General features: G+C 38.8%; 1 protein-coding gene and 1 pseudogene across 2 annotated transcripts; both read right to left on the reverse strand.

Moving 5' to 3' along the window:
- Nucleotides 1-15,389: 15,389 nt before the first annotated feature.
- Fcho2 (FCH and mu domain containing endocytic adaptor 2) lies at nt 15,390-108,740 on the reverse strand. Of its 2 annotated transcripts, XM_060385616.1 has the most exons (27): nt 108,589-108,732; nt 99,479-99,570; nt 93,504-93,578; nt 89,534-89,675; nt 89,296-89,448; nt 81,305-81,409; nt 74,851-74,949; nt 73,641-73,737; nt 61,432-61,476; nt 60,620-60,692; nt 59,991-60,015; nt 55,677-55,737; nt 55,067-55,239; nt 51,047-51,058; nt 50,638-50,662; nt 48,644-48,686; nt 47,022-47,113; nt 44,655-44,758; nt 36,495-36,624; nt 33,864-33,923; nt 28,447-28,558; nt 25,815-25,970; nt 25,379-25,511; nt 22,617-22,816; nt 21,864-21,928; nt 18,043-18,207; nt 15,390-17,743 (listed from the first exon to the last, which is right to left on the reverse strand). In XM_060385616.1, exons 1-27 carry the CDS (start codon nt 108,619-108,621, stop codon nt 17,721-17,723), a joined length of 2,493 nt encoding a protein of 830 aa, XP_060241599.1. In that variant the 5' UTR covers nt 108,622-108,732; the 3' UTR covers nt 15,390-17,720. The 2 variants fall into 2 exon arrangements, with proteins under 2 accessions (XP_060241599.1, XP_060241598.1); XM_060385615.1 differs by lacking the exon at nt 33,864-33,923 and having other exon boundaries at nt 108,589-108,740.
- A 7,102-nt stretch (nt 108,741-115,842) lies between these two features.
- Nucleotides 115,843-116,567, reverse strand: LOC110558297 (geminin-like; annotated as a pseudogene).
- Nucleotides 116,568-132,719: the final 16,152 nt, after the last annotated feature.

A 132,719-nucleotide genomic window follows, 5' to 3' on the forward strand; every position in this document is an offset into this window, starting at 1 on the left:
AGATCGGTGTGCCGCTGACGGTGGCATCGCAGACCAGGACATCCGATGGCTCTCGGTGGGTAACAAGCGCCACAGACCTCATCCCAGTCCCCGCCGGGTGTCGCCGGCCTGGCTGGCTTGCAGGTGCCGGGCTTGGCTGCTCCGCAAGCCCCCTCGTGGTGGCTCCATTTCCTTATCCACGCGTGCAGATTCATCTTACTGCGCATGTTTATGGGCCACCCGCAATTGCCCTCCGTTTTATTTTTTGAGATAGTGTCTCTCCCCGCCCCCAAAACTATACGGTACTGATTTTACAAGATTGATGGCCAACAAACCCCAAGGACCCGCCACTTCTTCCCGGCGAGGGCTGGGGTTACGGACACGCACCACCTACCCTCTTCTGTGGGCCGCAGGGACCTGAATCCAGATCCCTATGCTACAAGTGCCCTACCCACTGGGCCATCTTCCCAGCCCCCTGCTCTTTATGCCGCGCATCGCTCTACACTGAGCTTTGTAACACCTTAACCCTCTCGCTCGGTTCTGCTTTTATGGGAGACCCAGAACATTTTGTACATTTATAGGGGAAAAGAATATAAAAATAAATTGACGTGTAGATTTTTCTTTTTCGGGAAATAAAGCGGCACGTAAATTTTGGTTTGTTTGTTTGTTTGTTTGTCTGTTGGAGACCAGGTCTTACTATGTAGCCCCAGCTGGCCTAGAACACATGATGTAGACAAGGCTATCCTCCAGCTCACAGAGCTCTGTCTGCCCCTGCCTCTGCCTCCTGAGTGTTGGGATTAAGGAAGTGCGCCACACCTTTAATTACTCAGCTTTCAATGTTATTTTAAGCAAAACAAAACAAACAAACAAAAAAAAACCCACTAAGGGACAGCAGAGATGGCTCAGCGGCATCTGTAACTCCAGTTCCAGGGACTCTGCTGCCCTCTCTGGCCTTCAACGGTATGAGACACACATAGGGTACACAGACATACAAGCAGGCAAAACACCCATACACATAGAAAAGAACTGATGTCCAACTGATGAATGGATAATGAAAATGTGGTACATTTACACAATGAAATATTATTGAAATATTGCTAAAAATCATGCAGGCAAAACACCCATACACATAGATGAATGGATAATGAAAATGTGGCACATTTACACAATGAAATATTATTGAAATATTGCTAAAAATTAAATGATGAAATCTGCAAGTAAATGGACGGAGCTAGTAAATTTAAAAAAAAAATCGTCCTGAGTGAAGAAGGATTTTTAACCCAGAAAGAAAAAGACAGATGTTGTATTTTAGCTTTTAAGTCTTCAATACGCCTGCTACAAATCTACTAACCATAGTGGTTAGACACCAAGCTGGAGGGGGGGGAGGACCTCCTAAGGAAGGGAAAACTGAATATACAGTTATGAATAGACGGTGGGAGGGACTGGAGCGGGAGCATTGAACAGGGAGGTGAAGAAGGGACCATAGAGGGGGCAATTAACTAACAGCCATTGGAGGAGCCGTGTGGAAACCTCCTACCGCAGAAGCATATACATATACGTATCTACATAAAAGAATTCTAAACAGCGCCACTTAATGGGAGCGGAAAAAAACACGACTAGACAGCTTACAGCACTGCTTAGTTCCATGGCCAAATAGCAAGTTGGGGAGGAAAGCATTTACTTGGTTTACACTTCCACTGTTCATCATCAAAGCAGGTCAGGACAGGAGCTCAATCAGGGCAGGAATTAACGCAGAGGCTACGGAGGGGTGCTGCTTACTGGCTTGCTCCTCATGCTTGTTCAGCCTGCTTTCTTATGGAACCCAGGACCACAGGCATGACTCCACCCACAGTGAGATGCGCCCTCCCCCATCAATCACTAATTAAGTAAATGCCTCACAGATGGATCTTACGGAGGCATTTTTCTCAGTTGTGGTTTCCTCCTTTCAGATAACTAGTTGTGTGTCAGGCTGAACAAGACTAGCCAGCACAACCACCAAGTGAAACCTCCAGTGCCGGGACCCGTTACATCTAGTCGTGTCGTTGGCCACAGGTGCCTGGTTGGAACCCCCAAACAGTGCAGGCTATTGCCAAGGCTGCTGATGGCTCTCCACACACTGATGGTAATGCTCCATTGCTGAAGACAACACTCCCGTATCTCACCGAACGTGGAAAAGTGGGCCTGGTGCTGTGGTAGCTATTCTTGGCTATCACCTTGACTTTATCTCAAATTACCCAAAAACCAAGAATGGAAGGGCACACTTGTGACTTACATTTGCTTAATTAAAAAAAAAAAAACAAACAAAAAAAACAAAAAAAACTTTTCATTAGTTTTTTGTGAATTTCACATCATGTACCCCAATCCCACTCATCTTCCCCTCATACCCACTTTCCACTCCTGCAACCTCCTCCCCAAAAGAGAAAGAAAAATTCTCATTGTGGAAGCTGTAGTGTGTCACAGTGTGTCCCACAGTGTATCATTCTGCCCACACTTCTTTGCTTGCAAATGTTCATTGCAGTGAGGTTTTGGTTTGGCTTTGAGGCCTCTGTCTTCTGCTGCACCATCAACACTGTAACCTCACTGGACGCCTCTCAGATACCCTGTTGTTGCCCTGTGTCGTGGAGATCCTGCAGCTTTGAATCTGCAGGAGCAGCTCTTTCACCCACTCCAGTTTGCTGATGGAGTAGGTGTTGGGGTGGTAGGTGGGTCAACCCACCAGCTCTTCTATACCACTGGGGCAAGCTCTCCTGCCCGGCTGGCTCATCCAGTGCCAGAGAGAGCAAGGGGCAGAGCCAGCACTCCCACTCTTATGTACTTGGAGCTGGCTCATCCACCCATGACATCAAGGCCAGCTCTACTGTGCTGCCCAAGCAAGGTGCACTGCCCACCTATAGGCTTAGACTTTCTCCTATTACTTTGTTTGGGTATTTTTTGTTTGGTCTTATTGGTCTTTTGTTTGTATATTATGCTTTTTGATTGTGTGTTTCTTTGGGGGTTTTGTTTTTGTTTTGTGTTTTTGTTTATCTGTTCTCTAAAAAGAGAGGGAGAGAGATGGGTTGACAGGTGGAATTGGGTGAGTGGGGAGGCAGGAAGAATGTGGGAGGGGCTGGGGAAGAGGAAAATGTAATCTGAACATATCATATGAAAAAAATTTTAAATCTAAAACTGTCCAAATACCTAAGTCAGCACTATAATCTGTGCATTCTATTTTTTAAATAAAAACTTAATTTATTTTAATAATGAAAATTAGAAATAAAGTAATGATACTTGTTTGATGAAATTTTTCATGTTTTGTTTTTGGAGAGTTTTATGTATGTATACGGTGAATTTTGATCAGTCTCTTCTTTGAGTCTGTTTTACGTGCATGTGTGCACATGTGTGCATGTGTGTGTCAGATGTGTACAGGTTTCTGAGGGGCCAGAAGACACTGGATCCCCTGTAGCTGGAGTTACAGGTGATTCAGTGCTGCTGACTCCTTTTGAGAGTATAATTTAATTGCACTATTTCTCCCTTCCCTCTCCTCTCTCCAAACCCTCCCATATAATCCTACCTACTCCTTCAAATTCATGACCTCTTTCTTTCCATAGCTGTTACTGAATGCATATACCATTACTTTCTTTTGAAGACAGGATCTCAGTATGAATCCGTGGCTGGCCAGGAATTCACAGATACACCTGTCTTCACCTGCTGGTCGACATTTGGCTTTGAGTCTTTGTCTAGCATCCATTCATTTTGCTTGCCAGATTCTACTGGGCATTTTGCAAAGCAAGTCAAACCCAATTTGGGTTCTCTTCAAGAGCCATGTGCACTCTTTAACCAGTGAGCTATCTCTCTAGCTCCTTGACCATATTCTTAACAAACAGTTCTATATAAACAAAATTAAGTTGGTTTCAGAACCAAGTCTGAGAACCAACATATTTTCTCCAAATAACTAAACGCATTCCTGGAATCATGACTTTTTTTTTGATGCTTCTATTTTATTGCACCTTGTAGCTTCAGTGTTAGCCCCATGCTCCCTCCCTGAACGCTGTTCAAGCCACAGCTGACTTCACCTCTGAACTGCTTTCATTCATTCTTGGGTTCAAGCAAGATCAAATCTGCCTTGTTTACCGTCAGAACTTGGAACCTGCTAGGGTTTGGAGTAGGCTTGGGCTAACGGTCTGGCCACAGTCTGCTGTTGGTGGCCTCACGTTTATATTTACAGTTCTGTATTCAGGAGGGGAATCTTGTCTGCATAGCGAGCTATATCATCCAGATGGTTCTGGAACTTGAACTCGTTGAACCTAGTGGGTTTGAGGACTATGCCTGCAAAGCAAATCCCAACACCTCCTCCCTCAGCAGTATCCCTCAGGATATAATGTTCTGCATCCCTTCTCTGATGATTGGCTGTCTATCTCCAGAAACTGGGTGGGCTGAGGTAATGCAGTTCCCCCAGTGCAGGACTCTGCGATGTGCAATTTTCTTCTATTTGGATTTTCAGAGATTTTGTTCTTCCCTTCAGAGGGATAGATAAACTTAGGACTGAAGAAGGCACTTTCCTCTCTGGGAGGTCAGTGCTTACCCACTACAGCCAGGTTTGGAGGTGACTGGCACTCCCCAGGCTTGGAAAGCCTAATGTTCTGCTGCCAGCTGGGACCAGTCAGGCAACAGAGACCAGTGCAGGCTGGGAGCAACAATCCTGTAGCTCAAAAGCTCAGGGTCAGGCAACTGAGGCCATCAATCACCTGTAAGGAAGGCCCACAACCAAACTTTAAAAAGACAGAGAACATCTTGAAGACAGCAAGAGATAAGTAAGGTAGCCACTGGCAGATTTCTCATTAAAAATTGGAGACCAGAAGGCCCACAGTGAATTTTTTTTAAAAAAACTGATTAAGAATCCTACATCCAACCATCATGGTGGCACATATCTGTAATCCCAACACTCGGGAAGCAGAGGCAGGAGGAGCTCTGTGAGTCTGAGTCCAGCCTGATCTACAAAGTGAGTCCCCAGCTAGCCCAGGCTACACAGTAAGACCCCGTCTAACAACACTGGAAAGATTCCCACATCTGGCAAAACTGTCATTTATTGTTGGGACAGATGGAGATACCCTCAGATGAGCAAAAGCTGAAGCTCCTTGCTTGGCTTGCTCTGCAAGACATGCTCAATGGGACCTGGCAGGTTAACCAAAAGGATGCTGGCAGAGACAAGTGTACCTCTGAGTTCTAGGCCAGCCAGGGCTTTGTAATGAGGTCTCACCTTAAAGAGGGTCATAGGGAAAAAAGAGATCTCTGGGCTGGGGAGATGGCTCGTGAGTAACTCACTTGCTGTGTGAGAATAAAGACCAGAGTTTAAATCACCAGGACCTGGGTAAGAAGCCAGGCATGTGGTGGTCACACACACACACACACCTATCCAGAATATTTTAGTTTTGGTTTGCTTTGTTTGAAAGGTGTCTGGTTCAGCAGCCTAGCCACAAAGTCTTAGGCCCTCTGCCTCATATTCAAAGGAGCTCAGTCTACAGTAGCATGCTGTCACACACACCAGCTCCCTGTTTTCAGTCAGAAATGAAGCCCATACCTTCATCCAGGGTAGGGGATATTTCAAAAGCCAATGCACATGTCTTGATACCTGATTCCCCCGGGGTAACCCACTGTTGGCATTGATCATGATACTTAATAGCAACAAGCCAGTTTTCACCACTAAAGATGCCATTTGGCAGTCTCTGATGTTCTCTCAATCATCTGGTTGGAGCACCTGTAGATCAGCCTCTGGGCTGTGTTAGCTGACTTCCCCACTGATGTCCCATGTCACCTGGGTGACAGTTTAGCTTAAGTGACACATACATAAAATCACCGACCACAGAAGTTTTAGGTAAATTATGAGCATTTTTAACATCACTAAAGAATGCTTATCCTGCCAGGCATCTTTAAAAGCAGGAACATTGGATAAAAAAATTCTTAAAACAAGCCTACCACAGTGGCCCACACCTGTAATCCCAGCACTCTGGGAGGCAGAGGCAGGCGGAGCTCTGTGAGTTTAAGGCCAGCCTGGTCAATAAAGTGAGTCCAGGACAGCCAAGGCTACACAGAGAAACCCTGTCTCAGAAAATTACATAGATAGATAGATAGATAGATAGATAGATAGATAGATAGATAGATAGATAGATAGACAGACAGACAGACAGACAGACAGACAGACAGAATACTTAAAACACCATGGCACATTACATACGCAGCATGCCATAGTGTAAATGCCTTCGTTTAAACTTATGACAAAAATCTGTCAACTTAGACATGAGCAAAGAGATATATACTTTTTAAAAATTGCTTTAGGGGTCACCTCAGAAGCTGGATACCTGTTTAGCAGGCCTGTCTTGGGGTCGGGACGGGGAGTGCCTCTCCTTGGAGCATGAAGGCTCTGTATTCCAGAATGTCCAGAGCAGCTGCCCTTCCAAGCAGCCAAGCTCCCATGATGAGTCGTGCAACTTCTCTGGCTGAGAAGAGACTCTTCCAGAACACAAACCTGCTCCTTTGTGACCTGGTGTTTTTCCATGACTAAAGTGGATTCTTTTTAAATACACTTTTTTTCTTAATTTTAACAGCCTCGCAGCCTCATCATCCCAATACAATTCTTTTAGTTTGAAAGTCAGTGTGCTCCATGAGGCAGAGACTTGTCTGATTTGCTAATCACAATGTCCCCTTGCACATAACAAAGTACCTGGCTGGTCATCCAGGTGCTCAGAGAATATTTTCTGGATAGAAGATAACTGAAACTCTATTAATGAAATGAAAAAGGAAAACCAAGTGAAACCAGGACATGCCCTGATTCAAGGCAGAAGTCAAGGAGAGTTCATCCTCTCAGGCCAACCAACCAGACCTATTGGTCCTGATAACTGCTGAGGAGAAAGGCCAGGTATGCCAGGATCCAAATAGGGCACAGGTCCTGGAAGTGCCAAAGTCTAAGTGTGGAAATGTATTTACACAATTGGCTCTTGCCATGAAGATTGTTTTGGTGGAGCTGCTCATTCAAGGCTTCCACTCTCCCAGCAAAGCAGCCCTTCCCCTCTTCTCTGCATCATGCTCTCCCGGATCATGACTTATGTCCTGCCCTTTTGTCCTTCCTGTATGAGGTGCATCATGTCTTGCTCACCTCTATGCTAATTGGGTTCCTTTTTACTGTTGTTTAGTTTGGCTCCTCAGAATGGCTTTGTTTCTAACATACATGTACAATCCAAAGGCATCCTTCCTGTTTGGCCCTGCTGCTGTTAGGCAAATGGTCCTGCATAGCTGCCTCCAGGTGGTTCACCTGAATGATGCCCTATTCTGCTGGACTCTTACTGCCCTGACACTCCTTCACTGTACTTGGGTGTTTTGAATTACAAATGTCCCCCAACCATGTGAAGGCAAAGAGTTTGCATTTGTGTCTCATTATTGTCACTGTTATAGTTTGCTTGCTGTTGCTGTGATAAATGCCAGGACCAAAAACAATTTGGGAAGAAAAGTTACATTCCATCATGGAGAAAGGCCAAGGCAGGAACCCAAGGCAGAACTTGAAGAAGAAACCACAGAGAATTGCTGCTTACTGCTTGCTCTCTGCCAAATTTCTCATACAGCCCAGAACCTCGGGATGTGCTTCCCGAGGGGGGCTGGCCCTTGCACATCAACTAGCAGTCAAGAATAATGCTCCAAAACACAGGGCAACCTGACTCAGTTGTGCCAAATTGACAACAACAACTAACCAGTGGAGTCACTGTTTGCAAGAATTCTGAAGATGACAGGATTCTTTTTTAATTTTTTTAAATTTATTTTCATTTTATGTACATTGGAATTTTAAATGCATGTATGTCTGTGAGTGTGTTGGATCTCCTGGAATAGGAGTTATAGACAGTTGTGAGTTGCCATCTGGGTGCTGGGAACTGTACTCTGGTCCTCTGGAAGAGCTGTCAGTGCTCTTAACCACTGAGCCATCTCTCCAGCCCTGACAAGATTCTTTTTATTCCATTAAAAAAAAATCTTCTGAAAGATCAAAATGGCCGTTGATAAAGTGCCTGCCGTCTATCTAGACCATTTGGTAAGCCTCAGGTTCAGTGAACGACCCTGTTTCAAATATAAGGTTAAGAGCGACTGGGGAAGACACCAAATATGACTTCTAGCTTCCGCATATGGGCGTATGGGTTTGCAGGCTTGAATACACACAGAGCCTTTTTCAGTACGATTTTGAAAGCCAGTGATGAAGGAAAAGAGGTGAACACTCTAGGTGGAGCAGGAAATCATGATGGGCAGAACCCAGGGCTTTTAAAGGGGCAGTGGAATTAGTGAGGAGTCTGTAGTCTGTTCGGCTAAAGTATTGGAGATCAGCCAGGCAGTGGTGGGCACACCTTGAATCCCAGCACTCAGGAGGGGGGGGCAGGCAGATCTCCTGAGTTCTGAGTTCAAGGCTAGACTGGTCTACAGAGAGAGTTCCAGGCCAGCCAGGACTACACAGAGAAACTCTTTTTCAAAAAACAAAACAAAACAAAACAAACAAAAAAGAGAAGAAAAAGTATTGGAGAGCAAAGGGTGCAGAAGAACGGTACTTGGAAGTCAAAGAGGATACTCTGGACGTCGTACTATTCCAGCTTGTGGGGATTTCTCAACCTTGCAAGGCAAGAGAGCCTTGACAAGTGCTCATGGAGGAAATCACACTGATAGTTTCTGAGGCAGACTGAAACCAGAAGGGGTGCCTGCCCACAAAGAGGAGGCCAGGAGGATGCTGCTACTATTGTGAATCAGCAGTGAGGGAGCAAGATCTCCAACCCTGACACATGCTTGTTCCACTCAGAGCCCACCTGATTCAGCCGCACATGTAGCTGCTCCTGCAGACGATGAAGTGCAGTTCTCTGGGTGTGCCCACAAGCCCATCGGTGTCTCTGGCATATCTAGTACCCCTGACTGGCTTCCCCTGGTTTAACTAGACCACTTGACCAGATAGAAAACAAATGGCTTCAACTAGCACATGCTCTGCTGACAGGCTGGGTATGTGTTTATCAGATACTGCTAGATCACTAGTGTGGAGACAGAAAATAACCAGTGTATGCTTCTGATATTTCTGCCTGGCTAATAGTGCAGTTTATGAAGCCAACTAGGAGGACTAAAGGCTTCCTGGAAATAATTGTACAACTTCACAGATCATTAACAAATTTTACTTTCCACCACAAACCAGAGAGTAGTGATATGAGGCGGGTTTTTGTGGGTTGTTTGTTTGTTTTGTTTTTTGAGAGCTCTGGCTGTCCTGGGACTCACTTTATAGACAGGCTGGCTTGGAACTCACTGAAATCTGCCTCTTAAGGGCTGAAATCAAAGGCATGCACCACACCTGACTGTGCTGAGTTTTATTTTATCACTCTTTTACCATCTAAAAATATATTCTGAGTTCCTATAGATTTCATTATCAGATTCAGTTCTCTTTCAACAGTCAAAAACTGATACCAGAGAAAAGTACCCATTTAAAACACAAGTCCAAAATTATTAAATATATACTTTAAGAGAAAGTGTGTGTTCATGAGATGGATTCCCTCACCAGAGATTCAATAGTTGAACTTTAGGCCATCCCCAGGCAACATGCTTCTGCTTAGCTGCAATGCTCTTTCCTGGTATTATCTTTAGAATTACTTCCCTCAAGTGTATCTATACAGTCTGGCACTTTAGAACTAAGTTTGCATGTAGCAGTGGACGTAGAATGCAATCTAGAGTGTTCCTAATCAAACAGAACAGAACAAGCAGGCTGCCATTAGAAGTGACCATTTTCTTAATCTTACCACCTATCACAGAGGTAGGGGCTGCCATGATCCACCAAATGGCCACTACCAGGAAGTTATCTCACATTTAAAAGATGCCCTTCACCAGACCCAGTAACAACATGATTCAGAGAGCTGTGCTTCAGTGGATCAACAAGGTTACATTTCTAGAACTTCAAAGGACAGAGCCCAACTTTGGAGACTTCGAGACACCTTGGCTGTAGGACAAAAAAAAGTGGCACTATTTTTTTCAAACAAGAGGAATGAATGGTGGGGTTTGAAACCATTGTGAAAGCAGAGCACACCTTCACCAAGTGTTTCCAGTTTAAAATCTCCAGAGAGTCGGAGGTCGATGTTGGTGGCCATGTCCAGATCCCGAAGCCTAAGTACAATCCTCAGCATCACACACCCCAAAATAAAACCTTCGGTGGGCACCAACTGGGGCTTACACAGCAGCAGCTCATGTGCAGAACCAGCCCCCTCCCCATTTCTTCTGGGAAACTGGCTTCAGAGTCATTGATGATATCTAGGTATTTTTCCTTGACTGCTCTAAGAAATTCCAGGTGATATGGTTTGCAGTTATTCACATGAAAAGCCAAACAAGAGATTGTTGTTTCTAGGACTTTTATGGCAAAGTAGATAATATCTGGAAAATTTATTGAAGCCATATAAAATCTGCATACCTTGGAATGTTTGACAGACTACATTACTTCTGGTTAATTACTGAACTTGAAAATATTTGTATTTTTAAAATTACTGTATCTCTTACCCAAAAACTTCAGGAAACACATAGGGTTGTCTTTTTCTCTTCCTCATTGTTTGCCTGCCAATAAAACACCTGCTTTCAGAGGTTATCTGCAATAGTCTGTTTTAGATATTTCATACAATGCCCTTTCCTTCAGGACAAAGAAACATTTGTTCATGCATTTGAATTAATAGAAATACCCTCTTGCAGAATTTGGGTTTCCAGTACATAACTTCCAGCTTCTGATTTAAAAACTTGTGTAGTGGCATGTTTGTAAACTTAGCACTCAGGACATTAAGGCAGCTGAATCCTGAGTTCAATGCCAGCTTGGACTACAAAGAGTTTGAGGTCAGGCTAGACTACATAGTAAGGTTAGGGCCAATCTGGACTACACAGAAAATAAAAATCGCCATCCACAAGCTGTAATAGCTTGGTGAGGGTTCCATGAAGTTACCTGTGCTCATATGTACACACTTACAAAAATGAAAAAAGGTTAAGTGTGGTGGTGGATACTCCTAATCCTAACACTTGGGAGGCTGAGGGAGAAGGATTACAGGTCCAAGGGCAGCCTGGGAACTTAATAGTTCCAGGCCAGCTGTCTCAAAAAAGAAAATATGAAAGGGCACTTTCTCACTAACCACTTGATAATATTGTGTCAGTGTTTCAGTACCAGTAACTGTACTGTTTTAAATAAGAATGGCCCCCACAGGCTCCTGTATTTGAATGCTTAGTCATCAAGGAGTAGCACTACTACAGAAGGATCAGGAGGTGTGGTCTTGTTGGAGGACATGTTTTACTAGGGGGTAGTCTTTGAGGTTTCTGTGTTGCTATGGTCAAAGTCAAAATCTGGCATTAATGGGAAGCCCTGAGCTTTGTGCAAATTGTCAGACTCCCTTTGTCAGTGGGGACCCTCTTCTCTACCTGATCTGGCAGTCCAAATCCCCACACCCTCTACCTGAGGAACCTCCCCTAGTCCTTTGGGAAATTACAGGTTCAACTCCCTTTCTGGTACAACTGTTTAGTAAGCACCTGAGATTCCTGGAATGCTACCGTATGCTAAAGAGGTGTCTTGGGACAATAGCCCTCCAGCAAAAGACACTGGCCCACCCTGAAGTTACCACCCACTTCCCAAAGTCCTGTTTAACCCTCCTTCCTCCAGAACGAAATCCAGCTGCCTCCCGGAAGCTGATCCTGGAGGTCATTCTGTCATACTAATGGCCATGTGAGTCCCCGTCCAGTCTGTGTACTCTGTGTCATTTTATGTTGGATGTGATCTGCTTTATGATAGAGATTGTGGTTTGTCTTGAGTCTCAGAAAAGACTTTGAACTTTTAAAATGTTGAGACTGTTATAGACTAGGAGGACTTCTCAAGTTGAACTGAACGCTTTTTGCACTGTGATATGGGTACAAACCTGTTGAGGTAAGGGAACGGAATGTGGTGGTCTGAATAAGAATGGCCAGCACAGACTCACATATTTGACAGCAGGGAGTGGCCCTACTGGAGAAGGTTTAGGGGTGGTCTTGTTGGGGGAAGCACATCACTAGGGGTGGGCTTTATGGTTTTAAAAGCCCAAACCAGGTTCTGCGGCTCTTTTCTTTCTGCTACCTTTGGATTTCGGTGTAGAACTCTCAGCTCCTTCTCTAGCACCATGGCTGCCAGTGTGGCACCAAGGTCCCAGCCATGATGGTAACACACTAAATTTCTGGAACTGTAAGCCTGCTCAATTAAATGCTTTCTTTTAGAAGAGTTGCCATGATCATGCTGTCTCTTCACACCAACAGAATAGTGATGAAGACAATAACTATTTTCAGTTTTTTTGTTTTTGTTCTTTTAAATGTGTCAGTGTCACTCTGCAGCCTTGGCTGGCCTACAGTTTGCTATATAGACAAAGCTAACTCACAAAGATCTACCTGCCTTTGGCTCCTAAGTCAGTATTTTTAGTAGCTACATAGCATTTCATCACATGAGAATTATCAACTCTTTTGGCCATCCTCCCAATTTTGTCATAGTAGAAACAATATTACAATAAAAATCTTTTTGATATATCTATTTGTTCATCATATTTTCCTAGGGAAAAATCCCCAGTGATTACTAAATGACACAGATATTGAAGAGGAAAAAAACTACTGGGTTTAAATTACTATGTTGAATGGTGATGGGAATTTACTATTCTAAAGATAAAATACTAGATATTTACTTTCAGGTTGATCTTGCTCATTTGTTATTTTACATTGCTAAAAACTGATTAAAATGCTGACTAAGGCTAGGTGTGGTGGCTCACAGGCTTAATTTCAGAATTCAGCAAGTGTAAGCAGGCAGACCTCTGTGTTTGAAGCCATCTTGGTCAGCGTATCAAGTTCCAGACCAGCCAGAGCTACATAGTGAGATTCTGTTTCAGAAGAAAAAAACAGTTGACTGGAATGGGAGCAAAGATTTAACTGGTTAGGATGAGGGTTAGTCAGGATTAGGACTATTACCTATATAATATATTCTGTGGCTGTCAATGAGTTCCTTTTCAATGGCTACCCATTCTCTCTCATTCGCCTTATATGAAGGTTTCTTGCCATCTCTGATTCATATATAATCTGGCCAACTGGACATAAGCGAAGAGGTGCCAGGAGCTTCTAGAAAAGCTTTTACCCTCCTGGCCAAAAAGACACACATAATACAACGGCCCCTTGTCTACCTATGATGGAACCATGCTCTGCCTAGAGCTGTGGTCCCCACTGCAGCCAGGAGGAAAAAGCCAAAAGGTTTCCACTGACCAATACCAATACCAGATATCTTGCAGATCCTTTGATGTGAGTAAAATATTTGCCTAGTTTCAACTTTTCTCAGATTTCTTTAAAACATTTGATTTTTCCTTTTATTATAAAAGACAGTAGGCAAAACTTGTGGGAGTTGGTTCTCTCCGCCACTGCGGGACCTGGGGATTGAACTGTGATCACCAGGCTTTTAGCTCCTGAGCCATCTTACCAGCCCTTAATTTTGACAGATAAAACTGACTACTAAAGATAAACAACTGTTTCTGAGTTATCACAAATGATCATTCAGGAACATTAGGCAGATGAATGGAAGACCTGGTGAGAAGGCTAGGCCAGGAAAAGTACTTTGCTGTCAAGCTTGTCAACCCAAGTTTAATCACCCACATGGAGGCATAAAGAGAAATGACTCTAAGTGTTTCAGCTCTGAAGTGAAAGGTAGCCTGGCCATGGGAGCCAAGGAATACCACAAACTCACACTGTACCACCAGCCTAACAAGAGATTTATTGGAAGGGAAAAACCCAGGAGGGTGGTTGCCTCTGCTCAGGTGAGAAGCAGCAGCAAACTGAGCAGCAGGCAGGATGTACGCTGGATTTCTTAGGCGTCAGAGTTTCCAGGATCCAGGATTGCTCCTGAGCTTGAGGGAGTTCAGGGATTGGTGGGCTTTCCCGTTGAGGGATTGGTAAGTTTCTGCGGCACTTTCAGAGATTGGTGGAAAAAAATTTTTTTTTCTTGTAGGGTGGGTATGAGCTGTTACAGCCATTAGAAAACAACAGTTGGGGCCCTTAGAGATGTCTGGGGTGCCTGGCCACTTTCCTGCCTTGAGAGTTCACAAAATATACAAAGTTTACAGAGGGAGTCCATGGCAAGGAAGGCCATTTAAATTGGTTTGAATAGCCAAAAGACTCCCAGTCTTCTGGCCTCTACACATACAGGATAGCACATACACAAATAATAAATGTAATTTAGAAAAAAGTGTAAGAATCAGATATTAAAAATAAGGATAAAATATCAATATATAGAATTTATGGAAAGCTACATACTATATCAAATGCATGTTTAAAGAAGAGTCAGAAAAATTAACAAAACAGAGAAGAAACATAGTTGGTAGCACAGGACTTGGCTGTTTGAATCTAGGTTGGGGTTTCTTCTTCTTGTCACATCCTGGGGTACATCATTTCTCATCTTTCCTGCAGTCAACTAAGGCTATATGATCAAAGCCTAGTTCATAGAACATAGGCAGAACAAATGATTCCTTATCTGGGCCTGACCCATTAAAAACAAAACAAAACAAACAAACAAACAAAAAAAAACTAACAAAGTCTTTGCTTTTTTTCCATCTGACGGCCAAATGAGGGTTTTTTGCAGAATAATGAAATGGAAGGGGGCCTGAGTTTCTCAATTATTGTATGAGCAAAGATACTCCCTTTGCTTAGGACTAAGGGGCGAGCTAGTCTGGTCTGGGCTCCACCTCAGACTGTGAATGTCACAGCAACGCTCACTTTGTCTAGTAGAGGAGAGAGAATGATCCATGAGATATGTGGTGTGACTAAACCTAAATAATTATACTGTTTGTTTTATGACAAAATGTCACTATTTAAAATAATTTTTTTTTCTTTTCTTATTTATCCTTTTGTTCCTTCCTAAATCCACTGGTTTGGGTTTTTGGTTTTGTTTTCCAGACTTGATGTTCCTAACCTCTGACATGATTTTTTTAATTTTAAAATTACATTTATTTACTTGCTATCTTACTGTGTGTGTATGTAGGTCATAGGGTGGCTTGAGGGAGTCAGTTCCCTCCTTCCACTGCATGGGTCTGGGGAACTGAACTCAGGCTTGGTGACAAGCACCTTTCCCAGCTGAGCCACCTCTCTTGCCTCATCATGATTTCACCATCAATTTCAGAACATTTATAAATGTTAAAAACTTCAGCTATTCAATCTGTATGCTAGCACACATGGCGCCCTACAGTGCAAAATCTGCTCAGTGTTAGGAGTAGTTGCCTAGCAGCCACCATACCCTAGGTTCAACCCCCATTACCACAAAAGGAAAAACAGTTCTGGAAAAGTTCCTTCCTCAGCTTGACTGTCCTTACATCTATAACACATCTGTGAATAGGGATACAAAGGCACATAAAATCAACTGCTAAATTATATATTACACGTTTATTAGGGATACAACTTTTATGTAAAATTTACATTTTATGAAAAAAAATCAAAAATATTTACAAAATTTTGGAAGATAGATGTGCTCTAATTACAACCCAAAGTAGTAAATAATGATCCTTAAAAGCTCACACTTGTTAAAGAGTTCTGTGTTTACAAATTCTTGGTTAAAGAAGCAGCTACAAAGTTATCACTGTACACAAGCAAGAACCAGCTTGCTAGATAAAATAGTCCCCCACTGAATCTACTGGGCCTTTTTTTTAATATTTTAAACAACATTAGTGAATTTTTACATGGAAAACAATCACTATAAACGCATATGGCTTTAAAACTGTAACCTGTCCCCAGTATAATCTTGCATGGCAACACTCGGCATGAAGGCTGTAGGGATTAAGAAAGTGCACGAGGTTAACCACTTCACGCATTTAAACATTTTAAGGTAATACTTGATTAAGGACAGACATTGTAGCAGTGTCAGGAATTCAATAGCATTAGCTGCCCAATAAAAGCAGATTGAGTCAAGAGTTTAGTAAGGGTAATTGTAACTGGCATTTTAAAGAACTTAAGAGTTAGAAGTTCTAATTTTGCTAGTAAGGACTAAACTGTCTTATGTTTACTTAAACCAAACCTAAACTTAGAACTGGAATGACACTGAATATATAAAAATGCTCATTTTGTATTACATACATGAAGAGTAGATTTTCTGCTATGTTTAGTATAGCAAGATTTTTATATTAGTGTCTAGTAACGAGTTTTATGTTCTATAAAGCTTAACAAAATAATTAGTGGTTTTATATAAATTATCAGATATAACACAAACTATGACTTCTATGAAAAATAAAGGACATTGGTATTTATCATAAATTCCCATTTGTAAATTATAAAACTTTGTCTAAAGGATATTTCTTTTATTCTGTTAATAAGAATTTGCTATGAAGTTACTACTCAGCATGAGCAGTTCACTTAGCCCAATCCTTCACTTCAAATACCTTACCTATCCTCACCACATGGGAATCTGACCAATTTTCTAACTGTTAAAATCAAAACAAGTGACAATACTTCTCACTGACAAAAATGCATCTTTTAAAAAATTATTCATAAAATGCTAGAAAACATGTTTACAATAGTAACTTAGTGTATAAATTTTCCTTGATAAATAGGTCAAAGGAAATGCTAAATTAGAGTTAAAATACCAGTTACCAATTTATCATCATAGTTTCAGAGCTTGTCCACTTCACATACTTGTAATGAGGTTAATGTTGAATATCTGAAAGTAATTTTATTCCCAGTAAACATACTCCATTAGGCTGATTTGTTTTTTAGTGGCTACAGTGCATCACTGAAAAAATACGCCAGGATTTTAAAATATAAATTACCTTTTAGTTACTTTGAATTTTCTTCTCAATTACAGGCCAAAGGTATTTTAAAAACTGTAAGTATCTTTTAAATATGCTTGACCACTGTATGATTCTGAATATAAGATCCAGAGAGAGAAAAAAGTGAGGCACATTAATTAACACAAACTAGAGAGGCACATTTCTGGTTTTTGTTACTGTTTTAAAAGGCACACATTATGTAATCCATATAAAAATAAATTAAATCTACAGCATTAATTCATCAAAACAATCACAATTCTATAGTAAATTAACTGCAGAAGTAGGTTTTTCTGCTGTCCTTTGCAAGCTTATTTTAAAACACATTGCACTTGAGAATTTTAAAAAATCATATAAAACACCATTTATACTTTTTATTAATATGCTTATGAGAATCAGATTATAGGGTTGCTTTTTTTTGTTTTGTTTTTTGTTTGCATACAACTTGGACTCTGGTCTGATTACCTTATGGCACATAACTCAATTAAATTGAGTTCTGAGTTAACATTCAAAACTTAAAATTCATGTTCTGTTTATATTCATTCAATATCAAACTTATAGAACTTCAAAGCTATCTCTGAGTCTAAATACTTATGGAAAGCTAAATAGTTTTGTGCTTGCTTTCCTGAAATTTTAGGCTTGTTACTACATTCTAACCTTTATAAGAACATAGACACGGAAGGTAATAAACGTCATTTCAGTGACAATTTCAATACATGTGCTTCCTGAATATTGCATTTGATCATTTACTGTGTACAAGGTCATTTCAGTGCTCTTCCTTTCAATGACTCACTTTGAAAGTGCAATTTAATGTTTATAGTCAGCCTTCAAGGACGAAGTTTGAAGGACATCATACAAGTAAAAATAGTGTTTGGAAAGAGCAGGCGATACAGAGTGGCATGTCCGAATTACCCCTTGAGAAGCCGCATTCTGGGTCCGTCAGCAATCCGCCAGGTACCGCCCTGAAAAACAGCAAGCAGACCCTGCAGCTAGTTTCCAACATGCTCAACGACCACAATCTCTCTGTGTTGCAGGCACAGCTCTGGGTGGGCTCCACGGTTCACAGTGCTTTAGAACAGCATCTATGCCCATCACGGGAGCTCTCTGCAAAGACTGTCTCTACCTGGCAGCTTGTAGCAAGGCCAAAAATAAATAAACAGATAGATAGACAGACAGATAGATATTCCATGCTTTTAAATTATAAACTACTAGAGTCCAAGTGCTTCCCATAAAGTAAAGCATTCAAAACAGCCCAACTTACCAGTGGCAAAACGCTTCTTTACTAAGGACAGTCTATAGCCAGCGCCTACAAGCTCAATATCTACTCCTGAGAGGGTATTTCCCTCGCTAAGGAATTGCACTGCAAGTGTTGTGGGTTTACTGGGTCCTTCTGAAAGATCAAATTTTGCTCTGAGGGATCCAGAACCTGAAAAAAAAAAAAAAAAAAAAGGAAGACCATATAAAGAGTATTATATATTACACACCAAATAAAACTAAACAGGCATCTAAACTAATGGTTCTCAACCTTCCTAATGCTGCAACCCTTTAATACAGTTTCTCATGTTGTGGTGACCCCAACCATAAATTATTTTTGTTGCTGCTTCATAACTATAATTTCACCACTGTTATGAATCATAATGTAAATATCTGATATGCAAGATATATATTCAACCCTCAGAGGGATTGCCACCCACAGGTTGAAAACCGCTGCTCAAAGCTCAACCACCTCAACCAGTGGTGGATTAATGAGACGTACATAGTAAACAAACCACTGTCCTGTTTCCAAATCAAATCTTACTCAGTGAGCCTGAATTTCTACTAAGTAATCTTAATCTTTTTACTTAACAGTAATGTTCAGAGATGTATACTAGACATATGCCTGGGATACATGTGTGTTAAAGAGAGTCAACAAAGATAAAGGAAGGACTGGAGGGCAGCACACAGGGAACGGGAGGTGGGTGCTTATATGGGGAGGACTGGAGGGAGGGGGACATGGACAAACACACAACAAGACAAAGCAGAAGTGTGTGCTGAGCAGCAAATCATGTAGCTCAAAGGGGTAAGAAAAGGAGGCAGCTGGGAGGAGGGCATCCACGTCACTTTTCTACTCATCTTTACTTATCAGCCCCATGGTCTAACCAGCTGAGCTAACTGGCTAGCTGCATCACCCTTATTAAAATTTTGGTCATACAACATTATCTGTTAGGGATTTGTAAGTCTTTTCTTTCAGCTATAGTAATTTTTTCTGTGTATCTAAGTCTGACTGCAGCACTAGAAGGGCATCAGTGACACTAATGAATCTGATAAATGCTGTCTGAAAACATACATTTTTGTTGAAACTTATAAACCTGCTGAACACGACGGTGTGCACTTTAGGCAGAAGTAGGTACTGGGATGGAAACAGGAGACCTGTAGGAACAGGCTTAAGTGAACCACATCGATACCACAATGTCTGGAGAGCAGGATGCAAGTGGAGGACAGCACCATGAGACTAGGATAGTTAACAAGAACGAGGCTACAATCAAAAGTTTATGACGTAACTACAAGGAAACACCCAAGATAAGAAAGGCAAAAAGATCTCATATTAGTGTCCTAGAAGAGAGGGGAGAGTCTAGGTGCGAAGTAAAGAGACCAACTACAGGACAGTAAAACAGTTTATCAGGGTTCTAGGTGACAGGAAAGGAGGAGCTGCAGTAGGGCCAAGGCAGAAGCAAAAAATACACATTTAAAAAGAAAAAGACAAAGAGAAGAGTAAGTCTAGAAGGATTCTAACCTGATTTAACCTTAGTTTCTGATTAGGGAAGGGTTTCTCAACCTGAGTGTTCTGACCCATTTGGGGGTCAAATGACCCCTTCACAGGGGTCAGATATGATGCCTATCAGATATTCATGATTCATAACAACAGGAAAATTACAGCCATGAAGTAGCAATGAAAATAATTTTGTGATTGGAGGTCACCAAACATGAGGAACTGTATTAAAGGGAACTCTGCATTAAGAAGGTTGAGAAGCACTGTGTTGGGGAAAGTAGACAGACTTACTCTGTAGCAGAAAGAAGACACTTTAATCCCTCTGCACATAGGTTTACCATTACAGAGAATTATGGAGCAAGATGTTGTCACCAGTCTGTCCTACACTCTCATGCTTAGTGATGCACACCATAGTGGAGAACTGTTGCCTAACTCTCAACTATTGTCCACACAGTTCTGAAAGTTGTACACCCTCGTCTGACAACTCAGCTCTGTGAGCGCTTCACTGCTAATACCAGTGAGGAGCAGTCACCCAGCAACCTTTAAGCTTTATACAACCGTTTCCTGCTCCTTTTCTGGGTACTGAGCTAGGAAACAGATTTCTATTTTACAATGTTCGAATCTGGGTATATCTTTGTAAAGGTCTGACTGACCACAACAAAACCATTCATAGAACTCTCCCACTTCCTCACAATAGGACACTTTCAGAGCTGAATAATAGAAGGAAAGTACTAAGAATGAGGATAAAAAAATGTGAAATCTTATTTTTGAGAGAACAAATTCCTTTTCTGGTATACTGACAATTATTATATGTTTTATGAAATAGGGGAACAAGATATTCTCTCTTCCTTGCTAGCTGGCTGTAAACCTAATACACAGGATTTCTAATTTACTTCCAGTTAAAGTTAGAAATTTCAGTGTGGTTCACCAAAAGCTCAATGGCTAGAAGAAAAGTCAGTATAACTACTGACTAAAAATGCAAAGTGTAAGTACTACACACACGCACACACACACACACACCCCAAACAAACAAAAACCCCCATAGGCCAGCCTGGTTATCTTAGGTTAAGTGTGACTGCCTAGGACAAATCTGATACTGCACAGCAGATATAAATGAACACACAATCTAAATACAGAAATACTAGAAAAAAAAAACATTGGTATGTTCAAAATGTTCAAAAAAGAAAAAGTTGAACAAAACTGGAAGAGCTAAGGCATTCATTAAGAAAAATTAGTGGAGGCTAATTATAAAGACGAGTTCTCTATTAACTAAGAGGGACAATGAGAATCTCATCTCAGGGATTTGACTGTCATGGGAATTGTATGCTAGTTTTAAAGACACAATCTGAATCAAAGACAATATTGGAATGCTAACTAGCCATATGGTGAACACAGACAGATGCAGTCCATAGGAGAAACTTAACTTGTTTTTCCTTAAAACTGCCACACAGAACTGAAGACCACTGTTTAACTCCAGCAGGAATGAACAGAAAAGTTTCTCTCAGCAACAAAGACGAAGAATCTTGTCAAAGCCACTGTATGTATTTTCAAAGCTATTTCTTATGTAACTGGAGAGAGGAAAGCGGGGCACCCCATGAACAGAATAAGCTCAATCACTTGTAATTATTTGAGTTATCTACCTGGGCATAGTTCTATTTAAAAAAATTTTTTTTCATTACTAGGCATTTCTCTTATGTAAACACAAGAAGCATTTATCTTGCAGTTATAAAATTATGATAGTTATTTTTCTTAAAGAGAAAGCATATTCAAGACAAGAATAAAAACTGTTCTGAATCTCAGCTTCTACATTTTTACATAGTGTATTAACTTCCACCTAGTGGTCAGTTCTAGAATTGAAGATGCAAAATTCCAGGAGGAAAGTTCAACAAATATGCCTTTAAAAAATTAACCAAAGGCAAGATGGTCCAGCATGTAAAGGCTTTTGCCACCAAGCCTCAAAATGTGAATTCCATCCTCAGGACCCACAGGATGGAAGAGAACTGATTGCTCAAGCTGTCCTGTGACAACACCTGCATGCACTCACACACAGAATAAATAAAGGTACTAACAGCAATAGAAAATAACTCAGGCAGCTGGGGAAGGTGGTGCACGCCTGTAATCCCAACACGCAGCAAGGCAGAGGCAGGCAGATGTCTGTGAGTTCGAGATCAGCCTGGTCTACGAAGTGAGTCCAGGACAGCCACGGCTGCACAGAGAAACCCTGTCTTAAAAATCAAAACAAAAGCAAAAAGGGACAGTACTTGCCTATCATGCACCCACTAAGGCCTGAACTAGATGCCCAGCACAGAGAATGAGAAGGAGCCCAGCCTTACCTCCACTGTCTGACTTCTCTGAAATCCCAGATAATTTCCAAAAGGCTTTCATTTGTTCTGCGTTCCTACAATAAGAACAAGTATCTTCAAATTCAGTCTCTTACAGTATCTAATTCATGAATGGACACTCAATAAATGTACCTCAAGTATTTTTATTATAAAAACTATAGTGTGAGCTACAGCATTACCTAGTGAAAATGGGTTGAATATTATATACATAAATATAATGCTGTAGCTTTCTTAAGTAATGAAAATTTATCAAATTACAGAATTTCATTCATTTCCAGTGGTCAGATGATACAAACCTGTGTATTCAGTATCTTAGTCAAGGGAAACAGTATTCCTAATAACTTTAAAGACCTGTCAGAATCTGTGTTAGTACTAACAGAGGGCAGGAATGGGATAAGAAGTGCTTAAGCAATGGCATTACTTAGTACTACTACTATTATCTATACTAGTACTATTAAACACTAAGCAGATATTCCAGTCGACAGGCTAAGTGCTGCATTTAATCCTGTAATTACTGTCCTTTCAATTCTATGCATGTATAGGAATGTGCTTGCTCCTGGTACTTTAGGAGTCAGAGATCTCCTTGACATGGGTTCTCAGATTTACTAAGGTCGTTAAGTTTGCATGGCAAGCACTTAACCCACTATGCCATTTCAGTATCCCAATTATTGTTAGTTTTAAGAAGTTAGAACTGTGGCAGTTGGAGACAAATAAAAATGCAACTGGAATGCAAGAATAGCTTACCATATTGCAGGGGGAAGGGACTGCATATTTGTGACTCCTCCATCCACTGGTACCACAACCTGTATGTTGGAAAGCACACTAGGTGCGACCATAGCTTCTGGATTGTACTTATAATCCACTCTCAGATCTGTGGTGCTGGCACTACATTTCCAGTACGTGGCAAGATTCAGAGGAGTGGACTGAATGCCATTTGATGATACCTTTAAGAGAATCAAACAAATAACTGTCTTTGCCTGAACAGTAAAACAAGCAATTCATGACATAAACATGAAGCTTATGAATCTGCAGAGTCACAGCTAAGCAGAAGGTGAATGGCTATTACTAGGTAAAGCACTCGGCTCCCAGGGTCACTCTTGGCATATGAACTTGGGACAGCCTGCTCACCGCCATGCAGTTCCCCTGAACCCAACTGCAGAAAATCTGACTTTACAGATTAGGGACAGAGTCCAGAAATCAGCATTCTATTAGGTAATTTTTATTATTATTATTTATTTGTATAAAGTACAAAATCTTTCAAAGAAAGATTATAAAATTCATTAATTATATATGAAATTATGAAGAATTCAGACATACACTATGAGGAAAAAAAAGTTTCAACATGTAGTTCCAAAGCCTAAAGTTACACTTCTAACTTCAGATCTACATAATTTACTACAACTTCTCTTAACTTGTATTCATAGGAATAAATGGCCAAATCCCTTTTAATATTGGATGGAGCAATCTTGAGGTGCTTACTGCCTTAACCACTGTTCTGAATACCACTCAAGTAGAGCATGCTTCCAAGATTTACCCACGTGCACTAATTTTTAAAGGTTCTTGGAATGGTCCCTTTACTCTAGCCTATGTATTGCAACACTTTATATACACACTCACTTGTTTGACATACCTTCTGAGTTTTACACCACTTATGTGTGCAAGTGCATACACATGCATTTATATGAAGGTAGAGGTCACGCTATGGCATCAGTTCTACCATTTCACATTTATATGAGTTCTAGGAACTGAATTGAGTCATAGGTTCAAATTCAGGTTGTGAGGATTGTACAACAAGCACTTTTAACCACAAAGCCATTTCTCCAGCCCTTCTTCTGGGTTTTAAATTGTATTTGGAAATGGCTTTCATAGTTCAATATTAAAATTGTATACTAAGCACATGCTATGTAGACATCCATAAATATATCTGCTCATAATTTATCTTAGCCCCTTTATGGTTTCATTTATTAAGTATTTGATACATGTGGGCTTCAGATTAATTTTTTTAAAGATTTAATATTTTTTGTGTATGCCTGTATATATTTATGTACACCATGTACAAAGAGCCTGCAGAGGCCATAAAAGGGTACTGGATCTCCTGAAACTGCAGTTAGTTGTAAGCTGCCATGTCAATGCTGGAAACTTGTGCTGGTTACTTTTCTGTCAAGCTGACACAAGCTAGGGTCAGCGTGGGAAAAGAAAACTTTTACTGAGAAAATGCCTCCATCAAGAGTGCCTGTAGGCCTGTCTGTAGGGCGTTTTCTGGTGTATAGTGATTGATGTGCCACCCCCAGAGGTATGTGGCCCTGGGCTGTAGAGGAAAGCAAGTTGAGCAAGCCACGGAAGCAAACCAGTAAGCAGTGCTCCTCAATGCAGGCCTCAGCTCCTGCCCTGACCTTCCTCAGGGATGAAGTGTGATGTGAAGTGTAAGCCAAGGAAACTCTTTCCTCTGTAATTTGCTGTTGGTTGTGGTGTATGTAACAGCATGAAAGCAAATTAAGATAAGACTGGAACCTGGGTCCTGAGGAAGAGCAGCAAGTACTCTCAGCTGATGAGCCATCTCTCTACCAATGTCTGCAGATTAATTTCCCCCCCCAGTGTCTTACTGTCCCCATACCATTTATTGACAAATATCACTTTGAAATGCTACTTCACCACATAAACCACTCTGTATTCATCTTTAACTGTAAATAATCTGTTCTACTCATTTGGCCTCAGTTGCCTTACCACTTCTGAACTATTAAATACTGTATCACGTAAGTCTTCCCATTAAATCTCTACTACTGCTCCAAATACATTGGAAACATTTTTTTTTTTTTTAATTCTAAGGTTGTTTTTCTAGAGAATACAAAAGTGATTACCAAATCTCCAACAAAGATAAGATACAGCTCTGTGGTATTTCTAATTAGGATGCAATGACTTTACAGTCAATTTAGAAATTTTATCTTTTATAACACAACTCTTCCTTTAAATAATAAAATATACTTTTAATGGACTCATTTTAAAATTGATCACTTCAATTCCCCTATATCAAAATAGTTTTTCAACTGATTCTTTTAAATTTTCCAGAAATATTATCACCTGAGTAATAACTTTGATTCACCTTTTCCAATACTATTACTTCTTATTTTATTCTCTTATCTAACAGTTCTAACAAATTCAGGGAAGCACTTACATTCTGTAGTATTAATCTAAACAGCGTCTGCCATGTCAAACCTTAACTGACTGCTTTGACATTTCTTCATGAAGAATGACGACACTGGAGTTTTCAGGTTAAACATAAACCCATGTATTAATATTTACTCAGTAGTTTAGTCACAAACACGGTAAACACTTTATCATTTTGGCTGAAACAGTCATTAACTTACTAATACATTTTCAGTTTTTGAAACAATTTTGCACTCTTGGAATGGACCTCATTTGCTATGACACTTAATTCCTTTAGCATTCTGCCAGATTCTATTTGTTTATATGTAAATTTAAAGTTGTCACAGTGACAGAACACTCACCTGATACTTTAGCGCATCTACATTATAATAAGAAGCAGCTGGATTTTGCTCTGATAGCTTCTTGAGGTAGACAGTAACAGCTTGCATATTCATCCAAAAATCTTTTGTGTTGGAATCACATTGTGATGGATCACTGCATGTATAAGAAACATTTTTGTTATTTAATTTGACTTATCTTTTTCCTTCTTATACTTAGTCAGGTAGTGGCCTGGGAAAGATTATCAGAAATAAACCAAAACGTGTTCAGGAAAACAGCAAAAGTTTTCCTGAAAAACAGCTAGCACTAACACCAAAACAAAATAAAAGGATGGCACAAAGTTGCTTCATTGTAATAAATAATTTTGGCATTGCCTTCAAATTCAACATTGATCACAAAAAGAAAACATTTCTTAAAGTGAAACTGCAAACCTTAATCTTAGGAGCAAAACACACAAACCTGAACACAAGCTGTGAATTTGGGAGAATTTGCTCGAGTCTGCTGATATTTTTCACCCTAAAGCACAGCACAGCTGGAGAGGGGTTGCTTGTGAAGACTTTAATAATCCCACTTGGAAATGATATTGTCACGTCTCCAGTGATCTTCACGATGCACCTGACATGGGAGGACAGCAACAAGTACTTACATAACATGTTGTAATCTCTTCTCAAACAGTATGTTTGGCTTTAAAAAGTGTATGTAAGCATATGTGTAAGCATCTGCATACATACATATATCCTTTATCACCCTCAGATAAATTAATCATGGAAAACTACAATGGCATACCGCTATTTTTAAACATTCCTGGAAGACCCGTGCGGGAGGACTTCCCTGGGAACAGCATCACTAGCCAGCTGCTGCTACTTTGTCCTCTTAAGCCATCTCAGCCCTGGGCTTGGTGATGGCTGCTCTTGTTCCCGGTCCTCCTCCGAAAGCCATGACCTACATTGTATTGCTCAGTGTGAAACCTATCCCCTCAGATCATCTTCAGCAGTCCCTGAAATTTCCTGAAATCCTGAGTTCCTGGCTCACTACTAATCTACCTCTGCACCACCATTTCCATCATAATTTCTTGTAAAGTTCAATCTCCATCCAGATAGCCCTTTCGATATCCTTAGTCACCTAGTTCTTCAATCTTTGTTGCAGTGGCTCTCTCTGTTAGCTTACCTCAGCCATGCCAGTTCCCCATAATGTTTCACAACCCTTACTCATCTATTCATACTCCTGTTTTTCTAAGTCATTCCATCTAGTAGCACAACTTAATTCCTCACCATCCTACCCCATTTTTCACTAATCTTTCAAAATTCAAATCCTTATACCAGCCCTCTTTGATTTTCCAGGTTCATTATTAGATACTTTCCTTTGCTTAACACCTCCTTACCCTTTTACTAACTGCTTCGCTTAACAGTCTTGGCTAATCTAGCTTCCTCCTCACACATGCACAGCTGAATGTGACTAGAGAAAAAAACCACATGCCCAAAACTCCCACCTGCGCCCTTAGTGTGACCTGGTAATCCTGTCTTGTCTAGTCAATCATTCTGCCACTGCATGGCTTCTGTTTCTCAAGTCTATACTTACTCAGTAAGCTCCAGAATCATGCATTCAGCTACCAGTCTGTCTATATTAATACACTTAACAAGTACTTCAAACTTGGCATTCTAGTCTCGACAAATCTCGATAACTGTTTTCAAATGATATTCAGAATATCATCAGTGCCTATCACCTTTCCTGCTTATATTCAAGTCACCACTGTCTGGGTTTCAGCAACCAATCTTCTTAACTCTCTTGAATTTATTCTCCGAAGAATAGGCAGAATGCTATAAAATCATACATAACTTCATCACCTCTCAACTCAGAAGTGTCCACAGGCTCCCTGCCTTATTAAAATAAATTCCTAACTCCTTATCATGGCCTACAACACCCAACCTGGTCTGAGGCCTCTCTGGATGCAGTCTCAACTGCGCTCCTACTTTTTCCTATTCACCCCACCGCTTCCCAAACACACCAAGTAGGTGTTTACCCTATATCCTCCCATGGTGCCCTTGTCCTCGACTGTTATTCTCTCAGATTTGTGGGTGGTTTGCTCCATCACATTTTCCAAATATCTGCTTAAAACCTCCAAAAAGTTTTTTTCCTACGCTAATTCCCCACCCTCTCACCCACCCCCTTCCTTTTAGTAACATATCTCAATACACAATCCATCTGCTTCTCTGATGTCTTCCTTACTATAATGCAAGCTCAGGAGATCTCTGCTTTCTGAAATAGCCTTAGTACTATCAAGAGTCTTACTAGGTATGATGGTGCAAACCTCTAAATCACAGCACTCAAGAAGTAGAGCAGGTGGATCTCTGAGTTCCAAGCCAAAGACAGCGATCTGCAGAGAGACCCTGTCTCACATACAACCAACAAGAGTCTTACACAATACTGAGTGCTCAAGTACTTTGTGAATAAATGTGTGTTGAATAATATTTAAGACAATGGGAATGGGGTTGGAAATAGCCTGGCAGTAAGACTACTTGTTGCTCTCTAGAGTGGCCCCAAGTTCGGCTACTAGCACCACATCAGGCATCTCACTGTAGTCCCAGGGGTTCTAACGCCCTCTCTAGCCTTGTGGTTAAAGGGCATGCACATGGCATGCATACAGCCATTCAGAAAACAAACATAAAAAAAACAAAACCTTAAAATACATGTAGCTTTTCTCAAAAGCAAGATGCTAAACCAAATCTGTAAGAATCCAAACACCTAGTCTAATGTCTCTTTAGGTCCTAAAGTTTAAGAAATGGCACACTATAAAAGATATACCATCAGATATGCCATATTGTTCAAAAAGCTTGACCAAAAGTATAAACAAACTGGAGAAAAGCTACCACTCATTGCTTATTCTAGTATTTGTGTGTGTGTGTGTGTGTGTGTGTGTGTGTGTATACACGTAGGAACCCCTGAAGGATTACCTAATATAAAGCCAACAAATATTTAAAAAAAGAAATCCTTAATCTCCAAAGAACCAAAGTGTAACTTAATATTTATCACTAAGCCCTAATTCCAGAACCCCACCCCCTAACACAAGTGCTTATGTATATTGAAAACTAACTTGGTAGGATCTGCTCCTTTAAAGTAAGCATTGACAGATTCTGTAAGGGCGATTGCCACAGGTAAGGTGTCCTGGTTTCCAAGGCTGACTGGGCTGGGACCTCGTGATACACCTAGAACAGATATAATTCATTAGTTAAATCATTCTAGAAGACATATGCCAAATACTAAGATTCATACCATAAATACCAAGACAGATTCATGTTAGGTTGTCACAAAAGAACCTATTACTGGTTTCAATGATTCTGCAAGTATAAACCTAGAGGTTAAGAAAGACATAAAACAAATTAGAACACAATGTGAATCACACACATACACACGCAAGTCTGGAAGGCTATCAAACGAACTTCTAAATGGAAAGATACAGGATGGTTAAGAAATGTCAAAATGTAAAGGCCACTGATTTGAAGAGCTAAAATAACTACTGTGGCCTCCAAAAACCTTCAAACATCAAATTTTATCAGGCTTATCAATCACAAGACTTCAGGGCATTATACTGGATTTTTGTCTGTTATGTTTTAATAATAGCTCAAACACAACTTATTATTATTACAATTATCTTTAAATTCTTCTTTGATGCCTATATAGCCTGGGTATATATTATTTAAAATGCTTGGAGTCAAACACCTTTCAGATTTTAGAGTGTTTCATATTTCAGAGTATTTGCATGATCTTCACCCATCCCCACCATCCCTAACCTAAAAGGTCCAAATCTAAAATATTTTAAAATCAAAACTTTTTTGAGAACTATCATCATATAAAATTTTGGGGTTTAGATTTTTTAATTTCTAGATTGCAGGTGCTCATCTTGTTCTATGTTACTTTGCCTGAATAAATGTTTGACATATAACTTTTTTTTACATTTAACATTTTAAAAGCCAATTTCATTTTCATACAGACAAAACACCTTTGAACCGTATCATATAAAAATTTTAAATCATACTGTGATTTAAAAAGCGTAATAAAATACTGAACAAATCTGTGAACTAATTTAAATGTTAAGCTAGTTTTACAGTCACTGTGGCCAAACACCTGACCTAACTCAAAAAGAACATTTATTTATACTGGCTCATGGTGTCACAGGGCTTAGTCCATAGTCAGTTGACTTTCCATGCTTCAGTAGAATATCATGTTGAACAAAAGAATATAGTGGGGGATGACAGGAGGCAAGGAGAGAGCAAGGGGCAAGACCAGGTATAACCTTCAGAGGCTAAGACTTTCCTTGGTCTTTATGGGTCCTGGGTACTTTCTAGTTTAAATTAACTACCTCTGAGACAGCACACTGCCTTTGCCTTTCTGTACAGATGCTTCCTCCAACACACACTTTACTATTACTGCAATGACTTCCCAATCTTGAACAAGCATTTAACCAAATGATTTTACAGTGACAACAGATATTTAATAAGTTTAAGAGGCCAGGAAGATCACTAGTGTTCTAAACTTTGAAGGAATTTTTATTTTGAATGTTCTTTATTAATATTAAAATAGCTTTAGTGATGAAAACTACATGGAGCCCAAAACTGGTGCTTCTGGACACTGGGAATGTTCTCCAAATGAACAATATGTTCTCCAAATGAACAACAATATGTTCTCCAAACAGTATGTTCTCCAAAATGAACAATAATTCCATGTGAAAATAAGAATTCAATAAAATCAAAATTCATTCACAAAGTAACATCAATCACTACAGGTTAAGTAAACTATATCTGAAATGCCAAAGACCAGAAAAGTCATTCATTTTAGAAACTGGAAAAAATAATCTGAGAATATTTACATAAACTCTGCCTATTGAGCATCCTTAATCTCAAAATCTTTGCTATCTAAAAGATTCTGGAATCTGAAACTTTGTCAAAAATCTTCAGATTTCACAGTGTCAAGCACTTTGCTAAGGTGGCATAGAAAAATAAAAGAGATGGCTTTTGAATGACAAGTCACAGTTTTGCACAACAGAGACACATGGGTGGATTAGAGATAGATGGACAGCTATGAAGATAAGGACACAGAAGCTTCTATAATCCTGAGCAGAGCACCTAAACCCTTACACATTCACTCTATTATAGCTAGAAAATGGGAACAGCCTGAATATCCATCAAGAGAAGAATGGATAAAGAAAATGTAGTAATATACAGTGGAATTTTATTCAGCCATAAAGAAAAATAATGACATTTGAAGAAAAATGGATTGAAAGGGAACTCATGAGAAAAAAAAAAAAAAGCAAGACTAAAAGACAAATACAATATGTTCTCTTTTATATGATACCTATATTTAACTTCGTTTGTATGGGCTGTATGTGTGCCTGAACGTGTGCATGTTTGTTTGTTAGCCATGAAACTAGAAAGAGGAAAGTAAAAGGAATGAAGAGACCTTATGGGATATTAGGGGGAAACAGGAATAACAGAAAGGGGGCTGTCAGAGAAGAGACAAAGGGATATGTAAGAGAGAGGTGTTACAAACAGCAGGAAAGGGGGACAAAAAATACTGAAAAATGGCACAAGAAAATTTGCATGTAAACTTAAAAATTAATAAAAATACTACACTGTCAAAAAATTTCAAAAGAAAGAATATTATGATCACTCTGAATACCAAATGATCCTGAACTGAAAGGATTTAAATCTGTATTTAAAAATGATTAGGCAAGAGAGAAGGAATTAATCAAGAGGCATGAATTTGAACATGCAAGTGAGAAAAATATTTTTAAAAAGCCAACTAGGTATGAATTTATTGATTTCAACTATAAATACATGTTTATAGATGGGAAAATATCTCTATAGAACCTAAGTTTGAATCCATCAATCTTTTTCCTAATATTCTAAAATAGAAGGGCATCAGAATTTAATGAGAGCCCATTTTTAGGGAAAGATGAAGAATCTTTTCTCCTTAACTTTTTTTTTAACTATGGTAAAACATGTAGCAAAATTTGTGGTCTTACCGTCTAACTCCATCTTTTTATCTTTTATTTTTTGAGGCAGGGTCTCATTTGTCTTACCAATTTTTAGGAGCATAGTTATAGTACAAAGAAATAAAAATAATACTGTCCAACCATCATGCCACTTATTTCCATAACTATTTCAATCACATAAAACCCGAACTCTACACCCACTAAACATTACCTTCCACACCTAGGCCCCACTTCACCTCGCATCTCGCAACCACCACTGTACTTTCTGTCTCTACAAGCCTGACTCTGAGACCTCACAGAGACTGGGTCAAATAACACTTGATAGCACAATGTAATGAATGCTTATTCATATTGAAGTCTGTCAGAATTCTTTTTTTCTCTCTAAGGCTGAATAATATTTTACGGCGCTCTTATTACACTTTTCTATGTCTCAAGTTTCTTGCTACTGCAAATGCTATGGTAAATGGTACTGCTACAAATGGGTGTAAAACCCTCTGAGATCCTGTTTTTCATTCTTTTGGATGTATACCTAGAAGTCAAGTTGCTAGATCATACAATTAATTTTATTTGTTAATTTTCTAATGAATTGCCATACTGTTCTCCAGTGGCTATAAAATTTCAATCTTAAGACAGTGTACAGAGGTTCTCAATTTTCATCAAATCCTTACTAACACATACTTTTTTGTGATTTGTTTTGTTTGGCAGTCCTGAGGATCAAACTCAAGGACTCATGCGTAAAAATCAAGGTTTCTTCCTGTGATTTATATCCCAATCCAGCGCTTTTCTTATTAAGGAGAATTACACAGCTGGTCCTCTGAACCTGAAGGTTCTGTATTTGCAGTTTTACACAGGCTCTGCGAAAAAACACTTTTCTTCTTGTCTTCATTCCCTAAACAGCACAGCAGAACAACTGTCTACATAGCATTCATTTGGTACTATACATTCTAAGTAATCTGAAGATGATTTAGAGGTGACAGGAGGATATGGACAAGCTACATAATATGAAATTCAAATTTTCCTTTGAAAAGCCCACAAGTAAATATAAAAATACAGCCAGAGATAAAATTAGCACCTGCTACTCCTCTGACTAAAAATCAAAAGAAACAAGGCTAGGAAGGTAGCTCAGTTGAAAAGTCCTTACAACAAAAGCATGAGGACCTGAACTTGGACAGCCAGCACCCACACAAAGAAGCTGGGCATGAGACTGCATGTTCTATAATCCTGGTTATAAAGTACGAGGAGTAGACAGGTAGATACTTGAAATTTGCTGGCCAGCCAATCTAGCAAAATTAGTGAAGAGAGCCTCTCTCAAAAAATTAAGGTGAACCACAATCAAGGAACACACCAGCTACTGACCGCTGGCCTCCATGTACACACGTGTACACACACACACACACACAGGACTGCTCAATGAGAGCCATGGCAAGCATTTACAAAGCCCCAATTTTGATACACAGTACTATAGTAATATATATATATATTCTATATATATAACCAAGTCAGTTATTCATCTACATTTTCCAATTTGGTCAGGATGATAATTCTTAAGCCAATTCCCCTATAAACTGTCATGTTTCTTATACAGGCAAGAAAAGAGTTAGAAAGTGGTGGGGGGAGTTTAAAACCACCTTACCATTTGGTGTATTCACATTTGTGATTTCTGATTTTGTTTCAAAACCATACTGCACTTATAGACCTCAAAATAATGAACTTACAAAGGAAATATTTACCTGTCTAAAATAATACGCTTATTCTATATTTTTTATTTATATTTTATTTTTATTGGAAGTGAAAACAATCTGTACTCTTAACAAGAATACTTTCATTTTCATTTTGGTTTAACTGCTACATATTTAGATAGCTCTAAGTTCCTAAAACACAGAGTATGTGAGCATCTAGGATAAGCAGGATGCAGAGGACCTTCCTTTAACAATGGGTATTTATATGTGTGTGTGTGTGTGTGTGTGTGTGTGGTTTCAGCATACTACTCATGTGGCCCTTGTTCTCATAGTGTAAGTATTATTGACTTTTATTTTATGAATACGCACTGTGTTTTGCCTTCATGTACACTTGTGTCCTGAGAGCACACAATACCTGGACCTCGAGTTACAGACAGCTGTTAATTACCACGTGGGTTCCAGGAATTGAAACCTGGTGCTTTTGACTGCTAAGCCAAGTCTCCAGCCCTTTTTATAACATTCTTAAAGCTGACAAATTGTTTCTTTTCTAATCACTCTATTTTGATAGCCTGAGAGTTCCAATCTACTGATTTTTAATGCTTAAGCATGATGGAAGAAAATGAAAAAAAAAAAAAAAAACAGTATGCATTTTTATAACTAGAGATCTGGTCTTGTAGAGTGACTGGACATAATTAGCACAAAATTGAGATAGTTAATCTTAGGGTTATTCTTGACTGCAGACATACCATACATTGCTGGAAAAGGAGAAAAAAATAAGTGAAATATTTTAGACAGCCTTAGGAACATTAGTCACACATATATTTGCTTCTGATACAATACCTGGTGATGTCTCCCAGTGCTTTTCAATTTCACAGAGTGTCCCAATCAAATTATCATCTTCTATCACATTTAAATAAGATAAAATATCGCAGGAAAAGAAAACATTTTCAAGAAACAAAAAAGTCAACAACAAATCTACACAAAACTGAGTAATCACAACAAGGAGAGAACTTCTCAGGCAGACTGAAGACCCTCTGCTGCAAAAATCTGGTATCCATCTGCCTTGCCTGCCTCATCTCTGTCATATGCTACTGGATCTCCTGCTGTCAACATTAGGGACTGAAACAATAAACAAATTCATAGTAGCTCAATCAAAATCAGCCTAGCATTTCCATCTCAAAAAAAAAAAACCCTTCTGAAACAGGCCTATCTAATGGACTGTATGTATTCCAGGATGGATGTGAATGTAGCCCAACATGTTTATAAGTCATGGTAGCACGCAGACGTCAAAAAGCTGGACATCCCCATATGCAATGAAAAAGCTAGAGCTTATTCTGCTTATTCAAGCTACCTGCTGAATTTCTAGTAGAGCCAATCAATCTATTGTTATGACTAAAGCATAAATTTTGTGAAAATATAATTAAGAAAACCACATGCACAAACAAAAATAAGGCTGTTCATTACAATACTTATTAGTTATACTCTCTATCAATTTAAAATGAGAAAATACCATGGAAAAGAAGATGGTAGTATCTGGTTTGAACATTTAGAACTCAAACCACTCACATTTCCTTCTAGCCTATACTAGTCATGCTGTTTTTACAATCATCATACCAACCAGATGCATTCCTTACAAGTCAGCTTTGACAAATTAAACTGGATTTAAGTAAAATAGCTTAACTATAGGTCATTCACAAACAGCACGTATCACAATCACCTGGAAAGCATGTAAAACCCTGGGCCCCCAGTCCTGAGTATCTGACTTTAAATGCCTACATTTCTATTAAGGCCCAGGTGACACAGATGCTTGTAGGACCAAGACTAGCAGCAGCAAGAAGAGCAGCTAAAACTGGGATAGAAACAGTTGTACCTGAAACACAGCTGTTGTGCTTCAGCAGTTTTGTGTTTGTTTTCACAGTGACAATGAGTTAGAAAACTAATGAGAACTTTTAAGAAGCCTGAGTAAAGGAGACAATGCCAAAAAAAAAAAAAAAAAATCCTTGAGCAAAATCTAGATGCAGTAAAAAAATTGACTTTGTTTGTTAAGGTTTAGATTACATAAATATATTTCAAACCTAATAACTATTTTTAATATTTGTGGTTAAATTTCCACAAAATAAACAATTCACCACAAGCATACACCATTCTTTTGTTGAATAAAATGTTTCAATAAAACTATTTATTTATTTATTCATTTTATATCCCAATCATAGGCCCCTTTTTCAACTCCTCCCAGTCCCAACCCTGCCTCCCTCTTCCCCCTTTCCACTTCTCCTAGTCCACTGAAAGGGGAGTTCTCCTCCCCTGCCTTCTGTTCCTAGCTTATCAAGTCTTATCTGGACTGCCTGGATCCTCTTCCTCTGTAGCCTGGCAAAAAGAGCAGGCAACCAAGTTCATGACAGAGGCAGCCCCTGCTCCCCTTACTCAGAACCCCACATGAAGACTAAGCTGCCTACTGGCTACATGTGAGCAAGGGGTCAATAAAATTATTTTCAAATACAACCTTTGTTTTCCTTTTTTTATGTCTAGTATACGTATGTGCATTAACATTGGTACATTAACCTGTCATGATTCTCCAGAAATGGAGCTTGCAGGCAGTTGCGAGCGGCCACACTTACACTGGGAATCAAGCCTGAGTCCTCTACAATAGTAGTAGGCATGCTTAACCACTGAACTATCTCTTCTGCCCCAAACAAACTTTAAGAATGCAACTGTCAATTCACAGTAGAATTGACTGCATTATACATTATTTTCTTAACAATTTATACTAACCAGCAGTTCATAAGCTGACTTAATAATTTTCAACAACATTTAATTACTCCTAGTCTAGAAAATAAAATGCGGTCAGTTTCACAAGTGTCAAGTAGATGTCCAGAAAAACAAAATTTCTGATGTTAAATTCTTCACTTCACACTGCAGGAAAAGAGAGAAAGGGTGTGTGTGTGTGTGTGTGTGTGTGTGTGTGTGTCCGTGTCCTTTTTCCTTACCAAATGTCTTAAAGTAAGATGGTTCACCACCAGCTGTACTGGAGTGACACACATCAGAGTGAGCTCTGATACATCTGTTCAAACTACTAGAGTGGGATTCATAAATAGACTACTCATGTGCTGTCAGGGTTTCTATCAGTGTGCAAAGGACATAGGCTTCCTTAGGTTGGACTAAGCAATTTTTCTTAAATGGATTATTCAAGACCATCTACTCAGTGGAAGAGCTGACATTAGTCTTCATGAACAAAACTTAAGGAAAAAAAAAAGGCCCTGAAGACACTTTATGTGGGACCAGGTGTGGTGGCACATGCCTTTAATGCCGGCAGGGGCAAGCAGAGCTCTGAGTTCCAGGCCATCCAGGGCTATGTAGAAAGACCTGCTTCAATAAAATGAAAATATGTGTGTATATATATTTTATACGAGTATGAGTGTAACCCCAACTGTACTTTGCATGGTAACTTTCATAATCAAAATAACCACTTACCTACTGTTGGAGTATTGGCAGCACTCAATGAAGCAGAGGAAGAGATAGAAGAACTACTCTCTGCCCGGGCCAAAGGAGCAGCAGGCGGTGGGCTGGTGTTAGAAGTTACAGGTGGACTGAATGGCCTGGGCTTAAAAACAAAAAGCTATTTATCAAAATGCTAAAGCAAGTCTTTCCTTGTCAGAGAAAAAAATTTTAAGTCGTAACAAACCAAACAACTTTACCATAAGTTTCTTTTAATTAAGTATTAGATGTTATGTCAAATCACTTCCAAGAATACAATAAAACCTGAAGACTATATTAAAACAATGCTATCAAAAAGGTTTTATGATAAAATATTCTCTGTATTTTAAAGAGTATACTTACTATGGTACTCAGAAGTGAAACACAAGTTTTTTATATACTTCCTAGAAAGGTATGTTTACTATATACATGCGATCGGTTCTCTTTATCCTGTCTATCGGGATAATTTCCTCCAAACAGTGTGAAGAAATGTCTCTGTATTTTCAACTGTTAATTCCGCAGTAGCGGAGTGCTACACGCTGGCAGAATTTTGGTATTGTCATTTCTACAGCCTATCACCAGCCTCCTATTTGTAACAGCCCTCAATGCCTTACACAACTAGATGTATCAAGTATTGCCTTGATGCTGATTGGTTATAATAAAGAGCTGATGGTCAATAACTGAAACAGGAAAAGGAGGGTGGACCTTCCGGGAGAGAGAGGGACTCTGGGAGAAGAAAGCGTAAGTGGGAGTTTTGGAGGCGGACATGAGAAGGAACAGAGCCTGCATGAACAAAAGAGCTAGCCACATGACGGGTAGCAGGTAGAACAGTCGGGTCAAGTCTAGATGACAGCCACGTGCCCAGCTAATGCCCAGGCTTTAACTGTGTACAAGTCTCCCTGTCTTATTTACACTGCTGGCAGGTCTGCAAAAGCCCCAACCCCGACACCTGTCAGCAGTAACAGAGGAGTCACAGAATGAGGAGTAACAATTTTTAAATGTTCTAGTTAATATAATTTTTAAAAGGTATACTTTTATGTTTTTTTAAGCTTTATTGTATAGAGGGCATTGAATCCCCTGGGCTAAAGTTACAGGTGGTTTTAAGTTGCCCAAAGTAGGTGCTAAGAGCCCAATTTTTGGGCCTCTGCAAATGCAGCAAGTGTTTTAAACCACTGAGCCAAGTCTCCAGAGCCCCTGTATTTTCATTTTTTGAATAGCTTTGAAAAGTCTTATGACTACTTGAACTTTTATTAACCCTTAATATTATGTGTTGCAAATATTTTCCTCCTTAAATGTTATTTTTGCCCTTTGTGTTTACAAATCTGTTCACATTTTCCTTTGCAATTCTTGCAATGCTTCCTTATTAGAACACTTACACCAAACAAAAGTTTGAGAAAACTCTTAATTCTGTTTTTTGTTGTTTTGTTTTTTGTTTGTTTGTTTTGGGTTTTTTTTGCATTTAGGAAAAGGTAACTAGAAAGTAATATATAAAACAAACAGGAAAAAAATACCTCCAACTCTTTTTATCTATTTATATTGGTAAGTGGCCCTTTTCTTTCCAAATCAATTGTTCCAATAAGATACTAGCAATACTTCCTAAAGGCATAGTTAGCTTAATCAAAAATAGCCTTTTCCTGCTTATAGAAGTGACAACAAAATACTGTTCTCACCTACAAGACATTTAAAAAAAAACATTTTGTTGATACTTAAATCTTTGTTATGGTAGCAAAAACTTATAGGCATAAAAATAAGACATCACCATTTACAATTTGGAACCCTCCCTTACTCATAATTATTTTTAAACATATTTTTCCTTGAATATAGCTTTCTAATAACTCAACAACCACTATGATTAATAGGTTGAAAAAACATAGCAAAAGACAAAACACATGGCTGTGTATTTATGCACAGAAATGCAGATACTGTCTGACACTTACAAGCTTGGAAAGGTCTTCAGTTCAACTACTTTGGGGAAATTTCTCCAACAGCAAGATGACCTCATGAGTACTATGATGTGGTTGCATTTTTACAGTGCATTTTACAACACTTAATGGAAGGGGGAGAATGTCTCTTTTTTGAGTGATCTCTCTCTTGCGTTTAGAATACAACTATCCAGTATAGTCACCAACAGAACTTACTATATATACATAGCTAGTGCAAACTGAGATGTGTTATAAGTAAAAAAGTGAACTTTGAAAACAATGTATGTTTGAAAGAGTGCAAAACTCTCAAAAACTTTTGTAAATATACATTAAAACGTTTTTGATATGCTAAGTATAATATAATGAGATAGATTGCAGTGTTTTTACTACCAGAAAATTTAAAAGTTTGTATGTTGTTGTACATACCTGTACTGCGTAGACTGCTTTAACACAGTGACTGTCAAGTATTAGTGCATGTTAATGGAGGACTTGCTAATACTCAAACTGCCTGACCTCTCCCCTGTCTGGGTATAGCTAGAGACTATTTCCACTGAGTTCCCAGGTCATACTAATGCTCCTCATCTGAGACTCCATTTGAGGCTACTGTAAGGCAATGAGGGTTTCCTTGGGACAGACAGGGAAGCTGCCAATCTTTAGTGATTAATAAAGCAATAATCCTCAAAAGTCTAAATGATGGTTCTCAACCTGTGGGTTGCAACCCCACTGAAATACCCTTTTCACTAATGTCACACATCAGATATCCTGCATACCAATATTTATATTATGATTTATATTATGATTTATAACAGTAGCAAAATTCCAGCTATGAAGTAGCAATGAAATGTTATGATTGGGAGTCACTGTATTAAAAGGTTGCAGTATTAGGAAGACTGAAAACCACTGGTCTAAATAAACGTGCATATCACTTAGTCCATGAATTTCATTTTAAAATCACTTAATAAGAGTATACTGAATGTCTACAAAGCATAGCTACACTGTCTAAGTTACTATACTAATGAGAACTTAGAAACTATCAAATTTCTAACATCTTATACAATGACACACTCTGTAGCCACTTGAAATGCTGCTTCCTGGTGCCCCTGAAGTAGTTTCTAGAAGGACCTCAAGGACGAAGAAGGGGAAGGTTGATGGAAGTATTCAACTATGAATTCCACTTTTAACGAGTTTAATTACTTGGCAAAATATTCTACTACTTCTAAAGAAACTTGAAAACTATAAAATAAGAATTCACAAAACAGTTCCAAAACACTGCCAAGTTTAAAAAAAAAATAGAAACATGTAAAAGAGGAATTAAAATATATGCTTCATAACGAATTCAATAATACAATAACTTGTATTCAACAATGTCCTTACAGTTTACACACATTAAGTTATTTAAATATCATTTCCATCTTCCCTGGAACTCTTAATAAAACCTGTCCAACACTGAACAGCTAAATATCTGTCCTTATAGTAACTATTAATTTACTGTCTTTGGTCAAATATTTATGCAATAGGAAAACAATGAAAGAATATATATTAAAATGTTAACAAAGTTATCTTTGGTAATATGAAGAAAAGATTCTATTTGTTTGAGTGTATGTTTTCTGTATTTTCCAACATGATCTAGGGAAAAAAAAACAAGTTTTATAATCAGAAAAAAAAAAAGACATATTACGACTTAGTGATTTGGACTGGAAAGATGGTTCAGTGGTTAAGAACACAGGCTGCTCTTCCAGAGGTCCTGAGTTCAATTTCCAGCAACCACATAGTGGTTCACAACCATCTGTAATGGGGTCTGATGCCTTCTTCTAGCTTGTAGGTATACATGCTGACAGAGCATTCATACATAAGATACATATGTAAAATTTTAAAACTTAGTGATTTTTATATTACTTAAATAAACCATCTCCTTGACAGCTTGCTCCTAGGGTTTTATCTCACTTCCAGTAAGTCAGTTCACTGAGATAAGACATTAAAGAAGCTGCCATTTCCATATACAACCCTCCATCCAAAGTATAATTCCTATCTATGTACCATGTCACAGGCTTTATACAAACTACTGTGGACAGGAAATTGGTACCATATAATGCAGTAAAGATACCAAGATACCAAGATACTAAGGCTACAGAAATTAAGGGTACACAATGTGACATTCATGCTAATAGGAATATAAGCCAAATATATGGGAATAAACAAAAAATGATACAATCTGCTGGAAGAGTGACCAAATGCAGCAGATGAATAGCCGAGTCTTTAAAAAACAAAACAAAAAAAAAAACTAAACAAACAAACAAAAGAAAACAAAAAAGACGCCTTTTTGCCTCAGAGAAAACTGTCACTTCAAACAGAGTACAATAAAAAATTCCACCAGGAAGACATCACAGTCCTGAACATCTATGCCCCAAATACAAGGGCACCCACATTTGTGAAAGAAACATTGATAAAATTTAAAGCACATATAGATCCCCACACATTAATAGTGGGAGACTTCAACACCCCACTCTCAACAAAGGACAGGTCAACAAAACAGAAATTAAACAAAGAAACAATGTCTCTGACAGAGGTCATGAATCAAATGGACCTAACAGACATTTACAGAACTTTACACCCAAACACAAAAGAATTTACCTTCTTCTCAGCACCTCATGGAACCTTCTCCAAAATAGACCACATAGTGGGTCACAAAGCGAGCCTCAACAGATACAAGAAGATTGAAATAATCCCTTGTATCTTGTCTGATCACCATGGAATAAAGCTGGACCTCAACAATAACAGAAATAGCAAAAAGCCTACACACACATGGAAACTGAACAACTTGTTACTAAATGACAGCTGGGTCAGGGAAGAAATAAAGAAAGAAATTAAAGTCTTTCTAGAAATCAATGAAAATGAAGACACAACATACCCAAACTTGTGGGACACAATGAAAGCAGTGCTAAGAGGAAAGTTCATAGCACTAAGTGCCTTCAAGAAGAAATTCGAGACAGCTCATTCAAGCACCTTAATGGCTCGCTTAAAAACCCTAGAAAAACAAGCAGACACACCAAGAAGGAGTAGACGGCTGGAAATAATCAAACTCAGGGCTGAAATCAATCAATTGGAAACAAAAAAACAATTCAAAGAATCAATGAAACCAAGAGCTGGTTCTTTGAGAAAATCAACAAGATCGACAAACCCTTAGCCAAGCTAACTAAAAGGCAGAGAGACACCACCCAAATCAACAAAATCAGAAATGAAAAGGGGGATATAACTACAGACACTGAGGAAATCCAAACAATCATTAGGACTTACTTCAAAAGTCTATATGCCACAAAATTTGAAAATCTAAATGAAATGGACAATTTTCTTGATCGATTTGACTTACCAAAGCTGAATCAGGACCACGTAAATCAACTAAATAGACCTATATCCCCCACAGAAATAGAAGCGGTCATCAAAAGTCTCCCATCCAAAAAAAGCCCAGGACCAGATGCCTTCAGCGCAGAATTCTACCAGACCTTCAAAGAAGAGCTAACACCAATTCTCTTCAAACTATTCCACAAAATAGAAACAGAAGGAACATTACCAAACTCATTCTATGAAGCCACAGTCACCTTGGTACCTAAACCTCACAAAGACTCAACAAAGAAAGAGAATTTCAGGCCAATCTCCCTTATGAACATTGGTGCAAAAATACTTAATAAAATACTTGCAAACCGAATCCAAGAACACATCAAAGATATTATCCACTATGACCAAGTAGGCTTCATCCCAGGTATGCAGGGGTGGTTCAATATACGGAAATCCATCAATGTGATCCACCATATTAACAAACTGAAAGAAAAAAACCACATGATAATCTCCCTAGATGCTGAAAAAGCATTTGACAAAATCCAACATCCATTCATGTTTAAAGTATTGGAGAGATCAGGGATACAAGGCACATATCTAAACATAGTAAAGGCAATATACAGGAAGCCTATAGCCAACATCAAACTGAACGGAGAGAAACTTAAAGCAATCCCACTAAAATCAGGGACAAGACAAGGCTGCCCACTCTCTCCATATCTCTTCAACATAGTGCTGGAAGTCCTTGCTAGAGCAATAAGACAGTTGAAGGAGATCAAGGGGATACAAATTGGAAAGGAAGAAGTCAAATTATCACTATTTGCAGATGATATGCTAGTATACGTGAGTGACCCCAAAAACTCTACCAGGGAACTCCTACAGCTGATAAACACCTTCAGCAAAGTGGCCGGATACAAAATTAACTCAAAAAAATCAGTAGCCCTCCTGTATACAAAAGACAAAGGGGCTGAGAAAGAAATTAGGGAAACAACACCCTTCACAATAGCCACAAATGACATAAGGTACCTCGGAGTAACCCTAACCAAGGAAGTCAAAGACTTGTATGAAAAAAAAATCAAATCTCTGAAGAAAGAATTAGAAGAAGATATGAGAAGATGGAAAGATCTCCCATGCTCATGGCTTGGCAAGATTAACATAGTAAAAATGGCCATCTTACCAAAAGCAATCTACAGATTCAATGCAATGCCCATCAAATTACCAACACAATTCTTTACAGACCTGGAAAGAAAAATTCTCAACTTCATATGGAATAACAAGAAACCCAGAATTGCTAAAACAATCCTCTTAAAAGAAGGTCTAATGTGGCCCTGAATGAGTTCATACTCATGATGTAGCCAAGCATGATCTTGAGCTCTAGTACTCCTGCCTCCATTGCCCAAACCCTGAGATTACAAGTGCATTCCACCTCATCCAGTTTATGTAGCACTGTGTGTGAAACCCATGGCTTCCTTCATGGGCAACAAGCACTCTACCAAATTAGCTACATCACCAGCTCACTGGCTTCCATTTTAAACAGTCTTCTTAATTCAGAAGTCAAGGCATTAGTCAATTGTTATAAATCCATTAGTAAGTAGTGCATGGATATATGACAATTGGCAGTTGGTTAGGTATTTCCATAGGTAAAAGCACTTGCCACCCAGCCAGATGAATGCAATTCTGTTCCTGAAATTTATGTGGTGGAAGGAAAGAATGGACACCTACAATCTGTCCTCTGTCCTCCACATACATTCTGCAGCATGCACAGAAGTGCATACACAGACATACACATGAAAACACACACAGAGACATGAATATGCACTAAATAAATGTGATAGAAAAAAACATAAAAAAAAAAAACAGAAACATGGATGTATAAAATAGCATGAACTAGTTCAATGGTAGTGTGTGTGCTTACCGTGCACAATACAGCTCATGTTCAAAGTTCAATCCTATCTCCTTACAACCCCTCCCATAAAAAGAAAACAAACAAACAAAAAGAATAAAGAGCATATTGTGTTTGAAGAACACCACAAAGTTTTTTGAAGAACACCACGAAGTTTTGAGTGGCTGGAAAGACAGGAAAGGGGAGGCTGGTACAGTGATGAGACTACATTATACATTCATCTAAAATACTCAACCACAATGATTAATTACACTGCTAGAGATAAGAAGGAAAACAATAAGGTTGGCTTTCAGAAACACAACTGTGGTAATTAAACAGCAAATTAGCATGAAAAGATAAAACAGGAAGCAAAAAGGCTGGCTTGGGAACCACTGAATAGAGACCACACATGTTTTTGCCATTATTAATAACTTTTGAAAACCAGTGCTTCTAATTCTTTTGTGCTTTTATATCAGCTAACTGCTGTGGACTCCAGTCTATATATAAAATAAAGCTAGACAGGTGCCCCTTAGGAATCCAAAAGTAAGGCCTAAAACATATCATACTTTCTTCCTTAAATACTAAGCTTAAGGCAGAATTACATGAACTTGCTTATTTTGAGTCAATGGACACTGACTTGTGTAATACACCAATTTTTTAAGAGGAAATCTCTGTCCTCTTAAGCAGTTTGTTTCTTTGCTAGTATGATTTTGAGATTATATGTGAGAGAGAATTATGACTGGAAAACTTCCTATTTTTAAGGACTTTAGAAGAAAGCATTTAACCATGCAGGAACATATAGAAAAATAACTGTATTTTAAATCACAGGAACCAGTGTGGTGACACATACCTTTAATCTCAACACTTGGGAGGCACAGGCAGGTAAATCTTTGGGAGTTTGAGGCCAGCCTAGTCTACATGGTGAGTTCCAGAGCACCCAGGGCAACACCATGAGACCCTGTCTCAAAAACAAGTAAAAAAACAAAAATAGTTACATAATTAAAAAAAATCTTGAGTACATACTATTTCATTAATCCCGCTCAGTTTGCCTGAAGTAAGCTTTGGTCTGGAAGCAGGCCTTGGAGGTGGAACAATGGTGCCTATAGAAAGGGGAGTTGTGGGTCTGGCTGATGGGAGACAAAAGAGAATTTGAAGAAAATCATTACTATGTAGGAATCCTTAGATAAAGACAAAAAAGCTCAAAGATCATTTTCCAATAATGTTAATATAATTAAGGGTATTTGGTAAAATACTGAAAAATCTATCCATCAAATCTTTTTATCAAAGCTACTACTAATATTCACAATAGTCCTCAAAACAATCATTAAACCTTCTAACAAAACTGATACACAGGAATTCAATTATATAGGCATACAGAAAAATCCGGTAGGTCAATTGAAAAAAATGAACTAATTCAAATTCAAAGGTTGTTGGTTTACTATCAACACATCTAATTCACAGAGATTAATGTGAGATCAAGGTTTTGCAGCTGAGCCTTAAGAATTATATGACAAATAGCATACTGAACCTTATTACATTGTAATCTGACTTAAGAACCACACTGTAATAATTAAAAGCATTAGACTTCATTAATTTGCTAAAAATATTACCCCAATTCATTTTTAAATGTTCATAATACCTTAATTCTTCTTAAATCCTGTATTTAGTACTGTCTGTCAATGCCATTTGCAACATATAATAATTTTAAAAATCAGTACCAAGTACTTAAATACCTTTATCATGATATTCAAAAGTCAAATATATCTATTAATATAACTGAAGCAGGAATGAATTACAGAGGTAAATATTTAAATTATCTTTATAAAACTATTACTTTAGTTTTGAGTTTGTGAGTGTGGAATACCACCCCCCCATAGACTCATGTGTTTTAATGCTTGGCCCATAGGGAGAAGCACTTGTTGGAGGAAGTGTGTCACTGTAGGGTGGGCTTTGAGTTCTCCCATGCTCAAGCTAGGTCCAGTGTGGCACACAGTCTCCTTCTGCTGCCTGTGGATCAAGATGTAGGACTCTTGGCTCCAGCAATCATGTCTGCCTGCACACTGTCATGCTTTTTACCATGACGATAATGGACTAAACCTCTGAAACTGTACGTCAGCCTAAATTAAGCGTTTTTTTCCTTTGTAAGGGTTGTCGTGGTTATGGTGTCTATTCACAGCAATAGAACACTGATTAAAGCAGTGAGTATGTGCAGGGAGGTCAGAAGACAACTTGTGGGAATCAGCTCTTTTCTACCATGTGTGCTCCAAGGATGGAACTCAGGGCATTAGGCTTAGTTAGCCACGGTACCACCTGCTGAGTCATCTCAATGTCCCTTAAACTATTGCCAAATAGAAGGATTTTCAAAACCTTTGGTCCACTTGAAAGTATGTGCTAGAATTCAAACATTGAAAAATATAGTGGGTAGGAAAAAATATATTTGGCAATTTCACCATTTATAAATGTGCAAAATTACAAACACATTAAGTGCCAGCCTAAGGAAATACATGAGAAGTAAAATACAAAGCTAAAGGTCCTTTGGTCATCAATAAAGGAGTGGAGCAGCATGAAGCAGTAGGAAGTGAAGCAGTAGGAAGAAACCAAAAACAGGCAGTTACAGGATGAAAATAAACTCACAGAAAGGAATTATCATTAGAAAGCACATCACATGAAAGTATGTGTTCATGCATAAGGAAGGCAGCCAAAAGCTGCTAAGATAACAAGTTTAGTTCAGAAGCTAACGCCTTTTTTCAAATGATAGCAGTCTTTCCATGCTGCCCTTGTCTATGCACTTGAAAGTGTATTCCGAAGAAATGTGTACCAACCTAAATGATTACAACACTTGCCTGTGGTAATAAGTAGCTATTTTACAGATATGGTCATATCAGTGAAGCTAGCACAGAACTAGATTCAGCATTTCAAGCCTGTGAATGAGCTGACCACAGCAGAAGCATTTATACATGAATTATCAGGAGGCCTGTCCAAATGGCATTTCACACAGACTTAAACCAAGCCTCATAAAAGTGTGAAATCAATTCCTTCCACTACTTGGAATTTACTTTATAAGGAAAACTAGTAACAATACTTATTAACACTAGTGTTTATAAATGAATATTGTATCTACATGTATATCCCTCAGACAGTGCTTTCAGAAGCCACTGGAAGAGATGATTAAAATTATTTCCATTCTTAAATGCTCTAGAGTGTGTTGTTATTTTACTGGTGATAGTAGTGAACTCACTATTAGTGGATGACAAACTTAAAAGCTTTAGGTGATTTAACAAAATACACAAATGGAATCAATTAGAAAAAAGTACACTTGCTACTTCCCAAAAATAAGACAGCTCTCTCATATACATATATTTTTATTGAGTGTTTGTTGTTATTTTTTACCTGATGATGACGAATTAAGTGAAGCTGAAGAAGATGAATCAAGAGATGATCCAAACAAGGGGTCCCAAGCAAGTAAATCATTGGTCCCTTTCCTAGCATACCATTTGAAGAATAAGGATTAGCAGGATTATTATTAGTATAAAAACCATTTATTTTTGTTCCACAGAATTCTAGCAGTTCAATAAATGTGACTAAGCAGCTGGACACGCTGAGAAATCAAGTCAATAGACTCAGCAAACAGCATTAAGCAGCATTTACAATATAACATCTTCTTGGCTGGGAAAGTGGTAAGGATGAATCTCCTTGGACCATACCTTGCTAAACTCCACTAGAGAGTGAAGAACAATAATCTCAGATTTACAAATGAAGAAAAGCAGCAGTCCTGGAGAGCTGCTCAATGGACACAGCTAATGGAGTCTAAACAGTCTGAGGACAGCCTACAGTCTAGTGTAGTACAGAATATAAAATTCAAATGAAGTCAAATCTGTAAGGAAGTTTGAATAGAATATGTGCTTACTCTGCCAAAATTATTACAATGACCCAAAATTATATGTCTAATAGTTCAACATGCACAAATGTGAACATGTCCTACCTTGTACAATAAAGTCTCCTATTGCAGCTATCTAAGTGGCATCCACAGATTATGCTGTAAATGGTAAACATGCAGAACCTCACAGGTACCAAATAATCTTAAACTATTCACTTCATTAAGCTTAACGTTCACTCATGTAAAACATTAACTTAGAGAAAGTGCTCTTGCTGGCAGGGAAGTGAGAAGGGACTCATGGACTGGTTTGACACTTTTTTCTCTTCTCCTGTTTAAAGATCTAGCAAGATGGGTAGCTGGCTTCTTGCCTTTCCATCTGGAGATAACGTCATCTTGAAGCTCATGACATATGGCCCTGTTTTATAAAGTCACAATCAAAAGTGAGGGGAAAAATGAAAATAGAAATGACAAAATTCCCATAAAAACTGAAATGTATGAACCTAAGATAATCAGCATGTGTTAAGAAGCTGTAAAGCTACCAAGGCCAACTGCAGCTGTCTGTGTTTTTTTAAGAAAACCATCAAAACAAGAAGTTTCATGTGAAAAAAACCTTAAAATATCTAAAAGCTCCAAAAAATTTTTTACAGTTCAGAAAACAACATGACTAAGACTTAAGTGCAAAATTCTAGGGAAAAAAAGGAGAAAAACTTAAAACTTAAAAGTAGCTTTAAAATAGGACTAAATAAACAGATCATGATATTGCCATACAGTAAAAACACTGGTTATGATGCTACAATGCCAGTCTTTTAAGAGTTGATCAAAAAGGAATGGAGTGGGGTGGGGGAGGGGGGAAAGAAAGTTGCTCAAACCCACAGAATGTACAAAATATAAGTGACCCCTCTGATCTATATATTTTGAATGATCTGTGTCAAGATGCAAGTTCACTGACTATAACAAGCGTATTAATTTGGTGAGAGATTTTTGAAAAAAAAAAAAAAAAGCTTGGCATATGTATGGGAAGAAAATATGCAGAAGGGCCATCTCTGTATCTTTCACCCAGTTTTGATCTTGACCTAAAATTTCTCAAAATAATAAAATCTGTAATAAAGTCTATTAAAAAAAACAGCAAACTTACTCATTGGGTACAGAAGACAGCTTTGATTTTGTTAACTCTTCACCTAATTAAAAAAAATTAAAATGTGAAAAATTAATAATCTGAGAAGAAAAATATTTTAATTAAAAGATCCTCATATACTTACATATTCTAATGCTAGCAACAACTTACAAATTTTGAAATGGAAAAAATAAGTATCAACAATTGTAGAAAAAGTAAACAAGCTGAATTTCTGATTCTTAATTTCTTTCATTAACTTTATAAAACAAAGCACAGACTGTGACTTTAAAATTATAAGAGGGTGGTGGTGGTGGCACATGCCTTTGCTTCCATCACTCAGGAGACAAAGACAGGTGAATTTCTATGATTTCAAAGTCAGCCTGGTCTACAGAGCAAGTTCTGGGACTACAAAGACATTTTATCTCAAAAATAATTAAGCAGGCCAGACATGGTGGCGCATACCTGTAATTCCAGCACTCGGGAAGGCAGAGAGAGGCAGGTGGATCTCTGAGGCCAGCTTGGTCTACAAAGTGAGTTCAGGACAGCCAAGACTAAACAAAGAAACCCTGTCTCGAAAAACAACACCCCCCAAAAAAAATGTAGTAAGAAAAATTAGAAGAAATGTTTCAGTACTTGTGTACATTCTACTTAAGAATTTTAATTGATGAGTCCTACCATTGGTTTTCAAGTTCTCAGGATAATACCAGTGACTACTACACAATCTTTAGTAATGATGCCCTACTGAAGGAGGTCCTGATCTTTTCTGCTACCTTCTGTGTTTGTGATGTCTTCTTTTGTAAGTGACTGGCAAGGAAGAGAGCACTGGAATAAAAGGTCATGTCAGTGAGTATGAACTTCCTCCACACCTCAAATGTTCTATATCCCAAAGCTACAGCTGATGACTGCAGGATGCAAACGGGCGCTGAGCGCTTCTGAGCAGCACCACACTGTTTGCCAGACCTGTTTGCCCTGGGTTTGCCCTGGCTTGTTCTGGAAGCTTGCTTTGCTTTGTTTCCGAGTGTTTGCTGCATGTCTTCCATCTTGTAGCACTTAGCCTCACTCTCTCTACAACCTCTTATCATCAGACATTTCTTTTTAATGGTAAAATCCTTATTTTCATTTGGGTATTTGTTATTAATAGTTGTTTTCAGTTGGCTGTCTGGACTCGCTTTGTAGACCAGAATGGCCTCAAACTCACAGAGATCTACCTGCCTCTGCCTCCCTGAGCGTTGGAATTACAGGCGTGCGCCATAGCGCCCAGCTAAGACTGATTCTTCTTATTATGCATTCTATTTACAAAATTATAAAAAAAAGTTCACATTAAGTCTGATTTTTCAGTTCATAATTCTGTAAAAGATGTTATCATCCTAACAATTTTAGTATTTATAGTTACTATTTTAAAATTATAAAATAAACTACAATTATAATATGACTTTTTAAAAAGTAAAGCTAAACATTACTAGTTTATAAAACATTTTCATATCCCCTCTTATAAACTGCTGGGGTTTCAATCCAAGGGGTGTGGATATGCTGGGGTCATGTTAACAATTGAGCTTCCCCAGTCCATTTTAATATTCTTTTTTCCCCCCTTTCATTCTTTTTGTTATTGTTGTTGTTTTTGAGACAGAATTTTTCTATGTAAGAAAGCCCTGGCTATCAGAAGCCGATTTGTAGACCAGGCTGGCCTCAAACTCACAAAGCTCTGCCTGCCTCTCCTCCTTGAGTGTGGGGATTACAGGTGTGCTCACCACCATCCAGCTCATTTTACTCTTCTTAATCAGAAGTTATTCTCTGGCCTTCTTTATTTCTGAAAAATTTGCTAAGCTTTATGAAAGATTAAGGATGTTTCTTAGTACTATTCTACAGCAGTTTGTTTTCTGCATAAAGTATCTTTCTAATCTACCAGGGAAACTGTGATATGAAAAGAGCATTAATTCCTTAGCTACACAAGGCTGAGACTAACTGCTTGATACTTCCACAGACCATAAAGTAACCAATTCCTAAATCAAACTTACTAGATGAATTCCGATTCATCTGCACCTACAACAGAAATGCAAAATGAGTATTATTAAACATGTAATTTACCTTGGAAACAAAATATTTGGCAAAATGTTACTAATAAGAACCTAGTTTATATGGTTTTTACTATTATCTACTTAATTGTAAATTGTATTTATAAAAAATATATTAAAAATTTAGTCATAAGTGCACCTCTAAATATAAGCATCGTAATTACTATAGTGTAGTAATTGAATTTAGAAAGCAAAGTACATGTACCTAAAATATTAAGACAGTATTCAAAGGAAAATGCTACAAAACTTATTAATAATCTAAATTTAACAGAATTCTGAAAATCAAGTGTTCCTGATTTTTAAAATTTGATTTTTAAAGGTCAACAGGCAAAATATAAAATCTGACACTTACTGGACTGTGTCTCTGGCAGTGCATGGAAAGAAAAAGACAAAATTTTGTTCAGTACAAAATTCAATTCTCTTTTCACACAATAATCTGTCACTTCCCTTCTAAATCCTACTTAAAACATATGGTTGGGGGAATTTACACAAGTGAACCAAATGGGCAACAAAACATATATAAAGATATCATCTTTTCAAATCAAATATTCACTATTAAAATTTTTCTTTGGCTTTCTGGGTATAAAGTTAATATATACTCATTTTTAAAAAACACAGAAACAACAGATGAGACACAAAAGCTTTTAAAAACACCTATGACCTCAACTGTTCATAATGAGGTTCCTAACATTTTAATACATATCTATTCCTCTAAGCTTTTGCTTATGTGTATTTTATTCAGTTATGCCATTACACAATAAAAAGTCTCAATGGTTCACAATTCTCTATTTCACATATACAAGTCTCTCTATAACAACACACTTGTCAATGTTAAAATAGTAATAGTACAATAAAACCTCACTTCGTAACCTCTGAGGCATACCCTTGAGAATTTAATTATAGAACCTTTTTCTCCCATCAAAAATCATTTTCTCCTTCTTTCCCCTCCCTGTATTAGTGGGCATCAAAACTAGGGCATTGTGCTTGTTTGACACATGTTCTACCCATGGTTTAAAACCCAAGAACACAAGTGCACATCTAAGAGAAAAACTCCAAAACAAATGTATTTACAGTCTACTTAGAATGTATAATTAGGGCCAGGTATGGTAGCACACTTTTAATCCTAGTAGTCGGAAGGTAGAGACAGGCAGACCTCTGTGAGTTCAAGGCCATCCTGATCTACCTAGCATAAACTAGATCCGCCTATCTAAAAAATAATATTTAAAATTAAAACACACATACAAATTAGGTAACATAAACTGGTGAGAACCTAATTACTAAGAAAAACTTCTTTCAGTTTTTTGGGTTTGTTGTTGTTGTTCTTGATTTTGGGAGACAAGGTTTCTCTGTGTAGCCCTGGCTGTCTTGGACTCGCTTTGTAGACCAGGCTAGCCCTGAACTTACAGAGATCCGCCTGCCTCTGCCTCCCTGAGTGCTGGGATTACAGGAGTGAAAAACAGCTTTTAAATAATAATATGCATATATATGCTTCTTATCCTAAGGCATGCCTTTCTCCAGTGGATTTATTACTGTAGTATTTGTAATTTTATTATTGTATGCATGGTATTTATGTGTATGAATGCAAGCACACATGTGGGTGGAAACCAGAAGATAACTTTAGAAGGTCAGTTTACTCCTCTACAGTGGTATCTGAGAATAGAACTTGGCTCACATAGCAAGTGCTTTAACAGCTTGTTGTAACCAGCTTAAACTCTATAGCCCCTACATTGAGACCTACTTTAATTCTTAGCGTAACTATGGCTCCTCTGTTAATACCTACTCAGCCTTTAGCATATCAGAAGCATTCTGCCTCCAAGTCTCTATTTTGATCATAAAATGGAATTAATTTAAAGTCCTCAGTCCTATGTAGATGAAACGAGGAAACAATTCAATAGTTCAATACGTGCTGCTTAGAATAAAACGAGAAAAAAAGAGAAAAGAATAAAACGAGATGATAAATGCATGTTCTGCTTAAGTTAAGATTGCAACATTCTGCTATGTTTCTTACTCCCTGAAAGCCCAAACTCCCAAGACCGCCCCTACCCTAAATCCCAGCTAATCAGCTTAAAGTGCTTTGTCTAGCTACCTAGATACAACACAATACACTTGGAACAAAATAGACTAAGTTTAGCTGGTCAAAATGATGTAGTGCTGCCCCCCCTTCCAACTCCCCACTTCCTATACCTAGTTGTGACCTGGTTATGATTTTTTGTATACAAAACCTGCCTTAGAAACAGACCACTGTCATAGTCTGGCTCTTGAATACAGATTATGGCCCTGACGGTCAGTCTTAAGTTTAGTGTTCAGTAAATTTCCATCAATCTAATTCGGAGTGGTCAGTGTGCAGCTATTCCTGAACCCATAGTATTCTGAGATATCTCACTGGCTATGTTAGTATTTTATTTCTTCCTCAAATGCAAATGTTACAGTGAAAGGCAAAAATATAAAAAATGTAAAACAGCTAGGAATGTCACTCAGTGGCAGGGTACACAGCATAAGCAAAAGCCTAGGTTCATTTTCCAGCAAGGGGAAAAAGAAACAAAGATTAAATTTAATCTCTAAGTGATTTTCATGATATATTTTTACATTAGACTTGAAAACAAAGAAAACCCTTTAAAATTAGATGAAATATTAACTCTGACAGTTCGTAATCCTTTGTCAGACAGACAGCACTGTTTACAGAATACAACAAATAACAAACAAATGTTCTACATTTCACTTTCTTAAAAATATTTTTGCTGAGTGGTGGTGGTGTACGCCTTTAATCCCAGCACTAGGGAGGCAGAGGCAGGTGGATCTCTTGAGTTCAAGGCCAGGCAGGTCTAACCAAGCAAGTTCAAAGACAGCCAAGACTACACAGAAAAACTCTACCTCAAAAAACCTTATTAGTCTATATAAAATTATAAACTGAGCTGGAGAGATGGTTCAACAGTTGCGAGTACTGGGTGTTCTTCTAAAGGAGCCAGATTCAGTTCTCAGTACCCATATGGCTACCTGTAACCTCTCTAAAACTCCAGTTCCAGAATGTCTTGACTCCCTTCTGCGTTCGTTGGACACTTCATACACATGGCCTACAGACATATTAAAAGCAAATATTCACACACCTATCAGTTCTGGTGGGAAAAAGGACAAAAGAAAAAAAGAAAAGAAAAAGGCACTGGGGATTTAGCACATGCCTAGCAAGCACAAAGGCCTGGGTTCAGTGCTCAGCTTGCATGGAAGTGGGGATGAGATATAAGAGAGAAAGACACACAGGAGGGGGGATGGCCGAGGACAGTACATACACAAAATAACATTCACACAAACAAATCTTTTATAAGAATCACAAAATAACATTGTTCACTTAGCTGTTTCCTCAAGTATGATTTTCATATTGGAATAATTATTCAGAACCAGCCTAAAATCAGACCATAAGTAATAGTTCCCACATAGAAACAGGCCTCTGTGAAAAGCCTGCCCTACAGCTCTTGCTTAGATGTGAAGGCACATCCTTACTGTAATGTCTCTGAGATTTTTATTTTCTCCATCATAAAAATCTGGCTTAGCTACTTTTCCAGAGGGAATGCAATGAGCCCAAACCAATTATTTTCTCTCTTATCTCACATTAGGCCACAGTACTTCTGAATTGGTACACTATTTTTGAAAAATATTTAAAAATAAAACCATCTCTTAGGTAATGTCATCTATCTTAAGATCTGACCCACTGTCTCCTTGTACAATGGTTGAACTGCATGGGTAGGAATTTAAGCTCTCTCTTCTTCCCTTTGAATTTGTGTGTGTGTGTGTGTGTGTGATAGAGAGAGAGAGAGAGAGAGAGAGAGAGAGAGAGAGAGAATTTCTACCCAGATCTGGCTGTGCCCACTCACATCTTCACATCTGTATATATCTGCTTTGCAGGCAGAGTCTTTACTTCATTTAAAGGTGCTGTAAATTTTCAATGAATGAAAAAAATTCACATTAAAAAGAAAGTTTATGGATTAGAAAAAAAAACACAAAATATTTTCCCAAAAAGTATACGTAACTATTGCTCAATGTTTTAGTTTTTACTTATTTACTATTCTTGAAATTAAGTACACATGGTATATCTCAGCAGGTATAAAAAAAAAGTAGCAGCCACAGATACAAGTTAGCATGACAACCTAAGTTTGATCTCCAAAACCCATGTAAAGTGAGACAGCTGATTCCACAAAACTGTCCTGACTGCCACACATACCCTGTGGCACATGTGCATATTACCCTCTACACATACCACACACAAGTATACATTAATAAAAAGTAGTATTTCTAAAAAACATCAAGCAGTTATAGGTAGATGAGGTAAAATAAAAAGGCTTCTATGTACAGTACAAATTGGCTTATTTCAGATACTTACAGACACTGCTGGGGACAGAGTTATATTTCCTATGGATACTTTTAATTCATCCAAAGAAGCCATTGTGTGATGCAAGTTATTTGGATGCGCAGGCTTGATCTCTATCCGGTACCTCTTTGGTTCTTCATCTTCAGAGTCAGAATCACTGGATGAGTAGAAATGGTTCTCTTTGGTATGTGAGTATGAGTTAAAGAATTTAGTTTCTAACTTATCTTGAGTAACTGGTTTCCACACAAGTACAAAAAAGAGAGAGCCTTCTAAGAGTACTATATATGGACAGGAATAAAACTTTAATAAAGCTTTAATTAGCAAAGCATGTAAATAAAGAACAGTCATCTTTTAGCAAATTAAAAATAGAAGAGATGGGGCTGGTGAGATAGCTCAACAGTTAAGAGCACTGGCTGCTCTTCCAGAAGTCCTGAGTTCAAGTCCCAGCAACCACATGGTAGATCATAAAGGGACCTGATGTCCTCCTCTGGCACGCAGATGTACAGACAGAGAGAACACTCAAACATTATTAGTTAATTAAAACTAATTTAGGAAGGATGTTATTTTTATACCTATGCATATGCAAACGTAATCTACTAAGAAAATCCAGATCATAAAAGGATATCATTCTGATTTGCTTCTGGTTTAATACTATAACCTTCTTCATCTACATCAGGAATATTCTAGGGAAAAATAGTAAATAAATTACTATAATGACAACAATATACAAAGACAGTAAAGATTAACAAACTGTTATAGTCTAAAATATTACTGAAAGCCAAATGTGGTGGCACACACCTTTAATCCCAGCACTTGGAAGGCTGATCTCCACAAGCTTGAGGTCAGCCTAGTCTACACAGTAAGTTCCAGAACAGCTAGAGCTGCACAGGAAGACCCTTTCTTGAAAAAACATCAAAAATACTGAGGAACTAAGGCACTGTATCAAATACGAACAGATTAACAAAATTCTTAACACTATGGAAAATTATATATCTCTGTAGTTAATTAACTTCAAATCATACTCTATGTTTCAAAAACCTAAAGAAAACCTTGCAACATGCAATAGGAGAATCACAACTCATAATTCAGGGTAACTGCCAACGTGGCGTACAAGAGATGCTTTGGTAGCACATACTATTCTGCTAGAGAACCCCAGTTTGGTTCCCAACACCTGCATCAGGCAGCTTACAATTTCCTGTAACTCCAACTCAAAAGTATCTGATAACCCCAGCCTCCATATCTGCAGGACCTGTATATACATGCACGTATATATTCCCCCAATAGATTTAAAATTAAATCTTAAAAAAAAAAAAGAAAAGAAAGAAAAAGAAACAGTCAAGGTGAAAACCAATTCAGAATGTGCTAGATCTACATTTCTGTTAAGATCATGAATAAGTGAATTTAAAAAACAAAACAAAAACAACTATGGCCAAGCTAACTCTTCTCTCAATGTCTTAAGAAGCTGCATGGAAATATAAGACATAGTGCCTCTTTAAAGCAGATTAAAGTCTTGGCTAGCCAATGATATAGCTAAGATAGTGTATCAATATTAAAATAAAAATAACATAAAAAGGAAAACACCACGTGCATCCAGAGGAGATAAAACAAACCCCCTTAAATCTAAATCTGATAAGAATACAGATTTAAATACCAAATTAAATAACACAGAGAAGTAAAACAATTCGCCATAGGAACGAAGTCAGCAAAATCCAGGCTATAAGAAACTACAAACAAACCACTTAGTCTCTTCAACAAATAACTACAATGCTAAACAGAGAGGTTGGCCTACTGACCAAGACAGACTAGACATCCCAACAAATTCAAACAAACTGTAATAAAGCATGAAACGACAACAAAATAAAACTATACTAAGGCTGAAAAGCTGCTTTCTAGGAGGCTGCTTTGGGTCTATTTGCAGATAACAACTATGAAGCGGTAAAAAAATATATATACATGTATTTATAAACTGCATGAAGGTACTGAAGAGTAACTCAGCAAAACAACTAAAAAGCTCCAAAAAATGATGCACCCAAAAATTTCAAAACAGAACTGTTTTAAAGATATTTGCACTCATAAGTTTACTGCAGTACTATTTCCAACAGCCAGAACATGAAATCAGCCAAGGTATCCATCAGCATACGAATGGGTAAATAAATATAATACACATATAGAATGAAATGGCATTCAGCCATAATATTAAAAAACTTATCATTTGCAGCTACATGGAATAGGATAAAGAAAATTATATAAAATGAGTTATCAGATACAGAGAAAAGCACATTATTTCATACTTTGGTTTATGTGTAGAAGCTAAAAAAACATTTGAGGTTGATGACTAAATATCACTGATGTCTTATAACTATGTATGATTATTTTATCAACTAAAAACAATATTTCAGAAAATTTTAATAAAATGTATTCTTGTTTTTAATTGATGGATTTAAAAAAACACATTTACTACCATAATTAGAGATTGGGGGGAAAAAAAGTATTGGCAAAACAAAAGAAAGATACCTGATCCAAATATAATATGTACAATAAGGTCAACTTAAATATGAATAGGTTGAAAAACAAACACATAAATATAAAAAAGTCCAAAGTGGTTTTCTTTCTTTTTTTTTAATAAGATTTATTTATTTGTTATATATATATATATACAATGTTCTGTCTGCATGTACACCTGTAGGCCAGTAGAGGGCACCAGATCTCATTATAGATTGTTGTGAACCACCATGTGGTTGCTGGGAATTGAACTCAGGAGCTCTGGAAGAACAGCCAGTGCTCCTAACCTCTGAGCCATCTCTCCAGTCCCCAAAAGTGGTTATCTTAATATTAGATTTCAGAAATAAAATTACTAATCATAGAGAATAATTTTCTAGACAAAATGTACAATTTGTTCATAGAAAGTATATTTCTAACAGCACAAGACAAAAAAAAAAATAACATAAAAGTTAAACAGTTCAATAAACTTTGGTACTGAGCAACAGAAAGAAATTAATTTATCATACCTACAACAACCTAAAAGAATCTCCTGAGAACTGAGGAGAGCGAAAACAAGCCAATCTGAAAAGGTTCCTATGTAATCTGCTTAGTAACTGAACTGTTTAGATTGTTTTTAAGGAATGGGGTTTGACAAATGGGCGAGTGGTTAAGAGCATCTACTGCTCTTCCAGAGGCCCCAAGTTTGGCTTCCAGCACCCACGTCCAATGGCTCACTACCATCTCTAAGCCCAGCTCCAGCAGAGGAATCAGATGCCTTCTTCTATCCTCTGCACACATTCTCACACACAAGGCAGACAGATACACACATACCTAAAAACAGAAACAAAACAACAAAAGGAGTCAGTTCATCAAGTTTTCAAATGCTGGAACTATTCACGGAACTCTAACACTAATAAAAAACATACAGATTACACTATATATGTTTATTCATTCAATCCATGGTTTCTGTATTAGTATACTCTCATTACTGTACTGAAGAATCATGTCAATAATAATATGAAAAACAGAAGAGATATTCAACAGTTTAATATAGTTGTTATAGTAGTTAAGCTTCTCTGGTGACTTTTCACTCTTAATTTTCATACACATTTTAAAAAGATTTGTTTACTGTTTTCATTTGTGTGTATTTGTGCCTGCATGAGATTGTGTGCTCTAGAAGCAGAAAGGGGTTTGAAAGCATCTGATCCCTTGAAACTGGAGTTACAGACAGTTGTTGAGCTGCCTACTGTGGCGGGTAGGAACCAAATGCTGGTATTTTGCATGAGCAGTAGCTGCTCGGAACCACTGAGCCATCTCTCCAGCCTCAATTTTAAAAAACATTCATTACTAAACCACAACTTTCTTACTTGAAAGCTGAAACAGAAAACAAAAATACTAGTTTGTCTAAGTTACAGAAGACACAGTATTTTACAAAGTACTTTCACTTCATTTTGTTACAATACTACATCATTTAAGATTAAAATGTCTCGAAGCAAAACAAAACAAGCAAACAAAAAAACCCTGTATTAACCAACACAATCCGTGTCTAACAAAATAAATAAACACATCTGTTTACCCATTATCTATAGAATTTGGTTATTCTACACGTGCACTATGCCCACTGGCAGCTCAACTTAAGAGTCTTCTTTAATTCTTTATCAATACAGTTAAACAAGAAATAGAAACAAACCTTAAAAACACAGAAAAATGGGTGAGCATAACGTATTGCTATAATTTCTAAAATGATGTCTAAATGAAAACCAAAAACACACAAAAAAATAGTATCTTTCAAGCTGGGTGGCGGTGGCACATGCCTTTGATCCCAGCACTCTAGATGCATAAGCAGGCAGCTCTCGGAGTTCGAAGCCAGCCTGTTCTACAGAGTCAGTTCCAGGACAGCCAGGGCTACACAGAGAAACACTGTCTTGAAAAACAAATAAAACAACAACAAAAAACTAAATTATTAAAGGTTCTCCGTTTTTAAACAATGCCAATTTTTTAAAATTTCTATTTCCCAAAAAAACTTTATTGACATGGTGCCACAATAATTTTAGAAGTAAAATTATCCATTTCTCAAAGATAGTAATTTAGCAGAAAAGTATGCAATGTAAAACTGAGATACGGCTTTACAATTACTTTAGTAGCAAATTACATGGTTGGTATTTTTCTTTGAAAAAAAACATTTATTTATTCATTTATTTATTTATTTATTTTTACCAATAAAAATACCTATTTTAACTAGTCTGTAATGATGCTCAGTGGAGGCAGCACATGTCTATAATCTCAGCACTTGGGAGGCAGAAGCAGACGGACCTCTGTGAAAGGCCAGCCTTGTCTACGGAAGTTCCAGGACAGCCAGGGATACACACACACACACACACACACACACAAATACAAAAAAGAAATCCTGTCTCAAACAAACAACAAAAGTCTGTATGAAATTAAAATTACTTACAAGTGAATCTGCATCAGGACACTCCCTGTTTAAAAAAAAAAAAAAAAAAAAAAACAGAAAGAACAAAGTATTTTAAGATTCAATTATTAGAACTACCTGATAATGATATCATGTTTAGAATCTATTTTGCTATTTAAATATACCTTTTGTTTGAACTCTACAAAAATATTCTGAAAAATCAAGTCATCTCAATAGAAACTGTTAAAACATAAAAAGCTTACACATGATCTAATGTGCTTGTAACTGTACTTTTCTAGAAATGTATTCATCAAAGCAATCAAAAGCTATCTCCTCTACTGGGCTTTCTAGCAGTGTTTACATTTCTAAACTTTAAAGGGGAAGCCATATAACAACTTGTAGGACTTCCTTCTGCTTTTCTATGTGCGGGTCCTAGGCACATAAGCTTTTGCTTATAATGTCTTCAAACTGTAATAAATCAGAAACGTTAATGCTATGAACTAAAACCAGAGAAACTGACAAATCTAGTCATTCAGAAAGGTTTTTTTCTTCTTCCAGTTTAGATATATAAACTGAATACCTTCAAAAAGATTTTTTTTATTTTCAAAATCAAACAATTCTAATCACTTATAAACAATGAAAAGTATTTGGGAAATACTTAAAATACTTACACAGACTCTGCATCCTTTTCCTTTTTAATTATTCCAGGCAAAGCAAAAGTCTTTCTTTTCCTTGGTTTTATGCCTTTAACATAAATGTGCATTATAATAAAGTGTAACTGTTCTTGATAAGGATATAAAACACAAAAACAAAAGCATCACGGAGAGCGGCTATGCACACCTGTAATCCTTAAGTTTGTTACCAGCCTAGAATACATGGCAAAACCTCACCCCTCAAAAAAATCATAAGTAAAAAATGAATGAGCAAATGATCAAACAACAATAAAATATCAAGTAGTAAAGCCTACAACTTAAGTCAATCATAATATGTGTCAACTCTCATGTTAATACAATATGGTTCATTTATTGTTTTATAGAATATTCACTTAACGAAATTCTCTTTTCTTCTGGTAAATACTCCCTTTGCAAATTCAGTTAAAATAAGCATATAAAAACAATTAAAATCCAAAAAAGTACATAACTCATTATATGTATCTTTAAAAGTATTATCTTGCAATTAGGTGTGGTTCACTAATAGAGTAAATGTTAGGACCTGGGCTCAGTATCTCCAATCATTAGGTCTATATATATTGTTTTTAATTTTTAAACTTAATACAATTTATTCACTTTGTATCCCATCTCAATCCCGCCCTCCCTCCCTCCCTCTCCCCCTCCCTGCCCCTTCCCTCGTCTACTGCTGGGGAGGCCCTCCCCCCTTCCTAGATCTATGTATTCCAACACTGTGTTGGCGCCAATGGCTGGCAGCCCCTTTTTATCTGCTCGACAAGCAGACGCCCTCGCCAGTCAGTGCACAGTCAGCTCACCTTCAACCGCACTGACAGGGTCACACTCTTCAAATTCAATAAGACCTGGGTTGGAGAAGAAAAACTTGTTAAAAACAACAAACAAACAAACAAAAACAATGACCAGATAAACTGTTGTCACTTTTTAAATTTAACTGGAAATATTTCTTAATTTTTTTATTTATTAATACTACCTGTGTCTATCTGATGTGTGAGTGCTGGCACATGTGTGCCACAGCACACATTTGGAATTCAGGACTTCTTTCTTTCCATTTTACTGAGGAGAGGTCTCCATACATCTGGAGTACTTTGCACTCCAGGCTGACTGGCTTGAGAGCACACTGATCAGCACCACTGCATACGCTTTCTTACACGGACTCCAGGAATGGAGCCAGGGTGGTCAGGCTTGAGCTTCAAGTGCTGCTAGCTGCTGAGGCACCTCACCAGCTTGACAAGATACCCTTTAGACCCATGCTAACATGTGCTACAGTGCTTAGATAACAAAGTGGTGTGCTGTTATTGTACAGTATACGTAAGGAGCAAGAGAGCCGGCGGGCACAAGCAGTGGCACACATACAGAGGTCACAAGCACAGCCTTCAGGAACTGGTTCTTCCACCCTAGTCGGGGGAGCAAACTCAGGTTGCCACGCTTGTACAGCAATGTTTCTGTCTGCTGAGCCATCTCACTAGACCTAGACCTAACACTTTAAAACAAATATTTATTTTTATTTTGTGTGAAAACCTGCATGGGTAGACGGAAACCACCCACTTCTGATGTCTGAGGAAACCAGAAGAGAGTGTGAGATCCCTCTGGAATTGGAGTTACAGACAGCTGTGAACCGCCACTATCAGTGCTAGACAGCAAATACATACAGGTCATCTGAAAGAGCAGCAAGTGCTCTTTACTGTTGAGTCTACTCTCTCAGCCCCTGAGTAATAATTCTTAATTAAATAATCGTAACTGGAAAAAAAAAAAACAGCAAAAACTAAGGACTGGAAAGATGGCTCATCAGATAAAGACACTTGCCACCAATCTGACCTCCTGAGTTTGGTCACTGGAACCACATGATAGAATAATCAAGGGAAAGAACTGAATTCTAAGTTTTCTGACCTCCACAAGTACATCATGGGGTGCATGGCCCCCACATAAATGAATGTAAATTAAAAATTAAAAACTGAGATTACTCAAAATACCTCAATAATTTACTTGAAACTTTTCCTATGTTTTACCACAAAACATATGTAGTTTCTGCTTTCAAGAACCTTGCAGCAGAGTTAGTGGAGAAAATAAGCAGTAATGTTTGGCTGTGCTCATGAGAAAGAAGAAAAGAGTAAATAGTACAAGTTCTGCATTTCATCTGTCCTACTCTTTATTCTATTCGCAGTTCCTAGAACCATGCTCAGCAAATACCCACGGCATACATCCTCATTAGGTGGTCACCCTACGGTCAAAATACAGATCTGTAATTGTATGAGAAGGCCAAGAAATTTTAAGCGCAGTTTGCAAGCAATGGAAAGATTTTTGTTTGTTTGAAACAGGGTCACACTGTTTGTTTGAAACAGCTCACACTCTGGCTGAGCTGAAACTCACTATGAAGATTAGGCTGGCCTTGAACTCAAGACATACACTTCCTCCTGCCTCCCAAGTGATGGGATTGAAGGTGAGCACGACCACACCCTACCTAACTGAAATACTTTAATGTGAAAAGGATGTGTATACACAACAGAGGCTGGCAAGGTGGTCTTATAAAAAATTAATTTGGTGCTACTAAGAGGATACTGCAGAACAAGAAATGATAAAGCAGAACTCAGGCAGAAAGTAATGAAAATAGCCCTAAAATGACAGAGCTGCAAACTAGTTTTACATTTGACAGAAAAAGGAATGTTTTGTACATAAGAAGTAACAAACTGTTTAGGTGACTGCAAAAGCAACAAAAGGCCTAAGTTATTCTCCTTCTAAAATACTCCAGTTAAACGTCACACTAAAAATCTCTCTCCCTAAACTGTTGAGGTAGTTGTCATTTGTAATACTTACGTTTACAGAAGTCCAGCATATTTTATGAAATGTTTAATTTATGAATGGCAACTGATCATAACCTTCATTATTAAGAAATTTATAAACAGAAACTGACTTAAAGAAAGAATGACAGGCTTCCTTACTTGTTCTTCTGCTAAGTTACACTTAACTGTGACTGTGCTAATTTATGACAAAAGTTCTTTTTTGATTGACTAAAATACCAAGTATCTTTAAGAGGTTAAAAACATACACTAAGACGAGCGGGTGTAATGCACCCTGTAATACCAGCACTCTGGGAGGCAGAGGCAGGTGGATTGTTTTGAGTTCAAGACCAGCCTGGTTTACAAAGCAACTTCAGGACAGCAAGGGTTACAGAGAGAAACCCTGTCTCAAAAAACAAACAGACCAAATGTTCCCTCTCTTATCACAAATCTAAAGCAAAAATCATGAAATCAAAAAACATGAAAATGCAACATATAGAGAAAAGGTATTTTACGATCTTTAGATTTCATATATGAAAACAACAGAAGCACCTTTTAAAATTTACACAAAACTTTACACAAAACTTCCACTTTCCTCACAAACTTTTACTAGACATATTATAGGCATCTTGATCAACTCTCCTCTTTATCTCTTCTATATAAACATCCCCAAAATCAACTTAAAATAAGTTTCCAATGAAATTATTCAAAATGACATTCTTACAATATCAAACATTACACCAGACAAGAGTGTATATCGAGCACCACCCACACAGACTTTTCCAAAGAGAAATGCCAACAGAAATGCACAATGCAAGTAACAGACGGCTCATAAAAAATTAAATCATGCACAGATTTTCCTGTTTCAAAAGGCACGTGCTCTTTCACATGACTGGTTTTGCGTGCCTGGCTCAGGGCCAGCTGCCAGCTCAGCTGGATGTCGCTGCACATTCTGACCCCCTAGTAGCATGTCACTTCTGAACTGTTTCACAAGAGGAGAGTTTATTCAGCACTTTCCTCAAATGCAGTTTACTGCCTGTCATTCTGCTATTTAATCATAAGACAGGTTATTTTTTTTGACAGTACTGCAGCTCGCGTAAGAGTCTTAATTACTAGTTTGCTACAAATGGAATTTCAACTGCTTTAGACCCAATTAATTCTCTTGTGAAGGTAAATAACTGCTCTTAGCACTTAGTTTTAGGCTTGGTCACAGGGCAATTTAGTTTGCATAAAAGTAAATAAAACCATCTGCTTCTGTCTCCTGGTGCTCTCTCATTAAACATTTCCTAAAAATGCCACTGTATGTTCTACTCATGAAAGACCAATCACAAAAGGTGAGTAATTCAAAGCAAAACAGCTTAAATATGATGTTTCAATGGGAAGTAGAAACTGTTTCTACAAAAAGCCGTCAACCTAATGAATTCGTTCACCCAAACTAATCTCAATCAGAATTTTTAAGAAATATTATAAAAGGAAAAAGGAAACATATTAATCTTGAATCACCGAAAATATTTGTTGAAAGAGGTTGAATACAAAAGTTAGCGACATATTTAACTAAAAGTTCACACTGCCTAGAAATTAATCCTAAATCTCAGCCAGCAACAGAGACAATTTACACTGTCACATTAAAAACTGCCTTAAGAGGCTGCAGAGACAGTTCAGCACTTTAAAAGCACTTACTGTTCTTGCAGAGAACCCAGGTTCAGTCCTACCATCCTCATGGTGGATTACAACCACCTATAATTCCAATTACATTAGATCTGATGACATGGTTATCCAGATTCAAGTAAGATTCTACAAATTCCCAACTAAAGACTATCTGATTCAAATTAGAGCCAAGCCAAAACTTATAGTACAAGCCACCACACTCTCCAAGTCTAAGGAAGAGATTAGGTATGCATAAACACGTGTGTGCTCGTGTCGGGAAAGAAACAGAGAGGTGTCTAACACTCATTCTGAAGCTTGCTCTGGGCTTGCCAGATGCCTGGGATGAGGAGCAAGGCAAGCTAGGTGAAAGAGCACCAGGCTCCAGTCTGCGTGTATGCGACTGCTGTGGAGCTCCAGCTACAGCTCTACCACATGGCTCCCCGCTAGTTCGTGACTTACGTTGAATGTGGTGTCATTCATTTGCATCACATATGAAAGGGGAATGCTTAGGAGCACCTTTCATCATGAATGCTTTCTCTATACATATACCCATACATAGTTTTCTTTTTCTCTTTGAAGACTACAGATATAAAAGATAGCTATTTTAGTAAAGGATCTGTGGAAACAATCTAATTAGGTGGTTTCAAATTCCATCAGAAAATCCTACTCCAACACTTCTCAACCAACCATCTCAAGTTTATGCCCACCTGGAGAGACTGCCAAGCAACCAACCCCAGAGAATCCTATTCAAGTCTGGAGTGGTAGTTAGGAATCTGCATTTGGATGGTCCAAGAATCACATTAGAGAAGTACAGTTCTAGAGGACACTGGGGTTGCTGTTATTCAGTAAATACTAACAAGGCTTCCTGTATATAAATCACCCAGGGATCATGTTAAAATACATATTCTACTATAGTACAGGGTTTGTTTTTTGAGAATAGTGTTTCTCTTTACAGCCTTGGCTGTCCTGGACTCACTGTGGACACCAGGCTGGCCTTGAACTGAGAGTTACACCTGCCTTTGCCTCCCAAGATGAGATTAAAGGCTTCCAAGCTACTGATTCTGAATTCTAAACAAGTATCCACCTGACTCAATGCTACAGTTTCTCAATAATCAATGAAAGCTCAATGAGCTGAGAAGCAATAATTAAAATATAATAGTTAAAAATTAGTCCTCAAACTAGAAAATTAAACAAAATTTTTAAGTGGCACATTTATAATTAAAAAAAAAATCTTACTATAGTCTTAAGATTTGAACATCCACAATAATTAATGAAGTTCTGTACCTTTTCATGTGTTTTTCTTCTAATTTTTCTTTTTCTTTTTTTTTTTTCTTTTAGGGTTTTTTGTTTTGTTTCTTTTTGGTTTTTTTGTTTTTTTATTTTTGCCATTCATTTATTTTCTTTAAACTACTCAAAGATTACTAGAGCCTTATTCTTATTACTATACACACAGCTTTTTTTAAAAGATTTCTTTATTTGTCGTGTATACAGTATTCTGTCTGCATGTACATCTGCTCACCAGATGTCATTATAGACGGTTGTGAGCCACCACATGGTTGCTGAGAATTGAACTGGGGACCTTTGGAAGAACAGCCAGTGTTCTTAACCACTGAGTCATCTCTCCAGCCCTAAACACAACTTTTAACTAAGTTACATACAAAGGTGCATGTCTGAACCCCAGCCTTAAGAAAGCAAAGTCAGACAAAACTAAAAAAGTTGGAGACAACTCTCCCACCCCACCCCAGTCCCATCACACCCCACCCCAAAAGAAGAAAGGGTAGAGTTTTTCAAAATCTACCAGGTAGTGGTGATGCACACCTTTAATTCCAACACTCAGGAAGCAAAGGCAGGTAGATATCTATGTTCAGGGCTTGCCTGGTGTTCCAGGACAGCCAGGGAAACCCAGAGAAACGCTATCTCAAAATAAAAGAGAGAGAGAAAGCAAGCAAGCAAGCATTGCCAGGCAGCCCATACAATTTTTGCTTTAATGGCTAGACTAGACAGATGGCTTAGTGTTTAAGAGCACTGTCTGCTCTTCCAGAGGTCCTGAGTTCAATTCCCAGTATCCACATGGCTCACAGCCATCTATAATGTGATCTGGTGCCCTCTTCTGGCATGTAGGTGTACATGTAGATAGAGAACTCAAACATAAAATAAATAAATCTTTTTTAAAATTTTTAGAAGTAGCATAAAAATATAAAGGTAATTGTCTAGTTCTAATTCTGTCGTAGATCTTTTGGTTTTGGTGACATAAAATACATTCAATACTAAAAGCATAAAATTTAATGTCAAGTTCCATGGCTTCCATCCCAAACACCTATTCTAACTGTAGAGAAGTTCAGAATTGTACAAACTTAGGGTCTAGTTTACTTTAGTGTATGAAATTTTATTTTGTTTTGTTTTTTCAAGACAGTGTATGAAATTTTGTTTTTGTTTTTTGTTTGTGTTTTCTTTGTATAGCCTGGGCTTTTTCCTGGACTTGCTCTGTAGACTAGGCTGGCCTCAAACTCAGAAATCACCCTGCCTCTGCCTCTCTAAGTGCTGAGTTACAGGTATGTACCACTGTGACCAGCTAACATTTTTATTTGCAAAAATTTTTTTAAACGAATTTATGAAATTTAAAAGAAGTCTGGGTTAGGGTCACAGGACAGTCAGTTCTCTAGGTTTGGTATTTTACCAAATCTTTAAAGATGACTAACAGATTATATTTTTTCAAAGTGTTTGTTTACTTTATAATTTGTAATATGCCTAGTATAGAAGCTGAAATATTCCAGACATCTAAACATATTAACCTCATTTAGGAAGTCTAATCACAGGAATCTCATTTCCCCCTTTTTCTTTATGGCTTTTTTTTTTTTTTTTTTTTTTTGAGTTTTTCGAGACAGGGTTTCTCTGTGTGGTCCTGGCTGCCGTGGAACTCACTCTGTAGACCACGCTGACCTCAAACTCAGAGATCCACCTGCCTCTGCCTCCCAAGTGTTTGGATTAAAGGCGTGTGTCACCACGCCTTTATTTTTTTATTTTCTTTTATTTTTAAAGAGCAGTATCTTTGACTTTAAAGTACTTAGAAATCTTCAACTGGAAGCTATGAACCTACTTTGTCATGTAATGAAAACAAAGATAATCTTCAACAAAACCTTTCTCTTCAAACATTATATAACGGGCTAGTAACTTTCATTTTTTAAAGTTATTTATTGCTTCTTCTAACTAGTAAATACTAAATTTTTATGGAAGCAGACAGTAAAGTTAACAGGATGACTATAAAATTGGAAACAACAAAATTACAGATCTTAGGTTGGGTTTAGTGGTATGCCTATAAGCCAGTACTATGGGAGGTGAAGCAAGAGAACTAAATCTAAAAACCTAGGCTACATAGCAAATTCTAGAACAGCATCAGCTATGTATATATCCCTTTTAGCAAATACAAAATACCAGACAGATTAGGGGTAAAATAAATTTACTTTACTATTAGGGTAAAGTAAGGATATAAATAGAGATCTAAATTAGAAAACACCTGTTTCTTCATGACTCTTTCAGATGCTTTGCTATTCAAAGCATACAGTCATTATAATTCAAATTCCAGAGAAACCACGGCCTCTGCTTCAGTTCCTATGTCCAGGCTTCTTAAGGTACCTATATAATGGACTATAAACTACAGTCTGAAATAAACTCTTTTCTCCTCAAGAGTTCTGTTAAGTGTTTTATCACAGCAACAAAAAATAAACTAAGATACTTTTATGAAATGAAATTAGATGCATGTTTTCATAAGTTCCAACATATTTATGTTAAATAAATGGCTTTGGATTGGATGATTTTAAAGTTTTCAGTAAGTAGTACAATTCCATGAATGCAAGACAAGCCAGCTTATGTAATGTTTTCCCTCTAGTTTACCTATTATAAATCTTTCTGAATTAATGTTTCAGATTACTGATTATTTAAATATTAATAGCGTGATGTCCTATAATTGAAATGTATCTGCAATCTATTCCAGTTTTTAAAAGTTTTACTTGATAGTCTAATGTGCTTGTACACTGATACTACAATGTAGAAGTAAAACAAGTATGCCATAAAAACACCTTCCCTAAAATTACTGTACTAACACCAGGCAAATTTTGATATTTTCCTACTTGATTCTCAACTGACATAGTTACTGACAGCAATGCAGAGAACATCTACAATAAAAACTTTTAAAAGTTAAGCAAAGCAGAGACAAGCCTAAATAAGAAAGGGGTTAGAGAAAGAAAATAAAATAAATCCTAATAATCTACTTGGTCCTTGAATTCACTCCTGTCCTTCCAGCTTAAAAAAACCATGGTATGAAATTGTCTTACTTAAGCTTGTTTAAAATGGCATGTCAACATGTGAAAACAAAGAGTCTATTCAACGAAGTCAGAGACAGTTTCAATGCGAGTGCCGGGCAGAAGCTGCAGAGTACCGTGATGAGGTAGTTTTGAGATCCAGCCTCCTCAGAAGAAAAAAACACTGATCTAGTGGCAGTATCATCCATGATACACATACCACAAACTTGACAGGCCTTGACTGAGTACTCTTTGGAAATGACACTAACAATACACAAACCAGCAGCACAGAAGTCCAGAAAGCCCAAATAGAGTAGAAAAAAATTTACATCAGGACTGGCATAGTGGCACATTCCTTTAATAGAACACTAGGGAGGCAAAGCAGGTATATCTCTGTGGATTTGAGGCCAGCCAGGACTATGGGAAGACTCTCTCAAAAACAAAAATAAAACAAAAAGCAATCAAACAAAGCAAACAAACAAAGAATTACATCAAGATAAAAAAATAAAATGCTACCAAAAACAGAGCTGGACATGATAGTCACATCTTTAATTCCAATACTTGGGAAGCAGAGGCAGGTGGACCTGTGTGAGTTGGAGGCCAGCTAAGTCTATATAGTGAGTTCTAGGACAACAGAGAGATACCCAGTAAGACCCTGTCTCAACGCCCTACCACAAAAAGCTACAAAACATGTCAATCAAAGCTGAGAATGGTAGGTCATGCCAGAGGCTCCACTTCAGAAGCTGAGATAGAATAACTACTGGTGTAACATTTTAATGTTCCAATTATTCTCTGATTTAATGTTTGAAGACAAGCCACTTCAAACTGATTCTTTTTCTCTTCTTTTTTTTTTTAACATAATACTCTGGATCGTCTGCTTATAAGCATAGATACAGATTTCAGCTCAAGTATCCTGATTTCAACTAATTTTTCAGACAAATTTTAGATGATTGTGATATACATATAATTACAAAAAAATAATATAGAAAGATCTCTGGTACACCTTACTCAATTTCTGACAATGAGAACACTTAGAAAGCTACAATTTGACTCATAACAAGAATACAAAGATAAAATCCCTACTTAGCTATCTTACCGTCCTTACTCTATCTTTAACTAGCTCTGCTTCATTTTTTTTCCCAGTTGGCCTTGAGATCAAGAATCCTGGAACTGAAAACCAGTTTTATGTCATATATTAACTTAGGCACATCTTTGGCTTCTCAACTTCAACTATAAAACTCAAATAACCGTCCCTACTTCAGAGAGTTGCACTTAATGCTTAGTGAGTACTGCAATCTGTGCCCTGTACTGCTGCAGTCACTTTGCAGATGGATTTTTGTCTTTAGCAACTCTCTAAAGATCATGAACACATAATGCAGATTTTTCTAAAAGTAAATTCGGACACTTCAGTCCAATCTTACCATTCTGTATTCATTTATTCATCATTCAACAAAATCATACTGTTTATAAATACAGAAATAAAGGATGCACAGAGGGTAGATAGAATGTCTTCACAAGTACACAAAAAGGAGAGGTATGAAGTTTAGGGTCTTTTTTGACAGGAGCAATATATAACCTGACTCTGCAAGAGGGCATTTATTTTCCACATAAATGGAAAGATGTGAGGTGGAAAAGATGTGGAATATACTATTCTCTAGTGTAGGAAAATAAACACAACTAAGGCATCAAAGAAAAGAAAGGCATGTGCAGAAACTGAAAAGCAATTCAGTTGGTACTGGGTCACCCTAAGTCCTTCCTTAAGGGCTTTGAGTGCAAGTACAGATTTTAACTTATATTTTGTCTATAATAAAAATTCAAAGATTTATGAGTAGCATAAGTATAAGGTTTTTGTGTTTGTTTCTTGTTTTTTTTTTGTTTTGTTTTGTTTTTTGAGACAGGGTTTCTGTGTAACCTTGGCTGTCCTGCAACTCCTATAGACGAGGCTGGCTTAAGTGGTTCTTCCTCCCAAGTGCTGGAATTAAAGGGTGTACACCACCACTGCCCAGCTACTTGTTATTTGCATATTTAGATATGTATGTGCTATAATGTTTTAAGGGAAACTGCTAAGAAGTATCCTCTGAGGCACTGTAAGTAAACTGGAAATTAATCAGGCAGGTTGAAAAACCAGAAAAGTCTGAAAGAGAAATACCAATATAATTTAATCAGTAATTTAAAAATTAATTAAATTTGGGAAGAAAAGAAACTTTAAATGACTCAGGTTTCAAGTCTTGCTTTTCTGATATAATGAAGAAAACTGATTTGCAAATTTTTCTTCTATCTTAACCTATTTTTCTTAATTCCACACTATAGCGTAAGTTGACTGAATTATTATTTTTAATTATTTTATTTTTTATTAATTATAATTTGTTCATTGTGTATCTCAGATGTGGCCCCTCCCTCATCCCCCTCATAATCCCACCCTTTCTCCCTCTTCTCCTTCCATGGCCCTCCCCCAATCCAATGATTGGGGAGGTCCTCCTCCCCTTCCATCTGACGCTAGCCTATCAGGTCTCATCAGGACTGGCTACATTGTCTTCCTCTGTGACCTGGTAATGCTGCTCCCCCTTCAGGGGCAGGTGATCAAAGAGCTAGCTGAGTTCATGTCAGAGATAGTCCCTGTTCCCCTTACTAGGGAACCCACTTGGACACTGAGCTGCCATAGGCTACATCTATGCAGGGGTTCTAGATTATCTTCATGCATGGTCCTTGGTTGGAGTATCAGTCTCAGAAAAGACCCCTGTGTCCAGATTTTTTGGTTCTGTTGCTCTCCTTGTGGAGCTCCTGTCCCCTCCAGGTGTTTCCTCTCCCCTTTCTTTCAAGACACATATGGCATATACTCACTTATAAGTGGATATTAGAAATATAATATAGGATAAACATATTAAAATCTGTACACTTAAAGGGCTAAGCAAGAAGGAAGAAAGGCAAAAGGATAGATATTGGAAGAAGGAGAAAACGGAACAGGACAGGAGCCTACCACAAAGGGCATCTGAAAGACTCTATCCAGCAGGGTATTAAAGCAAATGCTGAGACTCATAGCCAAAGTTTGGCCAGACTGCAGGGAATCTTATGACTGAATTATTATTACCTGTAGAATAAAATATATTTTTTACATGTACAGTAAATAATAAGGTCAAGAAATCTGGAAGATTGTAAGTATACTAAGTAAAAAGAGACAATAGCTACTTATTACATTCAATGTCATAATATGCTCATTAAAAGTAGGATATAGTGGCAAACACTTTGATCCCAGCACCTGGGAGGAAGAATCAGAGTTCAAGGACAACCTGGTCTACACAGAGTTACAGGATAGCTAGAGCTACATAAAAGAGCCTCTGTTTCAATAAACAAACAAACAAACAAAGAAAATACACCTTTTTAAAAAAGTAGAATTTTGAAGGTAGGCATGGTAACACATGCCTTTTGTCTCAGTATTCAGGAGGCAGAGGCAGGAGAACCTCTGTGAGTTTAAGGCCAGCATGATCTACAGAGTACCAGAATCTGGGGTCATTTACTCACAAAAGCTAAAACCAGGACTCCTACATTTGTTCATTCACTGGTGTATTCCTAATGTTTAGCACGCTTGGCACTCAATAAAAACATTCCCTAGAAATGTATGTGAATGAGGAAAGAAAAGCCATTCAATTTTAAGAAAGGTTCTATATTGGTCTCAGTGCTGAAAGGGTATTTCCTCCTACTCTTTCTTTATTAAACGAGCCTTCTGTATCTGCAGTGAGCTCTCCTTTCAGGTATCTAAACAAACTGCAGATAGACTATTTAGTAAAGGTTACATAATCTTTTTACCTAACTAAATTGTTAACTATAATACTGTAACAAAAGCCTTAATTTAGGAACTGGAGAGGCCACTCAGTTGTTTAGAGGACTTCTTGCTCTCCTTCAATTCCCAATATCCACATGCTGGCTCACAACCATCCATAACTCCAGTATCAGGAGATTTGACATCTTCTTTGGCCTCCTTGGGTAGCAGGCATGTATGTGGCATACAGACACACATAGGCAAAACACAAATATAAAATGAACAAACAAAATCTAAACTGAACAAAAAAACAAACCAAACAAATGTACCTCGTTTTTAAGCTCGACTCCATTTTACAGTTTAAAAATGTTATTCAGGGCAGGTATGTATTCAAATACAAGCATTTAAAAAATGCTACCATACAAAAGCAAGGAGTTCATGAGCCAGTCTATGCTAAATAGCAACATTCTGCCTTTGAAAAAAAATAATAATAAGACAAATATGTGTTTGCTTTCAGTTTATCATCTTACCAGGTCTTTCCTTTCCTGTGCCTTTTGACTCAGCAAATTTTTGTATCAAACTTTCAATTGTAGTATTGGCCATATTATTTATAAATTCTTCATGAACCTTTAAAAAAAAAAAAGTTTTTTCTTTATTTTTTTAAACTAACATTGTTATTTTAATTCAGAAAACTACTACAAAGCAATTTCAAAGCAAGTTCACCAGAATTTTTTTTTTTACCTTCCCATGCTGTTTCCTAACTATGTTGACAGATTTCTGGACATCAACTTCTGGTAAGACACTGCCTTGTAGGCAGTTTATTATTGCCACTTTTGATTATTTTATAAACAGAATTCTTAGATAAATAAAACTTATAAAGGCAATATTTGAATTTTTAATAGCAAAGGAAAAGACCTTTTATCTCTCTCTCCTTATTACAATACACTCCAAATTATAACTGAACACATTCTCAACACTTCCACATTTAAATCTGCATATTACTGAGTTGTTGCTTTAACCTTAAAGCAGTAAAACTTGGAAAGATGTACTCAGAAGTTGGTAATGTCCAATTAATAAAAAGACTCACAGTTAACTCTCAGAAGTATGTAAGCCTTTAAAATAAAGAGTTGTTTGGTACATACTAACTATATGGTTAGCTATATAGTAATGCTGGTAAGTACAGTTATATAGTAACTATGTAATTTTGTAGTACTTAGTTACTTTAAAAAAATTTATATTGGGACTCAGTGGTTGCTCTTCCAGAGGACCCAAGTTCAATTCCCATCACCCACTGAAGAGGCTCATAGACATCAGTAGCTCCACCTTCAACAGAATCTGACACCTTTCACCTCAGAGCACCTTTAGTTGTCATGTGTACATATCTACACACAATTTAAAAACAGTAAAAAATAAATCTTAAAATATTATAAAGTACCAGCGCATGCCTTTAATCCCAGCACTTACAAGGTAGGGGCAGGCGGATCTCAGTTTGAAGCCAGCCTGCTCTACAGAGTGAGTTCTAGGACAACCAGGGTTATACAAAGAACTTTGTCTCAAAAAGCAAATAATAATAATGAATTATCATGCTTGGTGAACAATAAAAAAAAATACATGTAAACATCTATTCTTCATCTGAAACAATTCAGTATCATACATATGGTTTCCAAATAATGTGATAAAAGATCTAATAAAGAACATAAAATTTTCATAAACCACTTCAACATAAAGAAAAATATTTACCTGGCCTATTTGTAAATGAATTTCCTTTATAGCATTTGACAAGGATCCTATAATTTCCTTTATGTGAATGAGATGAGTTTCTTCAATATCTTGAAATTTCTAGGTTTGAAATATAAAAGTTTTGATTATGAAATACATAAATACATAAAACTATATATTCTGAAATCAAGACAAGTTTTAGAAACCATTTCAATATAGGTAACTAAATTAAAATAGCACAATGTTTAAAATGCTTTTAAACAAAAAGATCTAATAAAGTTAAATTTTTGTTATCCCATTTTCTTAGGCAAATGTGATCTTTTTTTTCAAGAGTCCAAATATAGTACAAGTTATATTCTACAATCAGGATTTTAAAAACTTAGTAGGTGCATAAGATAACCGTATTACAAAAACCAGAGAAAAGTTTCTAAAATTGAGCTGGTGCTGGCAGAGCAAAGCCTTACCATTTAACTCTAAAGTCTACCACCTGCCCAAAGAATCTCAACCTGCCTAACTTTTGAAAAGTTAATAAAGTCTGTGATCAAAGAACCTTGAAACACATAAGCAATCTTTCTCAGCCGTTCTCACAAGGAAGGTGAAAATGCCCCAGAATGGGAGAAGGGGGTGTCACACCAGCGCATGGGTCTCTGGGATGCCTGGACAGAGAAACAAGGGAAATGCTACAGGACAGGAACTTCCCAGTTATGACATCTATAACCCAGAGAATACCACTGCTAGCTTTTGCTTTGCAAAACAAATGATCAAAACCCCCCTGAGAAATACTGAAATAATGGAACCTACTTCACTTTACTTACCCGAGCATCTTCTAAACTTGTTCAACCTTTGACTATTTTTTCCTTCCCTAAAGTACAATTTTCTGTTCTAGTGCACAGATTATTTTTTTTTAATCAAATTAAATCAATTCTAAAGAACGGGCCTAAATTTCCAATTATTTTTCTCAGGTTAAGATATAAAATTAAATTATCTCTCCTCACATTATTGTCCAAATTTATTCAGCACTGAGTTACTTGGTCAGAAATCATTAATACAGATTAATATCTACATTTGTGTGGATCAGTTAAAAATCTATCAATAAAGGCAAAACTATGATTTTTATTTGTGAACTGTACTAAGCGCTCCCAAACATCCATCAGCCTCAATGATGAGGATGACAGATGAGAGTGACTCATCCTGTCCATGCTAATAAAATATCAATTTCAAGGTCCTGAGCTACCTTCAAGAAGGACCGTAAGAACATCGAGGCTAGAGAACTGGCTCAGGGCCTGAGAGCACCTACAGCTTTTGTACTGGCCCAAGGTCAGTTCCCAGCACCTAGTCAGATGGCTTGTAACAGGCTGTACCTCCAGCTCCAGAAATTCTGAGGCCTTCTTCTCATCTCAGTGGACACCCATGAACACAAAGAGAGCCACATAAACAAATCTTTAGAGGAGGAAAGACACTTAAGGAATATCCAACGGGACGATGATTCTAAGTCCATAATAGAAGAAATGGTCCAGGGGCTGGAGAGATGGCTCAGCACTGGTTGAGAGTGCTCTCTGCAACAGCACTGGCTTCTCTTGCAGTGGACCCGGTTCAGTTCCAAGTACACACACAGTGATTCACAACCATCCCTAATTCCAGAAGATTTGTTCCTCTTTCTGACCTCTGCAGGCACCTTGTACATGATACACCTAACACAAGCAGGCAAAATGCTTACACAAAATAAAGTATTTAATAAAAAATTAAAAAAAGAAATGAGCCTCAGCTTAAAAGTCAAAATTTTATTAACAAAGTATTTTCCCATAAGCAAATACAACTAAATATAGTGAAGCTGACTCATAACAACTAGTCTCATATGATCCCCTACTTCTAAGGAAAGTGTGTCTTCAAATTTTTCAGGTGTCTGAGTGTTTTGCCTGAATGCATATCTGTGCACCATGTGCTTGCTGTGCCTGAAATGGTGTTAGATCCCCTGGAAGAGGAGTAACAGATAGTTGTGAGCTGCCATGTAGGTGCTGAGACTTGAACCCAGGTCCTCTGAAAGGCTCTCAACCACTGAGCCAACTCTCCTCTTCCTAGTCAGAAGTATCTTGAAACATGAATCCACATTTAACGTCAGATACAATTCTGAGACTGCGGAATTTTTCCTTTAGGATACAAAAGCACACCGATACCTACTGTTATTACTCAAAAGTAGTCACTACCTCAAGGGGTCTAAGACCCTGTTCTGGCCTGAGACACCCCCACCCACATGGCACAATTCACCAGACATACATTCATGCATACACATAAATAAAAAGATTTTAAAAAAAGAAGGAGGAGAAATAATAGGAATCTGTTTTAGTGGTATGTGACAACTTACAGATACTGCTACAGGTGGAAGGCTAAACAAGAAGGTCATGAGCTTGAGGCCAGCTTAGGATACATGGGAGAGCCTGGTGAAAATTTAACAGATTAAGAGATGGCTCGGCAGTTAAAAGCACGTACTGCACTTGCAGAGGACCTGATGGCTTACAAATGGCCAGCTCCAGGGATTCAATGCCCTCTTCTGGCCTGTGTGGGTACACATTACATAATTAAAATATATATATATATATATGTATCTTAAGAAAAAATAAAAACAATACTAGGCAGTTTTGTGTGTGTATATGTGTGTGTGCATGTATGCAAGTGTACACTATACAAGCTATGAGAAAAGAGAAAGACAGAAAAATGTAAGAATTAGCAAGAATTATTTAAATCAGAATAAACATCTCTCTTCACAAGTAGTGTGGTCTTAATTCTGTTCAAATAAATTAATGTTCATTTACAAATGGCAGAGTAAATAATTAAAATGCTATTTTGAAGAAAATGCAATGAGAGCAGAAAAGGAAATGGAAGGATGAATGCTGAAAAATATTTGTAAAATGTCTTTTAAAAATTGCAAAGCTGTGTGTTTGCACACACCATTAATCCTAACATGTGGAAGGCAGAGGCAGATGAATTTCTAGGAGTTCAATGCCAGCCTCGTCTATATAGCGAGTTCCCAGTAAGCCAGGGCTACATAGTGAAACCCTACTTCGGGGGAAGGGAAAAATTAACATCAAAATGAAGTAAAGTGGCACCAGCCTCTAATTCTAGCACTCCAGAGACTAACACAAGATTATAAACTAGAGGCCTATACAGAATCTAAAAATCAAACTCACAAAACAAACAACTTGTGTGTGTGTGTTTATAGAATTACAGGTCTCAGTTGAACCCTGGATTCCACAAAGTGGAAGGAAATACCCCACTCCATAGAGCTGTTCTCTGCGTTACACACAAACACAGATTTAAATAAATTTAGTGAGTGGAGAAATGGCTCAGTGGTTAAATGCACTGGCTGCTCTCCCAGAGGACCCATGTTCAATTCTCAGCACCCACATGAGGGCTTACAACTGTCTAGAACTCCAGTTCCAAGAGAGCTGATGCCCTCTTCTGGCCTATGCAGGTAAAACTCCCATAAAATATTTTTTTGAATTTAAAAAATGTTAAAGTAACATTAATGCAATAAAGAAAAATACTGAACAGCAGAGTCTAATTCCTACTCTAATTTAAATGATTAACTAACAAATCAATAGCAACTGCTTTGTATAAATGTGTCCTTAATGACTTAGGAGACAAAACAGCATTTGTTGCAGTCTGTACTTGCTTTCCTTACAACAGAAACTTCCATTTTTAGAGCATCTCATTTAATACAACTAAAGCCATTTTTTCTACACAAAACAACCAATAAAATCTTCTGCAAACATTATCTGTGGCTGTGCTGTGTTTCTTTGTCTCTGGCTTTCACTTGGATTTCAGCATCTCTTCCTCTATCAAGTTCTCAATGATCCCATGCAAATCAACATGAAGTCACCATGGCTTTGTGAACTCACACTATTTTATAAAGGCTCAGATTATAATTTCTTACTCAAAGTCTTGAGGCCAAGCATCTTTTAGAATTCAGTTTTTTTGGATTTTTAAAATAAATACACATTGTACTAAAAATGACATATTTTATACTATAGTACAATCTGATGCTTATTAATCACATTAACATTTCTAAAGAGAGCATGTACATTCAGTCCTAGGTAAAATTATAAACAGTTTCACAGAGATTCAGGTCAAGTTTTGCTGTCAAGATTTACAGTAAAAACAACTCTGGACTTCCAGTGCTACAGCAGCACCTGCTATCTCAAAGTCAACATGCTCTCTAACTGAACACCTGATCACTTCTCACAGGTCACCTAAGTGCTTACGAAGCCTCTCCCACTTCTCTTTATCCATGCATGTGACAAGTCAAGATTTGGAAATGATCTCATCTCCCTGAGAATTTCTTTCCTTCCCTAATCCCTGAGATTTCAACAGCATTTTGCAGCCTTCCTCCAAATTGAACCATAAGACCCTCATCCTTCTCACCTGACTATTATGCTGACCTCCAAACTGGACTACTCATCAATTCTGGGGCCAGAATAACACATTCTCCACAAAACTGCCAGAATTAACTTTTAAAATACAGATGCAATCATGTTACAACAAAATTTAAGTGGCTATCAGGCTGTCAGCTTCTCCTAGGAGAACAACTAATTCTTTGTATATTGTAGTCTTCACCTGTTTTTTTTTTTAAAGCTCATTTCTTTTAACTATTTCCTTTTTATTTTTCTCAGTTTTCCTTTACTTTGTAGAATATAGCATCCATCTATTTTATACTTCTGGACTTTTATCCCAAAGCCTAGGATACCTCTAACCTACTATTCTACTCATTTTTCAAGTCTATTTTATTTCAGTATTTTTAAGTTCTACAATTATTTATTACATGGGGGGAGGGGTACACCACTCCTCACATGGATGTCAGAAGACAACAGGAACAAATTCTCTCCTTTTACCAAATGGACAAGGGACTAAACTCCAGATATTAGGCAGCAAATACCTTTACTTGTCAACCCCAAATCTTAATTTTAAATATCACTTTCCCAAAACAAATCTTCCAACCTCCTGGTTTAAATTTGGTTAGTCTTATTAGTCTATCTCCTAAAAGCCTAGTCCTTTCCTTTACAACATTCATAAAAATTTGTTACTTTATATGCATGTATTTCATGCCTGCCCCATCCTCTGTACTGTCAACTGAATACTTCTGCATTTAGCGCAGTGCCTTTGGGGCATAACAGGTAAACATGGATGTGAGTACCTGCACACAAGCACACATACCCTTTGGTTTCTGAGGTGTAAGTTGTTCATTTCCTCAAGTGAAGAGACAGAAAAAGAACTAGCAATCAAAGTGTCAGTTATCAAGACTTAGTATCTAATATATGCCCACCAAAAGAGAAAAACTATTTTAACTGCTGAGAAAATAAAAATAAATGAAGTATCCAGTCCTTGTCCTTGTATAATTTACATGTGGAAAAGACACAGCACAGAATAGGAGTGAAGGAGCCGGTGTTCCAGAAAGTCCCATCATTAGCCTCATGCCCTGAGCTGCAGCACACCACAAAAACATGCAAGATGATATGGTAAGCTTTGACTAGTCCTCTATTATCTACTAGATGAAATTAAATTCCTGATGTCTTAAATGGTGCTGGGTGCTAAGAACATAAGAAGAGTTGAGAGCAGAAATGTTATTAGGTAGGATTCATAAAGTGCACCTACCTTAAAATAGGCCTTCAACTAGGACCGAAAAGAACACCAAATTACATATAATTTATCCCAAGTTAAAAGAGCACAAACATTTTCCTGTCTACCTTCATTCACTAAAATTTCAGTCTTTGAGAAGAGGGCTTTTCACTGTTTTGTTCACTGTCATGTCTTCAGCTCTGAGCATCTTCCATTTTCTTCTTACACAGAAATCATAAAATCAGGACTCAAGCCTGACAAGCAGCACTGTCTTTACCATCTACCAAAGCCTTCATTTTCCTCAAGTATCTCCAAACAGCTCTTCTTATTTATCTGAATAAACCTTAGAACACTGTTATCATCTGAAAGTGCAATGTCTATCACAGGCTCATGTGTCTGCACACTTGGTCCCAGCTGGATCAACTGTTTGGGAGATCATGGAATCCTTTAGACAAATGTGCCTGGCTGATAGATAGAGAAGGCAGGGCCAGGGCTTGAGGAGTCTAGGCTGGTCTACTTCCACACTGAACTTTTGCTTCCCAACCCTCTAAGATGTAAGAAAATAGCCTCATATTCTGTCTTCTCTATCACGACCAGTTGAGCCATGAGCCAAGGCAGAGGTAGCCCTCCCTCGGGTATTTGGTCACAGTAGTGTGGAAAGTAACTGGTAGAACAAGCATTAACACTCGGGCATGTTGGCCCTCAATCTCCCAAACAAGATGCCAATGTAAGTCACTACAGCACTGAAATGGTTCATTTAAATTTTTCTAATACTCAGAAAATTAAACAGGAACATTCTATTATTTAATCAATATATACAAATATACGCATCCTGTCTTTAATTTAAAGCCTTAGAAATACCAACCTGAGCTGTTTCTGTCATCTTCTGTTCAAAATCAGCTTTTGTTAATGCATACTTTTCCACATAGAGTTTATAAGTATCTGTAGCTTTCTTAGATTTAACAGCTGCCTGTAATAAAACAAAAGCATTTTTTAAAAGATGAATTTATTTTATGTGCATGAATGTTTGCCTTCATGTATGTATATTTGTGAACAAAGTGCATACCTAGTGCTCTCAGAAGGCAAAAGAAGGTATCAGGTCTCCTAAAACCAGTTACAGATAGCTATGACCTACCATGAGTGCTAGGAATCAGACTTGGGTCCTCTGCAAGACTTAAGCTCTTAAATGCTGAGCCATCTTTTCTAACCCACCCCCCAAAAACATATTAAACTGATGTTAGCCACTTTTCTTTTTTTAAAAAAAGATTGATTTATTTATTATTTATACATTATTCTGCCTGCACACCAGAAGAGGGCACAGGATAGCATTATAGATGGTTGTAAGCCACTGGGAATTGAACTTGTGACCTTTGGAAGAACAGTGAGCTCTCTTAACCTCTGAGCCATCTCTTCAGCTCGCATTTTTCTTTCTTAATATAAGGTAATATGAAGTAACAAAGAGTTTGGTTGGATAAACAATCCTTTATTGCCTTAATCACTTTCTTTTTTTATATGCAGACAATAACTCAAGAACTAAACACGGACTCTGTCTAATGGAATGCAGTTCAAAGGATTCAAATATGGCCACTTTATAGTCCAGAACAAGATCGTATAATCATAAGCAACAGCTGTGAGAAACTTGTAAAGAAACAATGTAAAAAGTACAATTAGAAGGCACCTGACATACTCTTCTACAATGCTGGGTTAATTCCTCCTCTCCCATTAATGCACACACACTCCATTTAATGTCTGATTGAAGTCTATAAACCAAACTCAAAATTTAAAGACTGGTTTGGCCATGGAAGTTCTCAGTTTATAGGATGTTCCAGTAAACCAACAAATTTGTTTTTATTTTTATCTATTTTATAAGTTCTCTTTTATATAAAAAAAACCACGACGGTAATAATATAGCTTTAATTTAATCAGTTACTTTTTGCAAATACTAAATATAATAAGAGAAGAATGAAGTTATACATAGGACATCATTTTCTCAAGGACTTTGTAAATAACCTAAATAAGAATAGAAATCAGAAGGTAACAAAACTACAGAAATAGACCTTGGGTGAGATACATTCTGGGGAAAAGATATCCTAGGCAGCTCTGGCTGGGGCAGACACACAGCTATAGTCTTGACTGCTGCAGACAGTGGTATGTGGGCAATAAGAGCACCAGGTCAAGCAGGGGGTCTGGAAGTAGCAGTCCAGCCTTGGGGGTGGCAGGAAAAAGAAGAAATATTACCTACTGTGTAGAGGCTGATCAATTTGACATAAGAAGACAGGTTACAGAATAAGAGTTCAAAGATCAAGGACAAGCCGTGGGGTGTCAATATAGTAGTATCTCCGTATTCTTGATGAGATAACAGATGACCTAATAAGCAACAAATAGTAGGATATGCCAGGTAATCCTAGCCTTGACAAGAACAAAGGAAGTTTCAAACTATGGTGTGGGGGACATAACAGGTAATGAGTCTAGATGATTAAAAGGGGTCTAAAGGAATGCTGAAAGTAAAAGCTGTATAACAGGACAGTTGTATAGAGCCAATCAGTGCCAATATCTCACTATCTTTAGCTGTGTTTCCAGGACAAGAACTAGAAACAGAAAAACTGTGGGTTGAGATTGGCAAGACACACACGCGATCTTCTCTAAACAATTTTGTGTTCTCTAAAATTCAATAAAAATTATACTAAATACATATACTATATGCTTTCCCGCCTTTTAAAAAAAAAGCTTTTATTTATGGCATATGTGTCTGTCATGTGTGTGAATGAATATCCAGCGAGGCCACAGGAAGCCATTAGATTCCCCTGAAACTGGAGTTATGGGCAATCCTAAACTGCCAGACATGAGTGCTGGGACTCCAACTTACAACCATCTCTTCAGCCCCATTCCTGCCTTCTTAAATGAAGTATACATAGGGTACCATTTCAACATGTACTGTAAAAAAAAAACTGGTCTTAGACCCAGAAGAAAATTAAAATTCTGGACCTACCATTTACTTCCCCTATTTCTCTATCTTTGAATTTTACATTGTTCTTACTCCTAAAACAGGAATAATACCAGAATTTTTTAAAGCTGCACAGTTGCCCAAATAGTGAGATGGTCATGGTTCAGCAAGGAAAGGTGCTTGCCACCACACCTGAAACCCGGATACAGGAGAGAACTGCATACTGTCTTCTAGCTGTGACACATGCATACACACAAAAATAAATAAAGAGGAAAAAAGTTAATGCTTATGATAATCTGGCATACAGGCAAATTTATGAAGTAACTGTTAACAGCTGTTTTGTTTTTCTAACAAAGACTGTCATAAGACATATACATCATTAAATTTTGTAATTATATAAAGACTAATTATAAAGTTATTTATTATAAAGGCTATATATAAAGTTACTGAGTTGCACATCCTTACAGAACATGACTAAAATCTCTCAGAGCTGTACATTGCTCCTATAGTTTTTTAAAAAACGTTCTGTCTAGGCATTTGACACTATTTTCTCTAGCATCCTGGCCTTATTCAAATGAACAATTAGATAAAATATCTTTGTAAAGTTTACTAAGTTCCACCCTAGTAACTCTATATAGCCACGTTTGCCACGATTTACTTCTGAAAGATTTCTAGCCAGGTGTGGTCATAGAGACCTTAGTCCCAGCACTCAGAATTCAGAGGCAGGTGGATCTCTGTGGGTTTGAGGCCAGTCTGAGCTACAAAGTGAGTTCCAGGACAGCCAGGGCTATTACACAGGGCTGTCTCAAAAAACACAATCAAATGGCATGGTCATCTGGATTTCTTTTTTAATTTTCTTCTAACTAAAATTTTTACTTTGTACAAAAGCAATAAACAGTATACTAACTACTTTCTGACTGGATTTAAGGACCAATCCATGAAATGGATTCCATACCTAAGCTAAAGTAGCTAAGCCTCTGAGAATAGGCAAGTCATGGGCCTGGGGAAAAATCTAATACTATTATTCTACTAAAGGAGCATAGCAATAAAATGACACTGTCTTAGTAAGGGTTCCTATGCTGTGACGAGACACCATGACAACTCTTATAAAGGAGAGCATTTAACGTGGGCTGATTAATTTAAAAGGTCTAGTCTATTATCATCATGGCAAGAAGCATGGCAGCATGCAGGCAGACATGGTACTGGAGAACGGAGTTCTAGCTCTTGATCCACAAGCAGCAGTAGGAGACTCACATTAAGCCTAAGCTGAGCATATAAAACTTCAAAGCCAGCCTCCACAGTAACACAATTCCTCCAACAAGGCCATGCCACCTAACAGTACAACTCCCTACAGGCCAAGCATTCAAACACCTGAGTCTATGGGGGCCACTTCTACTCAAACCACCAGAATTCTAGTGGCAACTGATACACACATAGACTGTGTATCAGCCCACATCAAAGAAGCTTCCTGAAGTGACGGGAGCACAGAACCACAGCTGGACAACATGTAGAAAGTGAGAGACTTTGGAGCACTAAGTCCTACATGAGGGATCTTCATAAAACCTGAAGGCTTAGGGATCTCTATGGAAGAAAGATTATAAGAGCCAGAAGTGGTGGATGACTTAAAGGAAACAATGCCTTCAAGATACAACAGGGCTGATGTACATATGAAATTAGACAGTGGCAGCTAGCACAAAACCCCAACAGGTTCAGGCCAGATGGGGCCCCAAAACTAAGAAGGGGAAGTGGACACCGGTCTCAACCCTAACCAAGAAACTATTTGTAACTGATATCTGCGGACAAAGAGAAAAAAAAATCCGTTTTCTCCAGCAAAGTATCACCCAGTATTATCAAGCAACTCCAGCAGGGTGTGTGCCCGGGAGTAGTTGCCCAACACAGAACAAACTCCCTGTTTTCTTTTGTTTTTGCAAACTTTTTGTTCATTTGGGCATTTTTTGGTCTTAATTATTTTTGTTTGTTTGTTTGTCTGTTTGTTTAAAAAAAAGAATAAAAACATAAAGTTGTGTGGGCAGGGAGACGGGAGATCTGGGAGAGTTGGAAAGGGGAAATATGATCAACATATATTATATGAAAATATTTTAAAATAAAATAAAACAAATTAAGAAAACACTCAAAAGTGCTAGGCAAGTGCTCTATCACTGAGGTTCCCATCAGGACACAATTTTTCCTTTTCATGTGCTCTATACAAAGTAGTACTACTTCTCCCCACAAATCACCAGCCTGTCTTCTCTCTAATCTCTGGCTCTATACTATTTATAATGTAGTTCAGCTCTCCAAGAAAAGGAAAAATTCTTGAAGACAGAAGAATAACATCTATTTATTTTGAACCACATAAAAGCATAGCAAGAAGCTAGAAACCTAGCTTCTTTACATTTATTTACTACTCAATGCAAATTATTATACAATAATCCAACAGTTAATCACAAAATTAAACAAGTCATTCGTAAAGGCAATAATCAATTCTAAGGCTTATCACTAAAACACACTTGTAAATTTGTTTGTATTGAATTAAGGAACTGGGAAATTCAAATAAATTTCCAAGTAAACATATATGATGTTAAAGACAATGTAATGATGGCCTCTCACAATAGTAATACTGATATCACTAGTATTAGCCAATAGTAATAAAGCAAGTTTTCACAAAAAATTAAGCATCATCATAAATGTCATGTTACCAACAACAGTTGGACAAAATTAACTGATTATGCATTCTGAGATTTGAGGAGAAAAAATGGCTTCCAGCTTTTCAGGTTTTCTTTTTCTCTGGTGCTTGAATCTTTTATTTAGAAGGTTTAATTTTAAACTGAGGACTACTGAATACCTTCAATTCTGACTTCAGTCTCAAAGACTGATTCTCCAAGCAGTAGCTGTATACCATTCCCTGGATTTTTTTTCCTTCCTTTAGAAATTTATATTGAATGAATGAGGGTAAGTTTATTCCTCTATACTATCTTCTGGGTAAAGTCTCTTAACACAGGCTAAGGATCCCTGACCTAAGAATCTGAAATAAACATGACACCACAGTAGAAAAATCCAGTGGAGCTTCAGATGCAAAAAAAATAACTAAAACATTATCTTTCGTACATACGTATAAATTATAAAGAAAACAATTTAATTTGTATAAATATCTGGGTCCTACCACTATCCTATTATACACACTTAAATACTCCGAATCCCGTCAGGCGTACTAGCACATGGCATTAATTCCCAGGATTGGGAGGTAAAGGCAACCAGATCTCTTACGTTCAAGGCCAGCCTAGTCTACATAGCGAGCTCAAGGTCAGCCAGAGCTACAAAGTAAAACTGTCTCAAAATAATATCCCAAATCTGGAAAAGATGCAATAATTCAAAAAAGTCTGGTTCCAAGCTTTGTGGATAAAGAGTATGTATTCAAAGTATTCTATCTTCCAACTTTCTTCTTTGACTATAACATCTTTAACTCTGTTGCTTTAAAAAAATTTTTAGTATTTTTTTATTCCCATGTTTTCAAATTACCTGGCTTTTTATCCAGTAAGTCTTATTTCATCATGCCTCCACTAACTTCATTATCCTCTCTAGTATGATTTATATTCACTTATTTCTTTGCATACCCTAACACATTTATTTTGGTTGATGCTTTTCAAATTTAAATTTCATCCAAGGAGAATTCTTATTCCAAGAATAAGTGCATTAGTGACCTGTCTCAATATTAGATCTTTTAACTGTGTTCTAGAATTTCACTTGTTTGCTCATTCCAACAGGAGCTGTTTAGGTCTTCCCTCTTCTTTCCCTCAGCATGAGGAAGGAAGAACAGCTCACAGGATGCACGCACGCAGAACATATGTTATGCTTTAACATTCACAGCCAGCCATCTAGTTTTCAGGTTATCTACCACCAGCATTCCAGGAGTTAATTTTATATATATATATATATATATATATATATATATATATCTTTTTTTTAATTTATTTATTTTATATATGAGTGCTCTGACTGCATGTACACCTACACACCAGAAGAGGGCATCAGATCCCAGTACTGATGGTTGTGAGCCACCATGTGGTTGCTGTAAATTGAACTCAGGACCTCTAGAAGAGCAGCCAGTGCTCTTAACCAGTAAGCCATCTCTCTAGCCCCTTAACATATGTTTTTTTCAACAGTTTCAAATTACTCTCCTTTTAGAATATTAGGGATATCATGAACTGGTTCTATAGACCGACTCTGCATCAGGACTACGCATCTAAGTTCCCATAGTCTTTGGACCTGCACAGCTTTTAGCACTGAGCCAGGTTCTTTATGCCTCATCATAAAGGTAGGAATTCCTGTTTCCCTATGTCACAGAAGAGTCAAATTTGGGGCTTCTGATCCCCAAAAACAATACTCTTCCTTTGGATTCTGTTACATTTGGTTTTTCTTTCTGTATTTTACTTATAAATGCTGTGTCTGGAACAGAAGGTTTTCAAACCATAAATTTAATTGTACCTCATCTTTTTCTTGCCTCCCAACTTTTATTTATTAAATAAATTATAAAGAAGCTTATTACTCCAAATGCCATCAACTTTTTTTTCTCATCTATTACCCAAAAGTATACATTTGTTTTCCCAACCATATATGTTAAACATTTTTCAGAGATTTCAAAAATATTTCTAAATGAGATATGCATCAAATAAATGAATGGCTGAACTGCTTTAAGAGGAAAGAAAAAGGCCGGGTGGTGGAACCTGTTAATCCCAGCAATCAGGAGGCAGAGGCAGGCAGATCTCTTATGGTTGAGGCCAGCCGGGTCTATATATTTAGTTCTAATCAGTCAGGGATACACAGAGAGATCCTACCTCAAAAAAACAAAACAACAAAAAAGGAAGAAAAAAAGAGAAAAAGAACTATTTTCGCTAAAACAGAATAGGAAAAAACATGGTCCACTACAATGCAACATAAATAGGGCAGTCAGCAACAACATACACTTAATGCTTGTCTTTGACTGGCTAGTGTTTTCCTAAATACACTAAATTATTCATCAACTGTCTTACTACGTAAGTAACCAAGCATGGGAACATAGCTCATTAAAGTTCATGCCATGGAAGCATAAAGATAAGTTCAGGTCCCTAACACCTACATAAGAGCCAGGCATGGTGATGTACTTCTGTATCCCTGATACTGAACAAAGTAGGGACTTTTGGATTGCAGGGACTCAATGGCCTCTGGTCAGTCTAGCTCAGTTCCAGGTTCAATAAGAGACTCTGCCTCAAAAAAATACAGAAGGACAAAGGAACCTCTGCTTCTGCATGTGCATTTAATGTGCTCTACATATACCGCACATATAGATACAAAAAGAAAGTACTTTGGTGTTGCAGGGTATTTGATCCCATTGTGATCCCACTGAGATTCACACTGAGATTATGAACTATAAAAACTTGTCTTTGGTTTGGTGTGTTCAGCCCTAACACACACCTTTACCCCTAGAGCGTTCTGTACACAGGACTTAATCAACCATAGATCAAGAGTCAGAGCAAGAAAACAGCTGACAGGGATTAAGCAGTAAGGAGAGACTTTGAGTTGAAGGGTATTTAAGACACCGAGGAGAAGAAGACCGATTTAGCTCTCTAGCTCTTGGGGCTCTTTAGTTCTCTGGCCTTGAGCTTTTGGCTTTCTCCTCCTAGGCTGTTGAGTGAGCTAGCAGGCCTTTTCTTCCTGGGCTGTCAGCAAAGCTAGCAAGCTTTTAGCTTTGGCCTTTTCCTTCTGGGACATGAGCTTAGTAGGAAGATCAGCTTGGTGCTTTCTCTGCCTCTCTGAGCTAGCAGGTTTTCACCCAACATCTGGTTCCTGAGTCTTTATTGGTAAAATAGAACAGTTGGGATTTTCATTCTTTTTATAACAACACTTTGGAGGTATAAAAACATTTTTATTATAATTACCTTTTCTATTTCTCTTTGTGTAGCTCCTTCTTTTTTCAGACGCTCCTGTTCTACACACTTGGCATAGTAGTTCTCCTTAGACTTCTGGAGGGCCTGAGTTATGTTCTGAATGGCTTGGACTGCTTCCAGAGTGCCTGCAACTTCTTCTTTAGTCTGTTTGATAAGAAACAGTTCAACAGAATAAACCATAAAGCACTCAGCATGTGACCACTCAATCCTTTAACAAGAAAAATATTACCTTTTTATGAGCTTTTACTTGCTCCTCTCCATACTTCTGAACTTCTTTTATTAATTCTTGTAATTTTCTAACAAGATCCAAATGACAATTTGCTAATTTTTCTGTAGATGTTTTGAACACATCCCACACTGGTGCAAATGTTCTAAGGAAAAGCACAATATGTGGATAATTTATTAAAAGAAAAAGAAACCAGGATTAAATAAAAAGTGAGGTTTAAGGTTCCAAATTAAATCCAATGGAACAATAATGCTATACTCAGCAATTTTCTTTAGGTAAACGATCAAAGTAAAATAGTGAAATGACCTACAGAATTTGTGTGTTTGTTCTCGGATATGACCCATAAATATTGTGTGTTTGTCCTTGATTAATTATTAAAAGTATCTTTGAACAACAAGAACACAAAACTTGGTTAATTTTCTGTCACAGGTCTTCAGAGCTCCTGCCATCTAATTGTATCAGGACACATCACGAGCCTTGTTATGATCAACTGGAGTTAAAAGTTAACTTGCCAAACTTTCAAACTACTAGTTTCCCATTAAAGAAGCTTCATCAAAAATAAAGTTTCTCGGAGTTGGAAGCACAGCTCAGTGACTGAGTGTTTGCCTCACATGTAAGAGACCCTGGGTTTGATTCCAAATACCACAATAATAAAGGTTAACAACAATAAAACCTTCTCTTCTGAACTTAAGAAGCAAAATCAATTTTTACATGTGATTTCTTTGTGCCTTCAACAATTAAACACAAACTGTTTAATGGCAGCCTTTATGCTGCTGAAACCTTTATGTGAGCTTTGTAATTGCTCCTGTATACTTAAATAATATACCAGCAGATTCCCTTTCTATCACAGCATATGGAATATGTGACATATTTTCCTCCCATTTTTTCTCAATAGTAAAGACAAAAGTTCAATTGTCTCAAATACACCCAAGGACTTCTATAATTACCATTCCCTTGGATAGCACTAAAATATCTATGGTTAGTTCAAACGAGGCTGGTCGGTATAGAATGTTTAAAGATAATTAATACTGTGCTCAAGTACTTGCTTTAAAATTATCCACATTAAAATTAATAGAAAAAAATGGCAGATATAATGGCACACAACCTTTGATCTCAGCGCTCAGGAAGCAGAGGAAGGTGGATCTTTGGGAGTTTGAGGCTAGCCTGGTCTACAAAATGAGTTCCAAGAGGCTAAGGCTCTGTTACACAGAGAAACCCTGTCTCAAAAAACCATAAAAGAAGAAGAGAAGGAGGAGGAGATGGAGAGGAGGGGGGAAGGAAGAGAGGAAGGAGGGAGAGAGGAAGGGGAAAACAGCAAATGACAACAACAGCCACTAAGGTAAAGGGTAAAGAACACAGTCACTTACTCCAACATGTACTCTTTGCCGACTGCTATAATTCCTAACCAGCAGAAAAGTTGGCCGGGAACAATCATGATTCATAATTATAAGGACTTTCAAAGAGGTTAATTAAACTCCTTAGACTAGGGGGCTGGAGAGATGGCTCAGAGGTTAAGAGTACTGGTTGCTCTTCCTAAAGGTCCTCAGTTCAATTCCCAGCACCCACATGGTGGCTCACAAACATCTACAAGATCTGGTGTTCTCTTCTGGTGTGCAGGCACACATGCAGACAACACTGTATATATAAAAAATAGATCTTTTTAAAAAAAATCCTTAGACTAGAATTGTTCTGATTAGATTTTATCTTATTTTGAAATTTAATCAACACTAACGACAATGGTTAAGTAGAAATTTTCAAGAAAAAAAAATGAAAATACATGAACTTCACTTCCTCTAAGGCTGATTTACACTAGTCAAGAATTCACAGGGAAGATGAGACAGTGTACCATTACCAATGAACTCGTTATACCAAAAAAGGGATTCAATACCAGATTTCTCTACAAATAGGTTTTTTGAAGGCAACAAGATAGCTTGGCAGGTAAAGGTGCTTGATATGTAAACCTAATAGCCTGGGCTCAGTCCTTGGAACCCATATAAGGGTAGAAAAAAGAGAACTAAGTTTACACGGGTGCCGTCTGCCCTACCTTCCTACCTATCTACATGAAAGAACTTTTCACTTCATGTACATGGTGCTTTGCCTGCATGTATGTATGTATGTATGTATGTATGTGAGTGTCTGATGCAGGGGGAGGCCAGAAGACATTGAAACCCCTGGAACTAGAGTTATGGATGGTTGTGAGCCATGATATGGGTGCTAGAACTGAACCTGGGTCCTCTGGAAGAGCAGCAAAAGCTCTGAGCCACTGAGCCATCTATTCAGTTCCACAAATTAAAAATAATAATAACATATTAAAATTTTTATTTTAAAGTTCATTATAAAAAAATTTCAATTTAAAGGAAAAAAATTAACCAGACCCAACTCAGTGAAATTTCTATACAGTTAGAGTAGCCACTTAGAATGAAGCTGCGAAATTTCAGCTGGATTTATCCTTTCATTACTGAATATATTTTTATGTACTTATCCACAACTAAAACAAAAAAAAAGCCATGTTAAAAACTAAAATATACACATTAGCTTTATGTCCTCTTTAATAACTCATGTATAGTGTTTGCATTTGGTCGTTTGCCATCTCCTAATATTTAGCCTTTCTTGTGCTCTTTTCTACAGGTTATTATGTATGCACATGAACATTTGTTTACACTTACTTACACATGTATGTGGTGGCACATCCCTTTAATCCTAGCACTCACAACTAAATTTGTAATTTTGACATGCACAACTTTTTTCTGGGTAATATACATCATATTAATAGGCAAACTTCAAAAATTCAAAATATGCCTAAATGCAACTCAACACAGACAAACTTAAACTTCTTGAAAAAAATAGACAATAAACAAAAACAGTATATAAAATGAAAAAAAACATAATTATGGTAGGCTGGAAAAAAGGCTCAGTGGTTTAGAGCACTTGTTGCTCTTACAGAAGACCTACATTCCATTCCCAACACCCACCATCCTAATTGTAATTCCAGGAGATCCAATGCTCTCTTCTGACCTCTACAGACAACAGGCATACACATGGTACACATATATGCATGCAGGAAAAACATTCATTCACATAAAATTAAGTAAGTCACTAGAGAAGGTAACACATGCCTTTAATCCCAGCACCTAGGAGGCAGAGATAAGCAGATTTCTGAATTTAAGGTCAGACTGGTCTACAAATCGAGTACCAGGACAGCCAGGGCTATACAGAGAAACAAACAAAAAAACAAACAAAAACAACAACAAAAAAAAACTAATTAAATAAGCCTACAAGAAAAGTTTAAGTAATGTGCAACTTATTATATATAAGAAACACACATTCCAAACAAAAGAATATCAGAAGTCAACTCTTATTTCTTCCTTTATCCACCAAGAAACAAATTAAAAGTAGATTTTTCTAAATAAAATGTTTTTTTTTTTTTTTGAGGCAAGGTTTCTCTGTGTAACCCTGGCTGTCCTGGAACTCACTCTGTAGACCAGGCTGACCTGAGCTATAGAGAGCCACCTGCCTCTGCCTCCCAAGTGCTGGGATTAAAGGCATGAGCCACCATTGCCTGACTCAAAATTTTTTAGAAAAAAAAAAGAAAAAAGTTTCATTACCTTCGTACTGACTGACAGTTTCTACCAGAAATATATTCATATAAAACAAACATTTTAAGTAAGTACGTAATACAGTCAGTCACATGCTCATAGTGACATTTTGTTCAATAACATATGTGCAACACAGACATCAATGGCATCACAACCGTATCACTGCATGTTCTCACAGCCATTTTAGTTTTTGTAAATATACTCTATTTACAAGTGAAAAAACTGCCTAACAACACACTTCTAAAATGTATTAGCAGTAACTGATATATCACTGAATATCATTATATTTAGAAACAATCAGATTCTTAGAAGAAACTGAATAGCCTCAAGAACTTTGTCTAGATAAACATTTGAAAAACAGCCAGAAATTAACTCACCCAAGTTGCGAATAATTGCTTGCAGATTTTGCTAGTTTTGTCATTGATCTGGAATATGCCTCTTCTATTGTAGCTCTGTTAAATCAAATTGCTGTATTATAATATCTATTGTTTAGTGATCCAAACATAGCAAAGTTACAAAAATTTCATTAAAAATGCAAAAATGAGAGCATGTCTCAAAATGTATGTTAAAAAATCAGCAGAGGGCCCTGGTGGATGTCTGAAACCATGAACAGTGTTAAGCTCTATCATTATGGTTTGGATAGGAAGTGTCCCCCAAAAGTTTTTATGTTAAAGGTTGGCCTCCAGATGGTTAACCCAATCACTGAGAAGGCATGAGGTCATGAGATCTCTGCCCTAAGTAATGGATTAATCCTTTGGTGGATTCATAGTCCAGTGACATTATTGGGAGGTGGTGAAAATAAAGTGTTGGCGCCTACTTGGAGGATTTCTGTATCCTGGGACGATAACCCTCACTCCTAGCCCCTTTTACCTGGCTCTGTGCTTCCTCACAGTCATAAAGTAAGCAGCCCCTGCTAGATTCTCTCACTGCTGTGATAGCTGGCCTTGCCTCAGGCTCAAAGCAATACCAACTACCAATCATGGGCTATCACCTCAGACACTGTGAGGCAAATAAATCTTTCCTTTTTTGTATTGTTTTCTCAATTATTTTGTCACAGCAATGACAAGTATGAATAACAAATCTATAGTCTATACACTTGCCATATGCATATATCTACAATAAAATTTTAATTTATATGTTAAGCACACTAAGAAATTAACAATAATAACTAATAAAATAATTATTGCAACAACAATAAAAGCAGTAATAATAATCCCTGCACTGGGGAGGCTGAGGCAGGAAAAATTACAAACTCAAGACAGTTCACAGCTGAGCTTAATAATCCCAGCCTGAGCTCTAAGAGCCCATACTCAGTATGCTCAAAGGAGTTTTACTGTTAGTCAACAGTGTGAGGCATACTGAATAAGGACCCTGGACAGATGGCTCAGTGGGTACATATGCCTCCCACCCAGCACAGAGACCTGAAGTCAATCCCCAAACCCACATGGTAAAGGAGAGAATTAAACCTCACAAGATGCCCTCTAACCTCCACCATGGCACATGTACAGCTGATTAGGACAAAACAGAGATGTAATGAAAACAAGTTTAAAATAATAAGTCTTAGGACAATTATTTGCACAAAACTAAATATGAACCACCAGTAATTCTAAGGTTCTGAACCTCAGCGTTTATTTTGCAAATAGGTCCAAAACACTAAATATTTCACACTAGAAAACATTTATCTAACTACTAACAGCATGAAGACTTTAGGCTAAGAAACCAATCAAAGCTATTAAATTCAAAATAAAAAAATTAGCATGGTTACATATAAAACAAATACTGGTGTGGGGGGTAGGGAACTACACCTTTACCTGTTCAAAGTTTTCCAATCCCCTACCTGTGGCAATATTCTACAACTACCCCGTCTGTTTTATTTATTCTGACAGGTTCCACACTGCTCTTGCACTAATCTCCAACTCTACCCATCTAACTATACTTGGACATCTACATCATCTCAGCTCCGAATTTCTGTACTCCTCTCCAAACTGCCTACTCACACCCAAAACAACTGCCCAGGAAGTACTGACAGAAACGCCCTTCACTTGTAGCACTGTGATGGTCTTCTGTTCCTTACTCATTTACCTGCCAGGAATGAGGGTACACCCCTATAATCCCATCTATTCAGTAGCCTGAGCCAGATCATAAAATTATTCTGCTTGGGAAACACAGCAAGACAATACCTCAAATAAACAGACAATAACAATAATGCTATGAGTAGTACTTTGATTATCTCTAAAAAGTTAATTCAAAAATAAATATTAGCATCCTTTTTCTATTTTGGTTTTCATGACTTGGTTTCTCTGTGTAGCTCTAGCTGTTCTTTCTGGAACTCACTCTGTAGAGCGGGCTGGCCTCATACTCACCGATCTGCCTGCCTCTGTCTGTGAAGTGCTGAGATTAAAGGTGTTCACCAGCAGGACCACACAGAGAAACACAGTCTTGAAAAACAACAACACCCTGGGATAACAGGTGTGCGCAACCATGCCCAGCTGAAATATTAGTATCTTAAGGGTTACATTTAACTAGAAAAACACAGGGCTGGGGAGATAGTTCAGCAGTTAAGAGTACTAGCTGCTCTTCCAGAGGTCTGGGTTCAATTCCCAGAACCCACATAAGGGCTCGAAACCATCTCTAACTCCAGTTCCAGGGATCTGCCATAATCTTTTGACCTCCACGGGCATTCATTGTACATGCATGGTCCACATACTGCAGGCAAAACATCCATACACATAAAAATAATAAATATAAAAAAAGAAAGACACTGAAATATCTATGAATCAGGAATAGGAATTTGACACCAGAATCATCTATAGAGGAAAATTAGAAAAACTTGGCCGTGGGAAGTAGCTGTAGGGCAAGAGTGCGAATGCAGAAAAGGCATCAAGGAGCTAATGAGACAGCTTAACAATCAGTAAAGACGCCCTAAGAAGTAACCAGATGTCAGGCAGCTTTTTCCTTCGGCACACCTAGAAAAAGTGACTAAAAAACTGAGATGGAAAACAGGGTTTTTCATAGACAGAACTTAGAGAAAGAGTTAAGAAAAACACGGGTGAGCTTACTGTTAATGGAGGAATGTAACATCTGTTAATCTAATATTAGCTTTGTAAGAATCTAAGGCTGCTTGTGGTGGTACTCGCCTTTGATCCCAGAACTCAGGAGGCAGAGTCAGGTGTATCACTATAAGGTAGAAGCCAGACTGGTCTACGGAGCTAGTTCCAGGACAGCCAGGGCTGTTACACAGAGAAACCGCCGTCTTGAAAATCCACTAAATTTTTTTTTAAATGAAGGAGCCAGACATGGTGGCACAACCACCTTTAATTCCAGCAACGGGGAGGCAAAGGCAGGTGATCTTTGTGACAGAAGCCAACCTGGTCTACATAGTGCGTTCCTGAACAGCCAAAGCCACAGAGTGAGACCGTGCCCCAATAGATAGATAGATAGATAGATAGATAGGTAGGTAGATAGAGATAGATAGATAGATAGATAGATAGATGGATGAATAAATATTTAAAAATAATCAACCAACCAACCAACGAACCAAAGAGAGAAGTTAAAGGAAGGAACTGGAGAGATGGTTCAGTGGTTAAGAACACTGGCTGCAGACATTAGGCACAGCTTAGGGAACCACATGGAAGAGAGGGAGAAAGTAATTATAGAAGCCAGAGGAGAGGGGTCAAGGACACTATAAGAATAGTCCACAGAATCAACTAAGCAGGGCTCATAGGATAATCATGGAGCGTGTATGGGTATGAGCTAGGTCCTCTCCATGTACACATGTATGTATGTATGTATGTCATAGTTCTGCAGCCTGTTCTTTTGAGACTCCTAACAGTGGGAGTGGGGGTTGCCTCTGACTCTTTCGTCTGCTCAGGAGGCCTGCTCTTTTCTGAAGGGAAACAGGAGGAGTGAGTCTGGGGGAGAGGGGAGGTAAGAGAAAAGGACTGGGAAGAGTAGAGGGAAGGAAAACTGCAGCCAAGATGTAATATGAGAAAAAAAGTAAATTAATTAAGAAGAAAATCACTGGCTACTCTTCCAGGGCCATACAACCACATGGCACCTTACAGTCAGCTCTCTCTAACTCCAATCCCAGGGGCTCCAATGCCCTCTTCTGGATCCTCCTCAAGTACCAGCATGCACATGATGCAGGGGTACATGCAGACAAAACACCCATAAACATTAAATAAATAAATTTTAAAATAGTAAGAAAAAAGCATATAATTTGGATTTTCAGCCGGGTGTGGTAGCATATGCCTTTAATCCCAGCACTCAGGGAAGCACAGACAGGTAGACCTATGAGCTTGAGGTCAGCCTGGTCTACAGAGCAAGTTCAGGAGAACCACGACTACATAAAGAAACCTGTCTCAAAAAAACAAAACAAAAACAAAAAAATTGTGGATCTCCATAATAAAGTTTTTGAAGAGTGAAAAATTGGTCCAGTGTGGTAGCACATGTCTGTAATCCTAACATTTAGAAGGTTATGGGAAGAGGAATGCTGTGAGTTCAAAGCCAGCCTCAGCTACATAATGAGGACCAGGACAAGAAAGACCTTGACTCAAAACAAAAAAAAACCTGAGTGTGAGCTCTGAGACCCACAGGATGTGGAAAGACAGCCAGTCCTGGAAGTTGTCCTCTGACCTCCAAACAAGCCAGGATGTGATGTCCTGAGGTCTGCACACCTTCAGGAAACAGTAAAAGTAACAAGCAGCCTTCCATATTAATAGGACAAGGACCTCATGTAATACCTAGGATAATCATAAACTGAAAAGTACAGTGCATGCATTTCTAAACCATCACATTAAAAAGGCCAAAAGCATACAACAAATTGAAAAAAAAAATGAAAACAAACAGATAATAAAAACTGAGATTGACTAATTATAGCTGTAATGGAAAATAAGTGCAGTAGATAAAACAGAAAAAAAAACATTAAAAAAGATGATACAACAAACCAAATAACCCTGCACTGTGGCCTTTATTCAGTACAGAGAGACAATAAAATAGCACTTATCTCAGATAATAACAAAGTGCTGAGTGCTGAGGTACAATAGGACACTGTCTCATAAGTAAAACAAAACCACAGAAACAAATACAAATGAGTAACTGAAAGACATTATAAACACTACAAGAGATCACAATAGGTGTTTTTTACCCTAGTTAGGGTCCCAGAGGGAAAGGATAACTAGGCACACTGAAAAATTGAAAATAAAGAAGCATTAAATAATGTAGAGAAAACAGGCAAATACAATGCCTAGAGTGCAGGAAATCTGTTCAAAGACTGGTATCTCAGGAGGGAAATAAGAAGAAACCTGGTGTGAGCCAAGACAATACAGGCTTGTCTTAACAGAAATGGAAAACCTATGAGACCATTTAAACAAGAAATCATCACCCTGGTCAGTAGCTCAATAAAGATAAACAAACAAAACCCCTCTAACTACATACAAAACAGAGAATGAGTTATACAGCAAGAATCAGTGAAGATAAACCAGGTAAGAGCAACTGCCGACATTCATGCAAAAATACAAATAGAAATCCAGATAATTAAATTGCAACTTCATCCTTTACTAAGGGCTTATTCAGTGGCAAATGCTCTGATAAACACAGGAGACAGAGTACACACAAAAGAAAGAAGAAAGGAGAGGGGGGGAGAGGGAGAGGAGAGGAGAGAAGAAGAGAAGCCCCACCAATGAACACTTCCATTCTAGTAAGAATGATAGCATGCACATTTAATCCCAGCTCTTGGAAGGCAGACGCAGGTGGATCTCTGTGAGTTTAAGACCAGCCTGGTCTACAGAGCAAGTTCCAGGGCATCCAGGGCTACACAGGGAAGTCTCAAAAAACAAAAACGACAAAAAAAGAAATGTCAATGTTTCATTTTATGAAATTCTTGTTTTATTGTATTATTTTGCTAAGATAGTTAATGCAAAACATGAAGATATTATAAAGCAAACAAGGGCTTCAACAATGCCACTTTGAGCCATTTTATCAGCTCTGGGAGTAGAGATGATAAAAAGTTTGTAAAACACTTCTTTAAAATGTAATTATATTGGGCCTAGGGAGATGGCTGAGTGGCTAAGAGTGGCTGTTCTTCCAGAGGACCCAGGTTCAATTCTAGCATCTATATGGTAGCTTACAACTGTCAGTAACTCAAGTTTCACAGGATCCAAAACCCTAACATAGACAAACATGCAGACAAAACACCAATGCACATGAAATTTAAAAAAAAAAATCTTTTAAAGATATATGTATTGTTTTAAAAAGTGAACCTTGATTATTCAAATCCAACTAACATTTTACAATTATTTATATTCTAAAATTTAAATTGATAAGTTCTTAAACCACTTATAAAAATACATACCTTTCTCTTACAAAATCTGCTAGTTCTTTAGTTGATATCTGTCCATGTTTCATATTATGGTAGAGCACATCAAAACCATTATTTTTTTCCCCCTAAAATTCAAAAGATAAAAACAGACCAAAGAGTGAAAATATAATAATACTATATTAATTATTATATAATTCTTATGTTCTGGTAAACTATTTTTCCTTAAGCTAAAAATTGTTTAATGACGACATACTTTCAAAGCTATTCCAAATCTTCAATAACATTTATAGCTTACTAAATATAAAATTCTATAAACACCAAAATATATAATTAATGAAATTAAGCCTGAAACTTTAATACACATCATAGTTTAGGAAATATAAACATGGACCTTTTAAAATACATTTTAAAATCCCATTATATGAGTCAAGAAATTCTGCATTATTTATTCAAAGATTATGCTTTAAAATAACTAAATCTTAGTTCAGTATGGTGATATACATCTGTAATCCCAGCCCTAGAAAGTAAAGGGAGTGAGTTCAAGGCCAGTCTGGTTTACATATTAGGATAGCCAGGACTACAATGACACCTTGCCACAAATAAATAAATAGATAGATATAGATAAATAAATGGATGAATAGATAATTAAATGAGTGAATGAATGAGTACACTCATGAATGAATAAAAACTGAATGTTGACTTGAGTCAAAACAGCATACTTCTAACAACATAAGCTCCAAACATCACAACATATGTTGTAATTCCTATTCAAATTTTCAATAAAGTTGAAAAAAAAGCATAAATTTTAAAAAACAATTGAATTACTTTTATTTTATGTGCATTGGTGTTTTGCCTGCATATATGTCAGATTCCCTGGAACTAGAGTTACAGACAGTTGTGACCTGCCATGTGGGCGCTGGGAATTGAACCCGGGTTCTCTGGAAAAGCAGCCAGTGCTCTTAACCACAAATCCGGTCTCTCCAACCCCAACATTTGTATTTCCTTAGATAAGAAACAGGCTAGTGTTTTTATCTCCAACTGACAGGATTAAAAGAATCAAACAATATAATTCTTTAAAGTACTTTTACTATTTAACTTGTAAGTTCTACATTATTAAATCATAAAGGAAATATCAAAAATGTCCATTTAACCTGTAAAATAAAGACAAATAAAGACCAATAAACTAAGCTTAACAAGTCCCATATTTATGGCTTACATTTTTAATTTTCTTAAGTGAAAATAAGATGAGAAATTAAATACATTTGGTGGATATAAAAGCAACACTGTAAGCAAGTACCACAGGCTCGGAAATCTAAGTTTTCGACAGCTCACCAAAAACAGGAAACAGGAACTTCAAATCAAGCTGAAGCAATCGCTAATAAACTCTTGGCCTGTAAACATCAAGTACTTTGCCACACATACAACAAATAAAAACGTTAGTTTTGTAATAATGCAAACACCACCTTTTATATTCTGAACATCCATTTTTATCTATGAAGAATATAAAATTACAGCCTCCCACGAATCTAACATTTCACCGGGCTTCAACAGGTTTTCCTATTTAAGAATATATTATCTATTCTAACTTTAGATTTTTGTGGGTTTTTTTAACTTATGCTGTTTTTCAAGCATTTTTGCCATAAAAAAAATAAGAATTTCTTCCAGCTAACCATTATCATTAGTCTGTAAAAAACAAACATAATAACATGTAGATTTAGACTCAATGACAAAGCAGGCAGTGGTGGTGGTGCATGCCCTTTAACCCAGAGCTCAGGAAGCAACGCGTAGGCAAGTAGCTGTGAGTTTGAGGCCAGCCTGGTCTGCAGAATTCCAGGACAGCCAGGGCTACACAGAGAAACCCTGTCTCAGAAAGACAGACAGACAGACAGACAGACAGAGAGGCAGATAAAATAAAAATAGAAGCAACTGACAAAAGGCAAAGGATTTAAATTTTCCAAGGGATTCTGTCGCTTGAATATAACAAACTACATATGTTTGATAAAACTACTTGCTTATAAAACCAGCTTGTAGGGGCTGGAGAGATGGCTCAGTGGTTAAGAGCACTGTCTGCTCTTCCTAAAGGACCTGGTTCAATTCCCAGCAACCACATGGCAGCTCACAATTGTATGTAACGCCAATTCCAAGGGATCTGACATCTTCATACTAATGCACATAAAATAAAATTTAAAAAGGAAAAAAAAAAGAAAAAAGAAGTTGAATTATTTTAAGGGTTTGGGGATTTAGCTCAGTGGTAGAGCGCTTGCCTAGCAAGCGCAAGGCCCTGGGTTCGGTCCTCAGCTCTGGAAAAAAAAAAAAAAAAGACAAAATAAAACCAGCTTTTAAGTGAGCTGTAAACCTTCAAATGAACAGAGACAAAATACAAAACCACAAAAACCCAAGTCTAAGGATCTCATGCCTCAGGGTTCTTACGTACACAAAATACAAGTTAGGTTGTTTGAGTCCTGAATGTGCATTATAAACATTTAAAGAGTAGCCAGGAGATAGAAGCTCAGTGGAGCGTGTAAGACACCTGGTTCAATCTCTAGCTCCAACTCAAAATGTATGTGTGTGTCTGTGTGTACATATTTAAAGGACAAATTAGAGTGCTGGAATTAAAAGCACTGCTCTCCCAACCTTTAAATTGGGTTTCAATAAAATGTGATTTTCCCCAGGACACAATCAGTGAACACTGAATGAGAAGAGTGCTACCTCAATGAAATGCTTTGAGATCAGCAGGTAAAAGATAGGATCCTATCTTTTACCTGCTGATCCCAGGCAGAACACCTGCCTGGCATGCACAGTGCAAAAATCTTAATCTTCATCATAACTGTCTTTCTCAGACCAGGAGTGGTGTTAAAAGCTGTTCATGGTTAATGACAGTTTCTATCAAGGACTTACTTATTTGGACAACGGGTCTCTTTAAACAGCCCTGGCTGTCCTGGAACTTGCTACAGAGACCAAACTGGTCTCAAACTCAGGGATCTTCCTGCCTCTGCCTTCCTGATGCTGGGATTAAAGGCGTCTGCCACCAGACCAAGCTTTTCTTTCTTTCTTTTCTTTCTTTTGTTCTTTCGTTCTTTCTTTCTATGCTGTCATTTTTAGACATGGCAAGGATTTATTAAGAAGAGTAAGTTGAAGTTGAATTCTAACTACTGGTCTGCCCTTGAGGACTTCAGAAAGAAATATATTTTTAAAATACATATTTTACCTGACACCTTCCTTCTTATCTCTGTAGGGACTGCACACATATGGTACACAGAAGACAAAACACATAAAATAAAAATTTTAAAGTCTTTATTAAAAGTAGTATAATTAGCCAGCAGTACTGCACACACTGTTAATCTTAACACTCTGGGAGGCAGAGGCAGGCTGATCTCTGTGAGTTCGAGGGCAGCCTGGTCTACAATTCGAAGTAGCCAAGGCTACAAGAGAAACCCTGCCAGAAAACAAACAAACAAAACAAAAACTATCTCGAAAAACCATAGAAAACCAAAGAAAAACAAACATACAATTTAAGAAGGTCTAGTAATCAAGCTAACTGGATCTGTAGCTGGATATTCTGTTTGTTGCAGTCTAAGTAACTTGGATATGGCTAGCTACTTTTTTTTTAATTTATTTATTTTTTTATATTAATCACAGGTTATTTACTTTGTATCCCAGCCGTAGCCCCCTTCCTCCTTCCCTCCCAATCCCACCCTCCCTCCCTCATCTTCTCCCTGCCCCTTTCTAAGTCCACTAATAGGGGAGGACCTCCTCCCCTTCCATCTGACCCTAGCTTGTCAAGTCTCTTCAGGCCTGGCTGCAATGTCTTCTTCTGTGGCCTAGCAAGGTGCTCCTCCCTGGCGGGGGGGGGGGGGGGGGGGGAGGCATTGAAGAGCTCACCATTGAGTTTATGTCAGGAATAGTCCCTGTTCCCCTTATTAGAGAACACATTTGGACACTGAGCTACCATGGGTTATATCCGAGCAGGGGTTCTAGGTTATATCCATACATGGTCCTTGGTTGGAGAAACAGTCTCATGAAAGACCCCTGTGCCCTGATATATTTGGTCCTTGTGGCGCTCCTGTACTCTCCAGGTCTTACTAACTCCCCCTTCTTTGATACGATTCCCTGCACTCTGTCAAAGGTCTGGTTATGAGTCTTAATATCTGCTTTGATACATTGAGGCCCTGTGCTGTAGGCTCTTGTCCTGTTACTTGTTTTCTCCTATATTCAATGTCCATCCCATTTGTCTTTCTAAGTGAGGATTGGTCATCTTACCCTGAGTCCTCTTTCTTGTTTATCTTCTTTAGATGGATAGATTTCAGTATATTTATCCTATCTTATAGGTCTATATAAGTGAGTATATATCATGTGTGTGTTTCTGCTTTTGGGATACCTCACTCAGGATGACCAATTCTAGGTCCCACCATTTGCCTGCAAATTTCATGATTTCCTCGTTTTTAATTGCTGAGTAGTATTCCACTGTGTAAAAGTACCACAATTTCTGTTTCCATTCCTCAACTGAGGGGCATCTGGGTTGTTTCCAGGTTCTGGCTATTACAAATAAAGCTGCTATAAACATGGTTAAGCAAATGTCCTTGTTGCATACTTGAGCATTTTTTGGATATATGCCTAGGAGTGGTATAGCTGGACCTTGAGGAATCACTATTCCTATTTGTCTGAGAAAGCATGGCTAGCTACTTAACAGTCATACTCCAACACATTTCCCTTTGTGAAATGCTTATGCTTATATAAATGCAGGTTCTTGGGAACACTAAAAAGAAATTAAGTGGCTGCCTTTAGGGAGATCTGGATGTCGGGCTGAAGAAAAAGGGGGATTTCTTTGTTAGTCTTTTTTGTACCTTTGGAGTATCAACAAATATGAAACAATTTGCAAGTCTGTTAGTACATAGTAAATATTTCTACATATATGTCCACATGTATACACAACTTAATTTTAGTACACCACCTGAAGAGATCAGTCTAAGCAACAATACTAAATCACAATATTTAGAACTTTCAAGTAATAAGAAAACAAGCTTCTACTTTGAGTTTCCACAGTCCTATCAAATACTTTTCTAAAGATACATATTTTTAAATTTTTCACCTGAATAAAAAAATCCAAAATCTATCATTAATCTCTCATCTAAGATACTAGATTTAAATTTGACAATCAAATAAAAATATAATAATGGGTTACACTCAAAAGTCCTATTAATAGAATAGTACAGATTTTCTAAAAACATTTTAATCCTCCCAGATTTACCCATATAACTACAGATCAAACTGGATAACCAAGTGCTTCAACTTAATTTATGACTAAAATACAATGATACCAATGAAGTAGTAAGTGAAATGAGACTATGTACAGGTTAAACAGTATTAAAAAGGAAAGGTTTCAAGATCAAAATACCTAAAGTCATTTGTTTGTTAATTTCTGATGCACTGACTAAGATAACCTCTGGAGAAAGTTACCTAACTCAAAACATCACCTTATTATAACAATGTGACATATACTAAGAAATATGTGTGGCATGTTATGTAGATTAGGCTTACTGTAAAAATATTTGTGATATATCAACCACAAGTCTATCATACTTATTTTCCCCTAAGTAATTACTGTCTGTGGAATTGCTTCCTTTTATGCTTTTACTGTTGAACAGCCTAGCTCTAAATAAAAGCAGTCATTTTAATTATTACAGTGCAGTATTTCTGCAGATAATCTCAATATTATAAACTAGTACTAACTCTTCCTCTGAGCAAGATTCAGCATAAGAGACAATACTGGACAATACCCTTTTAACATTATGTAATCTGTTAAAGAGCTAACATTTACTTTTACTTATTAGGAATAATGGTGTAGATTACTTTTAAGAGAAAAAAGTATTTTCAGCTTGATTATCAATAGCACTATACTTTATGGCAAGAGGCTTATCAGCAACAAAACATCTGTTATGTAGGAAGCCTTGAACATGTTTTTTTTTTTCTTTAGAGTACTGTATTAAGCAATTTTTAGTTTAACAGTTTCACTTAGGAAAAACTATAAAGAAAAAGGGAGGATATGCTGCTTTCAAAAGAGCTGGAGCATGTTTCATGATCCAAGCTTTCCTCTAACAAAATGCACAATACGAAGGTCTGTCTTTATGGATGTAGGGAGAACACCATTCACAGGCTGTTTGGGCAGACGTAAACTTCAACGTTTTCCATGCCCTCACTTTGACCAGTTTTTCTGAACTAACTAAAGTGTATGTGTGTATATGTGCACACCCGTCTACTCACCACATACAATGTCTTAAACTCTGACAAGTTTTGTTTTTTTTTTCTTATCACTCTAAAAACTGGAGGGAACAAATATTCAGTTCTCTTCTCTAAGAAATTACTTCCTAAATGACCCTGAACTATGTGAAATTATAAGATGTTTAATTAAGGCAGAAACTATGAGACCCTTATAAGCTGATTGCTCAGTTAGTTCCTAGGCTTTCCCAGATCTTTTTTGCCTCCTCTGGGAGTCTTTCATGCTCTAATTTAGAACTTCTGGCTCAATTCCACACTGGGAAATAAAATTAAATCTATTTTTAATCTATTTTCCTATTTGTTCCTAATAGTGGAAATGAAGGCAAAGACAGGAAGATAAATTAGATTTCAGATATTCAAATTATCTTGCTCCTCTATTAAATGCAAACAAGAGGCATGAAAAATATGTACAAAAATATCTGGAAAGGCATTCTTTAAAATAGGCAAAAACAAGGCTACACTGCATGTTCAACTGACAGAAAACAACTTTGAAACAGGAACAACAAACAATTTGGAATTGTTAATAAACTTAAAAATATTAGCCTGTCAATATTAGCCTGTCAACAATATGAAAAACAGTCTTAAGAAAAGCTCTTCTTTTTTTTTTTTTAAATTACAATTGCTTCTTTGTGGGTGTGGGGGATGTCTCTCTGTCAAGGCAAACAGGGCAGCTACAGGAGTCCTTCTACTGTACAAGTCCTGGGGATCAGCTTCTTCCAAACCACAAGCACACACACAAATAAAGCACAGCTGGGATCTAATCTCTCCAAATTTACTATACATGTGTATGTAAGACAATGTTCAGCGAGGACTTGAAAATGTACAACTCTTTCACCCATACCTGTGCATACGCTGTATTCTTCACAGCAACAGGGCTCAGTTAAATGCAAATGCAAATAGGTTGTTTTAAGTTGTTAAACATAAATTTTCTTGTAGTTATTTTCTTAACATAAGTACCTGTTTTACTTTACGGTTACTTTATTTAGTTTATATGTTGCATTAAGGAAGGGAGGAAGGAAGGAAAAAGGAAGGAAGGAAGGGAGGGAGGGAAACAGGTGTGTTCTAAGGTTTGGGCATGGTACGCCTTAGAAGCAGAGGCAGGCAATCTGAGTTCAAGACCAAACTTGTCTACACAGTGCGTTCTAGGACAACCAAGGCTATGTAAATAAAACCTATCTCAAAAAGAAAAGAAAAATAGAAAACAAGAAATGCACACCAGGGCTGATGGCAATGGCACACACCTGTATTCCCGGCTTTCAGCTTTCGGTAGAAGGAAACAAAGGCCAGAAAACTGTCTTTAAAAAGAATGCAGGAACAAGGATGGGGGAGAAGGTTATCCAGAACATAAAAAGAATTCAGCAACAACAAAAGGGCAATGGAGATTATCAAAATTTAAAACTGGCAACGGGTCTACACAGGTCTCCAAAGAAAAATACTAAAAATGGGCAACAGAATAAGGAAAGATCTTCAACATCATTAGCAACAGAAAAATGAAAGCCAACATGCTACTTCATGTCCACCTTCACAATACCATAATGTGAAAGATAGCAAGTGTTGGTATCTACCCTGAGACACTACAGAGCATGTGTACTACGCTGTAACTATTCTGACACTATAGCAGTTCATCTGCTTCTTGGTCCTTTGGCTAATCAAGCACAAATATAGAGCCAACCACATGATCCTTCCCCAAAGAAAGGAAAACACATGCTCTGACAAACATGCATAAAAGTGCTCATAGCAGTATTTCTCATAATAAACGGAGTACTTATGATGAGTACCAAATATTCATCAGAGTGAAGAAGTAAGTAAAATATGGAATGGAATATTATTTGGTCCTAAGAAAAGAATTAAATGCTAGTATGTATTATCTCGTGGATAATATTATGGTTAAGTGAAAGAAGGCAATCATGAGAGTTGCATTTATATGCTGGGTCCAGAAAACACAATCTGTAGAAGCTGAGAGATCAGCTGCCCAGGGCAAGGGGGACACTGCGAGTGACTGCTAACCGGTACAGGATTCCTTCTGAGGTTATGAAATTGTTCTAAAATTGACTGTGGTGATGTCTGCACAAAACAATGAGGAACTCTTTCACAAGATGCACTTTAAATGCATGCACTGTATACATGGAAAGAGAACCTCAATAAAACCGCTCTTTAAAACCACGGCGTACAGATGTCTGTGGAAAACCAGTAACATTCGAAACAACCATGAACTGATTGTATTACTGAGCAAGCCTGTGCTGGAGACAGCATTAAGAATCTGAGATAGCAGTGGCTGGCGTGACGGAAAGCTGACTCCCTTCAACACTTTTACACCTTCCCAAAATGAAATTCCAGTAGTTGCCACTGTCGGGCCATACAAACCAAGTTCGGCCAGGATACCTGAACAAACACGCTACTTCTCCCGTACGTGGCCGAAGCTGCCATCGGCGAACAGTAGCTGCACGGGAGCCTTCCCCGAGCGGCCGAGAGGGGTGTGGAGAGAGCGAGGAAGGTCGGCGGAATCCGACCTCCACGGGCTTTGTGAGCAGGCCCGGAGGCAGGTTCCCGGGCGCAGCCCCAGGAGCCGGGCCGCGCGGCCGAGAGGAAGCGCCGAGCCCGCCCGGCCGCGCTCGGCCGCCGCGCGAGGGGCCCAGGCCTGCGCCGCGGGAAGCAGAGCCGCGGGCGCCCGGCTCCCCGCGCCCACGCCGCGCACGCCCCGTCGGTGCTTTGTCCCCGCCCGGCGCCGCCGGCCCTCGGGGGTCCCCGGCCGGGCGGCCCCGGGGCCCGCGGGCCACGCTCGGTCTCCTGAGGAGCCGCCGCCCGCCGCGCACGCAGGCCGCGGGGACAAGCCGGAGGCCGCGGCGCCCCCGACACCCTCGGCTCACCCAGAAATTCTCCACGAAATGCGCCATGACCATCGTGCCGCCGCCGCCGCCGCCGCGCCGGGTTCCGCGTCCGCACCCGCCCGCCTCTGTGTAAACACGGCCCGGCCCCCACGGCGCCCCCGCCTCTCGCCGCCTCTCGCCGCCGCCGCCTTCTTCCCTGAGACCGCCCGCACCCGCCAGGGCGCATGCGCCACCTAGCGGCCGCGGCCGCCGCGGGCCGCGCTCCCGGACGCCGCGCCCCGAGTGCGCGTGCGCGCGGCCCGGCCGGGCCCGAGCTCGCCGGGAAGGGTAGGGAAGGTAGTCGTCTCCGGGGGTCGCCGCGGCTCGCGGGAGGCGGGGGCGGGGAGGGGCCGGCGAGGACCGGCAGCCCCGGGGCGGAGCTGGCAGGGCCCCGCCCGCCCGGGGTCCAGCGCCCGGGCCTTCCAGAGCCTCCGACAGGCCCAGGTCTTGGCAGGCAGGGATTAGGGAAACTTGGCCGCCGGCCACCCCGAGGAGACTGGGAAACCTTTGGTCAACGGGGAGCCGTTCCTTGACGGGGAACTAAGATCCAAAACAAAACTCTGGCCGGAAAGGGAGGGGGCCGCCCAGTGTCGCCGGCCAGACTCAGGCACCGCCGCGGGTCACGGGGGAGCCAGCCGGCCTGGACCGCCTGCCGAGAGGACGCATGACCCGAAACGCGACCCTTCCGGGCCTGCTCACGAAGCCCGTGGTAATCCCACCAACTTGTGCACTCAGGAGAACGACACAAGTTTTAACATGCCTCGGCCCAGGGGAGAGACTAAATCCCTCTCCATGCCTCCTTCCTTTCCAGAAGTTTAAAACAAAAGCTTGAGAAGGCCCAGGTTCATGAAGCTAGCTCAAAATCGGCAGGTTTGAAGCCCAGCTCCGCCAATGACGTAGTGTATTTTTAACTACAGTATATGTCCCATCTCCTAAGGTCTTGTCTTCAAACGTGAAGAAGACGCTACTTTTTTCATGGGAAATTATTTTCCTCCCCAAAAGTAAAAACTTTCATGTGGACGAACCGTGAAAGATAAGTGGATAACGGTTGTATTGTTGTAAGAGTAACTTTCAGAAATATTTATGTAAAGGTAAGATATCTAGTATCTGCTCATGGGAGTGAGCCAGAAGACTAGGGTACATGGGGAAACAAGATTGGCGGCTATGAGTTAATATTTGGGGTTGGGTGGTGACAAATGCAGATTCGATGTACTATTTTAAAAGATTGTGTATGAGTGTTTGCCTGCACGTTATATGTGTATTTGTGTCTGGTGCCCAGTAAGGCCAGAAGAGGATGTGGGTTCCCCTGGAACCGAAGATGCAGAAAGTTGTGAACCCCCATATGGGTGTTGGAATTGATTCTGAGTCCTCTGCAAAAACAGTCATGCTCCCAAGCACTGAGCCATCTGCCCCCCCCATTTATTTGTTTGTTTGTTTTGCTATGTGTTAGCTCTTCTGTTTCTTTAAAATAAATCATTTACTTTCGTTCTGTAAGCCATCAGTGTAGCTAGATTATCCTTGATGTTGAAGGTGTAAGAAAATTCTGCCAAAAGGAGTAAGAAAGTTCATCCTGCTAAAGAAGCTGATGTTGAATTCCTAGTATCACTAGGTACTACCCTCTTAATGCAAGAAAAGCTCCTAAATTCTAGGTGTTAAATGACGAAACATATCTGTCTCTGTCTCTCTCGCACATGGCCACAATTCCTTTAAAAAGAAAATCTACACATATGACTGTTAACCATCATCTAATGTTAAACACTGGCCCCTAACCGCAAACCTCCTCTCCAGTCAGGTCCCAGCGAAACTCCTGTTACTATCTTTGCTTTATAGTCTCAAACGAAAAGGTAAACTGGGAATGGCCCTGAAAATCTGTGGGCAATGTGGAATGACCAGCCACCCCAGCAGCAGGCAGATTAGTAGTCCAGGCAAGCCTGAGCAGCTGAAATCCTTACAGAAGGGAGGTTACCTTGTCCAATTCTTCTCAGTTTGAGTGCAGTTGGTTCTTACAAAACAAAAAGTGTTGCTGTTTTTCCCCCAGTAGTGTCAAGCACAGATCTACCTTCTCTTAAGGTTCTAATTTGTGCTTACAACACAGACTGTTTAGGAGAGAGTTCACAATAGCTGTAGCTGCTACACTGGCCACCATTTGGTTCTTAACTCTGGTCTCATAGACATCAAGGCTGTCTACCTGAAGATAAATACTCCTCTGTGGGGCTGGGGAGATGGCTCAGAGGTTAAGAGCACTGGCTGCTCTTCCAAAGGTCCTGAGTTCAATTCCCAGCAACCACAGGATGGCTCACAACCATCTTTAGTGAGATCTGGTTCCCTCTTCTGGAGTGCAGGTGTGCATGCAGACAGAACATTGTATACATAATAAGTAATTTAAAAAAATACTCCCTTCTGAACATGAACTCAACGACTGGCTCCTTTACCTTCCTCCACCCTTCCCCCAAGGGAGGAACAGTCTTGCTAGGCCACAGAGGAAGACAAGGCGGGAGGAGGACTTCCCCCAGCAGTGGACTTGGAAAGGGGCAGGAAGGAGATGAGGGAGGGTAGGATTGGAAGGGAATGAGGGAGGGGTCTACGGCTGGGATACAAAGTAAATAACCTGTGATTAATAAAAAATAAAAAAATAAAAATACTCATGGACTTGGAAAGGGGCAGGGAGGAGATGAGGGAGGGAGGGTGGGAGGGTGGGATTGGGGAGGGAATGAGGGATACAGCTGGGATACAGAATTAACAAAATGTAACTAATGAGAAAAATAAAATTAAAAAAAAATACTCCTCTGTGTGTTTCAGGTGTTCATAAGGTTCATTGTTTTCTAATTACCTGGGATTTAAGTTGTAGACCTTTATGAACAGTGATTAAGGCGACAGAATCTCAGATAAGATGGTATAATATAAGAAGAATGTGGGTGGTATCAGCTACCTTCTGTCCTTACAAGAGATGTTTCCAGGGATGTCCGCATGCTCTCGATGAGCAAAGGGAAGGCCCTGAAAGGGGAGCTGCTCACATGCTTTAGACTATTATTATTCTTTACACTTAGCTGTTCTAATCCAAATAGATTTTGAAGTTATTAAAAGCTGACCTGTCTAACAGCAATATCCAACTCTTCCTGTCACCTAATGCCAGTCACCTGACAGCTACTCAGTTAATGTTTGGTGACTGAATGGATCATTAAGTCTATCATAAACATGTCAAGGTGGCTGAGTCCTTGGATATGCAGTCACTCCATTCTTTTACACATGCTCTTTAATTGATGCTAATCCTATAGTTTATAAAAAATATGAAGTTCTGCTTGTTTGAACTTTTCACCTTAGTTTAAATATTTTCAAACAAATTCTTCTGGGCTTGACCATCCTTCTTACAGAGTACCATTTTAGTAAGACTGAGATAAAATTGAACAAACTATTCAAGACCAAGAGTTCTCCTATGGGGAAGGGGCTAGACTTTGAGCCTCCATCTTGAGGTATCTTCATCAGACTTACCTTCCACTTAAGACTTTTCATTATACCTGCCATAAACATGCTGATTTCTGGGGAGAGGCTGTTGTTGCCCATTAAATTCTTACCCAAGCATAGACATTACAGCCCAAAGCATTCCTGGGCTGTTAAATCACAACTCAAAGAATGGTAGCAAATGACAGAAGGGAAAATAAACCTAGGTACTCAGGTTTATAAAATATGGCCTATGTCCAAGTTCAAAGGCCTGATCCATTAGGCAATAGAACTCGTCCACTTTTGCATTCCTTAGTATGAATATGACCTTCTGATCCGGCTTTACAGCTCAAAGCACATTAGTCAACATTTAGTTACAAAGCCTATTTCCTCATGACTGCTAGTTTCATTTCAGAGGAGTGGCTCTAAAGTAAAGCACATTTCCCCATTTGTTTTCAATGTAATTTTGTAAATGCAGTTCACTAAGTCCTCAAATGAGAGCGGCTCAGGAGAAGCTCACGTAGACCTATTCCCTGCTATTTTCCTCAGAAGAGGCAGCATCCTGTGGCAGGTGCAGTAATCTTTCTTGGTACTCATACTCAACAAAAGCAAGTAAGGAAAGAGCTAAGCCTCAGGCAGGCAGGAAACAAGAAGATCTCAGAAATCTGGAATTCTCTTGTTTTTTTCCTACTCAAGAACAAGCATATTGAAAGCAAACACTTTATGCAAAATAGAAAAGCAAAGGTTTAGCAGATGGCAGCCAGGCAGGCTGCATCCGCCTGAGGACTGAGAGGTAGAAACAAGCAGATCAAATGGCAGAAGAGAGCTTAATGCAACCATCTGCACAGCTGCCTCAGCTCTGATTCTCCAGCCAGGCACCAGCCTCTCTCAGGTGCTCTTGGGACTGGCAGCCATTAGATGTGGCATCATCCCTCCCTCCAGAATGAGATGTATTTCTCCCAAGGGCTTCCTTAACTTGATGTCTGCGGAAGAAGCATAAAACTGATAGGCTCAGGGTTTTACACTGCTAGTGGACACAGAGAATCCAGCAGAGCTTTCAAAACTAAGAAGTTAGAGTCACTGAAGCAATAACAGCAAAAAGACCTTCATACATGTTTATCATTAATGTTAGGTGGGAAGGCAGATTATGGGGTAAGTAAACGAAAATCACAGAGCCACAAAAATATTCACAAAAAGGGACAAAGATAAGCCTGGCGCAGTGGCGCACACCTGTGATCCCAGCACTCAGGGTGACAGAGGCAGGCATATCTCTGTGAGTTTGAAGTTTGAGGCCACCCTGGTCTACAAATCAAGTCCAGGACAACCAAGGCGACACAGAGAAACCCTGTCTCAAAGTAAAATAAAATAAAAAGAGACAAAGATAATAATAAGAGAAAAATAAAAAAGTAAATGTTTAACTAATAATTTTTAAAATACTTAATTTTATTTAATGTAATGACAATGTCCAAGATAAAGACCAATTCTTGTTCTTTTTATTTAAATGTACTTGGGCCTAATCGTCAATATCCTTCACTGCTTCTCTCCTTCCCTAATTTATATAGGCAGTAGCCATCTAGTTGAGCACTGGTACAGTAAAACACAATCCAGCGCGATGGAAATGATGGAAGAGTTTCACTGTGGAACAGCTCCTGGTGCACAAGGTAGCAACGGTGCATGTGTGTTACATGAGTAACGCATCATTGTTTCAAAAGGGTAGGCTCACAGAAATTGGTCTTTCCTCCTTTGTTTTTCTTTCATGAAGGAGCTGACAAGAAACTGTCCTGGATTCCCTAGGGTTATTCTGCTTTCGCACAGTGGACTGAGGGTCCGAGAATAATGGAGGCCAGGGTGACTTCCAGGGCTGGCTAGCTCCAGAGCCGAGTGAACAGCAACAGGAATTAAGCTAGAACAGCCAAAGCAAGAGGCACCGTTGGCTGAGCTATGCAGAGAGGAAGTACACTTGGTCGTTCTTAAAGAGCTTCTGGAGCTTGGACAGGGATCTGAATTTGGTTGGTTTGGCTTGGATATGCGTCCTTTCCTATGAAGACTTGGTCTCCAGTATCTTACCATACTTGAAGCTTAAGAGGTGGGCCTAGTGGAAATAGTTAGGCCATGGGAGCACTACTCTTGGAAGGTATTAATGCAGGTTTCCTGAGACTGGATTAGATCATGCAAAAATGGAATGTTATGAAGTAGCCCATTATCTCCTGTGAATTCTTCCTCAACTACTGCTTACTTCTCCCTTGCCTGTGCTGTGTGCTTCAGTTTCTAGAACTCTGGGCTTGCTAGGGTGTGAGGCCTGCTCCACAGAGCAGGATCCGTGCCTGATACTACAGACCTGGTCAAAAGCCCAGGCCAGGAAGCTGATAGGGGGAACTTATCATTGTTTTGCTAAGTAAACAGATGCCAACTGTCTTATTTCATGTTTACTCCCAAAGATTAGAGCTGCTCTCAGCCTTGATCAGAACTTGTTTGTAGTGAGCAACGGGTAGTAAAGAGATTCACAACTGTTCGAAGTGCTGAGAGTAAGTGACTGCTGAGGGTTCCATTATAAATGAGACATGGCTCCCTCCAATGCTCAGAAAACATCAAGGAAAGGGGCATGAAAAGAACCTAAGAGCCAGAGGATGGGAGGAGTGCTGTGAAATCACTGGATTTTTTTTAATCCACTGTTTTAGCGTTTCTACTGCTGCAATGAAACACCATGACCAGAAAGCAAGCCGGGGAGGAAAGGGTTTATTTGGCTTACACTTCCACTTTGCTGTTCACCACAAGGAAGTCAGCACAGGAACTCAAACAGGACAGGAACCTGGAGGCAGGAACTGAGGCAGCCACCATGGAGAAGTGCTGCTTACTGGCTTGCTCCTCATGCCTTGCTCAGCCTGCTTTCTTATAGAACCCAGGACCACCAGCCCAGGGATGATACCACCCACCATTGGTCCTGAATTGGGAAAAAAAAAAAAAAAAAAAAAGCCGTACAGCTGGATCTCATGGAGACATTTCCTCAACTGAGGATCTTTCCTCTCTGATGACACAAACCAGCCAATACATCCACTGAGTTTAACCGAGATTGTGCAGGCACGATCTCACAGCAGCCCTGCTTACCTGCAGGAGGCCATGCTTGTCAGCATTCCATAATCGATGGGAGAAGGGCTCATGAGTGTCCACCCATTCCTGAGGAATTGTTGGCAATTAGTGGTTGCTAAGGGAAGGGGATTCATCTTCCTCAGTGGTGTAGCCACTAGTGGGTTGCCTTTGCTCTAAAATAGCCACTAATTGGTGTTCATGCAAGCAACTCTAATTAAACAGTGGGACACATGTGCTTGGGGACACGCACTGCCAGCTGCTGGGAGTTGTTTCAGCTTTATTCTTCTTTTCTCTCTTCCACTCAGAAATTCTGGATACTCTTCTCCTCCCAGCTTGTTTTTGCAAAGGCTTGTGATGGAAGCTCTAGCTATCGTCTGCCCTTCTTTCTTTCCCCATGTAACAGCCCTGGCTGTCCTGGAACACTCTTTGTACACCAGGCTGGCCTTGAAATCACAAAGATCCAGTGCCTCCCTAATGCTGGGATCAAAGGCGTGTGCCACCACACTGGCTCAAGCCTTTTTTTTTTTTTTTTTAAACAGGCTTTGAAGTTTATTTAATATACACAAGTCACATCTGACTGAGAAAACGAAAATGCTATTTACATAAAACAATAGATCAAAAATACATACTGTCTGTATTTTAATGTAATTTTAGCCCCAGGACTCAAGCCTGGATTCCAGCACTTGCATCGTTTAATCAGTTTACCACCGCTGGCGCATACCTCACGCCTCATGTACACGGTTTGGTATCGTGGAGGAAGACAGTCTCTTCAGCACACGTGCCAGTCCCTGAGCCTTGCACTTCAGAGTCCGAAACAGTTTCCTCTTCAGAATCAACTCCCTGACTATCCGGTGATTCCGAGTTATCCAGAGCTTCATACTCTGCCTCTCGATTACCTCTGCCTCGTACCGAACGTGTTCTGCTCCTGCTGCCCAATCTTCATTCTCCTTTTCAGGTAGGCAGTTTCTCTGTCCTTTTGTGCAATTTCTTTATGAAGTTGCTCGTTTTCTGTAAGTGCTTCAGAGAGAGCTTTTCTCCATTTTTCTGTCACTTCTTTCCAATACTGAGAAGATGGGTTTTCTTTAATCATAAGATCAAGTGCTTCCTGGGTAACATCTTCAACATCTTTATTTTCATTAGCTTCTGGACCAGAGCTCAAAGTCTTAGATGTTAACTGGCCATTCCAAAGCCTCCTTTTGGACAAGCCTTTTGGCAACTCATTTTCTCTGCCAACAAGAGATTCAGCTGCAGAAGGCTGAATCATCTTCAGTGTTCTCCTTGGGACAGGACTATTCTTCAGATTTTCTTGGGCTCCTTCCTGTTTCTGCTTCATACTGCTATTCATTTTCAGAGACCACAGGGTTCTGTTCCCAGCAAGTGTAAGAGCAGGACAAGCCCCTGGCACCATGCGGGACCCAAAAGAACAACCCAAACTTGAGGACTCTTTTTTTTTTTTTTTTTTTTTAATTCACTGAGTTTAACCTGGATCATCTGCATGACTGTGGGTTTGGATCTCTCCACTAGAGCCTAAGATTCTTGACAATTACTCAGAGAATCAAAGGCTTTATCTGTTATTTCAGTTCTTCATATCAAACGCATCCTTCAGTAAATCCATGTGAATTCTGTGAGGTCTCTACTATCCCTGAAGTCCTCAGGGGACACACAGCTGAACACAATAACTGAACACAATAACTGTAGCCAGTAGTTTGGTAGGGAGAGGAAGGCCTCTGAGCCCCTCACTGATCCGTAATTGACTGCCTGGTCTTGAGCAGGCCCAATGCACACAAGCACAGCTGCTGTGGTTGTGACTATATTGCTGTGCCAGGAGACAGCATTTCAAAGCCCTTCTCTTCATCTCAGGCTCCTACGTTGTTTCCACATCCTCGATGATCCCCAAGCTTTAGAAATAGTGGTATAGATGTCCACTTTTCCTTCTGTTGTTTTTATCTGGCCTTGTGAGTTAGAAGCATGCAACTAACGAAGAAGAAACTGTACTCCATCCTCCTCCCTCCCTCCATTCCTCTCCTGGAGTTTCTTTGCCTTTCTCTCCATAGACCCATTTTCCTCAATATCATAATCCAGATTTCTACCCACAATCCTTACATTGTGAGTCACAAAAGAACAAGATCTATGACATAAACTTACACTTCAGTATGAAAATCAAGTGTGTCTGTGTTTTAGTGACTTGTTTGAAATAAACACCACCAGAACACCACGTACACATATGTGCCCCTTTCTGGGGGCATCTTTAAATGTGTGTCCTTCCTTGAGAGAGGGAAGAATTCATATTGGCATGCAGCTTTATATGCTTCCTGTACTGAAAAAAATATGCTCTAGGAAATGAAATGAGTTGCCTAAAGTCTCATAACAACTAAATGGGGAGATGTGTTATTGTGAATGTAGCCATATGAAGGAGAGTGTATACATACATACACATATATGTGTGTGTGTGTGTGTTTAAAATATATATTAAATATATACATTTGGTTTTAAATTGGTGGGGTCTGGTGTTCAACAGTCTTCACATTGTCTCTGTAGATTGATCTTTTCTTGGCTTGTTCTCCCTAAACCTAGGTATGATATGATTTGATGTAATATGGATATGAATGCTAATAAGGATCCAATAAAAATTTAAAGACATTTATTTACAACATCCTGTCTAAAAACTCTTTTGTCTCCTTTACTGTCGGCTGTAAAGTGTAATTGTTCAAAAACTCAAAGTCTAATAAAAATATAGGACTGACCCCCCCAAACAGGACTTCTGGTTTTGTGTTAACGCTGGTCCCTGCGGGTTGGAGGTGCAGCCCCATGGTAAAGCGTATGCCTAGTGTGTGTGAGGCTGGGAAGTGGGGTGCGGGGGTCAGCCCAAAGCACTGAGAAAGGAGGAAGTAAACAGAAAATCAGATCAGCCTGGGAGTGATCAGTTCTGAGGGGTCGTGAGCCTCCATCACGACCCCTTAGAACAACCACCGAATTCTCTACATAACCCTTTGCAGGGATGGCCACAAAAAGTCAACCGTAGATTCAAATCAAAGAAGTAAGGCTACGGTGTAGCTTAGTGTCAAGAACATGCGCGCGTGCGCACGCGCACACACACACACACACACGTAAGGTCATCCTAGTGGATGACCTCTGCTTTTGTATTTTTTTTCTTTGCTGTGTTTCAAGAACATAAAGTGTCACCATTTTTTTCTTTCTTCCCTATTTAGGCACATAAAATATAGGTTGTTTTTTTCTTCCACCTCCCACATGGCGGCTAAAACCACTTCTTTCCGTTATTCAAAACCGTCTTCAATCATATCTTTAAGAAAAGACTGTCCCTGGCCCACTATTCTTGTTATAATGTCCCTTATATTTCTTTCCTCTGAATATTCCTTGATGGATGCAGCCCTTCAGTGGAGTAGTCTGGAGCTGGACTCAAGCCATAACCTCTGTTTACATCTTTCTTTTTGCTCTCCCCTTACAGGTATATATATTTGACCTTATGATGTTGTATGTATGTCAGGGATGGCCTTCTTGTTTCTTTACTCCTGAAAGATGCACCATCTTGCTGGGGAAATAGAGGCAGGCAGCTGTCTGTGGGTTTGAGGCTAACCTGGTTTACAAAGCAAGTTTCAGGACAGCCAGGGCTACCAAGAGAAACTCTGTCTTGAAAAACAAGAACAAAGCCAAAAACCACCATCTCTTTGACTTTGCACGTGGCTTCCATATTTGGTGGTGGAGCATATATAACCTGCAGACCTAGCTGCCCACTCAATCCACAAACATTTCTTGCATCCTCATTGTGTGTTGGCCTATCCTAGGTGTGTGAAAAGAACAGAATCTTGTTCTCGGAATTCTTGAGCCAAAAAGAGTAGACAAGAGAAGATATTGTATCATATGTGTGAGCAGATACCTACGGGGCTCACGAATAAGTACAACGTCAGAACGTAAGCCAGGGCAGCCGCTAGTGCATTTTCAAAGTCACTGAACACCTTTCATTTTCAGGGCTGAGGACCTAGCTCAGAGCCGAGCCATGTCATGAAAGTGCTACAACCCCCACGCCCAGAAAGAGATTTTTTTTTGTTAATTTATTATTTTTATTGTATGTACATTGGTATGTGTGAGGGTACCAGGTGCCCTGGAACATGAGCTCCAGGCTGTTATGGGTTGCCGTGTGGGTGCTAGGAATTGAACCCGGGACCTCTGGAAGAGCAGCCAGTGCTCTTAACTGCTGAGCCATGTCTCCAGCCCCCCAGGAAGAGATTGTAATTGTTCCCACCCACCGCACATGTGAAAAACACCCAGAAGGATGTTGGGGTGGGGACTTTGTGGTGTGGTCAGTGGTGGCACACTTAGTGAAGCCCTTACGTGAAGACCTTAGTTTAGTCCCCGAAATAATAGTTCTTTCTGCCACGGTTGCTTTTAAAAACAAATGGAGGGCCATGTAGAGAATGACTCCAAACTCTACAGGAAGCTGCCTGGGTTTTATCCAGGCTGTGGTTTATGAGCTCTCTTGTCCTTAGCGACATTACCTTAACCATGTGTCTGACTCAAGTTGCACAGCTGTAAAGTAGGGATAATAGCACCTACTTCAAAGAGTTCCTGTAATGAATGAAAGCACATAAAACTCTGAGAATAGTGCCTGCATTGTAATAAATACATCAACTGAAGGCACTTCAACTATCCAGAACAGGGAACAAGGGAGCTATCTGAGAAAGCATATTCAGGTAGGCCTAGAGGAGGAGAGGGAAGGAAAGAATCTTGTGGTGTCTGCAGGAGGAAGCTACCAGGCAGAAAGGCAAGTGCAGGCTGGAGAAAATGAGGCGAAGAGTAAAGCCAGGAGGGTCTGGAGAGATGGCTCAGAGGTTGAGAGTACTGCCTATTCTTCCAAAGGTCCCGAGTTCAATTCCCAGCAACCACATGATGGCTCATAACCATCTATAGTGAAATCTGGTGCCCTCTTCTGGCCTGCAGGCACACATGCAGGCAGAATTCTGTATAAATAATAAGTAAATAGTTTTTGTTTTTTTTTTTGTTGTTGTTTTTTTTTTAAAGAGTAAAGCCAGGGCAAGATAACCTTGGGCATGGAAGAACACATCTGATAGGTTCTAAGAGCCTTGGGAGACCATCAGAGGGTTTTCAGAAGGAGTGCATGACTAGATGCTCAGAAGGTCCATTTTTGCTGTGACATGAAAAATGTTAGAGAAGTACATGATGGCAGGTTGCTAAACTTCTCCAGCACACCACTAAACTCAAGGTACATGACATCTTAAGTAGAAAAGACATGGTAAAGAAAAGAAAATTGCAACACAATACCATATGCTTTATTTTGGTTGTTGATGATGATGATTTTGGCTTTTTGAGACAAAAAGCCTTGGCTGTCCTGGACTCGATTTGTAGACCAGGCTGGCCTTGAACTCATAGACATCCACCTACCTCTGCCTCCCTGAGTGCTGGGATTACAGGCATGTGCCACTGTGCCTGGCTTACCACATGCTTTAAAAAGAAGTCTGTGAATATGTTTTATATGTGTATCCGGACATCTATACTCACACTATGTGTACATCTTAATACCTATTTTCTTGGATGTAAATATACTATCTCTGGAAGAAAGCATAGTAAGCAAGTAGAGACAGTGATCTTTTGAAGAGGACTAAGTGACAGTATTGCAAAGGAGACTGAGGAGCTGGAGAGATGGCTCAGTGGTTAAGAGTGTGTTTTTTTCTTCCAGAGGACTGGAGCATGGTTCCCAGCACAGACAGCAGGCGATTCATAGCAACCTGTAACTTCAGCTCCAGGGACTCTGAAGCACTCTTCTGGACTCACATATATACATAATTAAAAGTTTTTTGAAGTTGTTGTCAGGTGTGATGTGGCCAGCTTTTATTCCCAGTACTCAGGATGCAGATTCAGGTTGCTGGTTCTCTGTGAGTTCAAAACCAACTTGGCTTATATAGCGAGTTACACAGCAGCCACAGATACACAGTGAGTCCCTGTCTTTAAGAAGAATAAGAACAAAAGGAGGAGAAGGAGGAGGAAGGAAGAAAGAAGAAAAAGAAGAGGAGGAAGAAGAGCAAGAGGTGGTTGTAGCACATGCCTTTAACCCCAGTGCTTGGAAGGCAGAGGCAAGTGGATCTCTGAGTTTAAAGCCAGCCTTGTTTTCCAAATGAGTTCCAGGATAACCAAGGATACATAGAGAAACCCTGTCTTGGAACAGAAAATAACATGTGTGTATGTATATATAGGTAACCAGCCCTGTAGCAGAATGTAGATTAGTATGAGTTATTTTAAGCTATGAGCTAGTCAGAGGAGAACCTAGCTATATGGCTTAGGTATTTATAAAATTATTTTGAGTTTCGTTCTGGGAGCTTAGGGAAGGGGGGAAAAAAACTACACATAAAAAAAAACAACAAAAAAAAACAACAACAAAAAAAAAACACTACATAATGGCATTCAGCATGGTTCATAGAATCTAAACTAAACTGAGAAAAGTCCCGGGTAAGGGCACAAACCCTCCCCCAAAATAAAATAAGCTTCAAAGCTCTGTCTCTTTAAGAAAAGAGGCTGGAGAAAAGAGTGGTGCTTTCAAGAAGACCTCTGCTAAACAGAGAAATGGCAGCAGCCGGAGCCCCAAGGCACATAGGCAGGCTTTCTATGAACAATCATTCTGCAAGTGTATATGGTAAAATGAAGAGAGATGAAGATGTTTTCCTGGGCTACAGACCCGGCTCAGGGGTGGAGCTTGCGAAGCTGAGACCCTGGCTCCAGCTCTGAGCACAGGGTATAGTTTGCTTTTTCTTTCTTTTACTTTAATGACAATTTGGCTGTTGTCAGTTGTGTAAGAGTACTACACAATAGTTTATTTCCTTGTTTCTTTAGAATTTAAAAAAAAAGATTTATGCTTATTTTATGTGTATAGGTTTTTTTTGCCTGCATGTAGGCCTAAGTGAAGGTGTCAGATCCTCTGGAACTGGAGTTTCAGACAGCCGTGAGCTGCCAGTGCACCTAACCTCTGAGCCATCTCTCCAAACCCCTCTATGTGACTTCTAAACTCCAGCCTAGGACAGATGACCTAGTGGTTAAGGGTACCTACTGCTCTTTCAGAAGACCCAAGTTAGGGTCCTAGTGTGCAAATCTGCCCCTTCACAACATCTGCAACTCCAGTCCCAAGGGATCCAACACCCTCTTCTGGACTCTGCAGACACTTCTCTCTTGTGTACATACCCACACAGAGATTTAGAAACTAAAAACTAAAAAAATTATAACTAAAAAACCCAATAATAACTAATAACTAAAAAACCAAATCCTTATATTCCAGCCTGAATCGTTTTTACTTATCTTTTAAAGCTTCCTGCCTAAAAGTTCACTCAAAAAATTGTTTTGAAAGATTTATGTGTGAGTGCCTACATGTGTGTTTGTATGTGTGCCCAGTTTCACGGTTTAGAAGAGGGCATCAGATCCCTTGGTACTAGAGTTACAGATAGTTACGAGCCACCTTATGGGTGCTGGGAACTGAACCTGGGTACTTTGCAAAAACACAAATGTTCTTAAGCCACTGAGACATTTTGTTTGTTTGTGTGTATGTGTGTTTGTTTTTGTTTTTCAAGACAGGGTTTCTCTGTGTAGCCTTAGCTGTCCTGGACTCACTTTGTAGACCAGGCTGTCCTCCAACTCACTTCAATCTGCCTGCTGCTGCCTGTCTGAGTGCTAGGATTAAAGGCATGTGCCACCATGCCTGGCTGACCTTTTTTCTTAAGAGTCAAATACATTTATTAAAATCTGTGTTGTTAAAGATGCTCTACATACATTTATTGAGTGACCCTATACAAGCTAAAGTAGACGAACACATCATGCTAGACCCCTAAAAGTGGTACTAGGATGACAGAGGCTATGTCTCCCCAAGGCAAAGGGCCGTAGCGTGTTCTCCAGGTGACATGTCTCCTCTCAACATGGAGGGTTAAGGACTCTAGTGAGTTCTTCATCTATTGTAAGAAAGGAAGTGTGGATTTTTGTCCTGGTAAGGAAATATTAGTTCATGATTTATTGTGTTTCTTCATCATTGATGTCTTTATTTCTAAAATATTCTTCTGAATTTTATACTAAATATTATTTTAAACTAACAAGTAGAATATATTAAGTATTCTACACTGCTTATGTTGAAATATACCAATCATATATCCATGAACTTATCTTTCATGATCATTCTTTCCCAGCTTTTAAAATTAGCACAAACAAAAGAAAAGAATTCATAAAAAGAATTCATGACAATTTGTCTGGCTTCTTCTTCTTCTTCTTCTTCTTCTTCTTTTTTTAACCTGCTGCATAGTGAGACTGTTTTGTCTGCCATTTATTTGGCCAGAACTTTTGTTTTCACTCCTCATGACTCCTAGGATTTTGAAAAAATAATTTAAGTAAAGGTGAATTCTTATATGTTTTCTGGAGTTCTGATAGGTAAGGAAATTCTTCAGCAGAAATTCTTCTCCTAAGAGCGTTTCTACGTGTGAATCATCTCCTTTAGATTGTCATCTCTGCAGACATCTGAGGTTAGCACCAAAAGGGTGTCTGTCACAGTACAGACTTCCTCTTCTTTCTTCAGCAGCATGCTACTTCCTGGAAAATCAGGATTAATCTGCATTATTTTTTACCAAAATCATCTCCTTCCGCTTTTTGGTCAGTTCCCAACATGCTTTACCACTAACACCTCATACCACTGGTGCAAGAATTAGTTTTTGTTAGTTTGTCTGACACAGGGTCTTTCTATGTGGTCCTGGTTGTTCTGTAACTCACTCTGTAGACCAGGCTGGCTTTAGGCTTACAGAGCTCTGCCTGCCTCTGCCTCCTGAGTGCTGGGACTAAAGTCATACACCACCATGCTGGGCTGGGACTATTGAATTTTCATCTCTGACTCTGCACTCTTCCTCAGTTATGACCTTTGGGGGCTTCTCCAGCTAAGTGTGGGTCCCCCAGCAGCTGTTCAGTTAGCAGGCCCCCTTCCTACTTAGGTCTGGCCATCTTTTAGTTTTAGAGGAGTGGAATTGGGCATTTTGGTATTCGCTCTTGTTACTTTTAATTTCTAAACAGAGAGGCAGAAAAAAAAACTATTTTTTCTTTGTCTTTGGATAACTATTTTTATTTGTTCCATTTATATTCATTTTGCTCTGTTTTTTAAAAAACTATTTTCAGTTAAGGTGCGGATTAAAGGATTTCATTATTACGTTTTTCACTATAGCATCATATGCTGCTCACATTCGCTCCTCCCATGATCCCTCCCCATTCCTGCGGCTACCCTTCCTCCATGGCAAATGTTTCCCTTCTGCTTTTGTGTAATGTGTATATATCTGTAGAACTTCTGCACATAAGGAAACATGCACCATTTGTCTTTCTTCTCCCAATAGGCCCTCAAATGCTTTCACAACACATGCATACATATACATGTGTGTAATGAGTCTAGATTTAAAGATTCCTCATGAAAAAAAAAAAAAACGTTTCTCTGAGTCACTTAACAGCATGTTCTCCATCCATTTCCCTCCAGATTATGTAATTTTATTCCTTGGGGCTAAATAAAACTCCCCATTGTGTATACATAGCACATTTTCCTTCTGCATCCGTGGCTCATGGGCATCAAGCCTAAGTTCCGTGGCCTGACTGTGGTGGACAGTCCTGCAGTAACATGGATGTGCAAGTGTCTTTCCGGTCCTGAGGATAGTGGCTATACGTAATGCAAAGTTCGCATTGGTTCTGTTAACTTTTCTTAAGAGTAGCCCTGTTCTGCTCCTAAATTCGGTGCTTTCTCAAGCTCTTGTTCTTTTCCAGAATGCTGATTTCTTATTGCCTGTCCCTATGTGCAGGTACAGGAAATCCTCTTTTTAGATGGGAACTGTTTGCCTGGTAGTGAATACAAGTTCCAGTCAGGGTAGAATAGGCTATAGGTGACGTACTGCTTGGTCTGTTCTCCCTGGCCCTCCAGGGCATTGTCCCTGCTCTCCAAGCTTAGCTTGCTCAGGAGCTGGGGTGTGTGGTAAATGTTTAACAGCCAGCTTGGGGGTGAGGGTTCATCCTAATCTGCAGCATTTTCTTTCGACACAAATTGTTCCACACAAACCACCCAGTATTACTGAATGGCATGGCTGGGTAGAGCTTGGCCTCACTCTTTCCCCCAGATCAGATCTGATGTGGATGGGAAGAGCCTGCCTCTCTCTATCTCTAACCCTGGTCAGGTCTGACGTGGATGGGAAGAGCATGGCCTCACTCTTTTCCCCGGATCAGATCTGAAAAGGAAGAGCCTGTCCTCACGCCCTGTTCAGATCTGCTCTGAACTGTTCTGGGTCTGACAGAGGAGTTTCTGTAGCCCCAGGAGCTGGTGGTTCTCATGGGATTGACTCAGCAGTTTAGCACTTCAGCTAAGCTCACAAAATACTGTTTTGTTTCATGTTTTAAGTTCCGATCCACTCTGCTAAAATTTTCTATCAGTTCTCATGTTTGGTGTTTTTTCAAACCCGTCTTATATTGTTTGCTGGAAGTACCCTTTCTGGGTTTTCTGTGCTGTTGCTTGTCACACACACGTTCATTATCTTTGCAATTTCAATGAAATTCAGAGAAGGGCAGAGTTCATGCCTTATTTCTTCAGAAGCCACTTCCTCTTTTGTCTCAGGGTCACTCCTCTCCCATGACCAGAGGCTTTTCTGCAAGCTAGTTATCTTGGAAAACGGTTTAACTGAGAAGCTGCCGAGAGGCTGGAGGAAGTTTTGATACCTTGATTGAGGTTATTGAATGTTCCACCTGAGCCTCAGCTGTTGAGTGTAGGGTGGTCGTGCATGCTGGCCAGAGTTCCTGGGCTCAGGAACACCCAGGGTTCGGGGAACAAGTGTCTCTCTAAGGTGGTCAGTAGCAAAAGGATCCAAATGGGTCAAATGAGGGGACTCCCAGGCTCACTTAGAAGCTCCATGGAGGTGGGCAGCCTCACATGGTCTTTTGATGTTATGTCAACCTAACACTTGGGAAGCCTTCCCTTGCCAGAGCAAAGTAGGCTGGGGAAGGTGGCACATACTAATCAGAGCATGCAGGAAGCAGAAGCGGGTAGATCCATTTGAGTTTGAGGCCAGTCAGACAGGCCTAGAACTATAAAGATCTCAAAAACAAAAATCCAATTCCCCCGAGACTCTGGCAACCATTTGACTCCCTTGCCTTATTATTAACATACATCTTAACTTTTCTCTCCTTTTTATGTTAACATATAAATAAGTAGAAATTTCTAAACATAATCTTGAGGATACAAAATATCAAGTGTGGTTGATACCAGATTGCTTTTTTCAAGACAGGGTTTCTTACTCTGTAGACCAGACTGGCCTTGAAGTCGAAGAGCTCCACCTACCTCTGCCTCTCAAGTGCTGGGATTAAAGGTGTGTGCCACTACTGCCTGGCAATGCCAAGAAATTTTAAAAACGTATTCAGATTTAATTGGGTGCTTTTGTTCTCGCCACCTGCCTGCCTGTCTTGAGCTGCTCTTTCTAGCTACCCTCCTGCTCCATCTTCCCACAACTGGAAGGCTCCGATTACAGCTGTGTGCCACCACACTCTTCTGAGCTCTAGACTTGACACGGACACACCCCACACCAAGTCAGAATAATTTGTATTTATCTATATTGGTATGGCTAAATAGCAGGATGATAGAGATATTATTTAAAAACTATCAACTAAAACAAAATGTTAAAAAAGTATGCTTTGGTATAATCACCCCAGGCAACGAGAAAAAAAAAATGCTGAAAACTTCTGGAAATGTGAGAAGAAGCTGGGCATCTTTAAAACCTAAAGTACTGTTCCTAAGATACTTGCTAATGCCAAATCTGAGAAATGTGGCCAACACAAAGCTGGCATTACTAACAGGCTTACTGGCAGGGCTCTCCTCGGAGGGTGCCATTTCCACTCCAAACATTTCTGCATCCAGTAAGGAAAAGGGTGGCCTGAAGTGGCAGTACACTGTGGACAGTAATGAGCTCATCCTCTTTTTAAAAACTGCCAAGGCCATGAAGGCCGAGGAGCCTGTCCAGAAGAAAGCCAGCACACACAGCCACCCACCCTAGGGCTTTCTTTTGCTGTGATAATAGGATACTTAGTAAAATTTAAAATGTTGTAAATTAGTTTTTGAGCTTACTAACTGCATAGCCCATGATGGCTTCGAATTTGGAATCCTCCTGCCTCAGTCTCCTGTGTGATGTATCAAATCAGCAGTTTTATTTTCCTGTGTTTGGAAAGGAGACTATTTCAGGACATACACACCGAGGTACTTACTGTTAGGGAGGCACTTCCAACTTACACTCAGACGGCTCAGGGGGCTTTAGCTACTTGTCCACCAAAGATTTAAATGACAGTATTTACATAGTAATATTTATTAAAATGAACCTTATAGCCACACAAAAAAAGCTTATTGAGGCTTGATCCATGTTGCCAAACAGAACAACCAAGATGTCCTTTATCATGTCAAAGTGTATTCATACAATAGAATACTACTTAGCAGTACAGGAATGAGCCATTGATTCCACGAATCAGCATTGAAAAATCTTAGCTTTTTGTTAAGGAAAAGTTGGGACTGTTTATCATATGATTCTACTTATACTTAGCAAGGGCAATCGGTAGGAATGGAAAACAGTACATGGTTATCAATGGTTAAGGGGAGACTGCTTATGTCATGCAAAGGTTAAGGGGGAAATATTTTGAGTAATGGGACTACTTTGGAAGGTTCTGGTGCACCTAGATTGGCTACTCAAGTCGGAACTTTTAGAACTGTATAGGTCTTTATAATTAGGAAACCAAGGAAAGTGGGATCCACATCTGAAATGCAGACTACAGTAAGTGAATTTATATATTCCAAGCATACACTGTAAGCTGGACATTGAGAAAAACGGCTGAGCAGCCTAAAGGCTCCTGGGGAATGGTGTCCCAGATGGATAGCAGGAGGCTCAACCCAGAAAGTACTGTCTAAACATACTGTAATCTAGTTGATGAGCTTGCTCATCACAGTTGCTAAGTAAGTCTAAACCTAGATTCTTGTCATAGTTGTATAAATAACATGACACAGTGAAGATAACAAGCCAGTTTTATTATCTGCAGAGAAATGTAGGCAGAAGGGGTTACAGTTGAAGACAGCAATGTGAAGCTATGTTTGTATATAGGAAGACAGAAACAAATATATTCAATGGGAGTGTACATGCAATTATCTCCTCTCCTTTAAGCAGCAGGCATGGCAGTAACAGTCAACTCACTCAACACGACAATTTTGTTTCTAAATGCTGCTTTTCTAAAAATGAGCAAGTGGGGAGAAACTTCAGTGGATACTTCCATCAGGCAGTGCTGTGACACTGCCATGCAGCCAGCCTGCTCACAAGTAAAGCGGCCATTACATCTTTTTCCTGTTCTAGGTACCGGCCAGAGGCTTAGCATGCCATCCTCACACCTGCCCTTTCCACTCTCATAAACACCCACTGCTAATGACATGGCTTTCTCATTCTCTTCATCTCCCCTTTCCCCGAAGCCACTAAGCTCAACTGACTTGTTTTTTCTCTCCTTTTTGACTTTTAAAGACTCCCTCTGGGGACCAGGCTTGTCTTGAACTTGGAAATCTGACTGCCTCTGCCTCTCAAACCCTGAGATTAGAGGTGTGCATCACCGCTGCCCAGCCACTGAGATAAAATTTAGTAAAACTGTTGAGCTAATAAACAAAAACAAACAAAACAAAAAGCCCACGCTCCTTAGTGAAAGAGCTGATTCTAGTGGTGGGGAGGAAAACAGAAAAGATGCAATGTCGATACAGAGCTATGAAACTTTCATGTGCTGGAAGTTGAACCAGGGCCTTGTACACACCACACACTCAATATAATGCTAAGCTACAACCACACCTCCAAGAATCGAACCACAAAGCACTTAAAACAGAATCTGTTGTAGCTAAAAAGTAGGAAATAAACCATATTAACAAGATTTACCACATTGCTTTTAAAATTATGTGTGGACTTCCAGCATACTGGAAAATTTCAAGCAACTATCTCCCCTGTACCAGATCTGTAAATGAGACAAAAAGGTGCCTAGAAAAGTAAAAGAAAACTTAAAACACACAACATGGCAGCTGAACGGAGATGACATCAGCAGAAAGGCAGACTATCCCTGGCCCCACAGATCACCTGAGAGGAAGATGGGCAGATTTGGCTAGTTGCCAAGATACATTCAACGAGCTCCCTCTAATTAAGATCATACCATCCACTCTTTTGGCTGACAATACTTTAAGACTTTATTGTTACAATGGGGAAGCCTGGCAGGTGACACCTCGTCCATTCTTAAACTGGGTGAATCTTTTAAGAATGTTCTTTCTGATCCCCAATCTTAGTATCAAGTCAGGAAGCGGGAAAGTGATCTTCATTCTGTGTGCAGTCCTACTATTAGGACTCAAAGCCACTGTGTGACAGGTCTAAGAGCTGAAACAGATATAGAACAGCAGGCCTTTGGTCAATAACTAACTGTCTTTGCCAGTCAGCATTTTCAACGATTTTTGGATGGCAGGTTACTTAAAAACAAGTGGCAGGGTGTGGCAGGGTGGTAATTTTTGCTAGATATATGGAGCCACACTGACAAGTGTACTTGTCAATCCTGTGGCTTCTAATCCTGGTTCCTCATGGTGACTTGCCTTCTGTGATAATAGAACTGTCAAGATTAAGCAAGCTCGGGCTTGGGGAGATGGCTCAGAGGTTAAGAACACTGGCTGTCCTTCCAAAGGTCCTGAGTTCAATTCCCAGCAACCACAGGGTGGATCATAACCATCTGTAATGAATCCGGTACCCTCTTCTGGCCTGCACGCATACGTGCAAGCAAAACAGTATATACATAATAAGTGAATCTTAAAAAAAAAGAAAAAAAGATTAAGCAAGCTCTTATGCAAAAGCAATTGTACGTGGTCCTTTCATTCACTCAACAAATATTTTATGATATACTATGCTCCAGGAATCATCTAGGACATTATACATGTTGGAGCTTCTGTTCTTGAGGGGCCCGTATATGGGTCGTTTTGTCAGGAGAGCACTCAGGTCAAGTCCACAGCACCTGTGAGCCTGTTAGGAACAAACATACAATTTGGGGTTCCATAACTTGTTGGATCAAAACATGGATTTTACCCAGGAATCTTATACATGAGATGTCTTGCCTTACTTAAATCAGAAACCCTGTAATAGACCTTAAACACCTTCAAAGTTCATAGATCATCAAGATTGGTATTAATGTTGGGGGGATGGCAGTTGGAGAGACGGCATTGGCTGCTCTTCCAGAGGACCTGGATTCCAAGTCCAGCACCCAAATGGCAGCTCATAACCACACATCTCCAATCTCCAGTCTCAGGGGATCTGATGCCCCCTCCCTCACAGTACAGACACATATGCAGGCGAAACACATATTGGAGGGATAATTAATGCCAGACGTGATGTGTACAGCTTTCACCCCAATACTCAGGAGGCAGAGGCAGGAGGATCTCGGTGAATTTGAGGCCAGCCTGGTCTGTAAAGATCAGCCAAGGGCTACAAAGTGAGAACCTGTCTCAAAGGGCATTAAAATTAAAGAACCTCCAAAAAGAAACAAACTTTTAAAACATCATGTCCTATGAGGGTAGGTAGTAGATATTCAGGCTCATTACTTGTTTCTACAAAATTCTGTCAGCACAGCAGAATTAACCCACCTTAGTGGCGCCTTTCAGTCACCTGAATCTAGTGGAAACAGTTTTGTGCTATCATTGGATATAGTTCAAGGTAGAATCCTTAAAACAAAGGTAGAAAACTTAAAAAAAAAAAATGTGTGTGTTGGGGGGGTGAGGGGCTGAGGCTCACCTCAACTAGAGCCCAAGACTGACTTGAACTATTAGTCCTGCCTCCACCTTTAGGATGACATACAGGCGAGATTCATGCCACTACCGTGTGCATTTTAAGACTTAAAATGTCTGGACCTACACTGAAAAACAAAACGAAGTAATTAAAACAAACAAACAAACAAACCACAACCAACCAACCTACCTCTTTGGGGCCAGCAAGATGACTTAGCAGTTGAGTCTGGCATGGCTCTTGCAGAGGACTGAGTCAGTTCCCAGCACCCACAGGGGGCAGTGCACAAATGCCTTTTTTTTTGGCCAGAACACAGCACTCTCTTCTGGCTCACTGGGTCCTTGAGTGCACACACACTCAGAACCGACGAACCTGTTACTTAGTAACCGTCAAACTTTCCCTTTTCAAAGTGGGCCTATAATCAAATGCTAAATATTTTTTTTTTTTTTTTTTTTGTTTGCCATGGTATGGAGAAGTGTAGATACACCATAAACCAGATAAACTTTTGGTTCTTTAGGTTCCATATACACTGGGTTGACTAATTTGCTTTTTCTCTGTTTTAAGAGAGGGTTTCTCTATGTAGCCTTGGTTATCCAGGCCGCCCGCCTCTGCCTCTGCCTCCTGAGTGCTGGGATTAAAGGCATGTGCCACCACAACTGGCAGGGTTGACTAATGTTAACATACCATTACATAAACTTGCTTATTATAAAGCATCAAGTTTTATTTTTTGTTTTTTTTTTCTTTAGCTTAATATGCAAGTGTGCCTGGATTTTCAAAGTTGTCTCTAAAGTTGAATTTCTGTACTATGGCACTGCCCCGTACCTATTTTCGTTTTTTTTCTAGACAGGGTTTCTCTGCATAGCCTTGGCTGTTCTGAAACTGACTGTAGACCACGCTGGCCTTGAACTCAGATCCTGCTCTTCAAGTGCTGGGATTAAAGGCACATGTAGCTTGTATGTATTTTCTAATACTTGTCTCGCTTTGGGTTATACATACGTGGCTTGTTTGGTAAGCATTCTAGAGAATGTTCTCCAGGTGTGTATTACCTGTCATGGATCTAAGTGTTCAGCTCTACTGAGTAAGGGCAAACTCCTTCTCCGGTAAGGGTACTATAGCAGCACCAAGGGCTCAATTCTGTCCACGACATCTTTCATTAATATTTTACTTATTAACTTTATTACCAACATTTTACTTCTCAGTTTAGACAATGTGAACATATCTTCTGCATATTAAGTACCCAAGCAATAATTCCACTTCAGTCAGTAAGAAAAATTCAAAATCACCTCCTAAGATAAACAGCTGGAAATTCTTTTATTGTACTTCTCTTTACTCACTGTTAAAACAATGCAACATTCATTCCATAGCATGTTACCTGTTTTCAGACAAGGAGCAGAGACCCTACTGAGTCTCTGTGAATTCTCCATGAAGTTCAAGCATGTCCATTCCACACAAATACCTGTGTGGTTTTGGGTATTTCCACAGCCCCCATGCCGCCCCACCTTACAGTTCTCAATGGATGGTTCAGTTTCTGGCATGACCAGAGCAATACCTGACTTTTTGTCAGTCTCTAGGTGACCAAACCGGGGTTGGATTTCAACTCACTGAATAAAATACCCTTAACAGTTCAGTTGATTTATCTGATGGTGGGTATTATGACTGAGTCTGCTTCTTTGCTACTGTGGTAAAAGTGCACAGGAAAAAAAAAAAAAAGCAAAAATAAAGTGAGAAACATCAACAGGTACCTCTGTGACACATGGATGGATAAAGAAAAGCTGC

The sequence above is a fragment of the Meriones unguiculatus genome, chromosome 6 (genome assembly GCF_030254825.1).
Source record: "Meriones unguiculatus strain TT.TT164.6M chromosome 6, Bangor_MerUng_6.1, whole genome shotgun sequence".
In the NCBI taxonomy this organism is placed as follows: domain Eukaryota; kingdom Metazoa; phylum Chordata; class Mammalia; order Rodentia; family Muridae; genus Meriones; species Meriones unguiculatus.

Coding starts and splice junctions, on each gene's coding strand:
- Fcho2 (XM_060385616.1), bottom strand. CDS start 108,621: ATGGTCATGGCGCATTTCGTGGAGAATTTCTGG. Junction 93,579..99,478: donor GCAGATTTTGTAAGAGAAAG/GTATGTATTTTT, acceptor TTGATTTAACAG/AGCTACAATAGAAGAGGCAT. Junction 21,929..22,616: donor TCCCTTCCCCCTGCAATATG/GTAAGCTATTCT, acceptor TTCTTATTGTAG/GAACGCAGAACAAATGAAAG.